This window comes from Melospiza georgiana, chromosome 7, assembly GCF_028018845.1.
Source record: "Melospiza georgiana isolate bMelGeo1 chromosome 7, bMelGeo1.pri, whole genome shotgun sequence".
Lineage (NCBI taxonomy): Eukaryota > Metazoa > Chordata > Aves > Passeriformes > Passerellidae > Melospiza > Melospiza georgiana.
In genome coordinates, this window is record NC_080436.1 from 5,831,540 (window position 1) to 5,974,653 (window position 143,114).

Consider the following 143,114-nt stretch of genomic DNA (forward strand, 5'->3'; position numbering starts at 1 on the left):
AAGGGAAGATGCAGGGAGCCAAGCAGTTGGATCAGTCCCTGAGATGCAGGCTGTGGCTGTGGATGCTTTCTCCCCAGGCATTCCCTGTGAACTCAGGGAAGTCAGACTGGCCTGGCAAGTGGCCTAACTCTGCTGCTGCTGATGACACCTCTCCAGCAGAAGCGGTGTGTGGGCAGACAGGGAGTTTCATCATGGGGAGGAGGAGGAGGAGGCATGCATCACCTTTTGTTTAAGCAGCAGCATCTTTTTGGAATGCTATCCATTTTATCTGGGAGGGCTTGGACAGGGAGCATCCAGGAGAGGCTGGATATTGTAATTAACACAAGTGGAGGCAGGCTGCTGCATCTGCCCGCCCGCCCAGAGAGGAAGAACCTGTTGAATTTGCTAGGAGCTATTGCTGTGAGGACAAGAGCCACAGTTCCTGGGAGTACAGCAGCCACAAGTGGATGGAGTAGCTGCTTCAGAGCTATGCTGTGGGGAAGAGGCAGAGGCCTGGATTTTGGACACTGGGTGCCTTTTTGGGTTAGAGCCTCCACTTTTGCCTCCTAAGCGTGGGGAGGAGGAGCCCGCAGCCCCCTCGCTCTCGGTCGGGTGAGCCAAGCATGGCTGCACTCTCCCAGCACCTCAGGATCCTGCTCTGGAAGAACTGGCTCAGTGTCAAGAGGCAGCTGGTGAGTGTGGGAACAGAGGAGTGCAGGAGGGAGAGCCTGGGAACACCAGGAGCTGAGGAGCAGGGGGGGCACTGCAGAGAGGGAACTTGGGCTGGTGGAATGGGAGAGTGGTGGTCGAAGCAGAAGGAAGGAAGGGAATGGCACAGAAGTGAAGATGGATTTTGTGTGAAGCTCAGGAAGTGCAGATGGGTCTTGTATAAAGCTCAGGAGTCCAGACTGAGTACCGTGGATGCCTCTCTTGTTTCCTCAGGACAATGTCTGTGCAAACAAAGCCATGCACAGACTCGTGGGCAGAACCTGCAGTTCTGTACCTGCTGCCATGTGAGTGACCCTGTGCCTGCTGCACAGCCTCTGAGGAGCCCCTGGGATCTGGGGGTGGTGTGGCTGCCCTTACACAGAGCCATTTGTAAAGGATGGATAAAGAAAAAGTAGCTCAGGTGATACTTTTGTTATCCAAGAGGGATGCAGGTAGGACAGGTGTCCAGTGTGCTGCAAATCAGCCCAATGATCTTTGTGTCTGAGAGATAAACCATTGCCAGAAATGTCCAGAGAGGGATCTGAGCTGCAGCAGCATCAGGGAGCAAACATTCCTGTAGGAGGGATAGCATGGCCAGGCAGAGTAGTGTTGTCCCAGTCCAGTTTTGGTGTGTGGTATTTTCAGCAGAAGCCTGGGCAGTTCAGGGAGCTGCACCATAACCTGTGCTCCAGAAACCCAAACGTGGTGGGGTTTGAACTTGCCCTGGTGGAATGGAAACCTTGGCAGGCACAGGAAGTGCTGGCCAAAGAGAAATGTCCATGGAGGGTGTGATGTGAGGGTGAAGTGAAAGGCCTGGTATGACTCTATGCAAGGTCTGTTCCAGCTCACCCTGCCCTATGTCCTGGTTGTGGAGCCTGATTCAGAGAGGTGCTGGGTGCCTCTGACTCCTGTGGAAATGCTGTGTGCCTCAGAGCCTTCTTCACTGCTGCACAATACACTTTTCCTGAGATGCAGAAGAATCCCCATAAATTATCTCTAATTTCTCAAGAGAAATTGTAACAGCCTCGTTAAAAGCAGAAGGCTTGGGTCCCTTTTAGCTCCTGTGTACCCTGAGTAAATGCCACCTAAGCCCTGCCTGTGCTTCTGACCACAGTCTGACTTGCTGTAATTCTGGTTTCCTGGGGAGTTGAAATATCAACTCTGTAGAAGTGAAATGTCAATTAAAATAAAATCTGGCCACTGCTGACTGTTTTATGGCAGGCATGCCTTGCAACCCTCCTTAATTTCCCTCTCTTGCTCCAAATTAGGGAGCTTGCTCAGGCTGAGGAGGGTGTGAGGAGGTAAACTCAGATCTTTTTGGGAGCAGAGTTGGGCCTGAGTGCCAAAGGGAACTGGAGATATTGGTGCCTCTTGTGTCTTGCACTTCATTATTTCAACAGAGGCAGGAAGGGGAGAGAAAATGTGCACTCAACCAGAGATCCTAAGTAAGCTCTGAGAGATTAAATCAACTTTTAGCAGTGAAATAATCCAGCAATTGAGAAATTATGCAATCTACATCACAGTTGTTAATGTCCCAAGAGCCAGATTGAGGTTGGTTGTGGTTCCATTGGAGTCAACATGTTCTGGCTGGGGTGGCTGTCTTGTTTTTGTTTATTAGAAATGCCTGGGACAGTGGGAATGCTGTGATGTTGCAACTGATGTGCCCAGCTACTATTAAATCAAATTAAGTCACAGGACAGAGATACTGAGAGAAGACATGTCTGGAAAGTGGGGAGTGTAAGCTCAAAATGGGGAGGGACAATGATTTTCCTGAGTAGGAGCAATCAGTATCCATTTATTGTCCCAGGAATGTGACAGATGTCCAGCCCTCCCTTTAGGCAGCTTCTGACTAATATCAGTTTCTGTGCTGTTACCCCATAATTTTACTTTAGCCTGTGTGGTGCTAAACTAGGAGGACACATTAATAATACCATTTGCATGAGAATTAATCACAGTTCAACTGCATGTTTGGGGACTGATTATAGGGAAAGCATCTGATATAAAAAGAAATTACTAAAATATGTCAGTGCCAGTGATGGATCTTGTTAGAGGTTGGCAGTGTATACATAAAAAGCAGGAAGGGCATTGTCTGTCTGAGCTAAAATGTGGCTGAATGCTAAAATTATAGGAGCACCTCCAAAGGGGTGTGTGGGGAGGTGCCTTGTGGTTTGATGTCTGTCACTTACCTATTTTGGGGCACAAATTTGCTGCTACTTTCAAGCCTGAGTCACCTCATCAGGGACCATAGGGATGGAGTTGCAGTGGAACAACCATCTTTGGGCTGAATTGCTCTCCAGGATTTGTCTGTCTGTCTGTTTGGCTTTATGTTCCAGTGAGTGTTAGAGGAAATGAAAATTCGGTTATGGGCTTGGAATTACTTTGGAAAAACAGCTTTGGATAAGATGTACTGATCTTAAAAAAAAATAGCAACACAACGATGAAAAATTGGATTATTTTGAAGAAAGACATCTTTGCAGTTCCAAAAATGGGCATGAAGATAGAACAGCAATTTTGTAGCACAGAGGAGTTTCAGTTTAACTACTGATAAATGGAAAACTCTTAATCTAGTAAGCATGGGAGCCAGCTCTCCCCTAGTGCAAAACCAAGGGATTATTTGAATAATTACAATTTCCTAGCTCACAAAACTCCAAGGCTTGTCTTTTAAAATTTTGGGCATCCTCCCTAGATTGGTTTACTATACTTAATGATTAATTGTAGTGTTTTCTTAATTCTTGTCCATTGAAAGGGGCAACCCTCATGTCAGAGGCAAGAGTGCTATACATGTTCATGTACATTAGGGCAATATTACATTATTTCTCTTCCACCTTAAGTTGGATATATGGAAGAAAGTCTTCCCTGTGAGGGAGATGAGGCCCTGGCACAGAGAAGCTGTGGCTGCCCTTGGATCCCTGGCAGTGTCCAGTGCCAGGTTGGATGGGTTTGGGGCACCCTGGGGTAGTGGAAGGTGTCTCTGCCCATGGCAGAGTGGGACTGTATCAGCTTTAAGGTTCCTTTAACCAAAACCATTCTGAGAATCATCTCAGCTCATGTGTATGGACTGCTACAGTCTGGAGAGGGAAAGGTGGCAGAGATTTGGGCTGCTGGGGTCAGAAGTTCTTGTAAGGGTTTTGTTCTTGAAGATGTGTGTTCTGTAGGCAGGTTGCACAACTCCATAAACCCCTTCCTCTGCCATGCTTGAGCTCCACATCTTGTGGATGACCACTGTGCAAACCCTTCCTTCCAGCTCTACCATGAGGATCCACTGCTTGTGAAAAACAGCTAAATTTTTTTGGGGGGGAAACTGCTGTAGGCTTGTCAAACACTTCAGTTTTGGGGTGTAGGTCAATTGAAGTTCTATTTATCCATCATTTCACTGAAAGTGAAACCAAGCTTTCACTCTGCAGCTGCTTTATCTTCTGGCTGGTGCTTCCCAGCATGCCTTTACTGTGACATAGCAGTGTCTCAAAGCTGGGTAAACACAGTCCCCCATAATTACCAGCCAAACTGAAACCCTGTGCTGCTCTCAGCCTTGTTATTTGCTCTTAAAATCTTCAGTAGTTTTTCTTCCTGAATAGATAATGCTTAGATTTTAATTGTATGCATGCCAGGACAGGTGTGATTTACAATGCACCTCATAACTCACTTAGGGCCCTGCTTGTGCATTCCAGACAGGCTCTGGGTGGCATCAATGCCACAAACGTAACCGATTTATTTTCATTGCTCTTTTATAGGTATGGTCGTTTGTTTTAATTTCCTGGCCCGTGGTTGTTTTCATAATCTTGGCCATTATCCGTCTCAAATTCCCTCCAGAGCCACAGCAGAACTGTAAGTAACTGGTTTGTTTTTATGTCTGTGGGGTTTGGCTCTCATTTCAGTGGCTGATGTGTTCATTTGATGTGTTTTGTTACTTTTACAAATTTGGCTCCGTGTAGTTTCCAGTGGAGATTTCCTGGGATGCATCATGCTGTAAATAAAATGTGTGTGCTCCTCTGAGGTTGTTTTTGCTCATGGTTGTTTTTTTTTTTTTTTTCCAAATTAGCTTTATAATTAGAAAACAACCTTAAAGAACTGTCTCATCAAGATTTATTTGGATACTGCAATATAAATTTCCAGGATAAACTGAGGGAGAAGAGGGCAGCTGGGGGGAGAGCTTGCTCAGTAAAATGAGTGAGGGCAGAGGCTGCAAGTGTGATTATGCAGGTGAGGTGGCAAACATGAAAGGTTTTACCTTGTGCATGCCACAGGCAAAATGTGCACATTAAAGTATCTCACTGAAGAGTGATAGCTTGCTTGGCTCCTGGGACCTGATGGTGCATGTGAGCCCCTTGTAATAAAAACAGCAGCTCCTAGGGTGGCTCAGGAGTTGTTGGGGGTCAAATGGGTTTGCACAAGCTGGTTCTGCTTGCAGGCCTCTCTCCTTGGGTCAGGAAGTGTCCATTTCAGAGCAGGGATGCTCTTGGGTCTGCTCTAAAGCACTTCTGCTGAGCAGTGAGTCCTTACCACCACCAGAGGCATGTCCCAGCCCTGGGCACTTTTGTTCATGAAGTAAAGCAGAGCAAGGAGTTCATCCAGTTGGGAGCCTGTTTTCCTTTCACAGTGTTAGCTTTGAGTTGAATCAAATGATAAAGCCATGGAATGGTTTGGCTTGGAAGGGACCTTAAAGATTTTCAGCACCTGGTCGATGGCAGAGACACCATCATGGGTGACCCACATGGGGCTGCAGGAGCAAAGCCCTGGCATGGGCAAGGTTGGAGGTTTGTATTTGGGGCAGGGAGACTGATGCAGCAGGACAGGAGACAGTGGCTGGCAGCAGAGGAGACAAGCATTTGTCTCCCAGTGTTTGTAGCTGTGCCATGTGTGGGATGTGGCTGGGAGGGATCTGCCTCTGAACACTGGGATGTTCACCCTGGTGTGGTTCTCTGCTTAGAAACTCCTCTTCCTCTGTGAGGTGTGAGGCAGGAGCACACTGTGACAAGTATCACACATGCAATTAGGATTGTCCTTGTGGCAGAGAGTCCTTGTTACAGCCTAATCCCTCTGAAGCATTGTGTACCTCCTTCCATAGGCAGGGATGTAGGCAAGTTCTTCCTGAAAGTATTCTTTAATGGGAAAGAACATTCTTGAAATGTTGGGATAATTTTTGAAGCCCAAGCCCATCTGCTGTCAGCAAAAGACCTCTTTAGGCATATTATATATTCCAAGTTCTCCCAAATTCCCTGGAACAAGTTGGAGCAGGCAAGACAGGACATGTTGTGCTTTGTGAAAACCCTGGATTTTGCCAAGTGTGGAAATGGCAGACCTCCCACACTGCCCCACCAGTTATATTACCTGTCCCCAATAAATCAGATAAGTTGGATGTCAAGGGAGCCATCTGGATGGGGAAATATTTATTCTTTTATTTGACATGGTCATCAGTTTGAAGCTATATTTATTTGCAGCATTTTTACTCTGCATGATCACATCTCTGCCTTAATGAATTAACAGCAATAATCTCATGACCTGCAAGTAGCACCAGCAGTTGTGCTTTGCAGGAAAGGGGAAAGTTGGGCAGTATCTTTGGATGAGTTCCCTTTCCTTGTGCAGATTAATTTTATTTCAGTGCAACTCTCAGTAAGTGTGTGAGTAGGAGTCTGTCTCTCTTAGAAGTGGATGATAGGAACTCTCAATTGCAAGAGAGGTTTTTTGCTGGAAAATAATGGTTTTGGTGTGTTCTTGTGATCCAGATGTTCAGAGACCATCTAAGAATCCTGAGGGAATAACAAGGATGCTAACCAGAGCATCAAACAGCCAGTTTCTGCTCCTACTATAGTTAAATAAGAACAGTTGCTTGACAATTACACTTTTTTTTTTTTTTTTGACAACTGGAAAAAATGTATCAAACTTTTTGCTTGAAAAGCAAAAGATAAATCACTTGGGAACTTTCCTTTTTGATAGAAAAGCAGGCGGGGGTGGACACATCTAGGAAAACTATTACAGGAGGGGATTTTATTCATTTTATTCATAAAATTCACCTTATGCTGAGTTCCAGTGCCTGCCTTAAGACAGAATTGTTAAGTAGTGACAAGAAATTGTTTCCAGTTCTGCTGTCAAGAGATTATTGCAGGTAGACAAAAGTCAGGAAGCACAGAATCAATGGCACAGAGATGGAATAGGCTACTCAAATGCTGATGTTTGGAGCCTTAGAGATAACCCCACAGAAAATCCCACTCTGTAACCTTATCTTGTGTATTCAGGGCCACAGAAATATCATGAAATCTGTTAATTTTTTTTCAATTAAAGCAGCTCAAATTGAAGACAGTAATTTCTTCTGAAGGGCAGCTAATACACATTGAATAGATGGAGGAGTATGTAGAGAAATTACCTGGCAAATATCAGTCAAGGTGAACAAATGGCAAGGGTTTCCTGCAGGAGCAAGTTGCTTGTGCTGAATTATATTGTGTAGCACTTAATGCAAAGGGAGCTTGTGCCAGGCTGAGCTTCAGAGGGAAATGACATGCCAAATAAATGTCACCACTCCAGAGCTGCTCATAGGAGAGCTAAGAACTGAGGGAAACAAGGAGCTGAGGTCTGATAAATAATTTTCTTCACAACTAAAGCATCCTGTATCTAGGAGGTAAAAAAACCTATCTCTCTTCTTTATTCAGGGATTCTGTTTGATGATGTGTTTCCAGGTCAGCAGAGATTGTTGTCAGGAGAAATGAAAAAGAGATTTCACTGTCTGCATACCCAGTTTCTGTGATGATCCCAGAGTCTTACAAACAAAATCCCCATCCAACTTACTATTCACATTGCAGTTGTGACTTCTGACCCTTTTATTCCAGCCTTTGTCTTTGCTAGGACACATTGGGATGTGTAAGTGTGGAATAGGAAACTCTGGACTGGATCCTGCAGGTGAAAGCCACCGGGTTTGATGGTATCTCCCAGACTTTTGTGCCTGTGTCACCCGTTTTCTAGAGCAGGGACACAAATCCCTTTCCATCCATGCAGGTTTTAGCAAGGTATGGGAATTGTGTGCGAGATACAATCTGTCCCTCAGGGCTCAGCCCACTCAGTCTGCAGAGGAGCCCAATTACGCTGCTTGCTTTAACGAGCTGTGACACCCTGTCACACCCTCCCCGCCCGATTCCTTCCTTTCCTGCTGGCCTCCTCTCCCTGCTGTAAGTTGAACCTCGTCAGAATTCCCGGCAGGAGCTCTCCTGGGTGTGGTTACAGAACCCTGAGCTGTGGGGAGGATGTGGGGCAAACCTCACCCCTGTTAGACCCCGGGTCTGCTCCCGTGGTGCTGTCAAACCCACGCCTCATGCACAGACAGTTCTTCATGAAAAGCAGCTGTGCTCTTGGGTCTGCTCTTAAACCCACCAAATTCTGCCAGGGAATTCCTTGGCAGAGCTTTTCCCAGTGAAGCACTTTCTACCCTTCACCTCTGCCCAGAATTTCCCCCCAAGATTTCCCCAGTGTTGTGGAGATGCCTGCAAGGGTGCATTGCATTCACTCAGAGATTCACTCAGCAGCACAGTCCTCCACGAGGCTGCTCTTTGCAGCCAATATTCTGGGGGAATATCATCACAATTGGTTATCTGGTCAGTAGCAGCACAACTCTTTGGGTCTAGCTTAGAGCCAGAGCTATGTAGGAGCAGACTCTGCTCTCACTCTTGGCTCCAGTGCTCCTGGGAGAAGGAAGGCCCAGGATAGGCTCTGCCTCTGAGCTGCATCCCATTCCCATTGGACCTTTGAACAGGTCCAAAACTGGCAGGAAAAATCAGAACTCTCTGATGCCTTAGGAGGTATCTCACCTGGAGGTGAGAAAACTCAGAAAATATGCTGTACTTTATAGGAATTTGCCTCTTAGTTGGAGGCACCTGTGTTCATCTCTTTTCCCAGTAATGTGGAAAAATTAATAGGTTCCCATGCTAATTACAGGGAGTTGGGATGATGGCTCAGCTGCACAGGCCACTCCATTCATTTGGATAAGTCATGGATATTTATGCAAGTCATAATCCACCCCCAGGGTTCAGCCTGTTCTGCACACAGCAGACTGCAGGCTCTCCTTCACCACTTGCCTGTGGTGGAGCAGCCCCTCTCCTTGTGTTCCTTTACACTGCTTCATTTTCCCCCCCTTCTTTTCTGTCAGTCTTTCCTCCCCTTCTTTTCTGTCAGTCTTTCCTCCCCTTTCTGCACATCAGATTTTTGTATCTGATGGAGTCTGCAGTGATGAGGGAAATACCTCAGCGAGTCTCTTGCTTTGGTGTGAATGTTTTGTTTCATTCTGTTCTGCTAGGAAGCAGACTGCCATGTAACCCTCTGTTTCATTAAACCATACCTGAAGAGGGTATGGATTATATTAATTAACCCCATATTTGCTGGAATAGACATCTACACTGCTCTCCTTGCATGCAGAAGCAGTGCCCAGCCATGTAGTACCTTGTTTTCCCCTTGGCTTGGAGATCAGCTGCTTAAAGAGAGCACTGGGATGTTTATAATGCCTCCCTTGTCTTAAATCTCCACACTTCCCTTTCTTCCCACAGACTCTTCTGCCTTCTGGGGTGTGACTGAAGGATGTTCAGGGCTGGAGCTGGGAACTCCTGACTTCCCACTGTGATTTTTCCTTCCTCATTGAGCAGGGCCTTGGGGTGATCATTTAATTCTAATTGACTTCCTGAAACATCTCAGTCCAGGCTCTGGGATCTAAAAGGGCACAGGTATTTTTCCAGAGGTGCTGAGCAGCTTGGCTTAGACTGGAATTAGCAGTTGTTGGTGCCTGTGTTTCTGGGAAGGAGGTCACTTTTGCTTAAAGAATCTAAACCTGGGCTCTGGAGGCACACAGCATTGAAAGATGTTTGTTGGTTAAACACACTTTCTGTGCAGGTGTTTTTGCAAGAGTCTAGATATGGATTTCAGTTTTTAGGTTCCAGTGTCTTGCTGGGAAATGTCCTGACTCTCATCTTAGGTCCTGTTTGGGTAGGGCTCATACAGACAAGATCATCTTAGCTGTGTTACAAGACCAGGTTAGCCTTGTCTGCATTAAATATTGCTTTCAAAGAGCCCTCTAGGAAAAGGGCTTGTGTGCAGGTACTGCTTTCTCCTGGTGTGTTTGTGCTTCAGGCAGTGGAGCATCCCTTGCTAGCACTGTGAGCCTCCTCAGCTCTGCCCTCATCTCTGTCATTTCCCCACCTTGCCCTGAGTTTGCAATACCTCTCTGAAGGGTTCCAGGTTCCACCTCCTCTCCTTTGGTTTGGAAGTCCTTTCTCCTCCCTTTGCACCTGCTGCTCTTTGGCTCCTTTGTGATTTTTATGCTCTCTGCTCTTTATGATCATGAACCCGATGTGATCAGATCGCAGCGCTGATTTTTAATTTATTAAATCAGGAGGTGGAAGTGGAAGGTCTGTGGCTGAGCAAAACCAGCTTGCCCAGTCTTAATGAGCATGGAAGTGGATTGTGTCTGCTCTGGGTTGGTCTCATTGCAGAGCCTGAAGTGCTTGGGGGAGGAATTGGGCAACAAAATGAAATGTTTCTTCCGTGGAGGCCACAGAGGGAGGGAGGAGTGTGGCTGTGAGTTGTCTGCTGCTTTGATTGCAGTGTCCTGGGCAGGACATCATGAGAAAACAAGGGTCCTGTGGCTATAAAGATTAAAAAAAATGCAAGGCTTTAAATCTTACCCAGCCACACTGGGTGTCCAGGGGGCTTGGATGGATTTATCTGGGGTCCTGCTGTGCTTCCATTTCAAAAATCAGGAGATGTATGAGGTGGGGATCAGTCTGTTCTGCCATGTCTCAAGTGAAAAGATGAGAGGTAATGGCCTTCAGTTGTGCCAGGGGAGGGTCAGATTAGATATTAGAAAAAAAAAATTGCATGGAAATGTCACAGCAATAGAAGTGCCAGGGCAATTAAAGATTCTGTTTTAATAGGTAAGGCATGAACCAACTGAGTATTCATGTATAAAGAGTGCCCTGCTTAAAAATTAATCCCATCCCATAGATTTGATGATTTAGTTTAGTTTTTGGAGAGCGATTCAAAGTCTTAGCATTAGCATAAAGCTTTGTACAATAAAAAAAATAAAAATAGGCAGCTTCAGTTGTTACTGATAAATAGATGTGACCAAAGCTGGAAATGGACAGTTGCATGTGGTTGGAGGGAAGCAGGATCTTTGTCATGTCATGAAACAGGCACTTTTGTCGTTTTGGCTGTTGAAAAAAGCAGAAATTAAAATTTAAAGTGATGCTGTGTGGCAATGAGAAAGACTAGAGGGGAAGCCAGGAGGCTGTGTGTGCACAAACACAGCCAAACATTTGGCACAGGAAGTTGGGAGGAGGTGACCAGAGCAGGACATATTCTCACTAGGAGCTTTTGTGACTCTTGAGATAAATATGGATCACAGCTGATAAACAGTTTGGGGTCTTTTGCTGCTCTGGGTTAGACCCCACTGCTCAGGGGTGTGTAGGAACACAGCACAGAGTGTTTCCTCCACTACAAAAATCCTGAAAGGTTTAAGCTTTCTTCAGCCAGCAGCTGAAGGGGTTTGATCCATGTGATCATTGTAGTAGCTGCTGACAAATCTATTTTTGTGAATTTGTCTAATTCTTTTGAAATCAATGTCTGCTTTATCCCATGGCAGTAAGTTCTACAATGTTTTGATATTTGTTACAAAAATCTGTTTTCAGTCCTGTTTGCTGGTTATGCCCTGATCTCACTGTATTTTGGTGTCCCTGTGTTATGAGGAGTGACCATTTTTTCACCCTTTTACTCACTGATTCCCAACTTTATTTATTTCTTACCAAACCACTTTTTGGCTACTTTTTCCCTAGCTGAAAAGTCCCAGTTATGATGTTGCCTTGTATGATTTGGCAATGATTGAATGCATTTCCAATTAAACACAAATAGTTCCTAATGAAACCATTGGCTCATTAGTGCCTCCATTTCACCAGAGTTTAGATTTATATGGATTTTTTATGAACTATGGGAGGAATCTGGAAGGACTTAGAGCATAGGTAGTGTCAAAATGTGTGCATTTTGAAGGCAATTGAATTTTTTTCATGCCCAAGTAGTGGTGATAAAACCCTAAACTGGAGGTGGGTAGAAACCAGAAAAACTCAGCTGGGGGCTGCTGTGGTCATGGTGCTGATCTGCTGAATTCCTGGCTGGATCAGCAAATGGCTGGACTCAGCTGTAATGCAAATACCACAAACCTCAGAGCAGTGGAAGCAGCAAAATCAATGTGGCCACGTGAAACACGGTCCATTTAGGTTTAAACATTTGGGTCAGCTTCAATTAATCAGTGAAATAGTCATTGTCATCCCTTTTGTATGACATTTAGAACCACCCTGACATTTCTCATTGGTATTATACCAAGCACCTTTACCTGAAGAAAACAAAATGTTTTGCTCATGTTGAAGGGTAGTGTGCTGGAATTTACAACATTCAGAAAAATAGGAGAAATTAATTTTCTTTTTTTATTCTGCATGAGAGCAAATGGGGAAAAGCTAGAATTACCAGTGGCATGCATGCATTAATTGGTATCTTATGTTTGTTGTTACTGTTCTGCATGCCTTGTTTCTTTCCAGCTCTTGGAGATGTGGTTAGATGCTACAGAACAGGGAGAACCAGCCCATGCAGCTCTGAGCCCTCGGCCTCCTCTGCCCTTTGGGATGCCTCTGTCCTCCAGTTCCTGAGCCCTTCTCTCAGTGGGGACAGGAAACCAAAACTCTCTGTCTGAACACACAGGGAAAACCTCTGCACTTGGGATTCTGCTGCTGGCAGAGCCAGAGTCAGGCTTTGCTATCAGGATACACATCTGGGCTTGGATTTTGGCTGTAGATGTGTCAATTTGGCCAGAAGTGTGAGAGGGTGATCTCTCAGCTCAGACATGTGGCAGCAGGGGGTGCAGTGATCTCTCCCCTTTAACTCATGGGCACTGATAATGGAACCCTTCAAGGGAAAGAAGTTTTAGCAAATTAGGAGGTTTAAATCTAAAGGCAGTAGGAGGATTGAAAAAAAAATTTTTGTTATGTGTTGTGGATCTACTCTAGTGTGTGATGAGGGATCAGAAAGTTGGGGCTTGGATAGGGCATTGGCATAGGTTTGAGTGGGAGAAGGAGGTGCCTGTGGGAAACAAAGGAATTTCCAACAGTAGAAATACAGCAAAAGTTTCTAGTGGGGGTGTTACCCTTCAGGGAAACTATCACCATGGAAAGACTGTCCTTTAAATTTTACAGAGCAGGCACAACTCTCCTTCTGTCACATTTGCTAGCTGGTGCTTAGGTTCTGTGCTGGATAAACTCAGTATGGAGATCTCCTGGAGCAGCTTCCTCCCTGGCCATCCATGCAGGGGTTACAGGGCCAGCAGGGAACTCATCTGGCCCTGGGAATTTGGCTCTGCAGTAACACCAGCCCAGAGCAGACACAATCCACTTCCATGCTTATTAAGACTGGGCAAGCTGGTTTTGCTCAGCCACAGACCTTCCACTTCCACCTCCTTATTTAATAAATTAAAAATCAGTGCTGCAATCTGATCACATCAGGTTCATGGACTGATCATAAAGAACAGAGAGCATGAAAATCACAAAGGAGCCAAAGAGCAGCAGGTGCAAAGGGGGGAGAAAGGACTTCCAAACCAAAGGCAGGAACAAAGGAGAGGAGGTGGAACCTGGAACCCTTCAGAGAGGTATTGCAAACTCAGGGCAAGGGGGGAAGTTCATCTGGGTGGGCAGGACAGCCCCTGTGGCTCTGTGGGGTCACATCTCCTCATCCTCAAGGGGATGGAGGGCAGGAGCAAGGAGCAGGGAGACAGTATAAATCTCATGGCTCACCTTGGCATCAGTAAAGTCCTTTGCAGGAAGCAGGGCTGGAAACCAGCTTGGGTCTAACTCACACCACATGGGAATCTGGCCCAGACATTTTGGGTTTTTCTGCGTCATGGTCTTTCTCAAAAAACTTCATTAATTCTCCAACTGCTGTCAGAGCCCAGGCCTCTTCCAGAAGAGTCTTCCCTGGCACTGCCACTGCTCCTGTGCCAGGAGCATCGTGGGGTAACACTGGTTTGTGACTCAGGAATGGATCAGGAGACCCATGGCTGCATCCAGCTGCCAGCAAACTGCTCAGCATCTGCTGAGAGCTGGCAGAGCCTCACCGAGTGCCTCAGCCTCATGAGCCAGCAGTGTCCTCACAGGCATTGTGCCACCACCACCAGTGGCAGCACTTCCAAACTTCAGGTCACAAATTCCTGGCTCTTTGTATCTGGGGCTGCTGTTTCAAAAGAAAAAGAAGAACCTTTTGTCTGATACCATTGCTGTGTTCTGATGCTAAACGCTGTGATAGAGCAGCTGATTGTTTAATTGCCCACTTAGTTCAAAGTGTGTCACCTTTGAGTCCATTTAGGGTTGGTTCACCACTGCTTGTGCATGAAAAAATTCTCTTGCCTTCAAAACCCACACACTGACACTACCTATGCTCTAAATCCTTCCAAATTCCTCCCATAGTTCATAATTCTAGAATTTGTTATTGCTGTAATTGTACCTCAAGGAAGGGTCTTCCTCTGATCTGGATGCATCAGGATCTCTTGCTTTATCACCTCTGTAAACATCTGGCATGTCTCTGGAGAAGACCAGTGCTCTCCAGACCCATCCTTGTGTTCCCCTTTCAGCTTTACCCTGGGGAGTTCCACGGCTTTGGCTGCTCCTGGTCTGCTAAGAGACATGAGCTGTGTGGATGTGGGTAGGTGTGGAGGGCAGTGAAGGGTGGAGCTCCTACACATCCTTGTGGCTATGCCCTCCATCCCAGGCCCCATGGCTTCCCACATCTTTGAAGCTTCATTTTGGGAGGGACACTGATCCAGTGAGGTCTGTGGTGTGCATTTTTGGATTGGTGTGCAAGTCAATGCCCTGCATGGCAATGAGGGTGTGGGAGATGAGAAGGAAGATGAGAGGAAGGTGCCCATGTGTGCAGAACGCTGGGCAGGGCTGTAATTGGTGATCCCAAAGGGCAAACACTGCAGACATGACAGGGATATTCACACAAGGATGCTTCCAGATTAAAGTGCCCTGCTCCAAAGTTTCCCTCATGGACAGCAGATTAATTACCCTGCAACACCTTTAGAGTGGTGGATGCTTGGTCCTGTGGCCCCAACAGCAGAAGTTCTGCCTGGAGGGATAAGGGAGCTCTTTTGCTGCCCTTGGTGCTCTGAGATTACTGAGAGCTGGTTCAGCCAGCTGTGTAACTCCTGAGGGAGAGAGGGAGGGAGGGGTGTAATTCCTGAGGTGGCTTGAGGGATGCAGGGATTGTTGGGGGAAGCTCCCCACAGCAGGGAGCCTTCTTCATGTTCTTTAATTTTCTCTTGTACTCCTAACTCTCCACTGAGAATCACACCACCATCAAAGTGGGTGCCTGTACCTCTGCAGGTCTCAGGGGCCTCTGTGCTGGTTGCTGTTTTGGCCAAAGCAATGGGAACTCCTTGCTAAACCATGAGCTCGTGTGTTCTGACAGAAAAATGCAGCAACCAAATGTGCTGAGGAAAGCTCAGGAAAATCCACTCTCCATCAAGGAGACCAACAGCCCTGGAATCCACCTACCCCTGCTAAGCCCTCTGGGAGCATCTGGGGTTTGACCACTGCTATAATGAGTAAATGTTGTGCAAATGTAGTTCTGTGTCCTTGCTGGAGGGGTGAGAGATAAAGCTGTGCCTGAGAGAGAGTCTCAGGTCATCATTGAAGACTAAAGAGCAAGGTAATCAATTACCACAAGCCTGCCCGCAGGCCTTCAGCAAATCTGGCTCCTTTCCATAGCAGAAATAATAGCAATGTCCTTTGCCAGGTAATTTTCCAAATGATTATTTTAAATAATATGTTGCTGTGATCCAGCAAAAGAGTTTGGAGATTTATGAGAGCGTTTGTCTGCGAGAGGAAGAGCAGCCATGAACTCTGCGGGCTGGCAGCGAGCAGCACGGGGCAAGAGGCACATCCAACACTCCCAGAGTGTCTCATTGCTCAGGACCCCTCTGTAGCTGGAGAAATGGACACAGGGACACACATCCCATCCCTCAGCACTGCCTGCCAGCATCCCAGCTCACCAGGCAGATGGTGCTGGAGCTGCTCTGAGCTGGGAGGACGCACGGGGGGTGGTGGTGATGGATGGCTCCTCTGCCTTCCTGGGGCAGCTCTGCTCAAAAGGCAAAGGATGTTTGTTGGTCCTGGATCCATTGCCCCTGCCCGTGGTAAAAGCAGAGACGAAGCCCTGTTTTAACAGCAGCAGTGGGTGCAGTATTTGGCAATGCATTTTATTTCCTGGCTTGGAAATGAAGATCGTGGCTTTGTGTAGAAAACAATCCCACAAGTCTTGGAGAACATGTTCTCATGGGTGCTTCAGGTTACTCTGGCCATGTGCCTGCTTTCACTTTATTTTATTTTTTAAAAGACACAATTAGAATACCTTAATCTAAGTGGATTTTTGTCATTTTTTTCCTGTTGTTGGATTTGGGAGAGAAGGGAGGGAATGTGCAGTTGTTTCAGGATCAGCAGGTATCCTATGAACAAATATCTTGGCTCTTCTTCCTACTAACTGGGACCCTGAGCAACTGGGTCTGGTGGGACATGTCCCTGCCCATGGAAGGCATGTTGAAACTGGGCTACCTTCAAGGTTTCTTCCAAGCCAAACCATTCTGTGATTAAATAGCCTGTGATGGCTTTGTCAGTGTTGAGGAGGTGCTTGCAGTGGGATTTGGCAGATGATACTGCCAGGGTGGAGTCAGTGAAAGGAGCCTCAGTGGAACTGAGAATCTCTCCTGCTGTTTAGGAAGGGAAAATAGCACATCCTGACAGAAACATATGGCCAAAAAGTGCACGTCCTCATCATCATAATGGCATTTTGTCTCTCTCTCTCCCTCCAGGTTACCTTGCACCCCGAAACCTTCCCAGTGCAGGCTTCTTCCCGTTCCTGCAGACGGTCCTGTGTGATTCCGATGCCAGGTGTAAGGGCACACCATACACACCAGAAGATCTGCTGCCAAGACTTAATGACATCTCACCCCTCAGACTGTAAGGGAATCTGAATATTTCCTGGTGTTAGGAGGTGTAAAACAAAGTCTGTTTTGAGGGGGAGGGGGCATCCATGCATGTTTGTGTGTATGTACAAATTTGTCCACAACAGATATACCTCCGCAACCTGTTCTAAGAGATGTCTGACACTTAGAATATCAGCTGCAACTGGACACTTCAGAAATAATCCCATTAGGGACAGCTCTCAGTAATGTGTCCACTGATTCAGGCTTGAATCTTCTACTGAAGGGAATTTTGCTCCCTGAGAAAAACTCTTCAGCTCCCCCAGATCAAAGCAAAGGAACATGGTTTTGGCATGGCTGTGGGTCAGATCAGTGATAAGACTTGCACCCAGAGCAGCCCAGAATGTTGATCTGCCACTGAGAGGGATCAGTTCAGGATACTTTGGCTGGAAGTTTGGATGTTAGTTCTGGAGCAGCTGCTGTTTGAGCACATCCTCCAGAATGGGTGTCCTCTCTGCAGGCCATCAAACATGTTAGGAAACACATGAAAATGCAGAAACATTTTTTGCCCATGAAAGCCAGAGATTTGCAGCATGGAGCTGGCTGGGCATGTTTTATTGGAATGTCCATTTGCTGAAATGGAAATGTTCAGTGGGACCATTTCAACTTCTTGATGTTCCAGTTGAAGTCAAACAGGATTTGCCTTGAGGCTTGCCAGCCAGGGTGGTTTCTACACCTTGGCTGCCCAGTTCTGACAGACCCCTGGGGAACATGCCCATGCTGAGGCCTGGCTGGTTAATGGAGAGCTAAAAATCTGAGCATCTCACAGTGGCCCTGGTTGCTCATCTTTGCTTTTAGGTGGGAGGCTGCTCCATAGTCAGAGTCTCAAATCCCCCCTGGCGAGAGGTTGAGATTCTGAAGAGCTAAAATGGGCCCACCATCAGGCAGTCCTGAGGTTGGTGGCTCCTTAAAGATCCTCCCTAAGGCAGAGGGAGTCATTTCTTAGGCCAGTTCAGTGGTCAGAATCTCTCCATGGGTGGGAAGGATGATTAAGGATGTGGGCAACTGAAGTTGCACAAGGTGAATCCTAATTGAATTCAAGGTCATGCAGCAGAAGAGAGGAGGGAAGGCAAAGCCACATGGAGACTGGATGCCTGGATTCACAGCTCTGTTCCTCAGTGTCATTGTTTTTTCCTGGGCATGTTAAACAATGGTTCATTTGGGGTATTGAAATGAAGAAATGGGAGCTTCTAGTGCCAAGGCTGGAGGTCTTCCATGGGTTTGAATAGCTGCAAATCCTCCTTGCTTTCTGCTTTTGGTTTCTGAAAAGCTGTTTAGGAAGTAAGTGGCTTTTCCTGCCAAATGAAAACCAAAGGATTTGGCCAAATTTTATATCAAGAACATGAGTTATTAACAAGCATCTTGACAGCTTTTGATGCTTGAGATTGTGTGTGGGAAGTATCATTATAGATATGTGGCCATTCCTCCCCTTGCATGGTCAGTGTCAGCCTTGGTGTGTTCTGCAAGGAAAAACACCAACTATTAAGTAGCCACACCAAAACTAGCAGGATGCAGCAGAGTCTAAAACCTCAGGAAAAGATTCCTTGGGAAGGGGAAAGCTCCAGATGAATAGGTGCAGCTCTGCCTCAGGGGTGCAGGATCCTCATTGGTGAGGTTGTCACAAAGTGTTTGAGCCGTGGCCCTTCACTACCTGGATCTGTTGTTTTGTAATATTCAGCTAATCCAGGCTGGTTTTCTCCTCTCCCTCCCATTGTGCAACTCACTGAAGCTCTTGTTAAGCTGTTTTATAATTTGCCCTAAAACTATGTATAACCAGAGTCAGCAGGGAAGATGGGCAAGGTTCTCCCCTTTGATTCTGTTCCTTAGAGGCATTTACCAAGGTGTGCATGGTAAGGTTGCTTGAAATTTCCCTTAATAAAAGGGAACCAAGTCCAAAAACCAAGCTCAGCAGCCTTTTCTCCTGTAGTGGAACGTTTGGGAAGGATGAGTAAGGTCCTGTTGTCTGGAAGGATTTCTTGGTAAGGCCACACACTTTATAGCCATGGAGTTCTGGACTTTTGCTTCCCCAAGAGACGTGCCAGGCCTCCAGAAGGAACCAGGCTTTTGCATAACCCAGATTTCAACACACCTGCCATGAAATCCAGCCACAGACACATTCTGAGTTAAAGCAGTAAGCTAATTATAAGAAATTCTTGCAGTTGTTACAGTTGTCTCTTCTTTATTTTCCTTTTTTTTTCTTTTCTTTTTCCTCCCAGCAAGCGCAGGAGCTCATCCAGTGTAGCCAAGGACAGGCAGCCATTGCCATGGAGTGCAGAGGTCCCTGAAAGCAGGAGTGCTTCACTGGGTAGGTTCTCACTGCTCTTTTGAAGATCTCTGGACAGAGCTGCAGTTCTTAGAGCACTGCTGAAATGATTTATGTGTTTCATAGAGGCACGTGACAATGGCCACGACATTAGTGTAAATTCTTGGGGACAAGTACAAGTAGCTGTAGAGAGGACTTTGGAATTTGGCCAAGAAACCAGGATTAAATGGTTGTGTTTCACAGGAGCAATGCAAGATCACAGATTGATTGGACATTAATTAGAGACCTGGCTGTTTATGGAATATTGCCCTTTCACTACCCACAAATTCTCCATAAACAGCTTATGATTGTTTGTTTTTTCAAACGGGTTTTTATCCACAGTTATCCAGCAAATAAGTTGTCTTCTGTGCCAGAGTGGATATTTATTGTTGGTGATGTTCTCCTCTGATGTGATTCTCTTTCCTGAAGGAACTTTCAGCCTGAAAGTTTCCATAAAATCATTACAATTATTATTTATTGATGGTAATGGCTGGTACAATCTGCAAGCCATCGTGATGGATAGTCCTTTCTGCAGGGAGCTCACGATGAAATGAATGATTACAGATTTGCATTTGCCTGTTCTGCTCCAGCCATTCACTGTTCCAATTAGCATTCCTGCCAGCACCCTCTGTGGTGCACAGACAGAAGAAGGCAGAATGCAAAAGGGACCAAGTGCAGAGGCGTGGGGAGGGGAAAAACAAATCAATGAACAGTTATGGGAACTATTGACTCATGCTGATGGTCAGGGAGGAACTCAGTTCTACATTTTATTTAAAAGTAAAATTTAAAATGATAGGTCGTGGCCCCATATAACAAGTTACAGTGTCATCCAGAATTTCATTATATCAGGAAAAACTCTAAAGTACTTACAGGTAGCCATTGGCTGTACCTTTGGAAACAGTTTGCTAATGCACCCAAAGCTGTAGGTAGCTGTCCTGTGTCCTGCTTTTATGGAGCAAAGAGGTTTGAAAAGCTGTAAGTGAAATACAGTGTTTCAAACTGTTGTTGCAGCATTTGGGGATTTGGTATCTCATGGAGAGAAAAACCTTCAGAATGTTTCATCACCATCCAACTTGACTTCCAGCACCCACACGTTCAACAAGATCTTCAGTTTTGGGAAGGTAAGTCTGTATTTGCATAATAGCTGAGTATGAACATTGTGTATTCTCATATTTAAAGAATTAGAAGCTCAAAGAACCAAGACACAGCTTTTATTGCTTTAGGATCTCCCTTATTATGTGAATGAGCTTTATTTGGGAAACACAGTGATTGTGGGTGGATTTTTAACTTTTGTGGTGAGTTTTTTATCCTCTAGGCAGAAACCAGGCAAACCTTGAGACATAATATCATGAAATACTAAATATATATAAATACTCTGAGATACTTTGTTCAGAACTTGTGTGAGTTAAGGTATTTGCAGTATATTTTCTTTCTTATAAAATTAAAAATATGATGTCAGAGGCTTTGACATTCAAATATTTATTTGCCCATGCTAGTCCTGCAGTGGCATCAGAGGCACTGTGTGTTTATTGTATAGGTATTTCATATTTATAGAATCTATTGCTTTGTAATAGAAATTTGTTACAATTTAGTGGACACTGCTTTTGTGGTTTGGTGTCAAGGCCTACAAGCACTTAAGCACACAATTTCTCTTTGTAATAGATGAGGAACTTGAGGGGTTTTAGTGAAACTGTTCCGCTGTTAGAATTCTGTCTATGCTGTAACCACAGTGTTTTTCATTTACTGCTATCCCTTAAATAAGTTTCATCACTGCATTTAGCACCACCCCAAACACAATATTGCTTCACAGCCCCCCTGAATGTTTTTTGTTCTTCCAGAGGCAGCCCCAACACTCCACTGCAGGGAGCCTCAGGGCCCTGCTGTGCCAGCTCCTGTCGCGGTACCTGGCACATCCTGGTGCCACGGGAGGGAGCATGGCAGCCAACATCCACCACACCTTCTGCTTCACCAACTCCTCGCTTCTGGAGGCCTTTGCCCAGGAGTTCAGGACCCAGCTGTCCCAGGTGAGTGCCTGGGACCTTCCCTGGGGGCTGCAGCTGGGAGCTGTGGCAGTTCAGACACGTCAGGCAGGGTTTGGAGCTACAACACAGCCCCTCGTGGGCAGGAGTTGCTCATCTCTGTGCCCAAGTGCAAGTGGGGCACAGTGAGGATGAGTGAATTCTTGTGCATGGGGTTAACCCAGACACCTCCAAGCTGAGAACATGGCTTGGAAAGCCAAGGGTCATCCAGCCATCAGCTCGTGGCTACCAAGGGTTCTCACCATGCCTGGGCCTTGCTTCTCCTCTTTCTTTGCAGGTCAGCAGAACAGCATGAGGATGTGGTGTAAATAAGAGTGTTTAAACCTTAGGAAGGCAATAAATTTAATTGTGTATTACCTCAGCAGTATCACTTCATCCAGTGACTCCTGCATCTGATCCAGCAATTCATGATTGAAGCAGTACTTGTCTCTGGGAAAGCAATATAATTAAAGCAAATTAATCCTTTAAAGATAAAGCCTTCTTCTTTTTTTTTTTTTCTTAGCCAAGGTTAGAATTGATATTAATTTTCTTATATTCCTAGTCTTTGGACTCTTTAGGACATTGTGAATTGTAGGGCTTGTCTGAGCAGAGAATTTATTGTACAGCCTGGGGTGTGAAGGTAAAACACAGTCACACTCTCAGTTATTACCTGTCCTTTGAATGTATTGTTTGCAAGCTTGCATGCACGTGCAGTTCCAGCTAAAAAACATAGAAGGACCCCCCTGCAGCAAGACTTCTGGTGAATAAATAATTTCTTCTGGTTCTTAAATAATTCCTTACATTTTTGTTTGTTAAGGTGCAGCACAACCCAGAGTACCAGGAGACTTTTGTCAATGAAATGGTCTCATTTCTGACACTCATCTCCCAAGTGCAGAATGACACCTCCCTGTGGCACCTGCTTTTGCTGGCCCCAGATGTGTTTCAGGACAACATGCAGCTGCGAGACATCATTGATTTCCTTCAGAATCCAAGCAGGTAAAACAGAGAAAATGACAGGAGAAGCACTGAAAGCTGCTGGGCTTGTGTACTGACCTCTAAGGGCATCATCTTTCTTGAAAGAAAGGTGTTACCTTAAAAGCATGATTTGTTTGGGGAATGATGCAGCTCCATGCTAATGCATCTCTAAAGGTGTCTGTGGACTGTGAGCAGTGTGTTGTTTTTCAGTGACTCTTGTGTCATTCTTTTAATGGGAACTTGATATAAACTCTTGAGTTTTCTCCCAGCCTGCTCAGAGGCACTGTCATGCCCTTGTGCACATAGAAAAGCTGGTGAGTCACAGGCACTGCCTTTGGTGGAAGAAAAACCCTCCTGGCTGGATGAAGAAAGCAGCCAGCTGCTTCTTTCCAGAAAAGCACAGAGCCAAGTTCAGCTTGCTTTGGAACACCTCAAGCACTTGTAGGGGAGCCATAATGTTGGTTTTTAAAACTGATTTCCTAATCTACTGCTGGGTTAATCCTTCAAGACTGGTCCCAAGAAAGCAGAGAAGAGAGGGAGCCTGGTTTTCTACCATATGGGCTTTAACACATCTGACTTGAAGAAGAGAGTGCCAGTTATGCACTTGCTCAGTGGTTATATGAAAACAGAGCTGGCTTAACTGCATTATTTAACTGTACTGAAATATGTGATGCAGTTTGCACCTAGGGCAATACAAATTTCTAAAATGGGCTTAGCCTTGAAATCCCTTTCCTGGGCTGTAGTTTGGCTTAACTCTCCCTGATCTCCAGAAGACACAAGTTACTCAAGATTAAGGGACCGTGTTCCAAATCATCTTCTGGATGTGTGACTGATCCTGCTTGTTACAGTACATGGAGGACACCAAGAAATTGAGTGTTTTCAGACTGCTTTTTGTTTTTATCTTGCATACATGAGCAGTTGGGTTAAGATGCCAAAAGAAGTTGTAGAAGCTTTGGTTGCACCCAGGCTTAGAGGGACTCACTTTTGATCACTGGAGTGTTGCTGAGGCACTTAGAAACCTGTACATTTAATATCAAGGTAATTTTCCATGCTGCATTGTGAGACCCATGTGTAAGCTGTAATGTCCTTATCCTTAAAGGAGTCAGCAGCAGTGTGGCAAGAATTGTAATTTTATTCAGAAGCATTTTGTTCATGCTGCTGTTTCAGTCACAGGAGTATTACATTTGGTTGCATTTACTGGCTTGCAGAACCCAGCCTGAGAACCAGCCCTGTTGGAGTGCCCAGGGAGAATTAATATTTACTGTGCTGCCCTGCTTTGCCCTCCAGCTGCAGAGCTGGGGGAAGTTATCATAGGCACAACAAAGAGGCACATAGAATTTCATCACCAGAGCTGTGCAGTGCTTTTATGCCTGGCATCTGGCACTGTAAATGCATGAGTAAAGAGTTATTGCAAAGAGATTGCACAAATAGTACTTTTAATGATGCTTACAAAAGCACATCTTAGCCAGCCTGCCCACGTCTCTTACTCAGGCAGGACTGAACTCCTAAAAAAGTGCTGTACAGGGATTTTTTTTTTTGTGGTTGAAATATGAAGGTATAGAAGAACTTTTGCTCATTGTTGCATCTGCATGAACCGAGTGATAAACACCACCAGTGTGAAACAGTAACTTCCAAGTCATGAATCCTATAGAAAGTTTAGCAGCAAATTTTATTGCCCACAAAAACCTGGTTTGCAGACTGATTTCACAAATGTTCCTGTTTGTTGCTGAAAGATAGTTTTTCAGCTAAGCATATAAGCTGAGCTTTTTCTCCACAGCCAAAGTCTGCAGAAACCCTGCAAGACTGAAATTAAAGGGCAGCAACAACACTTGTTTCCATGTTTGCTGCCTTCTGATCTGTGTGATGTGCATCCATTTTTGGCAAGTCTGTGCCTGCCTCCTCCTTGGCTCTGCCATTGCTCAGCTAAATATGTCATTTGTAACTGGGTTTCTTCCCCTCTAAGACTCTTCCAAGCACATCTGCAGAATGAAAATGATGAGCACCAAGCCCAGGAAGCCTGCATGGAGACATTATGTTAAATTAGGAGAGAAGAGATCCCCAGTGCTCTGCTCTCAGTAGCAGCCTGTTCCCACAGATCAGTATGTATTTATTCATGCCACTGAGATCTTTGTGTGTCACCTGCACAACCTGAGGCAGGTGAGAGAGGAATGGTGCATTTCAGTGACCCCACAGCTACTGTGAAGGCTGCTCTTTATACAGGACAAGAAGAAGGGACTAAAAATCACAGTGAAGTTTTCAGTAACCTGCACACCTGAGCAGGCAGTCCTTTAAATTAGTTCCTCTGTGATACAATATGCCTGATTATCAGCTTGTTCCTTCCTAAGCCTGGAAAACATTCCTTGCTTCCCTGACAGCCTGGATATTACAGCATGAAAAAGGAAAGAAGGAGAATTGGAAATGGTACCAGTTATTTGTGATCACTTCTTCCTTCCACAGATGTTTTCCCCCCTGGGATCCCTGCTCTCCCTGGAGCCTTGTCTCCTTGGTTCTTGGGGATTTTTAGGAGGGAATTCCCCTGCAGCAGTGAATCACATGGCTGCTGTGTCACCTGGGTGTTTTCTGGATTTTAGTGGCCTGTAGATTTTACATAACTCTGAAAAAGTGCACCTAATGGGTGCCACACGAGTGTTTGTGCTGATATACCACCATGGCTTTCCCTGGTGTTTGTATCTTGTGCATCATCAAACAAATCACTAAAAATAGAGGTGATGTCTTGTCTGTCAGACATTTTAAGAATGATAGGCTGTATTCCAGCTGTTTCCTATTAGAGCATATAAACCTGTAACCACAATTTATTTTCCTTTTTTCCCCCCTCCTTCAGTGTTGTGCTGGGAGCTCAGAATGTCTCTGCATCTCCGGTGAGCGATGATAGATTCAAAACTGTTCAGAATGAGGTTACAGATTCTCCACTTCCCCTGAACTGCTTGGAGCAAGGTAAGACTCCTCCATTGAGTCATATCTCTGCTGAAAACCTGTGGTGCTGAGGAGAAGCAAACTGCAGGCTAATGAGTAACCATACAGATTGCACACTGTTCAGGGCTCAGCATAATGGCTTCTTCCTTCAGCTTTTTACAAATGCAAATAAAATGCCTCATTTCAAATGGAAAAGTAAAAAAGGCTTGGGTTTGTCAGTAGACAATGAATTAACATGAGTTTGTAGCCTCAGTGTAAATGGGGAGCAGTAATGGTTCACTTTGATTTGCTTTTTTTGGGGGGTGATGTCAAAATCTGCCTCTAGTTGTGAGCTCTAACTCAGCTTGGTGCAGCAAGGCAGGGGCAGCACAATGAGCTGTTTACATCCTGATGAGCCATTCCTTCAAATCCCTGTCCCTTCAGCAGAGAGATCCCCCTCTCACTGGGGATCTGGGAACAGGCAAGGGAGAGGAACTAAATGCTACAAGGGACAGATGGGGATTGCTGTCCCTTCTCTACTTGTTTCATGCAGATTGTGGGAGTTGAGGTGGGTAAGAAGAAAGATGAGGTGTGCAAGAAGGGAAAACATGGAAAGTGGCTGGTGAGAGGATTGGGCACATGGGTATATCAAGATGAGTGTAAATGGCTGTGGGGGACATGAATGATGCTGCAGACAGAGCTTATATGTGAGCAGTAAAAAAGCAACCCTAAATGAAGGGAAAGAAACCATAATAAATCCTTGGCCACCTTACTCTGCAGTACTGACAGCAAAGTGCCCCTAAAGCAGGAGGAGACCTCTGTCAGCATCCAGATCACAGGAGCATTGAATTGTTCCTGAATTATTTCAGCACAGAAAGGCACTTCTAGGATGCCATCCTCACTTCCCTTGAAAGGCCAAGAAGAGTTACACCCCAAAAGAAAACTCAGATTTGTAACCAGGTTATTGTGGCTTGTGGTAGGAGCCTGACTTCATATGTGCATATTGTCCTGAATAGATTTGCCATTATAGCACCTTTCATGTTCCAGAATTATGTGATCTTTACTAATATTCTTTTCACATTTTTGTTGTAGATAAAGAAAGAAGTTGGGTGACCAGATCTATTTGTAATTCCTTTGTTCACTGGAGAGACAATCACACTTTAGTATCTGAATTGGAGGAAGTTCTAAGGTGAGACATTAGCTAAAGGGATATTACTAACAGTGTAATTCAAATCTATGATCTTTGCTCTAAATCACCTTACATTTCCACTTGCATTGATTTCATATTCACTAAAACACTTTTTTGTTCCCCTCCAGAAAAATAAAGTCACCAGAGATTGGTGGAAAGCTCTCCAAGAGGTCCATTAATTCAGATGATTTAGAAGCCATACAAAAGCATCTACAACATTTAAAAGGCTTTGAGGAAAAAATGAATAGAAGTGAATTAAAAAGCTTAAATCTATTCAGAAATTTGAAGAATGAAACATTACAGAAATTGTATGCATTTCTTGAACTGGGAATGAATCCACACCATGATTATAAATTAAAGGAACCATATAATAAGGAAATAATTGATGAAATCTATAACTTCACATCACTGCAATTACAGAGTGACTTTAATGGGACTTCCATTTTCAATACAATGATCCAATGGAAAGAAATTCAGAGGGCTTTAAAATTAGCTACAAAGCTTTGGAATCCAGCTCTCCTAAGTAATTCCAATTTTAGTGCATTGAAAACTAAGGATGCTCTCAAAATGTTGCTCTCCACAAGCATGCCATCACTTCTGGAAGGTCTCAGAGACGGTTTGAGTGGATTGGAAGAAATACCATCTGTGTTTTCTGATGATCTGCTTGAGCCTGACTCCTACAGAAACTTCCCAGAGCAGCTCCTACCTCTCGAGGAGATGTTTTTCAGAATGATGGGCACAAATGTAGGCTATCAGTACCTCCTGCTGCCTGTGTTTGAGCTGATGAGGGCTGTAGAGAAGTCCATGGGGGAGGCCTGGTGGGATGAGCTGAACGTCTACTGGCGCATTGGGGAGAAGCTGAGATCCATGAGGTGGAATAACACAGCCATTGTCGCCTACGGGCAGTTCTTGGAGGTGCTAAACAGCCATTTGCAAAAGCTGAGTAATAAATCAAGTGGTGTCTTCAGTGAGGAGCTGGGTCAGCTGTCAGAGCTCATAACAGCTGTGTTTAAAGAGTTTGGGGAAAGCTCTGGAGTGGCCAATATCTCACAAGTCACTCAAGCCATCCAGAAGACGTTGAACATCTTAAAAGACTTACAGCTGAATTATAATGTCAGTGCATTAAAATCTATAGATCTTTTCTTTAATTTTAACAATAAAACCTTGGAGAGCTTGTCTGAACTTCTGAGAACAGGAATGAAAATCCTTCATTATACAAGTGCCAGTGAAGATTCCAGTGAAGACATAATTAAACCCATCTATAATTTAACACATCTTCTACTGCAGGAGTTCAGCCAGTCTCCCTCACAGCACAATTCCTCACTACAGGCAAGAATTTGGGAGTTCTTGAGATCAGCCTTGGATCCTTTCCTTGAGCCCAGCAGCAATGGCTTCAGGACACTCCAGAACTGCTCCTTTGAGCATCTGCTTGACATGGGCCTTGAGGTGCTGTTTGAAAATGCCACTCTAAGGGAGTCCTCAGGCAGGAGCCCCTGCAAGCCCCTCTTGCATTCCTTGGGCATGGAGGGTGGGACAGGGAGCAATGAGACCTTTACCAGGCTGTTCCAGCTGGCCATAAACAACCTGCAGCTGTCCCCAGAGTTTGCTGCTGCCTACAACAACAGCAGGGAGAGCTTTGCCAAGGAGCTGTCGTGCCTCAGCCGAGCTCTGCGTTTGTCCCTGAGTTTCCTTTCCAAGTTAGACCTTGTCTCTGGGCTGGGAAACTCGTGGCTGCAGGAGAAGGTGAGAGCTCTGAGTGCAGCCACGGAGGGGCTGGTGCAGGGTGGTGCCTCGTGCCCCATCCCAGCCCAGGATGTGGGTGATGTGTCCCCATCCCAGCTTCTGAACGTGCTCCTCCCTGCCCTGCTGAATGAAACAGTGCTGAGCTCCCTGAATTCCTCTGGCAGCTCAGCAGCCTGGGATGGGCTGCCTGTGTTCTCCCTCCTGCCAGCAGCTGCTTCCATGAGGAACAGCAGCCTCTATGAGCTGCTGCAGGTGGGCAGAGCTGCCTCCAGGCAGCCCGAGTGGGGACACTTCTCCCGGCTGTGGCACGCCACTGGCAGCCTGCTCACCTCCAAATGGAGCCTCACACAAGTGGGTGAATATGTGGAGCTCCTGCAAATGATGAAGAAAGCTCTAATCCTTGTGGACTTTGGAGTGGCTCCTGGAAAAGCATTGGTGCATCAGATCTTTCAGAATTCTACTGAAGCGATGGAATCCTCAGATCTGAGTGATTTGTACAGTTCATTAAAACTCCTTTTCAGTTCAGCTTCTGCCACAGACAACCCACTGGACTTGGAAAGAATGTTTCAAGAAATACTTCCTCTGTATGAAGAGGGTGGTGAAGGACTGTTCTACTCTAATCCCTATGGAAAAGAAAATCAAGATGTTCTGACTATGGCTGCAGTGATTTGGAATGAGATAATTTTAAACAGGACTCATTTTAATGCAGAGAATGCATGGGAGGTTATCAAAATGCTTGCACTCGATGCAATCTCACTCGAAGACATTGAAAATTATCTCAGCACAAATGAAAAAGTGTCATCATTATTTTCTGACTTCATGTTGACCCCTGAAACTTTTGAAAATTTTGCAGAACACCTTTTGTCCCTTGAGAAACTTCTTGGTGCCATGGCAAAGGTGAATACCAGTGATCATTATCTGCTGATCTCTTCTTTGTCTAAGCTAATGCAGAAGCTCCCTTCTGGAGGGCAGGCAAACGAACTTGATGCTTTCTGGCACATTGCTGAAGGTCTGCAATCCTTGAACTGGAGTAATCCAGACAGTCTCACTGCCCAGTCACTTCTGGACATGCTGCAAAATCTGCTAAATACACTGGAAGATGACTCCAGCCTTCCTTTCAGTGAGGAACTGAAGCAGCTGCTAAACTTTGCATCTTCCATATTTGAGCTGTATGGTGAAGATGACTCCAGGGGAAACAACATCTCCACGTACTTGCAGGCCATGCAGAGGGGTATCTTAACTTTGAAAGGTCTGCAGGAAAGGTATAACATCAGAGAGCTTGAATCTCTCAGCCTGTTACTCGATTCTTACAGTAACCATACCCAGAGACTGATGGAAATGTGGGGAGCAGGAATGAAAGTCCTACATGACACCAACTTAAACAACACATTGGAGGAAAAAATGGACTCTGTCTATAATTTCTCAAATTTGCTGCTGCAGGAGTTCAGCCAGTCTCCCTCACAGCACAATTCCTCACTACAGGCAAAAGTTTGGGAGTTCCTGAGATCAGCCTTGGGTCCTTTCCTTGAGCCCAGCAGCAATGGCTACAGGACACTCCAGAACTGCTCCTTTGAGCATCTGCTTGACATGGGCCTTGAGGTGCTGTTTGAAAATGCCACTCTAAGGGAGTCCTCAGGCAGGAGCCCCTGCAAGCCCCTCTTGCATTCCTTGGGCATGGAGGGTGGGACAGGGAGCAATGAGACCTTTACCAGGCTGTTCCAGCTGGCCATAAACAACCTGCAGCTGTCCCCAGAGTTTGCTGCTGCCTACAACAACAGCAGGGAGAGCTTTGCCAAGGAGCTGTCGTGCCTCACCCGAGCTCTGCGTTTGTCCCTGAGCTTCCTCTCCAAGTTAGACCTTGTCTCTGGGCTGGGAAACTCGTGGCTGCAGGAGAAGGTGAGAGCTCTGAGTGCAGCCACGGAGGGGCTGGTGCAGGGTGATGCCTCGTGCCCCATCCCAGCCCAGGATGTGGGGGATGTGTCCCCATCCCAGCTTCTGAACGTGCTCCTCCCTGCCCTGCTGAATGAAACAGTGCTGAGCTCCCTGAATTCCTCTGGCAGTGCCACAGGCTGGGATAACCTGACCTTGCTCTCCAGTGTGGCACAGGATGAGCTCCACAGCCTGCTGCAGAGGCTCCAGCAGAGCCTCACTATAGGCAGCTACTACACAAGTGTCTGGGATGTGTTTGACAGCTTCCTCAGCACCAAAAGGAACCCAGCTGAAGGAGCTTCCCTTGCAAGGCTCTTGGAAGCAGTGGCAAGTGACTCTGCCAGTGATCTGTCAACTCTAGAAATCACAGAAGCCACCTTCTACATTCTCAAGGCGCTGAACATCCCTGGCCTGCTAAATGAATTCAATATGAGTTCCAGTTCACCTCCTCTCTCCAACCAAACCAGTTTTGACACTGTGATTGATGTCGTTGCTCATCACTTCACTGTTGTGGCACAAACCCTTTACAACAAGACCCTGCCTTGGCCTCTGAGTGACCACACTCTGTCCCCAGCCAGCTTGATCACACAGTGAGTTTGGGATTTGGGAATTGTAATTCCACGCGTGGGTTGTGACCACCATTCTCATTCCAGCATGAGAAGTGTGGAATTTTCTTCCAGTGGAACAACCTAAGCCTGCAATCACTGTAATTTAGGACACAATGTGTAATGTGGGTTAAATTGAAGAAGAGGAAACTTCTCCTTGAGCTGAAAGTACAGCTGAAAGTCAGACTAACAAAAAATTTTGTGTGTTGGCACACGTATCAATGCAGTGGAACAGAGTCCTGAAGGAGTCTCACCACCAGTGGTAGGCTCATGGGAAAACCTTCCTTTGTGGGATGACTCTCTAATTTTTGATCCTCAGTCTCCCTTAGGTGTGCCTTTCCATCTGTGTAATGCATCCATCACATAGACGTGAACTTTTCAAGTGTGTTTTCTTATTTTGAGAGTGAATGACAGCTTTGGGAAATAACAGCAGAAAGAACTGATGGAATAAAACTGGGGGGGTACCCACTTAGGAGAGATGGCTTTCATCTGGAATTTTTATTTACTCTGCTGAGGAGCAGCATCCACAGCTGACAGGTCCCTCACTAATACATACCTTGTTTTTGAAGGTGAAGCTGATTTAAATTCCTATCTTATTTTTCAGATTTCTGTTTTTAGAATTTCAAAACACCATCTTGCAGGTGACAGCGAACAACAGCTATAACCCTTACCTGATGTGTTTAATAAATTCTGCAGAAGCTGAGGATGGGGAATTGACAGGTGATCATGATTTCATTAATGCTCAGGGGCCTCAGCTGCAATGTGGTTTGCCTAATGGTGGGAAGGAATGGTGCTGCATGGTTTTATCTGCTGGCAATTAACTGGAGCTGTGAGACATGAGCAAGCCAGACTGAGGTTTTGTTTGAGTTATGTCGCTTTGGGATTATGAGTTTCCATCCCAGTCTCTCCAGAAGGTACATCTCTTCTTCTCCGTGTGATGACAGGATGCTGACACTCAGACAAAGCAATCTTACAAATAGAAAATTCTTTCCCTTCCCAGCTTTTTGTAGCTGTAATATGACAGCAGTTATTTCTGAGAGCTAACATGGTGTTTTGCATAGATGTGTGCTTGTTGTAACACCCAAGAGGTTTTACCTGTGCACCAGCATGGGCTGGATTTCACTAGGAACAGAGCACCTACTTGAACTCAGTCCCTTATAACCCAGATTACAATTTGGGCCTTGCTCTGTGATTTCAGAGGTCCTCAGCCATGGGGGTTTGGTGGAAAATAGCAATGCTCAGTTGGCCACAGAATAAAAGTGCTAATATTCCCTCTGTGAAGTTTCTGGCATTTTTGTCTGGAGTAACTATTGTTTTTTTTTCCCTGCACAGAAAACATCACACTGCTTTTGAAGCAAACTCATCTGAAAAAGAACTCTTTTATGCAAAATAATACCTCTGAGAAACATTCATCCATACCAGAGCTCCTGAAGCTAAAAGTGAGTCTGCTTTAAATGCTGACTTGAAGGACATCCCGCAGTGATACATGAATGTGCAATGGTGGTTTTGAAAAACAGAGTATGGAAAAGAGTTTTTTTAAGAGAACAGCTGATAAAAACTAGGGCTGAAGCTCTGTGTTCTGGGGGCTGCCTAGATTTGAAGGTCACCTGTAAACTGGGTTGAGGAACTTGTTCTTTTATCTGTCCCTACTGAGTGTACATCCATTTTTCAGAGAAGGTAGAGGTGTTCCTGTCCTCCCATGGATAGGATGGCTCTGTTTGCCACCAGCTGTCCCAGGAGGATGAGCACTGCAGAGATGGCCAGTGACAGCATATTCCTCAGTGCACCACTAGTTTTAAAATTCAGTATATTGAGACTTCCTGAAGCACCTTGCAGAGCTGCAATCATTCCAGGATGCCTCAGCTTCACTTGAGGAGGAGGCAGGGAGGAGTTCTGAAAGGCACAGATAGGGATTAGATACCTCTGCCCTGCTGAAAATCCATGGAATTGTGCACTCCTGAGTGGCAGTTAGCAGCATGACTAACTGGGTTACTGCTGTGCCTAAGGAGCTGTACCAGCCCCAGTGTGGCTGCAGTCAAGTCCCCACATGCTCCTCTGGCCCCAGATGTCACACAACACCAGAATGGCTTCTGAGGTGAAGCACCAGGATTGATTCATGGAGTTCCCTCACCAGCTTTGGGTTTGGCAGTGCCTCATTTGAACAAAATGCTTCTTCATGACTGCACTAATAGCATGCGTGCACTTCAGTCTATTGCTCCATATGAGAAATAGCATTTAAAAGTCCCTTTAAAAAAATACAGCAGTGTGCAATGTTGTTGCTGTGTAATATATCTGTAACAATAATATGATGAGCCTCAGTGTGACAGGTACTTAAGGGCATAAAGCTGAAAATAATACTTCCCCTAAGAGCCTGATAATGTAAATAATGATGTCAGACAAGAGGGAAGCCCATAATAGCAAAGGACTATAATTTGACACAGTTTGGCAGATGAGGAAGCTCTGACTTGTGGCCAAGTCCCTTTCCTGTGCTGCAGTAGATGACCAGGTGGTATCTGAAAGGCTAAACCTGTTGTGCAAGGTAGATTTATTTGGTCTCTGAGAAGATTAATTAATAAACAGGTAAGTCCAATGGAGTACTGCTGTCTTAAGTGTGTTGGGCAGGGGAAATGACATGTTAAGGTTTGCAAGGTTTATTAGATTCAGCCAGGCTTGCCAGAAGCTCACACAATGATTGTCACAAGCTATTCCATTGGAGACCTTTTGAATGAACTAAATATATATATATTTCAAAATCCTAGTCCTAAGGAGACAGAGAAAGGGACAGCTAGACTCTTTAAAGCTTGCCTTTTATAATTCTCTCATCTAACTGGTGTTTGTGCATTTTTCTCCCTTTTTTTTTCCAAATGTCCTTTGAAGATCTCTCGCCTCCGGGATCTGACAGCACTTCTGTGTGACCATGAGAGCTTTCAGTCCATCCAGCAGCTCTGCCAGCTCCCTGAGGCTCCCTTTGGGGAGCTGTGTGAGCAGGGCCAGGCTCAGGAGCAGCTCCTCCGTGCTGCTGAGCTGAGCAGCCAGCTGGTGGCCAACGTGCTGAGTCACAGGAGGATCTCCCAGGAGCTCCAGAATGTCCTCATTGGGGATGCCACAGACATCCAGGCACAGCTCAAGTGGTGAGGCTCTCTCTCTGAGCTAGACTGTTTTAGTATTCTGTTTATGAAATGACTTCTTGCCTTCTCTTTGTATTCTCACTTTTGTTTGTTGTTTTGTTTTTCCAATTCAGGCTTCAAGAAAATGTACCAGAAATTGGTTTCTTTCAAGAGATTCCTCAGTATGTGGCTACTTTGAATTCCATGTTGAATGTCACTGAGGGTTTAACAGACTCCAGCAAGCAAGGTACTCTTCTGTATTTTCTTTACAATGTTGGTAAACATCACCACTGGTACCACACTTGCTGCTGGAAGTCCCAGAACTGCCCAGCTGCCAGGGAGAGCTGGTATGAATGAAATAACCACACAAAATGACCTTGAGATCCTTTATCTGGGGTACTTCCACAGCCTGTTCAAGACCACACTTTGTTTCCTTTACAAAAAAAAAGCACCAAGTATTTCCATCTGAGCAAATTTTGCTGTCCTGAGATGTGATAACTTCAGCCCAAAAACCAGACTGTAAAATGTAGGGAGTAATGACTGCATGTTCCAAGTTTTTTTGACTTTTTTCTTGTGAGCAGTGAGGTACCACACTCCCATACTTCACATAAGTGCTTGAGATTTGCTATGTGCCTGGAGAAAGCTGTAACATCAATTGTTCTTTGACTGTTTATTCCAGAAAAGTTAAGAGATGTATTTAAAAATGTGGAGCAGCTCAAAGAGGACCTCAGAAACACAACAAGAATGTCCACAGCCAGCATTGATGCTCTTCTGGAAGCATCTTTCCCAGAAAACAGCAGTCAGGTGAGTTTGCTGTTATCCTTTAGGGAGGTCTTGTTGCTTTCTACTGCTCAGACCATTAAAACTATAATTTGAGCAGGTCACTGGGTGTGTGACAGCACAGATGACCCCACAGGGACAGACAGAGGATAGCAGGGCATGTTATGGGTTGGGAAAGCCCCCAGGAATGCAGTAGGAGCATCACTGTTGTCAGCCCAGCCATTGGAGACTGGGAGCCATATGGTCCCTTGGGCTGTCACTAGGAGCTGGGCAGCAGCCAGGCACTGCCTGGAGAGGGAGGGCACAACTCTCTGGGACACACTCAAGGGGGCTGAGCAGGGTTTTCAGTTGTCCTGGTCACTGGGAAGTTGTCCCAGTCCAGGTGGAAAAGCACATTTATAACCACAATGTGTGAGAGCGCTCAGGGTCCAAAAATGCCCTCCCAGAATGAGAGAAGAGCTTCCCTTCCTCAGCCTCCTGCTCCTGCAAGCAGAGCTCCAGATGCTTTCCCCCTTCCCAGCCATCTTGTCTGGACTGGGCCCCAAAGAGTGTGCTCTTTTCCAAACTTCACATGCATCAGTCAGTGAGAAATTGAAGCCACAAAAGTTTTTACTACTGTGCAAGCTGGGTAGTAAAACACAGTCCTTAGGATTTGTCCCTGGGAGCAGGAGTAATGGGCAGGCATTTTCTGGTTCTTGGGTGGTTGAAATATGGCACTGTGGAAAGAACAACAGCCAGGCAAGATAAACCCAGGCATGGTGGAGTGTGCAGTACACCCTTAATAATTCTCTTTTCCCTTTGTGCACACCCAGCTCCTCTCTCAGGTGCTGCAGCTGGAGTCCTGCAGTGCCCATCCCACTGACCCACAGCTGCAGGTGGTGCTGCAGGAGCTGTGCAGCCTTCCTGTGCCAGAGAGGACTCGCAGGACCTACCTCCTTGGGGTCACCCTGCTGAGACACTTGGACATTTACAATTTCTTGTACAAGGTTAGTGCTGGATTTTTGGAGTGCTTTCTGCACGCCCTGGCTGAAAGGTTATAAAATATCATTGCAGTGGCTAGAAGCTACACTGATTTACACAAGCCAAAGATCAGGCTTTGCTCATGCAGCAAGTTTTATTGCATATCCATGCTGTGACAGCGTGGATATAAATGAGAATCCCAGCTGGTGTAAAGCAGCAAACCTCATTTAAAGGCACTGGACCTACTCTAAATGCCTCCCTGTCTGCTAGTATCCTTTATGGGCTGTCACAACCTTTTGAACACTCCCAGCTGACCCAAAAATGAGCTAAATTTTTTGATGCCTTGAAAAGGGAAGCCCTGGAAAAAGTCCTGTAACATATCTTTTCCCTATCTATTTGGAACTACAAAGTTATTAAATGATTGAAATTCCCCCCACCCCCCAACTATAGCAACAGCATCTAAGAAAACATTCATGAAGAAGTGAATAGTGAGCATGTATTTAAAAATACAGGAGTGATCCTGGGCAAAAAAAAAGTTGTTAAATGACAATGCCAATGAATTTGGGCTCAGGTCAAAAGTCACATGTGGTGTTTGACACCTGTGCTCTGTGAAATGGGAGATTTGGTCGTATCCCAGCCAGTACATGACACATATTTCCCAACTGCAGATATTTGGAAATACACTGTTAGATTATGTAATGTTCAGGTGAAAGGTTTGCAAAAGTGCTTGGGGATTTAGGAGTACTAATCCCATTCATTTCCCATGGGACACCCACTCTGTAAAGCCTCCTTGCAATTTTGAAAATCCCACAGTGCTCATGTTTGAGTTAACACAATATGGGTGTGTGCATGCCTGTGCATGCAGATTCCTGCTCATCATAATTGATTTCCTTCCTGCCTCTTGCAGATGTTTTTCCCTAAGGAACTCCAGAAACCTATGGACAAGATGTTAGGCCTTCTGACAAAAATGAAATATTTCAGACACCAGGTTGAATCTGGCATTGATCCATTGCTACAAGCTATTCATTCCCTGAAAAAGCTCCGACAGTCCAGGAAAATGCCACTGACTAAGGTATGTGTAGCCTGCATGTGCTTTTGAGGCAAAATACCACTGAAATGGTTTCCACAGTAATGTCTTATCCTAGAAACCACAGTTGCATTAAACATAGATTCTGTTTCAAAGCAACAGTGTTCTGAGGAAAAGCTCTATCGAACTTATCTCTGGAAGTGTTCAAGGCCAGGCTGGATGGGGCTTCTGGTAGGTGTCCCTGCCCATGGCAGGAGGTTGGAATGAGATGAACTTTGTGGTCTCTTCCAATCCAATCCATTCTGTGAGTCTGTGTTGCCTTCCTGGGGGAGTTTTGATTTGGAGCAGTGGGACCATCATGTGCTCATGAGGGGGGGGAAACACTTGGAGCAAGAATGTCTTAAAGGAGAGAGGATTTGCAGCAAAATACTGGAAGGATCAGCTGGAGAACTGCCCACTAAAGGCAAACCCTCCAAAGTCAGTAGCAAAAAACTGCCTTAGCTTTAGTGTGCATTAGATCACACCCAAAGCCTCAGAGTGCCCAAAACATTCAGTACAAACCCATTACTGCTCTGACAGGTGCAGTAACTCCAGGGTGCTCTGCCTTCATCCAGCAGAGTGCCCAATCCATCTCTGATCCATGGTCCAGGAGAGCACAAGTGACAGGAATTGTTCCTGGTCATCATTCTGCCTGCACATTGCAGAGCCACGTGCAGCCATGGGCTGGATGGGGACAGTGATGTGCACATCCATGTGACAAATGTGTGTTGTAACCCAGGTGTGTGAATGTCACCAGGCACACATTATAGGGAATTTCTCTGCACACATTGTAGGCACTTCCCACATTGGTTGTCATACCTGGAAATAAATGTGCCACCTCTGTCATAACAAAAAAATACATGATTTCCATAGAAAGTTCCTATTTTGGTAAATGCAAACCTGTCATAAGAAAGCAGTATAAAAAAGTTCAGTGCTTTCCTTCTCATTCTGTTATTTCTCTCCAAGGGGGATGCTTTCAGTGTGCAGGATTTATTTGTGTTTTGTCTTTTCTGCAGGCATTATTTAAACCAAACAACTCTGGGATAACACATGGCACTTTTAAATCCATGTCAAAAATCCTCTGCAACCAGGAGATCACACCCTTGTTTTTTGAGTCTTTGCTTCCAGACTTTGGAGACCCTGTAAGCAACAGTTCTCATGCAGGGGATGTCTATGTCCAAAAGCTGATGAGGAAATATGGGATTCCTCAGGATTCCAGTAAGTCTGGCTTTTCCCTAGGGCACAAACGTTTCAGAGCTGAACTCTGCTATTTCCAGACAGATCTAGTGCTGAGCTATTCTCCATATGTCTCTGAGGGCTGTAAGTGCTCATTATTTATGGTAGCTGAAGATCTGCACTGCCCTAATTGTTGGTGGTTTATTTCCATAAATGTTCAAAGGGAAAACTGCCTGTGCAGCAGAGCAGTGCTTGACACTGCACTGTCTCCCATTTGTTGATGATCTGGTCCTAGGGCTCGACAGGTCACTGCTTTTTCTTGATGTGTAGTTTTCCTGACTGTACTGACATTATTAGCTCCTCTGAGTTCACAAAACTCCATTTAACCTTCAAGCAGATAATGTTGGCTCCAGCAGAGAGACTCTTGTTGTCTTGAGTTCAGCAACAGGAGATCTTGGGGGTGGATTGCTTTTGTCAAGATGCATTAGATCAGTCAGTGAAGAGGGCCCTGAAGGTATTCACTGGCCACAGCAACAAACTGGGCAGATGGGAGAAAAAACACACTGGCAGCTTTCTTGTGTCTGGTCTGTTTGTTCTCAGTGTAATTTTTTGCTTTTCTCCCCTTGCAGCCCCGTTTTGCTTATCCTTTTACCTGGACCTGGTCAAGACCCCCACTGGAGCTTTGATTTGGTCTTTCTTAAAACCAATGGTGCTTGGGAAGATCCTTTTCACACCAGACACCCCAGAAACTCGAGCAATCATGGGAAAGGTATGGCTCTGCTCCAGGACATCAGCATACACCCACTGCACAGGGCTGTAATTTATCTAGCACAGGCTTGTTTCCCTGGGAAGCAGAGGGCTGCTTTCTCACTGTTTGGAGTATTCATCACATTATCTTTTCCTGCTTGCCTTGCTGGCCATATGAGTCATCTTTTGTCTTTGGTTGAATCTTCTCTTCAGAAGCTGCTGTTGGTCTAATATTTATAGGACAATTGTTGAAGGCCTCCAGCTTATCAAGTTTCACCCCCATATTTTCAGCCAGTAGGAGAGATGTGTCTCCCAGGACAAATGCTGTAACCAGTGCTTGTTCACAGGCAGACTAGAGGCAGAAGGAAAGCAGATATTCAAGACATGCCCTAAATATAATATTTTTAAGTACTTGCATAAATCCAGTGTGTTAAGACATTTTGCCAAACAATGAGAGTATGCTAAGAAAAATCCTAAGGAAAACAAATTTGATCTCAGCAGTCTTATTGATTTATTTATTAATTAGTTAAAATCTGTAAGGTAATGAATAAAGTAATCCTTTTATGTTGTGGGCTTCTTTTGTAGTCAAATGCAACCCTGGAGCAGATGGCTGAGTTAGCCCTGAAGTCCCAGGAGTGGCTGGACCAGTCTCCTGTCATCCTGAATTCACTGACTAAGTTAAACCAGACAGTTCCAATGATCAAGGTATGACTTCCAACCTCCCCTCTGCCTCTTGCCAGCAGGGAATCTGTTCACTGAAGCAAACTGGGCTTCCAGGGACATCTTAGGTCAGCTGGGGAGGCCCCTCTCAGGGTGTCCTGGACTTCACAGTTTCTGCCTGTTCCTTAACAGAGATGCTCCTGCCTCACCTTTCCCTGCAAATTCTCTTTCTCAAATGAACTGTTTGTAATGTGTTCCCTGACCCTGGCTGTACTGGGGCCTGCTGGAGGGAACACTCTTCAGTTTGTAAATTAACTTTCTGCTTGATGGACTGATCCAGCCAGCCAAGACCAGGCAAGAAATGAATTTTTCAGAGAATGAAACAGTATCTATAATAAGCATGTAGTTCTGGGTACACACATAAGAGCTGGAAGATGTTTTGTACCTCACTGAATGTAAATAAAATTTCTTTTTCCCCCTCCTAAGAAGCCTAGCCTTGCCTGGATACAGAAGGCAGTAGACTGTAATGTTACACACACTTGTTTACCATTCTCTGTAGTAAAAATTGTCTCCTTTTCTTACAAAAATGAGATCCCTGGAAGCCAAAAGCATTAGCAGTTAATTTTAGGGGCTGGAATTCATTCTAATTTCCATGGCACCAAGAGAAAATCCAGAGTGGAATATGCAAAAGTGAAATGAAATGCTCTCTGCTGATTGCAGTCATTGGTGGAATATTCAGCCAAACAAAAACCTGTGCTGATCTCCAAGTTAAGTTTTGGTTGCCTTTGCATTGTGCACTGGCTGTGTTCACAGGACTTAAAACAGACACAAGGGAAATTTACTTCTAGAATAACTAAAATCATCCATGATTTTTTTGATGGGACTCCAGTGCCTGGTGGAGACTCAGTGGGCATCCTTTCTTGACTCAGAGAAGCACTGACTTGGATTTAGGGAGCTTTCTATGGTGTTTCCATTGCTGACATTTCCCCATCCTGATGCAGAGTGAAGGGAGTAGGGAGGGGGCAGTGCAAATACCCAGTGAAGGCAGCTGCTCTGTGGTGGTTTGGAATTGCACAGTGAGTGAACTCAAGGAGCTTCTGGTCAAACTGATGCTTTGTCTTTCTCTGCTTGCTGGTAGAATGCCCTGCAGAACCCCTTTGTGCAGGTTTTTATCAAGCTGATGGTGGATCTGGACGCAGCTGAGCTCCTGAGTCAGATAAATGAGCTGGGTGAGTGTGTCCACGATGTGCTGCCCTCTTCCTCACTTGTGCTTCAGGCCTGGGAGCTCCAGGTTCAGCCAGCTGCAGCCATCCCATAGTCTGCTCTTCTCTGGCCCATGTTGGAGGCTCCAGGGCACGGCAATCGCAGTGATGCAGAAATCTTGCAGGGAAAAGGCTCTTAGAGAGCAGAGCCCTGGTGTGGAGAGGTGTTTCCCCCGGGTGTTCGGGCTGCAGGGACGGGAGCTTTGCCGCGGTGTGTGGCCACTGGGGGACACTGTTCAGCCGTAATTATGGCTTCAAATGAGCTACCTGGGACTCGGCTGGAAAATGTCGTGGAGAGCTCCCTTGCGTCGCAGCGAGGTTCAGAGCAGAACTTCTCCAGAGCAGAAGAGCCAGGGATCACATAAATGTACCCAGGCTGATGGAGCCAGGGGCAGCAATGCAGGAGATGCTCTGCTGCAGTTTGGTAGGTCTGCAAGGCCCTCCAAGGTGGCATTTGGAGCTGTGCCCTGTGAGAATCACCAGTAACAGTGGTGGTAGTACATCCCTGTGAGTGCATGGGGGATCCCAGTCCCTTCCTGCCAGCCTTGCTGTCCCTACCTGCTTTGGCAGTGAGTGGCCAGGCATGTCACCATAGATCTGGACTGTGCCAGCAAGGCCCAGCAGCAGCCAAGAGTGATTATGGTCTGTTGCAGCCATTTACATGCAGTTGGTGCTGACCCCTGTGTTATTCATGAGCAACAGCTCCTGCCTAAACTCCCCATAAAGCCACGGAGCCTGCAGCAGCTGTTCCATATTAGTTACCTTGCATTATGCAGCCACCTTTGAAACCTGCCAGCAAACAGCAGCATCTTTATTAACTGCAGCATCAGGTTGAGTCCACACATCAGCACAGCATTCACAGCTCTGCCTTGATGTGCCTGGATAAAGCATGTCCTCCTCTGAGACACAGCAGCTCAAAAGGAGAGTTGATTACCTACTAAACCAGAGGGTGTGGAAGGAGTGGGCAAAGGATGCACCACGTGCATGTCTAAAGCCTCAGCAGGTTAGTGGGGACTTCTGATTTGGGATGGCTGTCACATCCCATTGCTGGCATCCTCCCAAAGGCAAGCTCACGAGCATATTACAAATGATTAACATAAAAACTGGGTCAACAGCATGCCTCCATTGCATTGCTGAGTGCAGAAATGTATTTCACCCTGCATACTTAGCAGGATGCCTTTTGGTTTGTTTTCTTTCCTCCTTTCTGGTGTCATCAGCCGCGTGAAGGAGTGGAAAGATGGAGTGGGATTTCTGCTGGGTGTAGTGATGTTGGAGGGCTTGTTTGTGGGGTTTTTCCCTAGATGATATCCGGCTGGAGCTGCAGAACAACGCTGATGTTGTTGAGCAGCTGAACACTTTGGCTGCCCTGGCTGTGAACGTCTCCTCCTGCGTCTCCTTCAACCGCATCCGGCCGGTGCAGGACTTGGACGAGATGGAAGCGGTGGCTAAGGAGCTCTTCCTGAAGAACGAGCTGTTTGCAAGTATGTGACAGTGCCAAGTGCCCCTGACAGTTAAATTCTGCCTGATAGAGTGTGGGAATGCAGCATAAAATATTTGGCTTTTCTCCAGCAACTGTTGTGGTCACAGCTCCCACCACACTGCAGTTGATTTGGAGCAGGTGTGTGTGGGACCTGCACATTGAGACCTCCTTTTCATACCTCCTCTTCCCTTGCACCTCCCCTGTCTGTGGTCAGCTGGTGATTCCTCTTGGTTAATTCTCAGTTTGAATAAAATCCCACTGGCCCAAGGTGATCTTTGTGCAGCCATTTCCTTTCAAGCTGCTCTGGGAAAAGGTGCTTTAATCAAGAAAGGTATCACAGAATCATTCAGGTTGGAAAAGACCTTTTAAGATCCACAAGGCCAAATATGAGACAATTCAATTTATTAGAAGGTCATAAATCACTTGAGGTATTCCAGCCAAGCACCATAATGGTGTACTGGGTCTTCTAAGTCACACTTTTCACATTTGTGGTATTGGATTGTGGGATCAAACTGCAGAGAGGGGTAGAGGGAGCAGAAAATAGGAACTTATATTTGTATCATTAATACATCTTAATGTTTAAAGATTAGATCCACTCATAAATCCTGTGACCTGTTTGCTTTTATACTTCATAATTGAGGGGTAGATAGAAACTTCTGCCTCTCTTGGAACTCCAGACCTTGGTAGTATTTGTCCTTTCCCATAGTAGCAGTTTTCTTCTCTGTTCATCCTCCATTCTATCACATGTTTTATATATGGAAAAATCAGGAAAAATGTTCTGGATAGAAAAATTTCTGTGAAGAGGCCTTGTAAAAAGGAGGAGTTTCTACATATCTGTGTGTGCTGTCGACTCCAAAGGAAATCATTTTCCCTTTCTTTTCCCAGGTATCATTTTCAAGCTGCCTCCAAGGGCTGGCCAGTCAGTTCCTGGTGGCCTGTCCCTCCCTCCTGTGCTCAACTACACCATCAGGATGAGCAGCAGGATCACCCAAACCACCAACAGGATCCGCGAGCGCATCTGGACCGTGGGCCCGCACAACTCCACCTCCCAGAGCCAGATTTACAGCAGGGCCTTCATCTACATCCAGGACAGCATTGAAAGGGCCATCATTGAGCTACAGACTGGCAAGAAACCAGAGGAAATAGCTGTTCAGGTCCAGGCCATGCCCTACCCCTGCTACAACAAGGATATGTAAGTTTGGGTGGCTTTTGCCTTCGTGTTTTGTGTCAACTCATCTTGTCCCTGACTGGTTGAGTTCACCATTCCTTAATACCATACTCACATGGCATAAAAATAATTTCATTCTGTTCAGTTGGGTTTTTTTCTCAAGAAAATTCCCAAAAGAGAGAATATTTGACTCTAAGATGGTCTGTTTAGTTTGCCTAATCTTAGTTTTCAGTGTTTTTTTAATACCTGGTTTGTGGTGGTAACTGTAGGTTTTCCAGCAGGTAAAACTCCCTGTCCCTGTTTTGCTACACATAGTGGGGTTGAGATTTGCCAAAACTTGATTAAATATGAGTCTTGGCTTGTTCTGCAGGTGTTCACATGCAGACAATGCAGCAGAACTTAGAAAATTGATTTTTTTTGGGGAAGAAAGGGTGCCTAGGTTTATGAGCTTTACAGTGGCCAAACTGAGTGGAAAACACACAGGGAAGGGATTTCAGGGTCCATCAGGAAGCACTGCAGGATGTTCAGCAGAAGTATTGATGTGAGGATCACTGTGCCCTGACTGAGTGTCTCCCTTGGAGCAAAGGGATAGGCTGGACCTAGGAGTTTTTCCTACTGAAAAACCTCCATGCCAACTGCATGAGCCAAAAGATTGTTTGGGAGCTGTAAAATATCATTTTTGAGCCACAGCAGAGCTGTTCATCTCCTGTGTCAGCTGGCACTGAAGAGAGCTGGGCACCTAAAACCTGTAACCCCTTCTCAGGACAAGTGAGGTGCCCAGGAAGCAGGAAGGAAGCATCCAAACCCAATTCTGCAGCAAATTCCTGGGTTATTGCTGAGAGAGAGTTTTGTGCAGTGATTAACTCCTGGGAAAACCACTTGCCTTTGGGTTTCCCTCTCCCCAGCCCAGGTTCAGAGGGAGGTGTTTGCTCAATTATTGAAATACCTCAAGGCTTTGGATTTGCATCCAGCAGAAGTCATCACAAAATGTCTGCTTATTGATTATTGCACAGTTATTGCACAGTTACCATACTGGAGAGAAGAGGGGGGAGAATATATATATAGATATATATATGTATATATAGATATATTTATATTTATATATATTTATTTATAAATTTATATATTTATACATTTATATATAAATATATTTTATGTATATTTATATGCATTTATATATATAATATCATTATATATTTATATATTATCTATAATATATATTATATATAATAATATATAATATATGGTATGTAATATATATGTTATTTATGTATTATGTATTATATATTATATAGTATATAGTACATAGTATATCATATATAGTATATTATATAGTATATATAAATATATATTATATATTATATAATATTATATATATATATATATAATTTATATATGTTGTTATTTTTATATATATAAGCGCCAGTACACAAGAGGTGTTGTGCTATGCTGAATTTTTAGGGGAGCCTTTCCTGGTTCTTTACAAATAAGGCTTCATTTGCATGGAAGCATTTCCTAAAATGCTGGTTTATAGGAAATTTTCAGCTTTACAGGGAAAAAAAAAGTTTGAAAACAAATGTAATGTTCATTTCTCACTGTTATAGTACATTATTCCAGGAATAACACTGGTTGTGGGTTTTAAGTCAAGTTTCTGAATTAAGGAGGAAAATGTAAACCCTGCAGATGGAATGAAGGGGATCCCCTGCTATAAAAACTTGGTTTCCATGTCAAAAGCAGAAATTTATTTTTGACCATTGTATTTGGGATTTTTTTTCCTCACTCATTTGGCACTGGAAGGTTTTAGCTAAAATGAGGAGCTAAGAAATATGCCCTGGGTCTGCCTGTCCTGTGGGGTGGTGGGACAGACAACCTTTGGGAAAACACCCACATCCAGACTCCAACACAGGAAATATAGCCTGATCATGAAATTTGGCCATTAGATCTGGGTATTATGTGATGTTTCCAAATGGAATGCAGCTCATCAGAGAGCCAGGAGATGCCACTGCCCATGGTGCTTCTTGCCTCTGCCAGTGGTGCTGCTGAGCAAGGAAATCCCTCTGCAACATTAAAAAAAATAAAAATATTCTGAGCAGTCAGGAGTTTGATGAATAGAAAGTCCAATGCAATGGCAAAGGAGTCTTTTTTACTAATTATTATTTTTACTCCACATTTTGAAATATAAGCATGTCTTTTCCTGTGCCATAGTATTGTTCTGAAAAATATATTCTTATACAAAGCCTTAATCCTCAGAACATTTTGTATTCAGCTAAAGCTTGCTTTTGCCTTTTACAGGTTCTTAACCAGCGTGACCTACTCTCTTCCATTTGCTCTGATGGCTGCCTGGGTGCTGTTTATAGCTGATTTTGTTAAAACACTCGTTCAGGAGAAAGATCTCAGGCTTTATGAGGTATGGGGAAACTTTCTGGGGCGTGCAGAATTATAAACAGATTTTCCTTATTCGTGGTTGGCGTGTCTGATGTGCAATATTAAATGGAGCAAAACAAGCATTAAGGCAAATATTCCAGATACCTATTGTTTGACCTGCAGTGTGTGAATTCTGACATTATAACCAAGCTCAAAGCCATGGAAATGCAGGGTGTTTGCCCTTCAAGTGGAGGGAATATTGCTTTGCAATGCTGAACACAGGAAACATGGGCACCTCACAAAATTACAGAGTTTCTGAAGATTTAAAGCTCTCTAAAAATTGACTTTGAGTCATACCTACTGGGGACAAAGATATGAAAAGTGACTTATTTCCTATCCTTGAAGTTATTATACTTAATATTTCAGAAGGTGCTACATATTACATCAGCTCCTCTGAAATGAAGTTCTTCATTCAGGCTGCCTGTTGGAAAAGAAATGACATTGAGACATTGGGAATTTATGAAATTAACTCAGGTTTTCAGTGTGATCACTGTCAACAGAGATGAACAGCGAAGAACTTTTGTCAAACTAAGCCTCAGCAAGCAACAAAAGCTTTGGGCAGATTTGTTTTTTATCCAACACCATGGAAACAAATACTGATTCACCAAAAACACTTCCAAGAAAGGACACTCTGACCTGTGATGAGATGAAAAATGAACGAACCCCAGGGTGTGCTCTCTGGCAGCCCCCTACTCTAATTTAGACAACCATTTTCACTGTCTCCAAGGACCAGGGCATCACTCATCTTTTTAGCTGTGTTATAATCCACAAGAAAACACCAGCACCTGTAGTTTCTTCTGGGTTTATCAATACAAATTTGCAGTTTTATGCAAGTTGCAAATTTGCAAGCTTCTTCTGGATTTATCAATACAAATTTGCAGTTTTATGCAAGGGGAATTAATTGTCAGCTAATATAAATTAACATTTTTTCCTTCTGACCATAGTAATTTAGCTGTTATTTTTTTGTCTTGGGTTTGTGTGAGAATGGTCTGGTTTCAAAGACATTTGAGAGCTTTTAGGCTTAAGCCACTATTTTAAAAAACAACCAAAAGGCTTTAGAAAACTTACAAATCTAAGGCCAGAAGGTGCTTTGGAGCCTGTGGGCTGTGACATTTGATCCTTGCAGGTCCTCTCTGGGTTGTTCTTTTCCAACAGACTGCTCTGCAGACTGTGGGCATTCCTGAAATGGGAGTGCAGGGTTTGTCCCTGGATAGAATGAGCGTGGTCTGGTTGCAGGCCCTGTCCAGAAGCTGGAAAAAGAAATAATTCTTCATTTCTCTGAAATGCCACTTGTGATTCTTATTTTTACCTTCCTCTGTGCAGTACATGAAGATGATGGGGGTCAATGCCAGCAGCCATTTCATCGCCTGGTTCATCGAGTGCGCCATCTTCCTCCTGATTACCGTCACCTTCCTCATCGTTGTTCTGAAAGTGGGTGACATCCTTCCCAAAACAGACACAGCCCTCCTGTTCCTGTACCTGATGGACTACAGCCTGTCCATCATAGCCATGAGCTACTTCATCAGTGTTTTCTTCAACAACACCAACATCGCTGCCTTGGTGGGCAGCCTGGTCTACATCCTCACCTTCTTCCCCTTCATCGTGCTGCTCGTCATTGAGAACCACCTGAGCTTCTCTGTCAAGAGCCTCCTGGTGAGTTCTGCTTCTCCATATTCCCAGGCAGTGTGTGGAGGCAGGGACCTCAGTACATTCCAGCTTTTATTGTACCTCGTGCCTTTCTGAATTCCATCAGTGGGTGGTGACAAGCACGCTAGGAGAGTTGGCCATGGACCTTTTGAGGGACACCTGGAGTTAGCTGTGTCCCCTGAATGAAGGCACTCCTTGTGGAATTTTAGTGAGTTCCCACCTGCCAGCTGAATCACAGTAGTCTGAGCTATGTGTTTTCATTGCAAAAGAAAATGAGCTGCTTTCACCCACTCTGAAAAACCAGGCTGTCTCAGTGAGAGGTTTGGGTTTGCTCATTGCTGCCTCAGATCATCCCTGGCTTCCTGTGTCTCAAATCCCTACACATGGGAGTAGATGTAAAGCCTTGTTTCTTACCAAGGGGCAGAGTAGGTAGGTGTTAGGTTCCAGAAGCCAGACTCATCACCAAATTCAGGAAATGAATTAATGCAAGTGGTAAAAGAATTAACCACATGGCTCCGTGAGGTAATTCTCAAGCACTGCTGTATTTCAAAAGCCTAAAATAAAGCCCTGTATGAGGGAGGAAGCTGTGTCCAGGGTGTGGATGCAAAAGAAAGTCAAGCCCCAAGGAGACATTTCAGCCTGTCACCAGGTAGCACTTCCCATCACAGGCCTGGTCCAGTGCTCCATGTGACTGCTGGGGAAAAAACAAACCCAGCACTCATTTTTCTGGCTATTGGAATAACCCAGTGAGGTACCTGATTGCTTGACTGACCTGACTTCTCTTAGAGACTAATTCAAATGTTTCTTGTTTTCAATTTTGTTTATCCCCCAGAGTCTGTTGTCTCCAACTGCCTTCAGTTATGCAAGTCAATACATTGCTCGCTATGAGGCACAGGGCATAGGTGAGTTTGTGGCTGACAGAGCCAGGCTTTGAGCTCTCCTGGGGGTGGTATTTCACTGGCTGAGAGGGGTTCTGATTGCATTTCTCAATTCCTCTCTGCAGGACTGCAGTGGGACAACATGTACAAGTCCCCAATGATTGGAGACAACACTTCCTTTGGCTGGATGTGCTGGCTCATTCTGATAGACTCCTTCATTTACTTCATCCTGGGCTGGTACATAAGGAATGTGTTCCCAGGTAAGGGTGCAGAGCATTGAGGGTGGTGCTGTAGCACCTCTTTTGGAGAACAGTGAACACAGAGCTGGCTGAGGCAGTGAGACAGGGCACACACTCTGTCCCACACCAAAGGGAGCACAACATTGTGGATGTCTGAGCCTGTTAATGGCACTGAGAGAGAGCACAGCTGGGGAAATTAGGGTTTCTCAGCCTGTCACTTGGCTAGGTAGGTCTCCTGAAGAAGCTGAAGCCAAGGACACAGGAGGGTGTCACTGCAGTCTGGTGGGTGAGAGTGGAGCATGTTAGACTGCATTTGTCAGCTGAGTGATTTTGAGCTGTGTTACTTACATCATTTGGTTTCAAAAAGTAATTCCTGCCTTGGGCAAGAGCCAGTACATTTGTCTTTTGCTTTTCTTCCCCACCTAATGAAGCAGTCCACTGGCATACGGAAATCTACCCAGTGGAAAATGTAAAGTTCTCCTGCCCTCCAGCTATGGAGTTACTCAGAATAACAAATTAGTGACTGCTTCCTATTGTGCCAATCAGAAAAGTCTCTACAAAGTCTTGGTGGTGCATGAACATATCAAGAAATCTCTGTGAAGTTAATTTTTGCTGTTTTGAGTGCACCCCACCAGTGGCACTTCCTGAGGAACAGATAGCTGAATGAGACTCCTGTTCCTGCAGGTAGATATGGCATGGCTGCTCCCTGGTACTTCCCACTGCTTCCATCTTACTGGATTGAGTACAACAGCTACCTGCCCTTCTGGAATGAGAAACAGAGATGCCTGCTCTTCTCCAAGCTGATGTTGAGGAAAGAAGTCACCCTCCCCAACAAGATATGTATGTGGATGCTAGAAGGGGTAGCAATAATAATTTATATTTTGGGTAAACAAAGCCAAATTTGTGAAGAGGCACCATAGTCAGAAAACACCATTGATTGTTATTTTGAAGCACAGGAAATATTGAAAGCTGGTACTCACATGAATGGAGATCTGGCCCTTAAATTATATTTGCTCTTTCTATTTGTTGTGCAGAGTCAGTACTGATTTTCACACACATATTTGTGTGTGTTGTAGTTGGGCAGTTACCTTCCATGCCTGTCTGTCTGTGTAGAAATACACTTTTGTCTGGGCAAGCAAATACAGGTTTCCACTTGGCAAAGGGCACGTGTTCTTCTTTGCTTATCTCTTTAAATATTTAGCCTGTAAAATATTAGGATCACACATAAAACCTTGCTGTTTCCACCTAACTGAAAATAACTCTGTAGCTTTACTTCATGTCCTCTAACTTTCTGTGCTTGTTTAGTATAAATCAAGTTAGGTGCTCTGAAAAACCTAAATATGAGACCTTTCCAGAAGTGATTAATGCCTGTTGTCAGGAGTTGTTAGAAGCTTCAGAAGTAAAAAGGAAAAATCCCAGAGAGTTCAAAATGATACACATCTGATGGCATGTTCTCAGTGTTCCTGGCAGAAAGACACCTGCTTTGCTGTATTTTGGTTTGCTCTGAGATGAAGAAAGTGGCACAAGCACTGCAGTAGCTGTCCCTGACCCTTCTCTTTGGTGTCCAAGGTGCCCCCCACCCTCACGTGGAACCAGAGCCCACCGACCTCCCCTTGGGAGTCTCCCTCCACGGCATAACAAAGGTTTATGGATCCAAAGCTGCAGTGGACAACCTCAGCCTCAACTTCTATGAAGGGAATATCACTTCCCTGCTGGGACACAATGGAGCTGGGAAAACTACAACCATGTGTGTATCCTTTAAAGCAGCTCTTTTTTATCCTGTGGGGTGTGGCTGGGTGAGCAAGAGGGCAAGTGCAGCAGTGGGAGACTGAGGAAGGTGCTTCACTAGGCCAAATCCCTCCTGTAGTTTCACCTTGCTCATGGATGACCTCGGGAGTTCCTTCATCTGTTAGAATTCTTTAGGTTCTAAAAGGTCCTTTCCTGCTTAGGAACATGCTTTTTAATCTGCTGAGATAGCTGGGATACACAGCACAGCAGCTGTTCAGGGGTTTTGTTCCATGGCCTGGGGTTAGGTTGTTCTGGAACCTGTGGGGAGCTCATGCACACACCAAAGCTGAAGTGATACCAGCAAGAAAACTTAATAAAGATACACTTCAGCTGTACAGAGGCATGTGTTGGCTGGGCTGGAATGGCAGGGGATTAATGCATTGGCCTTTCAGCCTTGCTGTTTATAAATTATTATTTGACTTGTTAGATAACAGCACTAAAACAGACCTGTAGAACTTGATTTCTCCACTGATATATATGTGCATATCTCTGAAAGGAACATTAAGCTGATAAATAGAAGCCTCAGAAGAGCCAAAATCAGTAAGACAGATGTGTGCTTCACCTCAGCTTATTATCAATTCACCTCATATTCTGTTTGCAAAGTGTAGCAAAGGTGATATGCAGAAAAGTATAAAACCTTCCTGAAACTTAGCAGAGGCTTCAAATCCTGAATAAGGTCACAAATTACTGCTTTTAAATGATGGTTTAAAGTCCCAGGAGAGAAGAAAAACTCTGTGAAGGTGAAGGGTGGTCTGAGATGCATCTTCTCCCTTTAGTCCCTGCAGGACAGCACCAAAAATGAGCTGTAATGTGCAAGGAGTTATTCTGAGCAGAGGGAGTTTGACTCAGCTCCTGCTTGGTGGGTGATTATTTGCTTGAAGTAGATGAAAGTGCTGCCCACTGTGAGGTGTCTCATGGAGAAGTCCTCTCCCATTTCTCACGAATAATGGCAGTGAAATCAGGTCTGCATGCTCTGCTGGGATTAGGCAGATGAAGAGGAGGTTTTCAGTCCCAGCTGTGGTTACAATATGAGGCCCTGTGGGCACTCCAGGCAATCCTCAGAGAACAAGGAGTCACTGCATTCTGGGAATTCCCAGTAACTAAACTGGAAGTCAAGGGCATTCCTGAGTGTGGGGGATATGGGTCTGAGCTAGGGAGAGGGAGGCTGCAGCAGGTAAAAGCAGAAGGGAGGAGTAGCCAGGGTGAGCTTGGAGCTTGGCCCTGCAATCCCACAGAGGGGAACAAGGATGTCCATGGATGTTAATTTGCCTCTGCTCTGCCAGAGCCTGGCACACAGTGGGCAGTGGTGTCTGGCTGGAAGGAATGGGAGGGGACACAAAAAAACCTTGGAAGTGGTGACAGCTCCAAGGCCATGTGAAAAAAATTACCCATGGCTTCCTCCTTTTTCTAACTTCCCCTTTCTATTTCATTTTCCTTCAGATCTATTTTGACTGGGTTGTTCCCTACATCATCAGGCACAATCTTTGTGTATGGCAAAGACATCAGGACTGACCAGGAGGTGATCAGGAAGAACATGGGGGTGTGCATGCAGCACAACGTGCTCTTCAACTACCTCACCACCAAGGAGCACCTGCTGCTCTATGGCTACATCAAAGTCCCTCACTGCAGCAAGCAAGAGCTCTACCAAGAAGTGAAGAGGTAGAAAAGTAGCAGGAATGGGGGGGGAGGAGGGAGAGAGGGCTGTCAAAATAGTTGTGTGGTGGTGCCAGTGCCCCTGCAAAGCTCAAAATGGTGGATTGGAGGTCTTGTTGCAGCTCCAGCTTAGGGTTCAAATGGTGCCTTGCTCTGACTAGAGGAATATATTGATACCTGTGCTGTAAGAAAACAATATCTCTTCTCCAGGGGGTTTACATGCTGCTGTGGCAATTATTTGGAGATGAATTTATAGGCCTAAGGGGCTACTCCTTGCTGCTTTACAGTTTGCCCTGGGAAGAGATTTAATCAACCAGTCAGAAAGATGATGTTGGCTTTATTGGTTCTGCAGAGAAATGAAGCAGCCAGAACATCCCAGGGACTTTGGATCTTGGTGTCTCAGTTGATGGGGTTGAGCCTTTAACCTTGACTTGTCAGATGAAAACTTTGAAAACATCCTCAAAAATGTTTTAAATGAAAATCCCAATGACTGAGCTGCAGGGTGACTCTACACTGTGACCACTCGGCAGAGCAGGATTTCATTTCCAGTTACAGTTTTTTCAGGTATTTTCAGATTCCCTGCTTGAAGGACAACTTTTGGGAGTTTTCCCTCTGTTTTGCAGGACTTTGAAGGAGACTGGGCTGTACAGCCATCGACACAAGCTGGCTGGCACCCTGTCAGGAGGGATGAAGAGGAAGTTATCCATAGCCATTGCTCTGCTGGGGGGATCCAGGGTGGTGATCCTGGATGAGCCAACCACGGGCGTGGATCCGTGCTCCCGGAGGAGTATTTGGGAAATCATCTCCAAGAATAAGAAAGGTACTGTGAGGAGAGATGATGTTGCCCTCCAAAGAGGGACAAAGGTGATTTGTGTCATTTTACAAAGATGGTACCAGTGGATTTGAATTGTGGGTTTTGGAGGCCAGAGAGAAAAAAATCTGGGAGACTGGGATTTTGCAATTCTGGAGGGTCCATCCTGGTTGGTTTCTGAAATTCAGTGTCATTTAAAAAATAACTTCACCATAGAACACAGCTTACAATAGTGTAAAATTTGTCTCTCTTGTTGCCTTTCATTCAATTTCAATAATAATTACCAAAAAATGCAGTTGATTTTCACCTGATACTCTGTGTTCCCTCATCCAGTGAGGCTTTCAGCTGTCTCACTGTTGAGATAAGGGCAGATCTGACCAGAATGTGATAAAATAAAATTGCTATTAACATTCATTGTGTTGGTTTAATAATGTGGATTTACTTGCCATGGGCTGATCCAGAGCAAGGGGAAGCTCTGGAACCCCTGCAATTATATTGATGATATATCATTGTGTAGGGAAATACAGAAATTTTTGAGGAAGAAAAGAAAATAACCCAAATCCTTCTAAAATCCAGTTTTGCCATAAAACCAGGTGTCCATTCTGTGGTGACTGTGTTTTCCAGGCAGAACCATCATTCTCTCCACACATCACCTGGATGAAGCAGAAGTGCTGAGTGACCGGATTGCCTTCCTAGAGCATGGAGGGCTCAAATGCTGTGGCTCACCTTTCTACCTGAAGGAAACCTTTGGGGATGGCTACCACCTGACCCTCACCAAAAAGAAGGTTTGTGTCTGAGCTGATCCCAGAGCTCCTGGCAGCTCTGTCTCCAAGGGAGTCATCAGGGCTGGTGGAGGGATGTATGGGCAGGAGCTGAGTGATCTCCATGCCTTGTGAAAACAGCAATGTCAGGGCTCTGCTTTGGTGAAAAAGAACAGGGTCTCCTTGAAGGTCGAAGGCAAGGCTGCAGAATGTGAGGAATAAAGCAGATGGAAAGAGCCCATCCATAGTGTCTGGCTTGGGCAAAGTGTTCTACTTGCAAGGAGTGGGGAACTCTACTCTTGCTAGCATTTATTACAGTGCTGTTGGTAGCCCCAGCACCATGAGATACCAGCCCCTCTTCCAGACTACTGGCACTGGAGACAGAGAAAGTAAAAATAGTCCCATAAGCAAGCCCTGTTTCCCATGGGGAAAAGAGTGAGTTTGTGCTGGCAGCCACATTAAGGTCTCTGCTGGCCAGGCTTTTTCTCTTTTGTGCTACAAACCTCTAGCACTGCAAAATAGTTGATTCAGCCCAACCTGCTGAGGTTATGGATGGACCAAGATGGGAGACTGTCACACATCCCTTTTTCAAGGGCCAGAAATAACCCACTTTCATCTTCTTTTGATATTTATCCTGTTGGATAGCTGGACTGAGATCACTTAGCAGTTATGCTCTGGGACAGGATTTGGGCTACATCCTGCAGGAGAAAGGTTGACCTTGCAACCTTCTCAGTGACCAGAGTGTTTTCCTCTTTTTTCAGAACATGATAGAGGAATGTGACACCACAGCAGTGACCTCCTTGATCCAGTCCTATCTCCCAGAGGCTTATCTCAAGGAGGATATTGGTGGAGAGCTGGTCTATGTGCTTCCCCCCTTCAAGTCCACGGTGTCAGGAGCCTACCAGGCCCTCCTCAGAGCCCTGGACACCAGCTTGAATGATCTCCACCTGGGTTGCTACGGGATTTCCAACACAACTGTGGAAGAGGTATGAGCTCAGGAGCTGCTGGATTTGCTGGAATGTCATGGAGATTCATTTCACAGCACTGTGTGGCTCTGCTCTCTGGGCATGTTAGGAATTCCATGAGGGTTTCAGGCAGGGAGGAAGGGGTTACACTGAGGTACACATGAGTGTGTGGATGCATCTATAAATCTATATATATATACTAATGCACTGTCTCACCTGGCTGTGACAGCCCTTTGATGTTTTAACCAGAAAATGAGGCTCTGGAGTTTGACTGAGGAGAAATAAACACAGGCACCTTTCTGCCCATGGGAAATCTCTGGTCAAATAAACACATTTAATTGCATCAGAAATAAAAAGTAAATGATGAGCAGTGATGAGCAGTGATGACCCATGTCTTGCAGAGGGGAAGGAGGGAGATTGTTACCTTCCTGCTCAGAATTTCTTAGTTTCTTTTGAGATGTTTTGCTAAAGCAGCAAGAATCAGGTGTACATCATGTCCCATGTGCCATGACTGCACACTCTCAGCATGGAGGTAGTGGGATTGTCAGGAGCTAGAGGGTGAATATCCCAGGGAAACAGGTTTGACTTTCCACTGCTGCAGCAGAACAGAGACAGGAGTATATGGAAAAAAAAAGTTAATTTCTCTCACTGAACAAAAAGGGAAGAGAAAGAGGATTCTTGTACATAACTGCTGCACCAACTACAGCTACAATGCAGGAGAGTGGGTTCTGGTAATTGTTCTGGTAAATGGAGTCATTTGGGCAAATTTCCCTTCATATTTTCTTGCTCCATAGGTGTTCCTGAATCTGACAAAAGAGCTGGTGAAGGACCAGCAAGAAGATGCTGTGCTGCCCCATCAGCTGCCTGGAGTCAGTGGTCACACTGGTGGTGACGAAATGTCTGTGAGCACAGACACCTTCACAGAAAGAGATGGTACTCAGTCTCCTACAGGGTTTATTCCAGATTTACTGCAGATGCAAACACTGACAGATGGACTGATTTGAGCTCCCTGTCTTCTTTCTTTGTTGAAAGCCACATTTCACCCAGCCAGGAATCACAAAACTTATAAATCACTGGAAGTACAGCACTCATCAGTCCTTTAGATCCCCTGCTTTGGAATAGTCTGAATCACAGGATAAATTACTAAAGGGGTTTTGTTTGCATCTGCCTTCCTTTACATTGATCCAGGTTTTAATCTAATCAATACAGCATGTGGGTGAAAGAGTAAATGTGTACCTCTGAAAGTAATTGCTGTAATAGATGTAGAGGATTATTTCCCCATAACTAGTAGAATTGGAAAGAAACTTCATGGAAATTCTTTAGTCTGTTGGAAAAGCAGCACAGCTCTGAGCTGGGTCCTCTTTGATGCTTTTTGCTGTGCCCCAGACATTGCAGTTTAGCAAAGGGGCCTAAGGGAGCAGACAGTGGGGTAAATTCAGAAGAGAACCAAGCTACACCACTATCCCTGGGGGTCTGAGACCTCCTAAAGGTGGCACAACCCAAAAATGAGACATACCTTGGGTTAGAAGCACTGTTTTGTACTTATAAATATACCATTTATAGTCAAGAAGGCATCCAAGGGACAACGCAGAGGTATTTTTGTCCTTCTCAAAGCTGACCTGCACTATAAATGTTACTGTAAACAGTGACTCAAGTAGAAAAGTGTTTTGTTTCACCCTTAAAGAAGGCTGAGAACGATTTGCTTCATGGTGTATTATACAGGTTAATATTTCATAGAGAAGAATAGCCAGCACAGGATTTGGCTCTGTTTTTAGTATACCACAAAACCTGTCCATGCAAGAGGCCCAGTGGCTTGTGCTTATTTTCTTATTTCAGAATTAATTCTGTTATTTTTCTGAGGACCTGCTTTTTAAATTATGAAAAATTTCAGCTTGCAAATCTAAAAGAAAAATATGTTTGCTCTGAAAGTTGGAGTGAGTAGGTTGGATGTAGATAACCTTTTTCATCTGGAAGCCTGTGTTCCTCTTGCAAGGTCTCACACTGAAGGTCACTACATGTACACATCTGAAATTTAACAAAATACTGGTGTTACATGAGCTTATGACTGGAGCCCTGTCCCACACCTGATCCTGTGTTTGGTCCACCTTAGTAGTTTGGATTTGCTATCTGTAAAGGTGTACAGGAAGTGAAACACCCTCCCAGAGTGCTCTACCCACCACCTCTCTGCCTTGCAGAGCCATGACCCAGTGCCATCCTTTGTGCCCAGACCAGCTGCTGATCAGGTCCCATCTCCCCATCACCTCCCTGCCTTGCACAAATGCAGAGCCATGACCCAGTGCCATCCTTTGTGCCCAGACCAGCTCCTGATCAGGTCCATCACCTCCCTGCCTTGCACAAACACTGAGCCATGACCCAGTGCCATCCTTTGTGCCCAGACCAGCTGCTGATCAGGTCCCATCTCCCCATCACTTCCCTGCACTGCACAAATGCAGAGCCATGACCCAGTGCCATCCTTTGTGCCCAGACCAGCTGCTGATCAGGTCCAAGAGCCTGCGGGGTTTGCCGCTGCTGCTGAAGAGAACCTCAGCGCTGTTCATCAAGAGGTTCCACCACACCCGGCGGGACGTGCGCGGCTTCATCGCCCAGGTCATCCTCCCCGTGCTCTTTGTGATGGCTGCCATGGGCCTGGGGACACTGAGGACCAAGGAGACCGAGTACCCTGAGCTGCCTCTGTCCCCCTCCCTGTATGGCACAGCTGACCAGGTGGACTTCTTTGGGTGAGTGCTGCTCCTCGGGACCTTGTGAGGCCTTGTGAAGGCTGACCTAGAACAGAGACCAAAGAATTAAAGAGTTGAAGGATAAAGTAGAAATTTTAATAAAAGGCCTCAATGGATCCACCTTGGGCAGCACAAGGGCCCAGCCAGGGCTACACCCAAGATGGACCCAAAATGGTCACAAAATGGACAACCGATCACAGGGTCTCTCACTTTTATAAGTTCTGCTCCATTTGCAGATTAGAGTTAATTGTCCAATTATAGCATTAGGTTATGAAGTCCCATCCTGCTTTTTTTTCCTCTTTCAGTACACTGTTGTTTGTGCTCTTGGGCCTGAGATTTGGATCATTTGTCCTTGGTCCCCAGCTAGAGAAGGAATTGTTTTATCTCCCTACTCTGTGAAGAGAGCTCATCATCCCTTTATATAAAGCTCAGACCTACACACTTCAAGCACACTTAAGCACACTTAAACATAATCTGAAAAATATAAAAGCAAAAACCAGAGACATCAGTTCAGAATGAGCTCTTCAGGGTTATTTCTGAGCACAGCCAGTGTCCTACACATAGGACACGTGGTTATGCTGTGCAGACAGCACAGAGAAACCCTGTTCCCAAGGGATCTCTGAGGACATGGCTTGGCTCAGACCAGAAAGCTTCAGAAAAAACAACCTCTGATTTGGATTTAACTATGAAATATCTGAGAAATGTTCTTGGTGTTTCCCATTGGAGTCTTTCGGCCTTGTAGCAGCCACAGAGTTTTTCTTAATGTATACATACATGCTCCTCCCCCAGTACCCAGATCCGTTGCCTCCAACATTACAATTTTGAGATCAAATTCTATCCATCTTGTGAGCATTTCCCTCCTCTCTGTTAGCAGAGGATGTTCTTTCCTGGTCAGGCCCTGCTGGTCCAAGGCACTCAGGCAATTGGAAGAGCATGTGCTTTTCCAGGGTTGTTAGGATGCCACCACTGAATTATGTCATTCTCCTTAAAAATCCTGTTACCAAAACAACTATGATTGGAATCATTTGGTTTTCATGCTGTGCACCTCTTTCCTTCTCCAGTAGTTCTCAGCTCTAAGTCAGAAATACAAAATTCAGCTCTAAAGCCATCTGCTCTCAGTGTTCTTCCCAGGATTCCTCACACCTTTCCACTTCAGTCCTGCTAGATGGGGGAATGAGCCAGAGTTGCATGCCTGAGTCCTCTGTTCCTAATGTTCCCTGCTTCTCCTTTTGGATCATTGCTAGAGAGCAGGGGCAGAACCAAGGACAATCTTCTTGAATGGTGTGAACCAAGTGGATGTCATGGATGAGAGACCTGATTGAGTCAGGGCTGCAAGCAGTGCCTGGAAATTGCAGGAGATTTTCTTTTTCCCCATAAAGAGAAATTTGATTGTCCAAAAGTATCTTGCTTGGATCTAGAGGCAGCAAATCCCTGGAGTGGCTGAGGTGATGAGGGCTCCTTTTAAAGCTGTGTGACTGTCCTCACGTACTGCGTGTCCTTCAGAGCTGCTTCCACAAATACTCAATTATTCAACACCTTAAATCTGTTTCATTCAAGCACAGTTTTCCTCTACACAGTGGCAGTGGAAATTCTTTGAACCTTCTCCTGTTTTCTATTTTTCTTTGTTAATTCTTAGGAATTTTAATGAAACCACAGCTGCTTTAGTTTCTTCGATGCTGGCTTTCCCTGGGACGGATAACACGTGCATGAACGAAAGCAATTCGTAAGTATTGGGGTTTTTTCCACTTAAAACTCCAAACCTGCAAGAGAATTGGCATGACACTATTAGCCATTAGACCTTAATAACCATCTTTGATCATGGGCACAATCCTCATGCATTGGACTCCTGCACTATGAGGAGTGATAAGGAAGCAGCTTTGGTGGTGGCAGGATGCCAGGAGGAAAATGAGCAATTCTCCTCTCTGAGAAGTAGTCCTTGCCGCCCCAATAATTCCAATTATAACATGAGCCCACGCAGCAAGTCCTCAGCACAGGGTTTTTTACCTCTGTCTAGAAGCTGTGCCATGAGGGCTGGTTTGTTTTGGGCTTTGCAGATAAATTCTCAGGATGGTAAAGTCCTGGGCAGACTTGAATGGTCATGCAGGCAAATATTTACCCTGTTTGCAGTGACTGCCCAGGCAATACAGCCCATCACAGAATTGCCCAGGGATTGCCACAACAATAGCCCTTATTTCTGGGCAGGTTTCAGATGCTTTTGGCCTCTGAGTGCCCATTCCTTGCAGTGCCTACTGTAGGAATGAAGTGATGCCTGGATTCCATCTGATGGCTGAGCAAATCCAGGCACAGGGAGGGCTCTCTGCCAAGGGGCACAGGAGGCAGCAGCAGGCTGGGGATTCCCTGGACCACCCAGAGCTGACAGGAAGCTCTGCATTTCTGCTGGAGCTGCCCAACTGCCAGCCTTGCTGTCATTAAACATGACAGCAATTAGCTTCGTTTGCACACCTGAGCCCAGAGAGCCTCAGAGGAAAATGTGTTCCTTTTCAGGCAGTGCTTAACAGAGGACAAGCTTGGCCAGTGGATTGCCAGTGGAGACCAGAGAACTAAATATTCTGCCTGCAACTGCACAGATGGCATCCAGGTAACTTGGATAAACCCAGAAGTGAAGGGGCTTGGGGGATAATTGGGGGCCTTGTTTGTTGGGAGGGGTTTTATGGCTGGGGCTCAGCATTCCAATCCCTCCTGTCTCTCTTTGGCCTTGTTGAATTTACACACTGGATAACCACTGTCTGCACCAGTTTGGGGACAGGAAAGGAGACAGCATCCTCAGAATATTCACACCCTAACATCCCTGGGAAAAGGTTTAGTGGTGTTTTTGAGTGTTGTATGATTGTCCCTTTTGAGAGAGGGGAGCATGTGTTCAAGAGGAAGATTTCATCTTATACCAGCACTGTCACTATATAAAATCACAGCTACTTTTGCTGCTTGCTCCTCAGAATTTAACTTTATGCAAAGTCTAGATCTGCTCCTTGTTCTAAGAATTAATTATTAATAATAATAATTTGTATTACAGTGGTACCTACAGAGCCAGATATGGGCACTGCTGGGATTTGCATGCACATGGGGAAAAAGCAGATCCTGCCCCAAGGATGTTACAATTTTACTTTAGTTTGGGGTTGAGCTCTCCTCCCTCTACTGCTGCTCACCAGTCCTCAGCTTTTTGCCATAGCAGATAAACTCATGGCACCATGTGATGCCTTTTAACATAAAGGATGTACTTAGCTGAACGTTTCTAGTCATTCTTTAAAATGCAGCAGCTATTCTGTGCAGTTTCCTGGACATACACCTAATTTCACATCATTAAAAGTATTGGCATAATTTCTCCAGCAAGTTGGGATAATGTTCAAAGCTGATTCTCACCTCTAGCAGGCACAGGCAGGTGTTCCTCAGCATGGAGGAAGCTATTTTGTGTATTCAGATGAACAGATGCACAATGGGGGAGTCCAGGGCTTTTGTTATGGATGAGCTGAAGGAAGAAGCCAACATGCTGTCTGGGAGGACACTTCAACCTCATGAAACACTGATGTGACTTTGGCCCTCAGCATGTGAAATTATATATTCAGGACTAATTCAAGGTTTCTCTGAAGCCCAGGAAAACATTTGCAGTGACTGACAGTAAAGCAGAAATGTAGAGTGTAGCTTCTGAGAAATGGAAGTTGAGAGTTTGAGGCCACCACAGAGTTTTCTGCTCTGTGAGTTGTTTTGCCTTCTGCAGTTGTCTGTGCAGTCACTCTGCTAAGTGGGATCAGCTTTAATTCAGCCAAAATCTTCCTCCATAGCATGAAGCACATTTCAAGGTCCCACTGATGCCAGGAGAGCTGAAGGGTAGATTTAAGCAGAGGTTGTTTTTAAGCAGCTCCCTGAATGTTGGGGACAGTGTGCAGGGATGTGTGCTGTGTGTCCCTGCACCCTGGCTTGGGAAGGAGCAGAAATGCTGCCATGGCAGGCTCTCAGTCTTGTCCTCATGTGGTGGGTTTTAGTTAAAACACAAACACTGAAGTTTTTTCTTTGTTTGTCCCCCCTCAGACTTGTCCACAGACAAACTACACTCCCCCTCACAGAAGGACCTTCTCCACACGGACCCTTTACAACGTGACAGGGCACAATGTGGAGAGCTACATCCTGGCAACCACCAAAGATTTCCTGCAGAAAAGGTACAAACCCCTCCCTCTGTGCTGAAAGGCACTGGGAGCAAGGCAGGACATCCCACATCCCCTCTGCATGAAGAGGTGGCTGGGCAGTGGTGGTTTGGAGTCTGCTGAAAGGAGCTGAAGTGCCCTGCAATCATGGATAAAATTAAAAAATTTAAGAAAAAAAGAAAAAATAAGGTAAAAAAGAAATAAAATAAAATAAAAAATAAAAAAAAAGGTAAAAAATGAAATAAAAAAGATAAAGGCTTGTGCAAGTGTTCTGCTTGACACAGCAGATCATAGCCTGGGGATAATGTGTCAATCAGTTGGCATGTTGGGTCTGCATCTGCAGACAAGCCTTTTTTGTCTGACTCAAATCTTTAAAAAGAGGAAAATCTGATACAGCCTGTCATGAAGTAAACCCTGGGGAGAGATTTTCCTCCAGATCTGACTCTCTGAAGAGTCTCAGTGAGAGCTTCACTTGGAGGAGTGCATCCATTGCAGTGAGAGCAGAGCCTGAGCATTTCCTTGTGCTGTGGGGTGGCTCTTGGGGCAGAGGTCACCTGCCACTGAGGCTGGCAGGAAATGTGTCCATCTGCCACTGACAAACTGAGCTGCTCATCTCCTGGGTCAGAAGCAGCATCTCACCCCAGAGTGGCAGGCACACAGCTCAGGAGTCCACTGGGCTCCAGGATCTGCCTCAAAGGGAGGCTTTCAGCACCTTTGTGACAAGTTTGCCAAGCTTCTGGGGGCTTTTAGCCCCCAAAGAAAGGCTCCCAGGGGAGAGGTGGCTTGGCTCCTCACTGGGATAAGCTCTCTGAAGTCAGGGGGCAGTGACATGTAGGCATGGCCCATCCAAGGCAATCAGAGCTTTGGGATGAGGGCAGTGATGCATTTCCCTCTGGTTTTCACTCAGGTATGGTGGCTGGAGCTTTGGGCTGCCTTTGACACCAGATCTGCAGTTTGACATCAAGCCAGTGCCCCCCAACAGAACACTGACTAAGGTAACCAAGCCCCACCTGCTCATCCTGGCATGGGAAGGGTGGGACTCAGGAGAAGGAATGCCAAGTTCATGCATATTCCAGAAAAAAAGGCAAAACCCTCTGAAATCTGCAGCTTGGCATGACAAAGATGACTTGCAGTTCATTTTCTTTTCTCTCCCCATTCTTCTTTATTGGTTTCACTTCTCTTGCTAGCAGGAGGCAATTTTTCTGCTGTCATAATTTTATTATACAGAGGTGAAAAGATCAATTAGTAACACTTTTATCTCATGAGGGGATGTATGTACCATAACAAGGGCTGGCTGGTGCATTCTGATATGCCCATTTCTCTGGTTCAGCTCAGTGAAAATGTTGTAAAACACCAGGGCTAAAATGTGAGGTAGTTTGCACAAGTGAAGCAGGACAAACCAACATGTTGTCAGTAATAACTCCCAAATTGTTTCAATTTCTCAATTGTGTGCAGGTGTGGTACAATCCTGAGGGTTATCACAGCCTCCCAGCCTATCTCAACAGCTTGAACAACTTCATTCTTCGAGCCAACTTGCCAAAAAATGAGACTTCCAGATATGGTAAGTGTCCCTTTACAGGAGCAGATAACTTCTCCCCTTTGGAGGGATATCCTGCTTCTGCTGAAACCAATGCCACCACTTACCTTGGCTTCAGTGAGACCTTTTCTTTATTCACTGTTCTGCAATTCCTTTCAAAACAGAATTCAAGAGGATAAATAAATCACAAAGCTCATTTGTCTTAGAGGCTCAGGGGAGCTGGACAGGGAGCCCCAGCTCCTACATAAAACCCTTCATCTGAGACATGGCAGCAGTTCCTGATTGATTTATTGCCTCTCATGTGCCACTGCCAGGTCTGTCTTTGATAGGTGCCCATCAGTTGTGCACAGAAAAGTTCCTCTAGGTCATCTCCAGGGGTGGATTAGGAAATTTTAGAAAATTAGATTAGGAAATTTGAATATGTCACCCTTCTGCTGAGAGCAGCCCAGGGTGAGTGGGCATCTGTGTTTGGGTTTGAGTGAGAGTGGGGAGGGAGAGATTAAAGAAGAAACAGAATTTCCAGCTGTGTTTTTCCTCTGACACCTGACTTACACCAATCCAAGGAGAGCTGATGGCCCATTTGGGGTTTCTCCTCCACAACACACTGCAGCAACCCCAATTCCTGCTGGTAAACCAGGGCACTTTGCCTTTCCCTTTGCAGTTTAGCACCTTTCAATGTGCAGTGTGGGCACAAACCTGTCTGTGGGTGTGTCTGCCTCCAGAGAGTGCCAGGGTGCAGAGACAAGAGAGAGATTTATCTTGCACAGAGATGTCTGGGCTCTGCTCAGCAATTGTGTGCAGAACACCCTCCTGATTGACTTCCTTGGAGCAGCAGTGCCCTTCCAGCCACGTCCTGGCCAGGCCCAGCCCTGCTCACCTCAGAGGGCTGCTGTCCCTGGTGGCACAGGCACAGGTGGCAGTGTCTCTTGGCTCACAGGACATGTCTGAATTGAGCTGTGATGGATCCAAGCACCTGGCCTGGAGCTTTTTGAGTGTGACACCCTGAATTCCAGCAGCAGATGCTGATCACAAGTGGCCCCCAGTGCTTCCCAGTGAGACTGAGCCTTGTCCTGGCTGTCCCCTCTGGGCTTTGCAGTGTGCCCTCAGCTCACACATCACAGAGCTGCCAGAGAGGAGACCCCAGCCAGGCACTTCCAGCAGCAGCAGCAGCAGCAACATCCCAGAGCAGCTGAATTATTAAGCAGTGAAGCTCCTTGCTCTGTCTCTCTATTCCCAACACATGCTGTGTTGGGAAAGAGCAAAGAGCAAAGGCAGGAAACTCTTGTGAACAGCCAGAAAGTTCTCACAGGGAAAGTTTTCTACCAGCAAAATAGCAATTTTCAGGGGGAAAGAATAGCAGCAGGTTTTGTTCCATCTGTCCTGCTGCTTAGGTGTTTTTGGAAAGAAATACTTAGTAGTAAATGACCAGACAGACAATTCTGTGCTTCCCACTAATCATCCAAGCCAGAGAAAGGGAGAAATAAAATGAGTGGATGAGGCTGGTTCCCCTGAGGTGGAGTAAATCCAGTCTGAAACACAACTGAAGGCACGTTCTCTGGGGTGTGCTCCTGGCAGCTCAATGGAGTTGTTGTTGTGACAAATAAATGATGGTTTAAGAGCCATTGAAATGGCCAGATAAAAGTGTGTTGTCACTTCAGCAGTCAGAAAAAGGTGCCAGTCCTGCTTTAGAGGTTTGACTTAGACTGGGTATATTTAAAAAAAAAATACATAAAAAGCTTTTTACCCTGTCACTAAGCAAGTCATAATAGCTTTTGACTTCTGTATATTGTGCTTTCTCTTCTCTCAATCCCAGCTAACAAAAAAGGAGGAAGCATTGAAATGGAAATTTTGACTTCTAGCCTAAGCTGCAGTAAAGGAAAATGGCTTTATAGTGAAGTATTAACAGATTAGACAGACAGTATCTTTCCTTCTCTCTCTCCTTTTGGAGAAGGGAAACATTTCCTGGCTGTTTGTATGGCTTTATCAGCAGTCCAGGATTTTAATCCCATTTCTCTCACTGATGACAAGACTGAGGTTTGGTCAGGGTTTTTTTTTTTTTCCACCAAAATTAATTTCTGATTAAATCCTCCCTTTCAAATTCATTTGCTCAGTATGGCATTTGGTCAGCTAAACCCTCAGGCTCCTCCCTTCTGGTCCCCCCTGTCAGAGTGCCCATTCTTAGGGAAAATTACCCAGAAAAATTCTTCATCACATCATTCCTAAGGTCTGCCACCTGGCTGTGAGGAGCTTAAATTCCCCAAGTGGCATGGTATAGAAAATCTCTGAATTTTAGAGCAGCTGGAGGTCCCCCAGCACTCCCTGAGGCATTTTTTTAGATGTCAAAATACGAATTGAGAGCCTCATTTTTAGTCACATAAACCTGGGAACCCTTTCTCAGGCTCTGGAGCCTTAGAGACTGGGCTGCCCTGCTGGTGGGGCCAAGGCAGAGACCTGAACTGGAGGATGGGACTGGCCCACCAGAGCCCCTCCATGCTCTGCCTTTTGCTTTTGTGGGCACAAAATGCCTCCAGACGTGGCAGAAGCACTGTGGTGAGCAATACTAGTGAGTTTTGGGCTAGGAGAAGGAGTGCTTAAACCTCATCTGAAGATACCTGCACATAAGCAGAGAATTTCTCATTTGGAGTTTGAATTTCTCATTTGCAGTTTGAATTTCTCAGAGAATTTCTCAGTTGCAGTTTGGGCCTGATACAAACCCATTTTTAATAGATTAGTTTTTTGGAAAACATCACAGGGACTTATCAGTGTGATAATTAAATTTTTGCTAGTAACTTTTTGATCAAAATACTCTTTATTTTATTTTTTTCTGTTTTTTTAAGACAGAACAGTTCAGAATTAACTCCCTGCCACGCTAGGGGCAAAAGTAGCTTGCCTGGGTTTCTGCTCTCACCTCCAGAGATCCCATATGGAGAAAGGCATCTATGACAGGCAGGTAGCAGTTGTGGAGGTGGGCAGCAGAGAAGGGATTGTTCCTGGTGATAAAAGAACAAATGGGAAAAGGTGGGATCAGCAGACAGCAGCTCTGAAGCAGAACACATCCATGAGTTTGGAAGGTGGCAGTGCTGAAGGATCTGAGCTGGAATGCACAATCAGCCCCACAGTGCCTGATTGGAGTGTGGGGAGGGAATGGGGCTGGAGGAACAGGGCCCAGGTTTGAATTTCAGATCTGCTTGCAGCCAAGTGAAATCCAGGAAAAAGGGGGAGGCTCAAAATCCTGCCCAAGATCACACAGAGATGACAGAGCAGAAACACTCTTTTGATCTGCTTTTCTTCTCTTTCCTCTCAGTTTTCTATATTGTTGTCAATATCAGGAGCTGCTGAAGGAAGCTTTAATTTGGACACATTTTCAATTTCTTTTTTCCCTCCCATAGGTATTTTCCTATCAGCTCACCCATATCCTGGAGGACAGAGTCAAGAACAAGTAATGTAAGAAGATTCATTTGGTTGATGCCTGAATTTTTTTTAGCTTTAAAAGGAGCAAACCACTTATTGCAAACCATAAACCAGCCTAAATTATTGGATATCTTTCTCTAAGTGATGAAACTGTTCTCACTTGTGTTCATTCCCCCTATACATGAATAGTGTCCTACTTGCCACCAGAGCTGGGGATTCCTGTGGGGGTTTTTTGGCAGGATCTCATGGAGATCTGGAGGTCACAGTTACAGCCTCACACATTTGGGTGTTTGGCCATATAAACAAACAAACAAAATAATAATGATGATCATGATGATGGTGACATAATTTTCCTTTTGGCCCTTCCACTCCATGCTGGGGTCCAGCACTCCAGCTCAGTCCTGTGAGTCCCTTTTGCTGGAAATCATTGCCATCAGCACAGGGAGCAAAGAAAGGAGGAAGTTCTCTCTGAGGGTGGTGAGGCCATCCCTGGAAGTGTCCAAGGCCAGGTTGGAGAGGGCTTGGAGCAGCCTGGGATAGTGGAAGATGTCCCTGCCTTTGTCAGGGGATGGAATGGGATGAGCTTTGAGGTCCCTTCCAACCCAAACCATTCCAGGATTACAAAAGATTTGTCCCAGAATCAGGACCTTATTCCTTCTGAGCCTCAACAGTGAGGGAAATCTGCCACTTTCACTCACCAAATTCATGTTTCTCCCCCTTTTTTCCCAGGCTGAACAGCTTATTGGACATCATAGTGTCCATGTCTGTTTTGGTGGGCTACTCCATCACCACAGCAAGCTTTGTGCTCTACATGGTCAAGGAGCACCAAACCAAAGCCAAGCAGCTGCAGCACATTTCAGGCATTGGGATGACAACCTACTGGGTGACCAACTTGGTTTATGATCTGGTAAATAATTCACATTCCTAAATGCACCAGGGGGAGCATTACACACCATGAGGGGAAAAAAAAGTTCTTTATTTAAAGTTCTTCTTATTGCTACCAAGAGTGTTGTATAGTAATTGTTCTCCAAGGCACTGGGGAGGATTCAATGTGAACTGCAGCACTGGATTGTGCCAAGCAAAGGCATTCCTGCTCTCTGGAGTGTGTGTAAAACACCCAGCACATTTATACAGGAGCAGGCTGCAGCCTGGTTTCCATCCCAGCACCCAGTGCTGCTCTGACAGCTTACAGGGCTGGATCTGCTGCCAGCCAGGCTCCACAGGTCTGGGGTGAGGCTGTGGGGCTCAGGGCTGCAGCCACTCTGGGATCCCACAGCAACAGCTGACACAGCCCTGCTGGGCAAAACCCCACCTCTGGCTGGAATGCTGTCTCTGTTATGAAGTTTTTAAGCCAGGAAAAGCCACAAATGCAGCCTTGCAGGACCTGAGCAGTTCTTTTTCACAGCGCTGCAAGGATGTGCCTTGCTGAGCTCCCAGCACTATTCCCTGGTAGAGATGTGCCCTTGTTTCCCCTGAAGTTGTTTCCTCCTGGTGCAGAGGACTCATGGCACTGCTGGAAAGCGTTGCTGGGCCAAGGGGAAAAATGTTTGCAGTGTGTGTAGGCTGAAGGGCTTTGTGTGTTCTGCATTCCCTGTGGTGCAGGTGTCAGACCCTCACACAGGGAATGGGCAGTGCAGCCAAGCTCAGCTCCTGAGCCTGGCACTGCCAGCTGGCCTGCAGTGGTGACCAGCTCCACTTATCCCACACATTTCTGCTGCTGAGGCACATCTGCAAGTGCCTGAAATCCCAGTGTTCCATTGCTTCCCAAAAGCAGGAAATCCTCAAGGACATTTGGGTGACTGACCCTCTTTGGGGCAGGGAGAGCCAAGGGCTGGAATCCCATGGGGAATGTGAGCCAGAAGGGCCTGCCTGGAGGGGCTGATGAGTGCAGGCAGCAGCACAAGGATCCCCTGCCCTGTAGGGGGAATTGAGAGGATCCCAAGGCAGCAGCACAGGATGCCCTGGCCTCCAGGAAGAATGAAAGGGAGCCCAGGACAGCAGCACAAGGATGCCCTGCCCTGCAGGAGGAATGGAAGGGATTCCAGAGCAGCAGTACACAAGGATGCCCTGCCCTGCAGGAGGAATGGAAGGGATCACAAAGCAGCAGTACACAAGGATGCCCTGCCCTGCAGGAGGAGTGGAGGGGATCCCAGGGCAGCAGCACAATGATTCCCTGCCCTCCAGGAGGAATGGAAGGGATCACAAAGCAGCAGTACACAAGGATGCCCTGCCCTGCAGGAGGAATGGAAGGGATTCCAGAGCAGCAGCACAAGGATGCCCTGCCCTGCAGGAGGAGTGGAAGGGATCACAAAGCAGCAGTACACAAGGATGCCCTGCCCTGCAGGAGGAATTGAGGGGGTCCCAGTGCAGCCTGGCCCCAGGCTGGCTCGGCAGTGCCCTGCAGGGAGGGTGGAGCCGGTCTGTGCCTGCCTGCCCGCTCCGGGCCCTCCCTCCAGCCCTGCACATTTGTAAATCAGCCTGTGGCCAAATCCCCGGAGCCCTTGCACAGTCGGTATTCAGCGGGCTGAAACTAATGCAGCGCTCTCGGCAACTTGATATTTCTCAGTGAATCCCTGCCAGTAAATTCTGCAAATCCCGGAGCTGGGGAGGAGAGGGAGCTCTCCAGGCAGACTTTTGGTAGCTCTCTGGCTTGACTCAACACTATAAAGACTAGATTTACAGGGCACAGTGAAGTGGTGTGACTGCAAGGCTAACAGAAAACCCAGAGGGGTATTTTTCATTCACAACCTTTTTTTAAGGTACTTTCTGCCCACTCTCCTCAGTGCTGAGGCTTTGCCTATTCAAAAAGGCTTTGTGGGAATTCATCTGGGGGGAATTGAGAGCCCACCTGTGTTTGGCTTCCCTAGAAAAACCATTCCCTTAGAAAAACCAAACCAAGCTGCATTTGTGGGACCAGATTCAGTCCTGGCATTGTTTCTTCTGTTTGGTTGTAGGAAGGTGTTTCAGAACTGTTGTCCTAGTAACATCTTTTTAATATCATTTTGCAGGTACTTTTTATGGTCCCTATTGGACTCTCAGTAGGAGTTATTTCAGCCTTCCAGATCCCAGCTTTCTGCAACAACAGTAACTTAGTGGCAGTATTTCTTCTGCTGTTGCTCTTTGGGTAAGTGTGGAGCTTAGTTATTTAAATATCACTGCACAGGGTAAGGAACTGGCTCTTGCAGACTGCTGCAGTCTGAGATCCAGGGGGGAATATGTGGGCTTTTCTCTTCAACATGCCCTTCACAAACAGTGACTGAGTTGCTCCTTCCAGGAGGTGAAGCATTGTTCTCATGCCTGCTTTATTCAAAGCAATCCCTACACGAGGATATAGAAATCTCCAAGGTCCCAGAAACAGCCCAAGCTATAAGCAAATGCTTGCTGACCTCTTGCAAAGTTCAAGAGCATTTTAACAGCACAGAGCAAAATAAACAGCAGTAGCACAATTCTGGAAAACTTAGACTTGAATCCTCCAGGCCCAGTATCTCTGTTTTCAGGTGGGGTTCCATGTTCAAAGTATGTCTCATAAACCTTTTCTCCAAATTCTAACAGACACAAAGGCATTTTTCCTTTCTTTAAGCTCTGTCATGTGGAAATGTAATTACATGCCAAAACAGAACTGTTGTGTTCCAGCTCTGGGAGTGTTCAAAGCCAGGTTGGACAGGGCTTGGAGCAATCTGATCTGGTGGCAGGGGGTGGAACTGGATGGGCTTTAAGCTCTCTTCCAACTCAAACCATCCAATGATTTTGTTGTCTGATGTCTTCAGTGGTTTGTTTTCAAAGCAGCCTTTGAGTTACCATGGTTTTCTCTGCACTGTTGGTATTTATAGATATGCATCATTTTCCTGGATGTACCTGCTGGCTGGGCTGTTCAAGGAAACAGGGATGGCCTTCATTGTTTATGTCTGTGTCAACCTGTTCTTTGGCATCAACACCATTATCACTCACTCTGTTGTGTTCCTGCTCTCCCAGGAGAAGGCCACGGACCAGGTAGGAGCCCCACAGGTACTGACCCTGTGGTGAGCCAGCAGGAGGGTCCCTGTGGGCTTGGTGGCTTTGATCAGGTCTGTAGCAGCTGGACACAGCCACAGGATTTCATGGGCTTTCCTACAGACAGGACATGAGTCACATTTGGATCTTGCTTGGCTGTAAATCTGCACCCCCAGCAAAGAAAGAAATGATGGTGACAGAGGGGAGAGCATGAAAAGAGAGGGAGGAAACTGAGGACTCTCTTTATAACCACCCTGGTGATGGAAGAAGGAGGGCAGGAGGTGGTGGAGATGCTCGATAAGAAGTTGTTGATGGACACTTCAAACCATTGCTGAGTTCTTGAGCGTGAGCTGTGGGGAGTGACAGCTGAATGTCACTGCCCTGAGTCTGACATGTGCTGCAGCTAACCCAGCACCAGCTGTCTGTCATTCCAGTCTGTAATGCAGTCATCTTCTCCCTGCAAGGATGAAAAACAACCCAGAGACAGTGATGATTCCCTAAAGTAAAGCCCTCTCTTAACCTGAGATCTGCCTGGGAATGGCTGGGATAAAATGCACACCTTACACTTAGATTTCTTTCTTTATGAAGAGCAATTACAATAGCTGGGTTGGATTTTTCTCTCTGTCTGGACAGAGTTTGTTCAGCAACCCCTTGGATTTTAGGGATATGCAATTATGATCACCATTCATCCCCCTGTGCCCCAGTGGCAGGGAGTCTGTTCCCTTCCATGCTAATTCAGTGCCTCTCCAGTTTGCTTTGTGCCCTAATCCTTTCTTCTGCTAGAAATGTACCAGAGTTCTTTACTGTGAGACTGCACTGGGCTGTTCTGCTGTGAATTAGCTGGAAAAGCCCTTCTATGTCTAGAAAAGCCAAACCTTTTGTTTTATGGAGATGTTTGTCCAAGGAAAACAGCCAGGGCAATGCTCCAGGGCAGCAGGCTGTGCTGGACAGATTAGGGGGGCACAGTGGCAGGGCTCAGCTCTGGCTCATGGTGGGTTCAGGCTGCTGGAGCAGCAGCAGGGCCCATGCTGGGAACTGGCTGCTGTTTACTATGGGTGATCACAACCTCAGAGCTGCCTGTTGACTTTTATGACCTTGTGTCTGTGAAACGAGCTGTCTGCAGAGCTCTTTGCTCTCAATTTATCTCTGCTGAGACACAGGCAAATCCCAGTGTAATTGTTACACTTCAGTCCCACAGTAAAACCTATGAATTTATTCCATGAATAAAAGCAGTGACTGACTGTGCTGCTCTTTGTTTTTCTTTTCCAGGGCTTGCATGATCTTGCTGAAAATTTAAGGCATGTGTTCCTCCTGTTCCCACAATTTTGCTTTGGCTATGGCTTGATTGAACTCTCTCAGGATCAGGCACTTCTGGGCTTCTTAAGAGCCTATGGAGTGGACTACCCTGACAAAACCTTTGAGCTGGACAAGACCACATCCAAGCTGCTGGCCATGTTCATCCAGGGCACTGTGTTCTTTGCCATTCGACTCACAGTGCACGACAGGATGGTCCAGAGAGTCTGGAACAAGGTCCTGGAGTAAGTACCATCTGCAGCCTCAGTCCTGAGTAACATCTGCAGCCTCAGTCCTAAGTAACATCTGGAGCCCAAGTCCTAAGTTGTGACCGTGTTCACAGGGGTCCGAGGATGAGGGAAGAGATGAGGATCTGACTCCATGTTTCAGAAGGCTTGAGTTATTATTTTATGATATATATTATATTTAAACTATACTAAAAGAATAGAAGAAAGGATTTCATCAGAAGGCTGGCTAAGAATAGAAGAAGAAAGAATGATAACAAAGGCTTGTGGCTCAGACTCTCTGTCCAAGCCAGCTGACTGTGATTGGCCATTAATTAGAAACAACCACATGAGACCAATCACAGACCCACCTGTTGCATTCCACAGCAGCAGATAACCATTGTTTACATTTTGTTCCTGAGGCCTCTCAGCTTCTCAGGAGATAAAATCCCAAGGAAAGGATTTTCCATAAAAGAAACACTAAGTAATATCTGGAGCCTCACTGGGAACAGCCACAGCTCTGTGGTCTCATTCTGGGTTCCTGCACCATCACTGGAAATTATGCAGGACATAATTTCCAGGACAATTTGTGAATGTGGAGTAAGTTTTCTCTCAGGTAATATTAACTAGGGTTAATATTCTAATATTAACTGAGGTTAATATTAGAATATTAACCTGGGTTTGGTGGGTGGATACTCAGCTGTTGGTGAGGGCTGTCATTCCACTGACAGCCTCCTCTGTTTGGCTCTCCCCATCTCCTCTGCCCTGGGTGCACACAGAGAGGAGTGACAACATCCCTGTCTCCTGCATTAGGAGCTGCCAGCAAGGCAGGACCTGCTCCAGCCCAGAATATTTGCTGAAAAATAGGAGGAAAAAACAGGCAGTAAGAGAACTGGGTGGAGCAAATACCAGGAGAGAATAGAAACTGTATATCTGAGTATTGTGTGCATGCCCTGGGGTTCCACAGGGAGGCTCCCTGGGATCCACCCCGGCTGAGTCCCTCTCTGCCCTCCCCAGGTTCCTGTTTGACAGAGTCCATGGCAAAGCCTCCCTTCTGCCCCCTGCGGCCGTGGAGGATGGCGATGTCCAGGCTGAGAGGAGCCGGGTGGAGTCTGGCAAAGCTGACTTCGACGTGGTGCAGCTCCAGAACCTCACCAAGATCTACCACCTCCCTCACAAACGCATCACAGCAGTGAAGAACATCAGCCTGGGCATCCCTGCTGGGGAGGTGAGTGAGGGGAAAGGCTGCAGGCACCTTCCCCTGTCACTGCCATCTTCTGTAATGGTTTGTGTTGTTCCAGTCTCTTCCTTTCTTTGCCTCATTTATTGATTCTTGGGGTCACAGAAGGCTCCTGGTAGATTTGGGATATCAAGTGACAGTTTAGAGGCCCTAGAAGGAGGGAAAGTGGATGGAATTGATGGAGCTCTATATTCAGAGCAAAATGTCTGCATGCTCTGCTTGTACAGTGCAGTCTTGGGGGGGGGGTCACTGGGGATCACCAGGTGGTAAATAATGACAGCAGAACGTGTCCAGCTGAAATTAGTCACCTGAACTGCATGGGAGATGGTGAGTCAGGCTTATCTGCTTGTGTTTTCCCATCAGGGGAAGACAAATCACTCCAGCTGAACACACATTTTCATGAATCAGGACCTAAAATTCGCTCCAAAGAAAGCAACATTCTTTGGTCATGTCAGTGCAGTGAGAAGTGAAAAGACAGGAGTACACAGAGCACCTCTGAGATCCAGAGGAAACTGGAGACCAGATTGTACCTCAGGCTGTGCACCTGACTTGTGGGGAAGGTTGGAATTAATCCTTGGCACCTGGTTTATTTTAATGGCCTGGGTCCCACTGAGATGAAAGGACAGTATCCTCACATGGACACTGTGCATGTCTTTATGGCTGAGGATTTTTTACAAGCCAGGACTGCCACTGAGGTCTCTGACTTCTAGCAAAATTCACCCTGATGCTGGTGGGACTCAGGGCACCATTCCCCAGCTGTAAGCAGGAGCTGTGGCCCTGCACTGCAGACTGTGCACAGACAGCTCCTGTTCCTGTGTGGACCAAGGTGGGGAAGGGCCATGGGTTGCTGTGCATCCCCAGCACAGGAGGGCTTCCACATCAGCTGCTCTGTGCTAATGATGGCAAAATAACAGTAATTAGCAGCACAATGGAGATGGCTGATGCAACACACAAGTGCCTAAATCCAAGTTTAGCTATAAAATGTGGATTTTACCATGATATGCTGGAACTACACTACAGGGAGATAATTCTTCATCTTATTAAGGTGGTTCTTTGGTGATGCTATGTGACAAAACCTTGTGTTGATCAAGGTTTTAAGCAGTGCCAAACCTGACTCACCCCATTCCCAGGAGCAGCTCTGTCCCTGTCAAGGGGAGGCTTGGCACAGATGAGCTGCTGGGGATTTGGGCCTGAGCTCCTGCAGAAATGCAGCTCACAGTAAAAGGACTGACTCTGCTGGAGACACATCCTTGGTTCTTCACCACATTAAACAAATGGTGCTAATATAAGCTGGAGTATATTGCACCATAAACAACCTCCATTATAACACTGGCATGCTCTGAGCTCCTCTGGCAATTCATCTTGCTCAAGGGCTGGAAAAAGAAGGGCCAAGGTGCACTGAGCACCCATCTCAGAGCAATATTTCTGCATGTTTACATTTTGACTTTCCTTTCCCAGTGCTTTGGCTTGCTTGGTGTGAATGGAGCTGGAAAGACAACAATCTTTAAGATGCTGACAGGGGATATTGGAGCATCCAGTGGAAGGCTGCGGGTCCAGGATCACTCTGGGTATGGAGGATATGATTTCTGGGGAAGCAAATCAACCTGAGAGCAGTTTTTAAGGCTGGGTGGCAAAGGAAAAGAAATGTAAAAATCTGAAATAAAACACTCAAACCAGAGCAAAAGTAAAAAAACCAGGGAATTCATCCTTTAAGGTGGCATGGTTGCTTCCTGGGGATAGGGGTGTTGCATTTTGCTGCTCAGAGGTGTTTGTTCCACTTCAACCCATTGCAGATGGGATCAGGCTCAGATCCTCAGCAGTGGGATCCCACTTCTAAGCCAGACCTGGAGCCCAGCAGGACTCACCTCAAAGCTTTCCTTACCAGGTGCAGGCTTGGTGGCAGCTGTGCTGGCAGTAACTGGGGAGCTACATGCAGCCTCTGCAGAACTGGGGGCCTGAAAGCTGGAGCTCTGCAGATCCATCTTGCATTTTCCTTCAAGGGTTGGGGAGGTGGCTAGGGAGTAGGAGAAAGGAATGTTCTCCCTCCTATTTAATTCCAGAGCACACTGGCAATTCAGTGAGGTTACAGTGATGTGCCACCTCCTTCCACAGGTCCTTGAATGACATCAGTGAGGCCCACTGGCAATTCAGTGAGGTTACAGTGATGTGCCACCTCCTTCCACAGGTCCTTGAATGACATCAGTGAGGCCCACTGGTCACTCTTTGGCTACTGTCCTCAGGAGGATGCCTTGGATGACCTGCTGACCGTGGAGGAGCACATGTACTACTACGCTCGGCTGCATGGCATCCCAGAGGGGGACATCAAGGGAGTGAGTAGCAAGGGCTTTGACTTGCAGCATTTCTGCCATTTGGAGCCTTTAAATCAGTCCTTCAGTAGATCCATGTGTGGTATTCCATGGGCTGGGCATGTTGTGGAAGCAGAACTCTTGTCCCCTAGGTTGTACTGCAGCTCCTGCACCGGCTGAACCTGATGGCCTACAAGGACAGAGTCACCTCCATGTGCAGCTATGGCACCAACAGGAAACTGTCAACTGCTCTGGCTCTCATTGGCAACCCATCCATTCTGCTGCTGGTGAGAAACGGGGTCTTGTTGAGAGGGAAGATGAGCAGGCCCTTGGGCTGGGAGGAGAACTTGGACAGTCTCACAAAACCTCCTCAGGCACAGCTTAAGGGACACTCCCCACGTGCCCATACTTGGCCTGACAACAGAAACCATCATAGGGAACTTCAGATTCCAGCAAACAGCCATATTTTCTTTGAGGGCATAAGTGAGTGGCAAGTCTTTCAGTTTCTCTGGCAGCACCTTCCAGAAGTCAAAATTAGACCATACATTTGCCAATTAAACTCTGCTCTCTCTTGTCTTTTATTTCTATCAATTTACCTGCACAGCTTTGCAAGAAAAGCAGCAGCCAAGGCTCCAGAACTGTAGGAGAGCAAAGGGGCCACTTTCCTCAGGATTAGAATGTGACTGCTTTTTTAGGTTTGGCTTCCTGACATGCCTTTCACTCTGAATTTCTAGTTCTTCCATGGGCTTACCCCATTGGTAAAACCTACCTTTTTGTGCAGTTTTCCCACTTGCTGTGCACTCAATGTGTGCAGACCTCTGTGAGCAGGATTTCCAATATTAAGTTTGATACCTAGTGGACATAATTATCCCTTATCCCGACTTCTATCGAACCCAGCAGTGCTGCCTTTACTTCTGACCACCTGCCAGTGCTCCTGCTGCTTTGTGAGATAAAATACCTCTATAAAAATAGGAGGGGGGAATTCTCTCTATACTAAACTCCTGCCTGAGCCCAGGCTTGTTTATTTTTTGAGTGCAAATTTCCATCCAGTCCTGTCTTTCCCAACAGGATGAGCCGAGCTCTGGAATGGACCCGAACGCCAAACGTCACCTTTGGAAAATCATCAGTGAGGAAGTGCAGAACAAATGCTCAGTGATACTCACATCCCACAGGTAGGGCTGGCCTGCTCTGCCTCTCTTTTTGGGGTCAGCACAAGTGTGGAGAGACCCATCCCTCCCTGGTCCTTGCACAGTTTCAGGGCACCAAGCTGTGACAAGTTTGGGGGTTTGCTGTGGCTGAATGTGGTGTCCAGAGAGACCCACAACACTTTAGGGAAGATCAGTGGTGTTCCCCAGGTATTAACCATATTTTTATACTTTCTCAATGACTAACTAGAGCTTCTTGGTTGGTTTTGCAGCATGGAGGAGTGTGAAGCCCTGTGTACCAGGCTGGCCATCATGGTGAATGGGACATTCCAGTGCATTGGCTCTTTGCAGCACATCAAGAGCAGGTCAGTAAAGTAAACCTTTTCCACTTTTACTGAACAGCCTCTGGAGTTACTGACCTACAGCTCTGAGTACTCAGAACATGAGACCTGTGTTATCAAAACAATGACATTTCCTGGTTCATGTCCCTTAAACAGTGCTGAAATTCTGTGTTAACTAATGCACTTTCTACTCCCTCACAGCCTGTCTTCCCAGAATGTGTCCCCCAAAGTATTCTGTTCACTGCTACAAATGAGAAATGTGTATTAGGGCTGAGCTTTGCTTTTATTAGTTATAACAATAGCTCAGCTTCTTACTAAGTTTCACTCCAGGTTAACAATCCTGACCCCATTCAAGCTGCACCATGCCTGGATTAGATTTCCCCAAAGAGGCTGTGCAGCACTCTCAAAGGAGTTTCTTCATCTGTTTTTCTCTTTCCTACAGTGTTAATTGTGAGTTTCTTTCTCCCCCAGATTTGGAAGAGGATTCACTGTAAAGATGCACTTAAACAGCAGCACAGTTTGCACTGAGAAGCTGACAGAGTTCATGAAGTCACACTTCCCAAATACATGCCTGAAGGTAAGCCAGGCAAATGCTTTCAGGAGAGGCTTTCAAAATCACTTCAAAGTGACCAAGGAGATCCTTGCAAGGTGGACATCTTGTGACAAACTGTGCACATAGACCTGAGCTCCCAGAGCCACCCTTGTCACTGCTTTCAGCTGCATTTTCTGAGGGCTGGAGCACTCCAGTTCCTGGTGGCTGAAGTAACATCAGCCAAAGAGCTGCAGTGACCCTCCAAGGCAGCTGTTAGGTGCCCCTCTGCCCTGGGAATGCCCTTCCCTCTGAAGCCTGGAATGGATAGAAACCCCCTTTAGGTTCAGTGGGTAGAGATGCTTCCAGTACTTCCAGTAACTGAGTAATTGTAAAACCAGAGTAACTGAGTCACAAATCCCATCCATTGGCTGTAACCCAATCTCTGCATGAATCAAAACTGCACACCTGGAGCTGGAAAATGCCATGGGCACTGTTGGCTCCAGCTGTTGGATTTGTTGGCTCTTGGCTTTCCCCCACCACTCCTGTCCCCACAGGATCAGCATTTCAAGATGGTGGAGTACCATGTCCCAGTCTCTGCAGGAGGGGTAGCAAATATATTTGATCTCCTGGAAGGCAACAAAGCAGCCTTCAACATCAGGCACTTCTCTGTGAGTCAGACAACGCTGGAGGAGGTAAGGAATTAAAATGTGAGGCCATCCATTTAAAACTGCTAACAGGGGAGCAGAATGATGGTTACACATAATGGACTGCTGCACACAATAGACTACAGTTTGAAAGGGATTTCCATCTATATTCCTCCTGGGGGTACTTTGTCAGCACTGCTGCCTCCAGGTACCTCTGCTGGTGCTAGGGAAGCACACACAGAAAGCTGCCTGGAGCATAAAGGATCTATTCTTCCCTCTGCCACTGCTGATTTCAGGAGCCTCGTGGGTGTGGGTGAAGGGCAGGATTATGAATCACCCCCAAGTCCAGGGCTAGGCTTTCCACCAGTCCTGAAAACATGCTTAATTTCACTTTTCAGGTTGTAAGTTCACTTAGCATTACTCCAAACTTAGCTTTGGAGTTCATTCCATTTTCCCTGGGAAGAACATTCCCAATGGCAACAAAATCTCGTAGGGAGCACATCAGCTGAAGGGATTGCCACAAGGACTATCCAGCAGAAATCAGCCTGTTGAGCATCAGCACCTGGAATGTTAGGTTTGTCCCAGACAGAGGAGCAGAGCTGCAGCCCTGCAGTGCCATGGACTGTGACACAGCAGTCTGGGAGGGATTCCCTCAGTGCTGCTCCAGTAAGGGGCAGTGGCTGTGAGGGAAACAGGCAGGCAAAGCACAGGAAGCCCCAGCTCAAATTTTGTGGGAGGACAGCTTGGCTCTGTGAATATGCAAATGTGATTGCAGGGAGTGTTCTGGTGAGAGTCCTTTCTGTATTCATTAGCTGCTGTTGAAAGGAAGGCTGTTATGTGTGGTTTCACACACCTCTCTGTACACTCTGCAGTTGTGCGTGAACAGATGTCAATTACACAGGGACAGATGGGTTTATGAAGTAATCATGGGCCTGTATTACAGTGTGATTGAAAGGAGCACTGCATGGGCAGTGCCTGGCTGGCTCCTGAGGAGCCTGAGCTGCAGGACAATGAGGTTCTGTGCAGGAATGTTTGCACATCCATTTATTTACATGAGCCCACAGAAGCCCAACCATTTGCAATTCTCAAATTCAGTGTGAATCCATCCCCGAGCGAGCTCTCCAGGCTCACAGTCAAATGAACAGCCATGCCTTTTTTACATTCATTCATGTCATAAATTATTTATGCTGTCACACACTGACTGTTTTCCTTTAAACTTGCAGGTTTTCATCAACTTTGCTAAAGATCAAGCAGATCCTGATGGCGTGGACGCGGGTCCTGATGTGACATTGGACAGCTCTGACACAAGTAGCCAGGCTAGCACCATAAGCTCCATCTATTGAAGGGATCATAGAAGCTGGGGAAAAGCCCTGACAGCCCCTCCAACCCTGTTTTAAGTGATTTTAGGGTGATGGGGATAAGCAGTCCCACTTTCTTAAAGTACTTTGTTTTTTTGATAAGCGCTTAATTAACGTCACTAGGAACGTGGTAGGTGTTTGAGACTGGCACTTGGTTACAAATCAGATTGGGCTTTCCACAGGTTCTTTCCCCTCCACCCCCAATTCTTGTTTTATGATCACTGCAATGGCTGTGAGGATTTAAACACCACGTGCTGCTTGTGGCTGTGATGGAGCAGAGGAGCTGTGGGCAGTGCAGGTGTCTGACCACAGAGCAGCCCCACGGCCACAGAGGAAAGCCACACTCCTCTCCCTGCTCAGCAGCAGACTTGCTGGGTGAAAGTGGCTCAGTTCTGACAGGCTCTCCCTGGGGAAATGGGGCTCATGGCCTTGCCCCTCCTCACAGGGGGGTTGTGAGGATGCAGGTGTTAAATACTGACAGTGGCAAAGGCCACTGCTGGGGGCCATCTTTGGCAATGACACAGAGCTTCTCTGGTTATGTCAGCACAAATATAATTATTTTATAAGTTAGTGCTTCCAGTGGTTTTGGTTTGTTCCTGTAGCTTATTCCAGCTCTGTGTAACTCCTCTGGTCCCAGGCAGTTCCTGGCTCTTGGTACCCAGTGGAAGATGATTCCCCCAGGAGCCCCTTTCTCCTTCTGGCTGGAGTTCAGGGCTGCTCTGGAACAGTTGAAGAGTGGAACAGGGCAGGTCTGTTGGCTGAATGCTCTGACTGGAAGAAGCTCTTTCCTTCATAAGATTGTATTTCCCTGAGCACAGCAGAAGCAAGGAGTGTCCCCCTTGCTCATACAGCCTCCATCTCCAGCAGCTTTGCCTCTCTGTGTCCTGTCCAGTGACCTTCCTCCTCAGCCCCATGTTCTAGCTGCCCACTGACCCTGGAGATGTGTTTTCCCACATAACAAGGCATCATTAGCTCCTGCTTCAAAGACTCTGCCTGCTGGCTTGGAGGGAGTGCTCTGCCCATTCTGAGAGCAGCCCCCAGCAGCTGAGTTCAGCACACCACCACACACACCCTGCTCTCTTCCCCCAGAATGATTAATAGATAGGATAGTTTAATATGGTTCTTTATTAGATGTATCAGCATAAGGCCCCAGAGACTCGGGTTTGGGTCAGGGCATTGATGTACCTTCAAGCACAAAATGAACTTCAACTCTGAGCTCAATAAACTTGCTGTTGCTGGTAAAACAGATTGCAGATAAAGCCTTACCTTGTGAGACCTGGGGTGGCCCACACAACTTACCTGGGTTCACCCACACAATTCCAGCCAGGTGGTTCCTTCTTCCTTTTCTTCTCCTTCCCTCAAACTAATTCAAATCAAAGGAACCTTTCATGAAAGCTGCAATGACACATCTTTGTTACCCTGACCATGAGTTTGACTAGTTCAGCTTCTCTGTGATGCCAGGATTTGCTGTGAGAATTGTGCAAGGAGTAGGCACTTTGTAAAACCCCAAACACCCTTGGTATTCAGTGGCATGCTGAAATTCAAGGTTTAGCTGCTGCAAGGAGGTCACGTCCTCTCCTGGGTCTTGGTGGAAACTTCTTACTGATAGTAGGAGGAGTTTTATTATGGATTGAAAGTATTATAGAGCTTTGAATTATGCCTTAACCTGCTGACTGTAATTAAAACTGGGATTCAGCTTCTTTGCAGAATGCATTTGACACCTGCAGTTTATAAGTGACTGAAAAAGCTGCCCAGACATCCATTGTAGCCTCTATTATTATGTCTCCAGCTCTGCAAAAGCTCTTTTTTCTCATTTTCATTGCACATCTTACACAGATCATAGTATAAAATTAAGCTTTTTGCTAATGGAGGGCTTGTGCTCCCTGCAAAGGACTGAGAGCATGAATGCCAATGATTTAAATGCAGCCTTGTAATACCAATCAGAGTATTATTTTATTATGTCGATGGCTTTGCAACTGCCAGTGAAAGATGGATCTTCAGACTCTGTCCAGATGTATTTTACATGTAATTGAGGGAGACTGATACAAAACTATTCTTTTGTCCCTTTAGAGCCTACTAATCAAACAGGGGAAAAAAAAAAAAGGAAGTGATTCATTGATTCATTGGAATACTTCAGCAAGTTGCAATTTAATTGTGTAAAATAGAGTTTTGAGGAGAAAAAAAAGGCAAAAGCATCCTTTGAATTCCCACCCAATTCTGGCATTAATAGAAACATCTGCTCCGTGTGAAATGTGTCACGGCCATGATCTACAATCCCCGCTCTCACTCGCAGGTAAAAATAAACCATCTGCTCTTGCAATCAAACTCTGGGTATTGGTCCAAGCAAGGCACAGTTTATTTACTGGGGGAATTGAACTGAGGCCCGTGGAGAAGCAGCTACATCCGTTTGGGGGCTGGAAGCATCTGGCAGGGAGCTTGTACATAACGTCACCAGGGGCTGAATTAGCATTCCTGCCACTTTCCAAACACCCCATTCCCTGCAGAGCCTCAGATCCATCCCGGCCCTTTTGGAAGAAGGACGACATGTTCTAAGCTCAAATTGAAGCAAAACCATTGGAAGCCAGCACTCTCCTGCCTCTGAACATCAGCTCCATGCCTCCCATCCCCTCCTTGTCTCCCTGAGAAGGTCCCAGGGGTGGCCAGGAATGCAGAGCACTGACTGAGAAACCACTGGTGAGAATCTGAAAGGTTTTGAGGGTCTGCAGGAGAGGGGTGTCATACTGGGTGCCTCCCACTGCCAGCCCTCTCTGAACCCCCTCAGAAGCCAAAATTTCTGCTTCCAGAATGAGCCGCCAAGTTGCCTCCTTCCTCTGGCCTGAGCAGGGAGCTGGGATTGCCGCCTACCACGGCACACACCACTCCAGGAGGCAGAGACGAGCGTGTGTTCCAGGGGAAACAAGCTTTTCATCTTCCTCCTTTAAAGCAGCGTCACCTCAGTCACCCCAATATCCCCCGAGGGGGCAGCAGTGCCAGGGCGAGCCCGCCCAGCACGGTCACACAGCCCCGGGGCGTTAATTGGCACCGGCTTCATTTAAAATGCATTTAACAGCAGGGACAGGCAGGGCAGTCGCTAAGCAGGGCCAGGGTGTCAAGGAGGAATTGCAGAATTGGTTGTGTGCATTGGCAGGCTGATTGAAGTCAGGTTTGTAATTGGAGTTGTGGACTTGGAGACAGTGATTCAGATCTCCATCCTGCCTTTATCACTTTGTGCTGCTCCCTTAGCTCTGCTCTCGGTGCTAATGGCACTGAGGGCTGGTTTGGCAGGGTCAGAAAGGGTCTGGCAGGGCTGGGGAAAACTCTTCAGATGAGTCAGTGTTAAGTAAAATATTGTAAATATAAATTCAAGGTCTCTAATGGGATTTTTTGGTCCTTTCACGAGAGCTGCAGGAGTGGTTTTGTTACTGGGTCAGTTCAGTAAACATGTTTACAGCTCAGATGAACACATCCAGGTAAACAAAATTCAGTGACTGCTGGAGCTTAGGGGCTGGTGGTGCCCAAGGACCTGCAGCCTGTGAAGAGTCACTCCTGGGTCCAGAATTTGAGGGATCCAGCCTCATAACAGGCTCACAATGGGGTTTAGCCTTTTGGAGGAGCTTCAGCTTCCTTCCATTGCTGCAGCTTCAGTGAAGTTGCTGGGAGGCTTTTTGCAAGCCAAGAAAAATATCTGTCTCTTCAGTTAATAGTGGAAGGGTTATTTTGTGAGCTGGTGGAGAAAGAAAAATGGGTTTTGGATGGCAACAGCACATAGCATGATTTTACTTTTTTTTTTTTTTTTTTTTTTTTGTGGACAACAGCTGTGATCTTGCATAGCTCTAACAAAGTATCAACAGCATATTAAAAGTGAGCACAACACAGAAAAGCAGCAGTGGGGAATGACAAAAAAAATTGAATTCACCAGAATTATCATTCCATGGCAGTATTTAAAGAAAAAAAATCACTCTAATTAATTTAGTTGTTCGGGGAGAGGATGGAAAGAAGGAAGATGGCACTGAAATAATAAGAAGAGCATTAGTAAGGGACACAGCCAGCTCTTGCTGTTGGCTCTGCTCCTCATGCTGCTCACATACACAGCTCTGGGAAGGAGGGAGCACAATGGTGAGTGCAGCCCATTTTGGGCCAGACCTGACTCCTCAAAATATCTGTAGAATGCACAAAATCACCACAGGGAGTGTGAGAGTTTTGGGGCTGGAGGCTGCCCCATGCCACGGTACAATCCTGCAGCACCTGGATGGTGGCACATGCCCAGAATGGAAGAGTCCCACTGGGATGAAGAACACAGATCCTTGTGCCTGCAACCCATGGAGCAACACTTGGAACCAGTTCTCCTTCCCAGGTACTCATCCTGGGGGGGTGCAGCCCCCACTCACTGCTCATTGCTGCTGGAAGACACTTCTGGAAACAAGGAATCCACCAGGGAGAGCAACCCTGAGGGCCCCGTGCTGGGGGTGAGACAGGACATGGCAGTGCTCCCATGAGCTGTAAGGCTCAAAGCAGCAACCCCACCATCTCCCCAGCCTTGGGTGTCATGGAGGTGCTCTGCTTTAAGCAGTGAGGCTTTCACTAGACCTGCAGGTTGGGTAGAAATTAAGCTTCTCTTGGAAAAAGTTCAGGTCTTCACTGACAAAGAAAAAAACAAAGCACGGCCATGGCAATTTATGGTAACGCACATGAGATGGAATCCAGGTGAAGACAGGGGAATATTTGAGGCTCTTACCTCCATGAGCAGGTCAAGGTGAGCTCTCAGCCCTCTACTCTCCATGTCCTGGTTGCCAGGGGAAGGGTTTTTGCCCAGCCCTCTGCCTCTTTCCCAGCCACACACAAACCAACTGAAGCACATCCAGTGTGTGACAGGGAAGAGGAAGCAGGATGGTCTCCATAACCAGCCCCAGCTGAGTTATTCCTGCACAAGACAGCAATGAATCTAAGTTAAAATGATACCAACCAGATTGAAATGCAATTAAAGGAGTCCCCTTAGGGTTGTGCATCCAATTAGTGGCGTACCTTTAATTACACCAGTGCAGTTCCAGGCAGACATGTGCTGAGAGGGCCAGCAGCCCAGAGCTGAAGCCTGCCTGGTGACCCATGTCCCTGAGGTCCCAGAGGAGGGACATGAGGGTTTGCATCACCAGCAGTGGCCTGCTCCTCCCCTGGGAAAGGGCTCCCAGAGGAGAAACACAGGAAGGAACCTTTTTCAGCTTTGTAAGAGCAATTTTCTCCAACAGACAGTTGCTGGAAAACGATTAAGATCCAGGTGCTTCTAAAAGGTAAGAGCTTTTCACACGTTTTTGTACATGACATTTCCCTCTTGCAGTGCCAGAATGTACCCTGCCTCCAGGAACCGTGAAAGTTAAAGCAGCAGAGTTGACTTTGATAAGAAAACTCATTAAAAAATTAGCAATGCAAACATTAGGAATTGCTAGAAACACCAGAGCACTTCTAGGTGTCCCTTGGCCATCTCTGTGGAGTTACATGAGGTAAAAGAAGCTTAGCCTTGAGCATAATTCCATCCCCAAAGCAGCCAGCTGTGAGTCTGGAGTATGGCTCTTGCTCTGGAGCCTCAGCTGAAGTCCCTGTCAAAGCCTGCAGTCAGGCTGCTCTGGACAGCAGCAGGCTGTGCAACCACACCTTGCTCCCCCAGATTCTTATTTAAAATCCTGTCAAAGAGAGAAAATAAAGCTGAAGGAGACTCTCCTTTGCCCATTGTACCACAAAGCCTGAGGGCTGGCATGTGTTGATAATCCAGATACCCTGTTTTAATGCAAACTCACATCACCACATGGAGCCCTGGGATCAATTCTGAGGTGCACAGAAGCAAATGCATCATCCATCTTCACATGCTCCTCCTCAGGTGTTTCTTTAGGTACCTTCAATGCCAGTAAAACAAGCAGAAGCTGAGAGCATAGGCTTAATCAGATTAACAATTATAACCATTCCCATCCATCACTGCAAAGCAGCTGCAGTGCTGCCAAATCCATTCTGCTGCAGGAACCTGGGGAATCACAGCCATGCCTGATCAGCCAGGCAAGGGCAGCTCTGGCCTTGCCATAAAGAGGAAGAGAGCTGTCGGGGCCTCTAGCTGGTCAGAGTGACCCCAAGAAATGTTCAAAGTCTCTTTTCCCAGCCCAGCACTTGAAGAAGGAGTCAGGGCTCTTCATTTCTCAGTCTCAAGGTTGTTTATTGTATCTTATCTAAAAATTCTTTCTCCTGCCCTGCCGAGGTCCACTCAGCACAGCAGTCCAGGCACTCTGCCTGCCCCCAGGGCTGTGTTATGTCTTTATACTAAAAACTACAATGTATACAATGTTTACAGTTACTTTCCAATGCCTATCACCTATGGTAGACAGTGAGCTTCTACTCTAAACCAATCTGTAAGTGTCACCATCACAGCAGCAGATGGAGGCCAAGAAGAAGGAGGAAGGCTGGACATGCCCAGATCCCTCCATCTTGCCCCCTGAACCCCCATACCAAAAACCCCAAAATCTACTTTTTCACTTTGTGATAAATTCACTATCATTCCACTTAGATTGTTGTGGTTTCAGATCTTCATCTAAGGTTGGTAACTTGCTCCACGGGTCATAATGAAAACCACAGGGGCATTTTGGGCTCTGTGCCAGGGTCTCTGAGCCCCCTGGCAGGGGTCTTGGCTGCTCAGGACAGCCAGAGGGATGTCCTGGCTCCTGACAGAGAGCCATTGCTCAGCTTGACTCCTTTACTCATTTTTTATGAGCCTCCAGAGCTCCCCAGAATTCCCAAAGCCTCTCTGAGGAGCCACAAAGGGCGTGATCCCTCCTGGGCTGCTGCTCATGCTGCAATAACACCCTGTGAGAATGTTCCAGAGCACGGGCAGTGAGGCTTCTCCTCCCCCCTGCCTTTGCCATTCAGCATTTGACCATCCTCCTCACACCCTCAGCAAGGACCTTTCTCCCCCACAATCAGCTCTTTGCCACATATGGGTGGATGGCAGCAAAGGCAAAGCTGGGGTGTTTGTTACAAACCACCCTGGCTGCTTGTTTGAGGGACCCTGCTGCTCCTCAGGGCTGGATGGGTGAAATCAGGCAGGATTAGGGAATACCATGCCATTGCAGCCAAGGGGACCTTCACTGGGAGGATTTGGGCTGCAGACCAGGCAGTGTAAAAGCATGTGCAAGCTTTAAAGGCCCTACACCTATGGCTGGACCCCCAGATGCCTGCAGGGGATGGAGATGCTCCAGGAGGAATGGGATGGTTTGCTCCATGCCTGCTGCCCTGCCTTTCCTGACAGTGGAGGCAGCACAGCAAGGGGATGCAGCTTCAGACTGAGTTCATATTTCAACCACTCTGGGAATCCCATGTGCCAGAACCTCATAACTCTGTCAGCCTGCAGGAAAATGTCATTCCTGGGTGAATGTCAGTGACCTGTGAGAGCAAGAAACCTTCACAGCTCCCTTGGAGAGTCTTGATGTTGTAAGGGGTCATTTTTCCACTGTGAATATCCCACATGAGATGACTTCAGGGCTTGAAATCAGCTCATATATGATGCTAATATAGTGCCCCTGTGAATAATAGAGCACCACTTCTCCCAGCAAGGGAAATGGGAGAGATGAGTGTCCCCCCTGGACTGCTGAGTTCCTGTATTATCTCAGCAGCCTCATCCTGATAAATCAAAGCTGCTGTGTTGTACTTCCCTCCCAGCCCCTTTGGCATTCCTGGCTTGGGCTGTGTGAGGGAGCACTCCAGCCTGTGAGGTTATAAAGTCCTTGAAATCACCTTGGGATGTGGGAAGCTGTTTTCCCACCTAGGCTGTGAAATGCAGAGGTGCTCAGCACCCACCTGGTGCAAACAGGAGGGTCTGTGCCAGAGCTGTCCCATCCCCACGGGCCTGCTTGCAGAGTGGGGCAGGAAAAAGGAGCCTGTGCAAAGGGTTTGGATGGCTCAGGGCTGGGGAATCCCAGCATGGGGCAGTGCAGGTGCAAGGCTGGGAGAGCAGAGGAGCTCACAAACCATCCTGCTTCCCTCAGGTGGATCAAGAGGAGGGATTGCAGCAAAACCAGGGCACAAAAATAGGAATTGTGCTTGCAGCATGGTGCGTTGGAGTGACAGACCCTGACAACCTGGAGGGGAGGGCGTGATGGTGTCATCCACTGTCACAGCTTGGCTCTCTTCCCTGCAGAGGCTGGAGAAGCCAGACCTGCTCTCAGAGGTTCCCAGAGGGAAACAGCCCCCCTGGCTCACAGGTCAGACCACTGTTTCTCCTGGGAGTTTATGGCAATCCTATTTGTGGATTAAAATGCAGCTGCCGAGGCTGCTGGCATAGGATTTACAACGTGGCCTCAAAATACAGGAGGGAAGGAAAGCTGAACTCTCCTTTGATGTTTGCAAGTGTAAACTGCAGACCCGGGCTGAGCACACTGTAAATAAGGATCATTAATCATCAGCTAAGTGCCGTGCAGTTGCTGTTATTTACTATAACAACATAAATCACCAGGAGCCACTATCATGTTAATTTGGATTTAGTATGGATTAGGATGGAAAAAATAATATCCTCACCTATTTGCAGAATCCATAACTTTACTTGTAAACACATACAGATGTGGCTTTTGTTCCTTGGTTTCCTCTAGGCAGGATGAAGTCAGGAAGATGTTCTGGGAGCTCTCCATGTGAGGGACTGCCAACAGTTCAGGCCAAGCTGCAGCCCCACAGAATCTCTCTTGTGCTGACACGGTAAATCAGCACCGAGGGGCAAAGCAAGACCAGGAGGTCTTGGCCCTGTTCTGCCACCCCCAGCCCCAGTGCAGGGCACAGTGCTGGCACTTGCCAGCTGCTGCATTGCACCCATGGATCTCTGCAGTAACTCCACAGGTTTCCTTATTTTTTTATCTGCAGCTCAACCCTGGCTTTCACGTTTAAAAAGCACCAGGCATGGGTTTTGTGGGATGCTGGAGCCTGCTGCTCCTCCCTTTGGAAGGACGGCTTAGCAGGGAAGGAGCATTTCATTTTAAATCAAGGGAGCATTACCCACATAGTTCATATTCCCCAGAAATGCCAGCTGCAGTCCTTGCTGATGTATTATTTTTTCCCCTGATTTGACTTTATTCAAGTTAAAGGTGGGGCTGAGACACTCGTGCACCAGAGCAAGGCTGGCAGGGCACCAACATGACAGTACTTGGTGTTTTGGGTGTGGAGCTCATGCCAGATTGGCTCCATCCCTCTCCACAGATCATTTCTAAATTTGGTGGTGGCACAGCTTCACTGCCCAGGGATCCTTATCTCAGTGCTTGGGCACAGCATCTGTCTCTGCCCTCAAGCACTCAGACAAGGTCCCCACTTCTTCTCTAGCCTCCAAAAAAACTTGAATTTTTTAAAGTGAGGCCAGTTTGTTGCTAAGAAATCATAGCATATTTCTTCCCAAAGTCAGTCGTGGTTATCTGCTTTATCCTGGTGGAACTGGAGGTGCTGAGCCCTGACTGAAGGTGTGGAGATCCCTGACTGACCTCATGGAGGTCACCAGTGCTGCTTTAGCTGCAGGTTAGTCCTGATTAAGAATTAGGCCTTGATATCTGGGAAACAATTATGGTTTGCATTTTTAAAATGTAACTGGAAGGGAAATAAAAAGAATTTGATTTTTTTTGAGGTGTCCCAAAGATTTCTCTTAGGCTTGAAGCTGCAATGATACTTTTAAAAACAGTCACAGGTGAAAAGAACAAAAGCAATGTTGCACCTGCACTTTGACTCCACTGGGTCTAAAAATGCAAGTAATTGCCTTTAATGGTCTCTGTCATTTTGAACCTGTGTTCTGTGTGTGCCAGATGAACAGACATCAAACCAGGGTGAATCTCTCCAAGCGCTGAGCCAGCGCTGAGGTTTGCATAAATTAAAACTGGGTTAATTATAATAATTCTACTGCAATAGGGGTAGTATAGTAAGATTAATTAGAGGGGGGCTAATAAGAGGATTCAAGCTACACTAGTACAAAACCTGCACCCAGGTTCTTCAGTGGTTTTCTTGGACTTTTCTCCCACTCAGCTCAAGAGCAATCCAACATCTAAAAGCTGCTGCAGAGCCTTGCCTGTGCTTTCCTGAGCAGCCAGGCTTGCCTCACACCGACCATATGTCTGTCTCTGTCTGCTAGCAGCTTGCACCAAATATTTTCCTTTTTCATGGTGCCTGAGCAAACAAACACCATCTGTGGGGCTTGCTGCGGGAAATCCTGGCCCCCTGGTGCCAAAGGGAAGGCAGCCACACGTGTCCATGGGGCTGACATTTCTGACGTCCACAGCCTGAGACAAGAACTTCCCTCTGCTCCTCAGCTCTGCCAATCCAACCAGCAGAGTCAGGACCTGGCATCTCCCAGATTTAAATTCGGGTTTTATTGAAGAAAGGCTGGGTCCCAGCAAAGCAGACTGCCTAGCCTGACCCAGGTTAGTGGGACTGCCTTGGGGTGGTGGTAGGTGGAAGAGGACAAGAAAACTGTTTTTTGGGTAACTCTGTCTTGGATGTACCCACCCTGCTGGGGGCTTTGGGCATTTTCCAGCTGTGCTGAAATCCCTCAAATCCCAGCACTGATGGGGATTTTTGGTCTTGGAGGGCAGCTGATGTGGGATGCAAATTATTCCCTGTTCAGACTTTTTTCCTTCAGAAGTTAAAACTCTGGGGGGTACCACCTAGTAGAGAGGTCTGTGCCATCTCTCCATGCACCCCAGCACTGGAGCAGGGGAGCATCAGCAGTTACTGCAGCAAAGGTGTGAACTCAGCTGGGCACAGGGTTTTCTCGTGCTTTGCTGTTCTCTGTTACTTGCCTTTCTGCAGGAAATCCCTTTTCTGGTCAAATCAGAAGGGTAATTTCAATTTTGTAAAATCCCCCACAGCTTTTGACCCATGTGAGCATTGACAGAGATCTCCTGCCAGGCGATGGGCAGGTGGAAATTACCTGTCACCTCTGGTGCTTTTCTGCAGTGCTGGGCCCAGAGCTTGTGCTCTGACCAAATCTTTTGTACAAGTGCCCTTTGGATTTAGCAATTCACACGGTGAAAGCAGAACCAATGAACCACAGGCTTCTCTGCTGCTGCCTTTAATTAAAAATGCCATGTCTAACACCAGCAGATGTTCCTGCTATCGAGACTCGAGGAATAATTCAATGCCGTGCAATGCAATGCTGACTGTGCTGCTTAGTCTGAAAGTGTAATAGACTTTATTATTATTATTATTATTATTATTATTATTGCCTTTGAAGGATCAAATCCTTCAGTATTTGAAATCTTAAAATTTGGTAGTCCAACAGCCCTAATCAATTCCTGCACTGAAGGATCTCAGCAGCCCCATGTCTGTCAAATGAGCACTGCAGTCCATGATGCCTCTGCAACCACGGTGAGCTCACAGGGCTTTGGGTGTGGGGCAAAATTGGCCCCAGAGGGGTGGCTGAGGAGCAAACTAAGCCTGTTAAAGCCTGTGATTCAGACATTTGGGAAGAGAGGGAATTCAAGGATGAGGCTGCAGCTCCTCCAGTTTTTTCTGCAGTCTTCTGATGAAGAGGATCCATCCTATCACTTGCTGTGGGTGTGCAGCACGTCAAGCTGAGCATCCTTTCCTGGCAGGGTGCAGAGGTTTCAGGATGTGCTCTGTATTCAGGTGGATGAGAGCAGAGGGATCCCCTCTTCAGGGAGCTTTGGCTCTTTTAACCCCTAAGGAAACAACAGATTTACAAAACTCAGTGGAACTGCTTCTCTCTGCACGCTACACAGTGCATCACATAATAATTGTATATTTGTTGACAAACAGCTGGGGAGCTCCATTAAATGAATAAAATATCAGGTAGCAGTGCATTTCCATAAAAAGGTCTTCACCAGATGGGCAATGCTTTGAAATGAAGCACGAGGCAGGCGAGGATTTTTTCCCTCCCTCATCAGCCAGGGAGCTGAACCATCCTTCAGCATGGCTTTGGTTCTGGAGCTCAGCATTGTTTGGAAATCCCATTTCCAGCCCAGCACAGTGAGGATGAGCTCTGCCTCAGCAGGGTGGTGAGGATGAGCCCTGCCTCAGCAGGGTGCAGAGCTGCTGATTCATGCACGCACCAACGCTGCTGCCTCACTATATCACACCACTGCTGAAACCCCTTCACTGGCTTTCTGTCATGCAACAAATTTATTTTAAAGTCTGTGGGCCTTATACTGCCTGGAACGGCTTGACTTGTGCTTTAAATACTGCATAAACCAAATTTAGAGTTATATTTCTTCCTTTCCTCTGTTCCCCCCCATCATTTTTTTTTTTTTTGCTTCTGACTGTCCAATTGGTTGCAGTAATTCACTGCTGAAGAAGACATTTCTTAGATTTCCAAGACTGCCAGCTCCTTAACCTTTATAAAATTAAGGAGAATGAATCATTTCTGACTTCTACATCTTTCTGGAACGCAAGCATTTGTTAGATGCCAGCTGCCCAGGGCAGTGCTTTGCCTCAGTTTAACTTAGTTGTAAATGTTTGTAAATTCCCACATAATGTCTCAGCACAATGGAAACTATTGCATCTGTGGATTTATTGAGAGAGGCACTAAACATATTTCAGCTGGAGGAAAGGAAGAGGAGGCACTTATCTGCTTTACTGTGCTATACACTATATATCGGCATCTCATATTTTGTGAACATAAATGCCAGGTTGACTCAAGAGATCTATGGATCAAGTGTGGTTTGTAACCTGCTCCAAATGCTTCAAACTGCATTGAAGTTTCATCTTAGCTGTGAGGCCTTTTGCCATCTTTCAGGATCCCTGGTGCACGGGGAGCTGCTAAGGAGCTGGTTTTTGGAGCACAGGATGAGCCAAGTAACAGGGACTAGGTTAAGATAGGTTAAGGTTAAGGTGGTTAAGGTTGCACTTGGCAGTTCTTCATTCTTAAGGGAAAAATGACAGGCTTGGCTTATTTTCTTAACCTTATTCTTATTTTCTTAAGCCTTATTCTTATTTTCTTAGCTTATTTTCTTAGCGTATTTTCTTAAGGAACCTAAGTCCCCTGGCTTGTAGGGCTTGGGGACAAACTCCTCTGTGGGCAGCACACCCAGGGCACCTCTGCCTGCCCCTTTCCCTCTGCCAAGACAGGAGAGGAGGATGCTGTGCCCTGCAGCAGCTCACTGCACTCAGATGACAGCAGGAAACGTTCTCCAAAGTGCTGAGAGATTTCACAATTCCACATCCTGTGTGGAGCCCATTTCCCTGTGTGCACCTCTGCTTCATATTAGTAAAAAAGATAAATATTTAGCCTTCCCTAAAGAAAGAAACAAAAAAATAGAAAATTCACAATTTCAAGCTGGAAAGCAAAGGAGTGTGACCCTTGGAAACTGTAGAACCTCCCTCTTGGAAGACATTAATAACTTATTAAGAAATACTTTCAGCTCTGATTTAGCACCCATTTAAGTAGAACTCCTTCTGTCTAGATGGCTGGGACACCCCTCTGATGGCTGTTTTCTATGATTGTCACAAACCAAATTTTGCAGCCATGTCCTTTTATGATGAAGTTCCCTCAAAGAATAACTTGCTCGCTTTAATCACGTTTTCTCCGAGATTTATGGCTTGATGCTTATTCACTGGCGGAGCTTCTCCACGTGAAATGTCAGTAAGCCCGTTATAAATTGCTCCTGGCATTCCTGCTCTATCTTTTACTTGGCCAGGAGTATTTCTACCTGAAAGTGATAAATTCCTGCTATAACTACTTTATGTGCTCCAGTAATTACGCTGTAGAGGGATGGCGGGGGCTGCATCTCTGTGCAGGTACCACCTAAAAAAGATCAAGCTGCAAAAGTGGGAGACCGGGCTGGGGCTGGGGTGCTGCAAGACACACAGGCTGAGGGAAAACCACCCTGGAAAGCTGAAATAACTGTGACCGGTAAGGTATCTCTGCCTGATATTTATATTTATGCTGTGTTAGACATGTGAAAAATGCCAAACACTTGTTTTTAAAATTTTAAAAGTTTAATAGTAATAAAATGGTTATAAAAATAGTAATACAATTAGAGTAATAATAAGTTGGACAGTTTGAATGAGGATAATATGAGACAGTAGAGACAAAGAGTTACGGACAGTCTGGGTACCTTTTTCTGGGCAAAATAAGCTCAAAAAAGGACCCACGTTAACAGAGGACTAACCCTTAAAAACAAGAACCTGTTGCATATTCATACACCTCATACATGATGCATAAATTCCATTCAAACACAGCATTCTGTCTGGTCAGTGTCAACTTCTTCCTCTGAATCCTAACAGAGTCTTCATGGCTGAGCGAGGTGGGAAGAAGTTCATTTGTTCTGATAATGGAGCAATAAATTCTTTTTCTCTGAAAGATTTGGGTGTCCTGTGGCTGCTACCTCGATGCGAATCCTTTCTTTAGAAAAAAAAGTATCCTATATAGCATAGTTTCTATTTTAACATTTTGTTATAATCTAAAACTAAATTTAACACACTACTTCAAAGAATTAATACAGCATAACTTTCTAACATAACACATCTAATATTAATTTTAATATTTGCACAAAGCCAATCATAAAAGACACATTTTTCAGAGACATGTTTGTTATAGATATAGAGACACTGGGAAGACGTACACAGGAGCATCAGGTTTGGGTAGGAGATCAATTCAGATGGTGTTGTGGTATCTAGACGGGCAGAGACCAACAGCAGGAGGTTCAGGAAGGCCAAGTGTGTCCTGCACTTTGGCCAGGATAACCCCCTGCAGCTCCAGGCTGGGAAGCTGGGAAAGGTGCCAGAGGCAGTGGCTGCACAGGAGCCCAGGTAGGCAAGAAGGCCAATGGCACCTGGTCTATATCAGGAATAGCGCAGGCACAGGAGCAGGGAGGTGATTTTTCCCCAGGGCTGGGCACTGCTGAGGCCACACCTCGGGTGCTGTGTCCAGCTCCGGGCACTTCAGGACACCATGGATGTCGAGGGGCTGGAGCAGCTCAGAAGGGCAGCAGAGCTGGGGAAGGGGCTGGAGCACCAGGAGCAGCTGATGGAGCTCGAAAGGGGCTCAGCCTGGAGCAAAGGAGGCTCAGGGGGGACTTTGTGGCTCTGCACAGCTCCTGACAGTAGGGGACAGCCAGGGGGAGTCGGGCTGTGCCCCCAGGTGTGAAATATGCGTATTTTATGATTGGCTTTTCACAAATATTGAAATGAATATTATATGTGTTGTGTTAGAAAGTTATGCTGTATTTATTCTCTTCAGTAGTGTGTTAAATATAGTTTTAGGTTATAACAAAATGTTAAAATAGAAACTATGCTATACTTTTTTTCTAAAGAAAGGACTCGGATCAAGATAGCAGCCACAGGACACCTGAATCTTTCAGAGAAAGAGAATTTATTGCTCCAGTATCAGAAGAAACAAACTTCTTCCCACCTTGCTCAGTCACGATGACGCTGTTAGGATTCAGAGGAAGAAGCTGACACTGACCCAACAGAATCCTGTGTTTGAATGGAATTTATGCATCATGTCTGAGGTGTATGAATATGCAACAGGTTATTGTTTTTAAGGGTTAATCCTCTGTTAATGTGGGTCCTTTTTTGGGCTTATTTTGCCCAGAAAAAGGTACCTGGACGTCCGTAGCGCTTTGTTTTTATTGTCTCATATTGTCCTAATCCAAATAGTCCAAATGATTATTACTCTAATTGTATTACTATTTTTATAACCATTTTATTACTATTAAACTTTTAAAATTTTTTAAAAACAAGTGATTGGCGTTTTTCACACAGGAACAGGGATGGGATGTGATATGAGGAAATGGCTTCGAGCTGTTTGAACTTGTATCGTTATTTGCCACTAGAGTTGGGAAGTTCAGACACTGAAGTAGAGTTAGAGACTCGTGCGGAGCCATTTCTACCATTACCCTGAAGTTCAGAAGTTTAAACTACAACAAGCTCCCGCAGTTTGATGTTCGTAGAGACAAAAACACTGTCAAGACTGTCGAGCTATTCTTTCAGACCTAGTCGATCCTGAGGACATTAACAACCTATTTTCCCTGTAATTACTGCAGACTCCCACCCATGGAGTCGCACGTGAAGACATTAACACCCAATTTTTCTGCCACAGCCCGTGCTCCTGGCTCTCCGCCCCGAGTTTCGCCGGGCCCGCCATTTCCCCGGCCCTCCCTCACGGGCGGCCCCGCCCCGCTCCCGGCGCGCGGGAAACGCTGAGGGCCGGCAGCGCGCGCGCGGCCTCTGCGCCTGCGCAGAAGGGGCGGGTGGGGGATTCGGAGCGGCGGCGGGAAGCGCTGAGGGAAGGGTGGGCTCGGGTCGGAGCTGATGAGGGAACCGCTGTGAGGGGAGCGATGAGGGAGGCGCTGCGCGGACGCTCGGGCAACCAGCCGGCCCCAGGCAGCCCCCTCCGCCCCGCTGCCCCCTCCATGGCGCCGCCCGGGCACACCTGGTCCCACACCCGCGCCGCGCTGGGGCGGCTGGAGAAGGCACTGACCTGCTCCCGCTGGTAATGGACGTCCTCCTTCCACCTTCCCCCCCACCCTGTCTTCCCCCACAGCCCCTGCTGTGTGTGTTAAAAGTGCCGCGTTTCTCCTTGCTCTGCCCACAGCGCCGGTGTCCTGCGGGAGCCCGTGTCCCTGGGGCAGTGCGAGCACGTCTTCTGCCTGTAAGTACCGGGGCCGCCGCCGTGCTGTGGGAAAGGACCGGCAATGGGCACGGCTGGGGCCGGCTGCTCCTCCCGGGGAGCTGGGGGGGACAGGAGAGCGGGAGCCGCTGTTCCCCTGAGAGTCTCATGTAGAAATTCTGGTTTAGGCTTCAGGATGCTGCTGGCCAGGTGTGAAGGGGGCTTTCAGTGTGGTGGAGGGAACTGTCCGCTTGTAGTGAGGTAAAAAATCCAAAACAACCTGCAGTTCGCATCACCCTCAACTCCTTTCTTCTCACATAAATAAAAAAGAGCGGCTTGGAAAAGTGTTTTCCTGTTTCCGAGGGGGGTTTTCCTCTGCTCCTGAGGGCTGGGTGCTGCTTGTTGTTGGCTTGGCCTTCTACCAAGGCTTTGCTCCTTCAGTTCTGCTGCTGTGCCTGTTGCTGTTCTCACACACATCCAAACACATCGGCACAGGCAGGCTTACCTCTGCTTAGAGCTGGTCAAATAATCTGAGTACTTCAAAAAACTGAACTTAAAGTGAACTTTTAACTTAAACTGACTTTAATTAGAAACGTTCTACCAGCGAGGCGCTTCTGAGGTGGCGGTGGTCAGGTTACCTGTTGTGGGACAACTCACTGCATTGTCAATACAGTCTGGGGCTGAAATATCTGTGCCCCAGAGCCGCCTTTGAGCGAGGTGGGGGAATATTTTGGCCGCCGTGTGTGTCACTGCTCTTCAGGGCATGCACATGCAAACACGGGGAGTTAAAAGGTCTGCTGTGTATCTTAATGAGTCTGTAAGCAGTCTGATAAAATCCTACCTTTGTCAGGGTGAGGAAGAAAGATACTGTCTAACCTCTACTTGTAAACTGGCATAGATACTCAGCTTTATGTCCTGTTATAGTCAGTATGTCCGTAAAAGCTGAAGAAACCCTCACGGGTGTGTATCCACTCCCTCTCTTCAGCTGCACTTTGCTAATAGGAGTTTACAGTGTTGAAGGCCTGAAAGGTAAAACACAAGTAAAATATATTTACTGGCTTTTTAAGGAGTACCTGATTGTGGGACAGGTGCCCTCAGCATCTCTTCCCCTTTAGTATGCATGCACTAAAAGATGCACAGGTGATTTATTTCTCTCCAGACACGTCTTTTCTCTCAGCTGTGGCCACTAATGGCTGTAGAAGGCTCTTGAAGAGGGACCTTTTACAAAGGCACATAGGGACAGGGTTAAGGGGAATGGCTTCACGCTGAAAGAGAGCAGGTTTACTTTGGATATTGGGAAGAAATTCTTCCCTGTGAGGGTGGAGAGGCACAGGGTGCCCAGAGAAGCTGTGGCTGCCCCTGGAAGTGTCCAAGGCCAGGCTGGACAGGGCTTGGAGCAACCTGGGACAGTGGGAAGTCCCTGCCATGACAGGAGGTGGAATGAGATGGGCCTTAAGGTCCCTCCCAGCTGGAACCATTCTATGATTCTGCTGTTTGAAGGAATTATTTAAATCATTTATTTCATTTATACAACATACCTATGGATCATTTTGTAAGTTAACCCGCAGAAACTTGTAAAAATTATTTATAAGCATGAACATTAATAATATTAATAAATGTAATTGTTCAGCTGTTGGGCATCTAAGGCCGTGTGGTTTTATTTTGGATAACCTCTGTGTATTCTATGTGATAGATTTCAATCACCCACTGTTCCTTAGAGTTTTGTGGGGTTTTTCAAGAAAAATTTTCCAAATATCAAGAGAACAATGCAGTTTGTATTGATGAGGCAGGAAAGAACAGCTAACAGGAGTTTTAAGCACTCATTAGCAGCTGTTTCTTGCTCCAGAAAAAGGAGTTTATTTGCTGTTATCTGAGTTATTGTTGTGCCTGATCTTTTCTCTCCTTCATCCCTGACCTTTTAGCAGCAATTCCACCTGTCCTTTGATGATTGAGTCTTGGGCAGTGGCTATTTTTTAAACTTAACCTAAAGAAATTCAGATTAATTTCTTTAGAAGCAAATTAGATATTTTCAATAATATTTGCAGCCACTATGAACTATTCTCAAAACTAAATTACATAAAACCACAACGTATTTGCCACACCTTTATAATCTCTCCAGTAAGTCCAAGTTGCTGCTGTTTCAGTTACAACTCAATTGTCTGCCTGCATGTTGTCCATTGATGTTTACCTGTTGAAATATAAATTTCCAGTACCTTTGATGTAACCCTGGAGTAAAAATGAGTTAAATTCTGTTGGATCTGGGACTTTTAAAGAAGCACTCTCAACTCTGACTTTAGAATAACAGATTTGAGGCTGCTTTGGGGAGAGTGGTATTAGTGAGTAAATCTGTTTTTCCCCACCTATCCCACCATGATCATCTGGCATAAATGCTGGGAAAGAGCAGTGAGAAAATACTCTGAGCACCTGAAGATCCTCGTGGGACTTCATACAGAAATGTTCACACAGGTGAAAGTTCTTCACAGCACCAAGCAGATTTTAACTAGGAGAAAGTGGAAATTGTAGTTTACTGTGGGTTGGCTTTCTGGCACTTATTTAAAAGTGCAGGAAGGCTGCAGAATAGATGTAAAAGAATTTGTGGTTTTAACAGTGAAGCCTGATTGTTACCTGGAGTCCAACAGCAGTGGAGCATTTGAAAATTTGGGTCAGCTTGTGAGGTGCTGTGTTTTTCATGGCTGTCCTGACCAGGCTTGGGAAGTGGGTTGCTTGATTTTCTGTTCATGTCAACGGAAGGAGACCAGGACATCAATTTGATCATCACAGGCCCAATTTTATTGATCAGTACGGCGGGTTAAATACAGTTAATAATGAGCTTCATACATATTGCAAAAGTTGAGCTCAGGATTGGTCAGCTTACATATCAGCACCTACGCCTACTTCTACATTCCTATGGTTCTACTTTTGATACTTTCTACATATTCTTAGGATATATTCAGGACTAATCTCAACTCCCTATCCTCATGTTGCAGCAAGGTCGCTGCTGACTCTTCCTTTCAGCTTGCTGACTGCTGACTTTTCTCCTTCAGTTTAACCAGTGGCATTAAGTCAGTGTGGCCTTTCTCAGCTAACCAATTATGAATAAATCTCTCCACATTTCCCCCGTTTTCTTCTTGAGCAAGGAGATTAGTTTGCCATGTTTTTGCTATTGTACGGCTGACCATGTTTTGAATATAGTTAAAGATACAAGGCAAAATAAGCAAAAACAGTAAAATTACACCCAGCAGTCCTATAGCATAGATCACAAGGTTCCTCAGCCATGGCCCAAGTCCTAGGCCTTTAAGCCATTCGTCAATTCCTAAACCGTCTTCTTCCTTAAGTTTGTGAAGTCCCTGTTGTAATTCTTTTATCTTAGTGTGAATGGACACCGAATGATCAGACAGATTCATGCAACATGTTCAGCCATGGTAAACGTGTCCTGTGTTTGTGACTGACTCGTGTGGGCTTTCTGTTGCCCCAGTAAGAGATCCTGGCTGGGCCGTGGCATGGCTGATGGTGGGTGCAGAGGGTGACTCCCCTGGCTGATGGCTTCTCCCTGTGCCTTGCAGGTCCTGCGTGGGTGACAGCGTTGGCAGCGGGTGCCCCGTGTGCCACGTGCCAGCCTGGGTGCAGGACGCGCAGATCAACCGGCAGCTGGACAACATGATCCAGCTGTGCAGCAAGCTGCGGAGGCTGCTGAGCACCCACAGCTCAGGTGAGGCTCACCCCTGGGGGCTGCACGCTCCAGGCCACCCCTTTCATTGTCCAGCAAATGAGCAGTGCAGCCCTGCTTCAAATTCCCCTGAGGCTGCTCCAAATCGTGTTTGGAAAATGTGGTTTGAAGAGAGCTGTCTGTGTGGATTGCTCGTTCTTTGAATCTGTTTTAGTAAGAAATCCGTGTGAGCAGGTTAGTCCATAACTCATTAGAATCAGTTTTCCACAATGAGATGAAGGTGGGAGAGATTGCTGAGTCATGGGGCACAGCTTGCCATATCTTATGGGAGCCCCTGTGTGTAAAATTCTACATTAAAGAATTAATGCATGTCTTCTCCTGCCTCTGGGTTGCTGTGCACTGACTGAGCCGTGCCTGCTGTCCCAGTAATTTTCAGTTCAGATTTTTTGCACATGGGAAAAATGATCTGTGTTCTTTGCCTAAAAAGAGGAAAGAAGCAAGTCTTAACTTATTTGTTTTCTGGTCCCTAACAATCAGCTAATCTGTGCTAGGAGATTGCAGGGAATGTACTCTGGGAATGAATCTCTATCAAATTTTAGGTTGTTTGTCAAAGTGGGAAAAAGTGTGGTGAAATCCACATAGGTGATTGTGTGTTTCTTCTGCAAGCTCAGAGAGAAGCGTTTATGCAATACCAAGTTTTAGAAAACATTCATTTAGTTGTCAAATACAGAATAGGTGATTCTTCCTACATTGTTGCTTTCTAATATGTTTGTCTAAGTTAAAGATTCCTTTTCTGTGTGCAATCCCATCAGCACCTTCACTCATTTATGGAATATCTCTTTATTGACACCAAAATGGATTTTAAGTGACGAGGCTGGAAGCCTGTGTCCAAGTGTAAAGGAATACATTTTATATAGGTATAAAATCCTATGGTGATTAAATCTTCTGGAGCATAGAAAACAGATGATGGCTTAAACAGGATTTCAGGGAAACATTTTAAGTGATGAAGGCTTTTAAAAGCACACTTGGAAGAGAATCATTCTGAGAGGAACTGTTTGTGATGCTATAAATAAACCATTTAAATTACAACATGGTAGCATTATTGATACTGTTTAGGTGTTTTGGAGAGCTCTTAGAGATGGATTAACTCTTAAAAATGGGTCTGATGTTTAACTGTACTAAAAATTGAATAGTACATTTAATCCCATAGTTCTTCTAGAATGAAGTGTGTGTGGTGTTGCTGGGCCACAGAACTAAATGAGGCTCTTTTTATCCCTTGTTCTGACTTAAAAGCAGACACAAAATAGAAGTTTACAAGAGTGTTTCATAGAAATGATTTGGGAGATGCCTTCCTGTCACTTGGAATCTTTGCAGCGTGCTAAGGATTAGCACAGGGGCCTTTGGGATGTTTGATACTGAGGGTAGGAGAAAATCCTCCCCAGCTGTAATAGTTCACTGTCAGGAATGGCCTGAATTGATAAATAAATGAGCACACCTCTAAGAACAGCCATTTATATACTGGGAGAAAAATATGGGTGAAAATCACAGGATATTGCAGCTTTAGAGATTTTGAGAGCAAATTCTTCAGGATGTTTTGGCCCTCACCTCCCATAGATGTCTGGATCCATGAAGTTCTGCCTTGAACTTAATGTATCCAAAGAGAAATACGTTTGAGTTTGGAGAATCATTGGTTCTCTTCTCTTGTTAAGGACTTGCTTCATGTTCTTACAGCACTTCTGTCAACAATGTTTTCTTTTGTGTTAGAAGGTCAGAAATTGTACTTCATGTTCCACTAAAGGAAGTAGACTGAAAAATCAATCTTACGGTGCAGGAAAGGAAGAGAAGCAGTTGAAAATAATAATATTTCCATATATTTATGTTTTATGTCCCTTTTGCACATTTGCTTGTTTTGAGACAGTTGTGGCTTCTCTTGAATCTTGTTGGAGATCCTTGTTGACACTGAAATTTCTAAGTGCATCCTGCTAGTAATTTTTTTTTTGTCTCTGACAGAGCTAGTGCATGCCTTGAGTTGTGTATTTTTCTTTTAAAAAACCCCATGGAAGTGCTGTGACTGAAAAGGATAGGGTTAAGCTCACACTGAATATTTCAAATACAAAAATCCCTGTACCCTGAGGTTCCACAGTAGACATGAGAGGGATCTCACTTTGTATTCCATTGGGATAAAAATAGCTCCTGCCAAACAGCATGTGCATTGTAAGGAGCAGCAGCAAATAATTCAGGAAAGACTGCACAAAAGAGCTAATACTTCCCTTTTAAATTAGAGGGAAACACAGCCAGTGACACTCCTGGGGTGACTGAAGATGAATTGACAAACAAACCTGAAACTGGCTGTGGAAAATGCAAATTCTAGGTGGAAAATTTAAGCTCTAGGTAGGAAATGCTGAGCCTCCAAATGAATTCACTTGTTGGAGGTTTTTTGTGCCTAGTCCCTGGCAAGATGAAGAGAGGTGCCTGAATTTTTGGCTGCCCTGTGCTGTGCCTTCCTAAGGGTGAAGGGAAAAGCTGCCTGCAGGCACCACAGGTGGGATGTCTGCACTCAAACCCTTCAGCTCTGATGTGGAAGTGTCCAAGGCACGTTGGGAACTGACCCTGGTGGGATGATGGGTGGAACCATGGGCATAGTGCACATAAAACCCTAGATTTGTGGATTTACAGTGATCATTTTGACAGAGAAGTTGTAAATACTTCTCTGTGTAATGTTCTTTAAAAAGAAGGGGTTGTGTTAAATTCTCAGAACCATCACCAAGCATTTATAGTTGATTTTTACCTTGTTCTTTGTAGCAATCTGCTTCAGTTTTACACATCAAACAGAAAGCCTTCCTCCCTCTTCTCCTGCAGAGCTGCAGCTTGCAGGAGTTGGTCAGAGCTTCCCAAGCTGATGCTGGTGGACAGTCAGTGAGATGACTCTGTTTCACATTTACTGGCTGTGGAACTCCTGTTGTAACAGGTTACATTGCATTTCATGGCTGCTGGGACATTTTTCATGGCATCTAAAGATTAAGTTTTGAATAGCTGGGATTTCTCCCTTTCCCCTTCAGTGTTGAATACTTAACTTGCAAAATGATCACTCTTCAGTGAAGGCACTAATGTTGCACAGATGGTACCAAAGCTCTTCCCTGTGATTTTTAATAAGGGACTAGTTTGTCAAAGAGATTTCTCAACTTCTGTTCTGAAACCCATAATAGAGAATAATTGGAAAGGCACACAATGTGCATCATTATTTTCCTTTGATGCAGATTAATGATAGCTAAACCACATTTTCTAATTGCTCCTTTTTTCCCCCCTGCACTAGCCTGCTATTGCACTGCAGCAGGACTTGGAGCTCTGGTTGCAAGGCCCTGACCATGTCCTGGTGTTTCTGTGTACTCTCAACCCTTTTAACACTTAAGAAATCCAACTCTATTAAATGCCAGCATTGAGAAACTTGTGCTTATTAACTCTGAATTAGAAACAACTCAGTTGCTGCATTGTGTATCTGAATGTTACATTTAATAGGTGATGGAGACTAAATTTACTGCATTTATTGTAGGCTGATTCTAATGCTGTTATTGTGGATGCTCTTTATGCTATTGCACATGCTTGAAATCCAGAATTAGTAAGGAATGCACTACTGATTTACCTTGTCTAAATGCCTCTCTGAAAATTTTTGTGAGGACACTTATGTATTAAAAAGACAAATCAAAATCATGATAGTAATTTTTTTCAATCCTGTTAAAATCCAAGCTCTGGCTTCAAACACAGAGCCAGCAGAGAATTCATTGGGATTGATTTTATTGTGAGCAATTTTCTCTGAAGGTACTTTAACTGAATGAACTTAGCTACCAGATAATACCCTCTTTATATAAATTAACATTTACTTATTAAATCATAAGAACTTCCTTTCAGCTTCTTGGCTCTGCATCTCCCCTCTTTATTCCTCTCTCTCACAGCTCTGGGTCCATCAAAAGGTTTGATTTTCAGGGAAGTAGATTGGCCATTTGTCATTTGCAACTTGGACCTTGCTTGTACCTTGCACACTTTGGAAATGGAGGAAGGGGTAGCAGAAAATGCAATTTCCTGCCCTGGTTGTGCAGGGCTGGCCTCTGGATGGGTGGATCTCTTTGACATCTTTTAATCATGTCCTCTGAGTGCCTCCCTGTTCTAGAACATGGAAAACACTCCTTGGCAAGTATTTATTTAGCATGTTATGTTTGCAGCAGGTTTGTAATAACCTGCCTGGTAAATCCCTGCTGAGCAACCAGCAATGAGCAGATGAGTGCAGGAAGCCTGGTGGTGGATTTTTCACAGGCTTTCCTGCTGCCACAAGTGGTACAGCCAGTGGAAATGCTTCATTGTGTTCTGCTGCTTTAGATCATACTTCTGAAGGACTCTGCCTTTGATTGAATTTGTCACTTGGACTTTAAAGTCTTGCTGTGCTACACACATCAAAAAGAATTCTGGCCATCATAAAATTGTTGCACAAATGACTTCTGCAAGCTGATTTTAGTATTTCTCTCTACTTGGGGATGACTGATTCTTTTAGCAAGGTAAATATTTGACAAGGAGATCTGCTAGTTTGTGTAAACACTGGCAAGATGAGAAAGTAGTCACTTGTGTTTTATATTTTGCATCTGTTTGCAATCAAGCTCTTCCTTTTTTGAGATGTTATTGGCAGAATGAGAGTGGATGTGTTCTCAAGGCTAGCTAGTTCTGAGATTTCAGTCTAATTTCAGTGCTTTTTCTCTTGTTTGCACCAAGCCCAGCCCTAGAGGAAAACCAAATAGCTGCAGTTCTGTACTTGATGATTATCTTTAGATGGCTAAATGATTGATTAACTAGCCTCCAGCTGTATTCTTAATGACACTTTTGGTCTGATGCCTTACATATTCCTCTAGCTGAATCTAATATGTAACAGGATTTAATTCCAGGGGTAAGTAGGGTAATTGAAATCAAGATTAAGGAAACATTTAACTTTGCAATATTGCAGTAAAAGACAACTGTGCATGTCTGTTTTAGTGTTGAATTACTAGCTGCACAGTTCTCTTTTAAGTGGAGTTTCAAAAGCACTTTTTGTGACTAAGGGATTGGAACCAGTGTGTTGGTTGCTATGAGTTTATCCCAGCTTGCTGTGAAAAACTGGCTGTAGTTACTAACACCAAAAATAGAAGGTGTGGAGATAATAAATTAGCCATAGAAACTTCATGCACTGAAGTGCAAGTGATAGATTGTTGCAGTGAGTGTCTGTCACTTTTAATAATTGAGACTTTATTGCTTGTTTTAAGAATACTTAAAACCCTCCCCTCCCTTCTAATCTTGGTCTTAGTGCTGCTTCAAAACAAAATTCATATTGGTTTTATGTTTGGTTGTTATAAATCACCAAGACTTTTGTGAGTGGTAGTCCCTGAAGTTTGAGGCAACAGGAGGAGTGAGTTGTGCATTTACTTTGTCCAAATAACCTAAAATAACACCAGTTCAGAATGAAGGAATTGGTGAAAAATCATCTGTGGTTCTTTTGTGTCAAAAAATGGTGAAATGAAATTAGTGTCTGACTTTGAGGTCACTTTATACTCCTTAATTTATTCTTAGGCCATTGGAGACAATATTTATGTGCTCAGTCCTTGTTCTCACTGCTATTTCATGTGCTGGGGGTACAGGATATTCCTGCATCACCCTGCTCATTGATTTGTAATGTGCTGTATGATGTGATTTATAAAATTGCTCCACTGCATGTTTTTAAAGAAATGTTTGAGATCATCAAAATGCTGAACTTCCTTGAAGTTATTTACTACCCAGGGGTAGAGGATCAAATGACAGGACACAATTGCTTACAGATTTTCTATATATATTCCTTTGCTTCATCTGCTATATCTGTGGAATCAGTCAAAATTTCTCAGGAATGTTTGACATTTTTATAAGGACATTGTTTTTGCTTGCTTACACCTATTTTTGCTTTCCATCTTTGGATGAACTCTTATACCTCTTTAGAAAATTGTTTCTGTGCTCTTTTATGTATGCACATGCCTCTTTGTCAACCCTATTTCCAAGGAAAACTCAGTGAGAAAACCAACTTCTGTCCTTTTCTGACCTGCTCAGAACTCTGCTGTGCTCTGAACCCTGACTGCTGAAGGAATTTTATTTGCCAGGATGCTCATTGGCCTGTTGGATCTCTGAGCTCCACAGTGGCTTGTGGCCTGGCCAGGGCTTCTAAAGTCACTGTGCCTTGTCAGGAGTGTCACCTGGCCAGGGCTTTTAAAGTCACTGTGTGTGCCTTGTCAGGAGTGTCACCTTGCCAGGCCTTTTAAAGTCACTGTGCCTTGTCAGGAGTGTCACCTTGCCAGGGCTTTTAAAGTCACCACATGTGCCTTGTCAGGAGTGTCACCTTGCCAGGGCTTTTAAAGTCACCACATGTGCCTTCTCAGGAGTGTCACCTTGCCAGGCTTTTAAAGTCACTGTGCCTTCTCAGGAGTGTCACCTTGCCAAGGCTTTTGAAGTCACTCTATGTGCCTTGTCAGGAGTGTCACCTTGCCAGGGCTTTTAAAGTCACTGTGCCTTGTCAGGAGTGTCACCTTGCCAGGGCTTTTGAAGTCACCACATGTGCCTTGTCAGGAGTGTCACCTTGCCAGGGCTTTTGAAGTCACCACATGTGCCTTGTCAGGAGTGTCACCTTGCCAGGGCTTTTGAAGTCACCACATGTGCCTTGTCAGGAGTGTCACCTTGCCAGGCTTTTAAAGTCACTGTGCCTTCTCAGGAGTGTCACCTTGCCAGGGCTTTTGAAGTCACCACATGTGCCTTCTGAGAAGGAATGAAGGCACTCATAGATTGTATTTGGTAACACTTCATCAATCCTTGCAGTTGTTATGTTTTTTTTTTTTGCTTTGTGAGGTTCTGAAGAGTACTCTATAATTATTTTTCCCCTTTGCTCATGCTCTTAGGTTCAGCAGAGGATCCATCCACACCCCCTGAGTCAGAGTTGGAGAAGAAGAGCAAGAAGGAGCAGATAAAAATGTGGTTCAGCCCCAGGAGCAGGAAGATTCGATGTGTTGTGAACAGGAGTCAGGCTGGCACTAAAAGCACTCACCTTGCTCAAGACACATCTTCAGTTTATGATTTTTTTCCTTCCCCTCCTCATGAAAAGCCCTCTAAGCCAACAAAAAAACCAACTCAGAGACAGATTAAGAAGACGAAGAAGAAACATCTAGCAGACATTAACAAAGTGTGGAGCTTAGAGAAACCTGAGCACAAAAAAGCTGAGAAGGCTCCCAAGGAAAAGTGTGTGACCATCTGCAGTCAGCCAGTCGTGCTGTGCACTCAGGAACCAGAGAGTCCTGAGCACACACCTCAGCAGGAGCCTGTGAAGGAAGCTGACTCCAGCAGTAATGCAGAAGATAAGGAAGTTCTACCACAGGTGGAATCCCCAGAGAAGAAAGAGAACAGTGAGGCTGTGTGCCCTGCAGCAGAGAGCCAGGAAACACGTGGTGCTGCAGAGACATTGCTGTCAGCAGCAAGTGAAGTCACACCCTTGAAGCGTGGCAGGGAGCAGTGCAGACTGCAGGGTACTCCTCAGTCCAAGAGAGCCAGGAGGAGTGAGAGGGGCACTCCTGGGAACAGGCAGGCTGATGGCTCAGAGGAGTCTCTGCAGGGCTCCCCCAGCTCCCCAGCCACTGAGCTGACACCAGTCCACATTTCCTCCTCTGCACCCAAACTCACTGACACTGGAATGAAGACCAGAAGATCTGCAGCCCTTCAGGCCACAAACAGCCCTTCACTTCCAGAGTCTCCCTCTACCCCATCCACTTCCAAGAGTTGCAGTCAAGGAGCAACCCCACTCAGTCCTTCTGTGGTGAAATCCCCTGGTGTCAACTCCATTGCCAGAAGGAATTACAAGGGAGAGACTTTGCTCCACGTTGCTTCCATCAAGGTAGGACCTTCATCTTCTAGTTCAGCTTTAAGCAGAGGTTTAAAGAGACAATGTTGTTTTAAAAATATTCTGAAAACCTGTTACTTCAGAACATCCTATTTCAGGGAGGGAAATCTCATTCTGGGTTTACTGGGAAGTTTCCAACCTGATTCTCTGATTTCATCAAGAAATGACTGAATGATCAAAGATGATTGTAGTTGGAAAATGTCAGAGCATTACAGTGCCAGTTACACCTGTGATAGTTCAGCTTTAAGCAGAGGTTTAAAAAGACAAGGTTGTTTTAAAAATATCCTGGAAATGAGTTACTTCAGAGTATCCTATTTCAGGGAGGGAAATCTCATTTTATGATCTTTTTCTTCTGGGTTTTCTGGGAAGTTTCCAACCTGATTCTCTGATTTCATCAAGAAATGACTGAATGATCAAAGATGATTGTAGTTGGAAAATGTCAGAGCATTACAGTGCCAGTTATACCTGTGAGTTTTAGGAAGTGATAAGCATTTAAATGTTTTGGCCTTGTGTGCCAGGAAGCTGTCTCTGATTTGTCACAAGGAGTTTAGGAAGTATTTCAGATCTCACTGAGTGACCTTGATCAGTTCACTGGTAACTCAGGCAGCACAAGCTCTGAGTTATGTACATGAGAATAACTCTGTGAAACATTGGTTAACATTATAAAAGTGTTGACATCCACCACCTGATGCAAATATGATTCCCATGCTGAGCCCTATGCTCTGAAGGGAAGGACAAGAATTGGGGTTTTCTCAGTTTTATGTAAGCCCAATATTATTCTTGGAATGCCAGCTATCACTCATGATGCTGTTATATCTTAACCAGTTCCTGGAGTGGTACAACTTCATGGCTTTGCTCTTTGCAGGGGTTGTCCTTGCCCATTTCTTTGGAAAACATGTCCCACTCATCAGTGGACTCATGGCAGCTCCCTTCTGAGAGGTCATTTCAAAGAGTTTGTGCTCTGGCAATTTAAATGTACTTTGTGTTAAATCATATAACACAAATGCTGGGTGGTTAATAAGCTGCATCTACTGAAGAATTGATTCCTCTGTAAGCACCTGACATTTATACAGCACTTCTGGCTGCTGAGACAGAGGCTGTTCTTGATAAATAACTCTGTCCTCTTCCAAAGGCATTCTAATAAGCCACTCCTGCTGCAGGAGACCTTTCTAAATGGAAGTGTCAGCTGAGCTGAGTTCAGATCTCATATTTGATGTCATTAATATGGAATTAGGGGGGAGAAAATGAAATGCTGTCCTCACAGGACTCAAAAGCTTTGAGGGAGAGATCTCTTGTTATCTCTTGTCACAAGTCCTGCATATTCCTCTTTATTAAAACACTGTTTACAAATTACCCTTCCATGATTTCCTGAGAATTTGTAATGAATGCAGTCATGACTGACTGGTTCTGAAAAAAATGGGTCTGCCCTGACAAGTTTTCACACAGGTGTGGTTTGCAGCAATGTGCCTGGTGCTCCTTTGGAGCACAGGTATTTCATCTAAGGAAACAGCATCCCTGCAGCTTGTGGAGACTTGGAATATTGGCATGTTGGTGATATGCCAGTAAGGTTTCATTGCAAAGCATTTTGGTGATAAATGAAAAATTAGGCAGTTCATGCTGTAGACAGAAAGGATGATAAACATGTTTTGATTATTGAAGTTCAGTGGTGTTGCTAGCATTCCTCACTGGCATTGGTGCAGCCAAAAAAAAAGCTGATTTCCAACTGGAGTGTGGGCAGTGGGATGGGCTTTTCCAGTCCTGTGTGTGAGTTCCTTTCTCTGTTGTCTTTTGATGTTTATAATTATTGAGCTAAAGTGGGAAATGGCTTCTGTTCCTCATTAGCTCTGCTGAGGTTTTTATCCAGCTGCTCCATCCTCATTGAGGTGCTCATTAGCAAAGCCTTGTGTAGCTAGGTAGGGCTGCAGGGTGATCCCAAAGTTTCCTTTGAAAAGGAACTAAAATAACACAAGCAAAGTGATCCCTTGGTTATGATCTTTTAACTTGCAGGAGCCCTCTGTGAACTGATAAAACTATTGTGTCAAACTGGTCTTGAAAATACCAGCCTTTATCCTCTTTGTGTATTTTCAGTGTGGGGTTTAGATTTGTTGGTTTGGGTTTGGTTCCTGGTGTGTTTTTTTTTTTCCCCTCAAATTAGTTGAGAATTTTTTTTTCCTGAAAGAAGCATTTCTCTTCCAGTTTGATTTTATGGGCAATTTTTTTTCTTGTTGTTTTCACAGCCAGTAATGTTTTTCCATGTGTGTAAAGGGAAACAGACTTGTAGCTGCCACCCTACCCCAAAGTAAAATGAAGTCTAATTCTCTGGGGCTTCATTAGTTATAAAAACAAATCTGTATCATTTTCATTAGCTGTTAGGGTCTAATACCCAGAATTTAATTAAAGCTAATTGAATTATCCCTTTTTTTCTTATTTAAAAGAGATCATAAACAAGGTTAGCAGGCATGAAAACTAAGAGTGTTGTGTTGTTTATAATGACTCTGAAGGATTGTCCCCATTTACTACTACTACTAGTTATTATTTTCACTGAAATCAAAATTGTTCTCAAGAAAGGTTCTAGTGGGGATGAACTTAATGTTGAGTTAAACTAATAAATGAAAATAAAAATGAAAATAAATGTGACTCTTCCTGTAGCAACCAGCAGTCACGTTTATCTTCATAGTCATTAAAGAGGAAAATCCAATTAATTAAAATAGAAAATGTGACCTGTTCAACTCTGAATATTCTGAACTAATGGGAAATTGCCCCATCACACAGCCCTTCCACATGGGACTATTTTTTACAGTAAGGACAAATTGTTCTAGGACCAGCTCTTGCATGGCAATTAAAGATTTGGGACTGAAGGAGTCAGTGCAGAGTCCCAAATCTGCTGTGGAGAGAGGAACCCCCTGTAGGGGGATAGAATATCAGAAAATAAAGATAGTGTAGAGAGTAATCTTACTTACCCCTAAGGAGATTATCAAAGATGAGGAGCAGGCCTGAATTTACCAGGCCACAGCAGTGAGCAATGAGAAGAAGATGCTGTAAAAGAGTGGGGTGGCTGGGTGAGAAGGGAACTGGGGTCAGTGGCTGCTTTGTGAAGAAGAAAGAGTCAGTGCTCTGAGAGATGCCCATGAGAAACACCAAGAAGGTGTGACACTTCTGTGATAAGGAGACAGCAGCGTGGAAGCCCTGTGATAAGGTGACAACAACCCCCAGTGCCTGGGCACTCCCTTTCAGGTCTGGGTGCTGCCTGTGCTTCTGCTGTGCTGAGGGAAGGGATGGGGCAAATTGTGGGTTCCAGGGAGAGGGACAGTGAGCTGCAACACCAGAGGGTGACAGGAGACCTTAGCACAGCCAGGTGTTACAAGGAGTGGGTGGGAAATAGCTGGGAGAAAGCTCCTGGTGCTTCAAGGTAGGAGGAAATAAGGAGTTTTCATCCCTCTGAGGAAGGAAGAATTTGCCTCTGTGCAGAGCATCTGCTGAGTTTGGAGAGAGAGGTGCTGTATTTGGACCAGTTTTGGTGATCTGCTGTTCCAGGAGCCCTTTAGTTTTCTCAGCTCATGACAGCTTCCCCTCCTTGCACTCTCAGGACACTCACAGAAAGGTTTCACCCATGGCTAGCCTGCTGTGCTGGACTCTGCATGGTCATTATAATTAACCCAGTAAAATAACGAAGATAATTCCTCTGAGCCTGTGAGAGAGCTCCTTTATTGCTTTGGTACCAGTTAATGACACACCAGGAAGGAGAGCAGAGGAGACGGTGTGCTTGTGTGAGCATGTGATGGCAAACAGCAGGATGGCTTTTCAATCTTGTTTTCAGGTGTCTGAGCTATCAGCTGTGCACTTCCTTGCCTTTGGGACTGGATCTGTGTGTGTCATGGTTGAGAGATGGGTCACAGATTAACATCTGCCTTCCCTGAGGGGGGAGGTCAAGGCAAATGTAAAATAATGCAATGGTTTCAAATGCAGCACTTGAGAATATGGAAACTGGCAATGAGTCAAAGCAATCCATCTTCCCAAGTGCTGATTTGGAAACCTGGAAACAAATGACCATTTCTTTTGCAATAATGCTTGCTTGTCACCTGTCTCCTTTCTGAGGCTGGGTAACTTCTTGCATGTTTCTCTTTATTAAAGGGTAAGCACAGCTTCTTCTGTGTTTGTTATTAGGGAAAAGTCCGTAGGGAATTCATTTGGAGGATTTTCAGGTGAGAAGCTTGCAGGATCCTGGAAAGAATTCACAATTCATATAAACTCTTTAATTCATATTTGTCCTCCTTGACCATTTATGAGTTGTGGATAATCTAGTTCCAGTTCTGATAATCCATAGTTCCATTTTATGAAAACCATGATAATCTAGTTCCATTCGTGATAACCATGATAATCTAGTTCCATTTATGATAATCCACAGTTCCATTTATGATAACCATTTAACCATTTTATGATAACCATGATAATCTAGTTCCAGTTATGATAATCCACAGTTCCATTTATAATAACCATTTAACCATTTTATTATAATAATGATAATTAGTTCCATTTATGATAACCATTTAACCGTTTTATGATAACTGTGATAATCTAGTTCCATTCATGATAACCATGATAATCCATAGTTCCATTTATGATAATCCACAGTTCCATTTATGATAACCATTTAACCATTTTATGATAACCATGATAATCTAGTTCCAGTTATGATAATCCATAGTTCCATTTATGATAACCATGATAATCTAGTTCCCATTCATGATAACCATGATAATCTAGTTCCATTCGTGATAACCATGATAATTTAGTTCCAATTCTGATAATCCATAGTTCCATTTATGATAACCATTTAACCATTTTATGATAACCATGATAATCTAGTTCCATTCATGATAACCATGGTAATCTAGTTCCATTTATGATAATCCACAGTTCCATTTATGATAACCATGTAACCATTTTATGATAACATGATAATCTAGTTCCATTCATGATAATCCACAGTTCCATTTATGATAACCATTTAACCAATTTATGATAACCACGATAATCTAGTTCCATTCATGATAACCATGATAATTTAGTTCCATTCGTGATAACCATGATAATTTAGTTCCAATTCTGATAATCCATAGTTCCATTTATGATAACCATTTAACCATTTTATGATAACCATGATAATCTAGTTCCATTCATGATAACCATGGTGATCTAGTTCCATTTATGATAATCCACAGTTCCATTTACGATAACCATGTAACCATTTTATGATAACATGATAATCTAGTTCCAGTTATGATAATCCACAGTTCCATTTATGATAACCATTTAACCAATTTATGATAACCACGATAATCTAGTTCCATTCATGATAACCATGATAATCCAGTTCCAGTTCTGATAATCCATAGTTCCATTTATAATAACCATTTAATCATTTTATGATAACCATGATAATCTAGTTCTATTTATGATAATCCATAGTTCCATTTATGTTAACCATTTAACCATTTTATGATAATAATGATAATCTAGTTCCATTCATGATAACCATGATAATTTAGTTCCAGTTCTGATAATCCACAGTTCCATTTATGATGACCATTTAACCATTTTATGATAATAATGATAATCTAGTTCAATTCATGATAACATGATAATCTAGTTCCAGTTATAATCCATAGTTTCATTTATGTTAACCATTTAACCATTTTATGATAACCCTGATAATCTAGTTCCATTCATGATAACCATGATAATTCATAGTTCCATTTATGATAATCCATAGTTCCATTCATGATAACCATGGTAGTCTAGTTCCATTTATGATAATCCACAGTTCCATTTATGACAACCATTTAACCATTTTATGATAACCATGATAATCCATAGTTCCATTTATGATAATCCACAGTTCCATTTATGACAACCATTTAACCATTTTATGATAACCATGATAATCCATAGTTCCATTTATGATAATCCACAGTTCCATTTACGATAACCATGTAACCATTTTATGATAACATGATAATCTAGTTCCAGTTATGATAATCCACAGTTCCATTTATGATAACCATTTAACCAATTTATGATAACCACGATAATCTAGTTCCATTCATGATAACCATGATAATCTAGTTCCATTCATGATAACCATGATAATCCAGTTCCAGTTCTGATAATCCATAGTTCCATTTATAATAACCATTTAATCATTTTATGATAACCATGATAATCTAGTTCTATTTATGATAATCCATAGTTCCATTTATGATAACCATTTAACCATTTTATGATAATAATGATAATCTAGTTCCATTCATGATAACCATGATGTTCCAGTTATGATAATCCATAGTTCCATTTATGTTAACCATTTAACCGTTTTATGATAACCATGATAATCTAGTTCCATTCATGATAACCATGATAATCCATAGTTCCAGTTATGATAATCCACTGTTCCATTTATGTTAACCATGGTAATCCAGTTCCATTTATGATAATCCACAGTTCCATTTATGACAACCATTTAACCATTTTATGATAACCATGATAATCTAGTTCCATTTATGATAATCCACAGTTCCATTTATGACAACCATTTAACCATTTTATGATAACCATGATAATCTAGTTCCATTTATGATAATCCACAGTTCCATTTATGATAACCATTTAACCATTTTATGATAACCACGATAATCTAGTTCCATTTATGATAATCTATTCCTCCACAGCTTAAACAAGCAAATGGCATTGTCTTTGAAAGAGGGATTTTTTGGTTCGTTTGACCTAAAGATTGAAGTTGCTTGATTAAGTTTGTAAATAAAAGAAGAAATATTGGTTGAAGGAGTACAGCTTTTTAGCTTCACCTTCATGTACTCTCCTAATTTGTTGGATCTCTCTCATTAACTGGTAGAATGTGTGTGTGTTCTGGTAGAACATATTTCCATTTATTTAGCAATTTGACTTTTTGGGTGGAAAATACCTTGCTTAATGGAAGTTGTAAAGGGCAAAATGGGAAAAAAAACCCTGTAAAATAGAACTAAAAGGACACTTGCAGTTCTTAACCATATGTATTAAATTCAGGACTTGAGGGAAAAGGGAAAAAAGCCTCCAACAAGCTTGTGTAAGCCAAGTAGAGATGGTTTTGTGGTCTTATGTCAGCTGTGGCTGCAGGAACTAAATTCTCCTTGGGAGGAGAAGTGCTAAAGGCCTGTAAATGCTCCTCTCTGTCCCATCTACTGCCAACAGATGGCCCCAGCGCCTTTCCTGCTTCTCCGGGAGCTGCGGTGCCGAGGAGGAGCAAACCCGAGCCGGCTTCACTGCCTTGTCACTACAGCTGAGCTTTGTTGTGAGCGTGAAATGTCCTGAGCTTTGTTTGTTCCGAATGGATAATTCTGCATTCTGCACTAGCTCCTGCCTTTTCAAGAGCTGGATGTAATCCTTCATTGATAATTAGATTTCAAAATAAACACATGCCTGGGAATTCTTAATGGTAGGAGCATTTCTCTACCTGCTGTTTGCCTTGTTCTCCTTTTCTGAACAAGAAGTGTCTCCACTTAACGTGTCCCCTCTGCTAAGAGGGTCTCTCCTTGTGTCCCCTGGTTCTGGCTTCTTGGTGCAGCCTGGTGATTTTCCTGCTGCCTCCAGTATACTCAAGGAACTCAATGTGCAAAATTAATTTCAGCATTAGTCAAAGCACATCTTTATGCAGCATGTTGGAATTAGTCATTCCATACTGCTAGGTGTAGTTTCTTCTGCTCTCTTGTGGAGGGCAGACCTGGCATTGACACATTTGTGTCTGGATTTGCACCTCTGTGCTCCTTACTTTTGTTTAAAGTTTAGCAAAGCATTTATTAGCTTATAAGTGTTAGTGATTCCATCAACTTGGGTAGAAGTGGCCAGTGTAAAAAATAACCAAGCCACTTTTTTTTTTTAGTAATGGATCACAGTTATTTGGCTGGACTTGTCATCAGCCTCTGGAAGATGCAGGCAAATGTCAGAGGCACCATGGTTGGATTTGATAATCTTATAGGTCTTTTCCAACCATAATGATGATCTTATAGGTCTTTTCCAGCCATAATAATTCCATACTAATAGGTGTAAATTTCTTCTGCCCTCATGTGGAGGGCAGACCTGGCATTGACATATTTGTGTCTGGATTTGCACCTCTGTGCTCCTTATTCTTGTTTAAGAGTTCAGCAAAGCATTTATTAGCTTATAAATGTTAGTAATTCCATCAATTTGGGTAGAAGTGGCCAATGTAAAAAATAACCAAGCCACTCTTTTTTTACTCTTGGATCACAGTTATTTGGCTTGTCTTGTCATCTAAACCTGATATCAGCCTCTGGAAGATGCAGGCAAATGTCAGAGGCACTATGGTTGGATTTGATGCTCTTAGAGGTCTTTTCCAGCCATAATCATTCCATACTAACAGGTGTAAATTTCTTCTGCCCTCATGTGGAGGGAAGACCTGGCATTGACATATTTGTGCCTGGATTTGCACCTCTGTGCTCCTTACTTTTGTTTAAAGTTTAGCAAAGCATTTATTAGCTTATAAGTGTTAGTAATTCCATCAACTTGGGTAGAAGTGGCCAGTGTGAAAAATAACCAAGCCACTTTTTTTTTTTTTAGTATTGGATCACAGTTATTTGGCTGGACTTGTCATCAGCCTCTGGAAGATGCAGGCAAATGTCAGAGGCACTATGGTTGGATTTGATAATCTTATAGGTCTTTTCCAACCATAATGATGATCTTATAGGTCTTTCCCAGCCATAATCATTCCATACTAATAGGTATAAATTTCTTCTGCTCTCTTGTGGTGGGCAGACTTGGAATTGACATATTTGTGTCTGGATTTGCACCTCTGTGCTCCTTATTCTTGTTTAAGAGTTTAGCAAAGCGTTTATTAGCTTATAAATGTTAGTAATTCCATCAATTTGGATAGAAGTGGTCAGTGTAAAAAATAACCAAGCCACTCTTTTTTAAGTATTGGATCACAGTTATTTGGCTGGACTTGTCATCTAAACCTGATATCAGCCTCTGGAAGATGCAGGCAAATGTCAGAGGCACTATGGTTGGATTTGATGCTCTTCTAGGTCTTTTCCAGCCATAATCATTCCATACTAACAGGTGTAAATTTCTTCTGCTCTCTTGTGGAGTGAAGACCTGGCATTGACATATTTGTGTCTGGATTTGCACCTCTGTGCTCCTTACTTTTGTTTAAAGTTTAGCAAAGCATTTATTAGCTTATAAATGTTAGTAATTCCATCAACTTGGGTAGAAGTGGCCAGTGTAAAAAATAACCAAGCCACTCTTTTTTACTCTTGGATCACAGTTGTTTGGCTGGACTTGTCATCTAAACCTGGTATCAGCCTCTGGAAGATGCAGGCAAATGTCAGAGGCACTATGGTTGGATTTGATGCTCTTAGAGGTCTTTTCCAACCAAAATGATTCTCTAATTGTGGTCCTGCTTTGATAACATGTCTATGAATGATCTGCCACTTGAAATTTCGTCTTGTGCTTTTTGAAGCTGGATGTTCACCTTCTGGTGGCTGAGGGAAGAGCCTCTGAGGACACAAAGGCCCGTTCTCCTGGCTCTGGCTTGTTAACACCTCTCTTGTAATCCTGACTGGCAGCCCCCATCCAGGCACTGCACAGCCCATGACAGCTTTCCCTCCTTGCTGTCACTCTCAGTGCTCTGTGCTGCTTGTAGGGAGCAGGTTCCATCTACAGATGACATGATGACAATATTTATCTTCTGTTAAGCAGCAAAACAGCAATTTTCTAATTTTGACATGGGCCTGGATTTGAGTCTGGGGATGTTGTCAGTCCTGGTGTCCACACCAGCAACATTTCCTTTGATGTTTTACAAATCAATGCTCACATAACTGATGTGAAAAGCTGTGCTAGTATCTGATGCCCACACAAATTATTAGCTGTGCTTCCTGCTTTAAAGCAGTGCTCCTGAAATGTCAAACCCTTTGCAGTGCATGTTTGCAAACTGAACTTTAAATGATAAGCTCAGCTCTCGCTCATTATAGATAATTGTGTTCTCTGTGTCTTAATGCTGAGCTGCCTCTGAAGAACTCCTCAGGTTTGATCTATGTCTGTTACCTTGCAACCATAAAGAATATGCTGCTGCTCCAAGCCTTTAATTGCTGTGAAAGGTAACATTTTGCTGGGACATCCAGCAAAATGTGAATATAGCACGTGAAATTTATCTCTGATGTGTTAATTTGCTTGATGGTGGTAAAGCCAGCGAATCTCAGCATTTATTTCGGTGAGTTTTGAGTTTTACAGTTGTTGCTTGCTGGATTTATTTTTGCAGAGCAGTCTGTCTTAATGTTTTTTCTAACTTAAAGAGTAAAGATTAAAGCTGTTTTGTTTTTTCAAAGAGTTTCTTGGTAACAAAATCGGATTAAGTTTGTTTTTATTGTATTTAAAGCTTAATATAATATTCTCTCACCTTTTCCAAGGCTTGCTTGAAATTCCTTGACTTCCCATTACTTAAAGGCATTAAACTTGGTGCATATCATGGATTAAATTTCTCTCTTTCAGATCTTTTTTTATATTGTATATTTAGCCCTGGCAAGAGCTACATACCACTTTAATAGTCTCTTCATTTGGGATCTCAATACCCTGGTCTAGGCAAAGTGTCTGCAGTTGTATTGAAATACTTCATTTTGCCTAAAATTATAAGAATTGAGGCCTGCACTGCAGAGGTCTCCTTGCCTCAGCTTCCACAGGCACCTTCTCCTTACCTATTTATAGCTGCATCTGGATATGCTCCAATCTTATTACCAGCTTTTGTTTTTCAGGGTGTCAAAACCTCTGATTCACAAATTCTGCCCTTTTGCTTCCTTTGCCTCATCTCTATGCAGCCTCTTTTCCTTAGGCTCTGCATCAGTTTCCACCCTTTCCACACCTCCTTGCTAACAGTGAAAGCTGAGTGTAGCATTTTCCCAAAAAGCAAATTAAAACTATTTTGGTAGATCGCTGTCAGAGAAAGTGTCAATGAGATTCAACATAAAGTAGTAATTGCAGTGTTAAATAAAACTCTTTTCCTTTCGTGGAAAACCAATTTCTAGAAGCTTGTCAGGCTTATTAATTTATTTCACCTGTGTTTTCAGACAGTTACTTTGATTAACTTGAAAAAAAATCCAGTCTGAAGGACGAGGAAATTCTCAATAAATGTTCCTGAGGTTAATGCTTGCAGTTTGACTGTAGTGGACAGATTGCAATTTGTTCAAACTTTTCCATTTATTTTGAATTAACTCTGTTACACACATAGTTTTTATCTAGAAATATGTCTTTGTGTAAAGTATGTGGGTGGTTCTAAATGAACAGCAATGATTAACTGTGATCTCCAGGTCAGTTGAGCTTTTGTTATCCTGACAATATCTACATGGAAGGCTTACATTATAACATTTTTATTGCAGCTAAATTTATAATTATATTGTATCTATGTATTTTCTTCATTACTTTTTCATAACTCTGTTTTTTTTATCCTGTGTAGGGTGACTTAGCAGCTGTGGAGGAGCTGCTGAAAAACGGGGCAGATCCCAATGTCAAAGATAATGCTGGCTGGACACCACTGGTGAGTGTTGAAGGCTTCTTTCTGTCATCTGTCTTCTAATCACATTTCACTTCATCCCTCCTTTCCTCTCTGATATTTTACTTCCCTTCACACACATTTAGGTGACAGAGAATTATGCAAAGTGCAGGAGTGATGATAAACAAGGTTGAAATAATTCATCAGCAGCCACTGACCTGCCCAGGTGTCATTGTCCTTTGCTGGGGTGAAGGGCAGGCCACAAAATTGATCAGCTGGTGACTCTGCAAATGCAGACAATACAGCTGGGATAACTCAAAAATTATCAATTCAAAACAATGCTTGTATTTAATGGGTTCCTAATGTCCTCAGTGGTTTGGAAATATATCAAGTAGTGGTGTGAAAAAATTGCTCGATTGAATTACAGAAAATAAACAAAAGGTTCTTGTCAACCATGACTTCTTCCTCTCCTGCAGAATACTCCTGGCAGCCTGTAATCTGGAGGGGTTTGTTCCCTGTGGTCTAACTTGCACACAGTTGGCCTTTGTTCAGTTCTTCTTGGGGCTTTCTGTCAGTGTTGGGCTGGCACAGACATATTTTATGAAAAATCTTTTTGCTAAGATCTTTTCTCTTAAGAAGCTGAGAGGCCTCAGAAATGAAATGTAAACAATGGTTATCTGGTGCTGTGGAATGCAACAGGTGCAGCTGTGATTGGTCTCATGTGGTTTTTAATTAATGGTCAATCACAGTCAGCTGTCTTGGACTCTCTGGTCAGTCACAAGATCCTCTCTCTTTTTCCTCTCCTCTCCCCTCTCTCCTTTTCTTTTTCCTCTCTTCTTTTTCCTCTCTCTTCTTTTTCCCCTCTCCTTTTCTTTTTCCTCTCTCCTTTTCTTTTAATATAATAAAACAAAATAATACATCAGCCTTCTGAAACATGAAATCAAGATACTCATCTCTTCCCTCATCCTGGGACCCCTGCAGACGCCACCACATTCGGTGACCCCGAGTGAAGAACATTCCCACATGGGGTTCCCAGGTAAATTCCTGTCAGGAATGTGACACAGCACTCTTGCATCATCTTCCCTGCCATCTGTGGAGTGCTGCCATGGGTTCTGGAGTCCCCCTGTGGGTTCTGTTTCACCTGAGTCCCTGTCACCATCCGTCCTTAACAGAAGGGTTTCCTGATGGTTCGTGGATTGATCTCAGGGTGCAAAAAAACCAACACAGCACAGGGAGATTGCAGTAATAATCAAAACAGATGCACGTTTATTGAGTGACCATAGCAAAATGTGATAGAGGGATTAAGGGAGAGAAAAAGATAAAGAGGGGGATATAGCTACCAAATGTAGAGACAAAGTCCTTTGGTCCACTCCAGTTGAGGATCTCGCCCTCCGTTGGGGAGATCTCGAAATCTCCAGCTAACTCAGAGGTTTTTATTATGATAACTCTATTGGAAATTGTGAAGGGGAGGAAAGAGATACCATAAAGAGTAGTTGTAACAGGCAGTCCATGCTCTCAGCAGTAAGCAAGAGCCATTGTCTCCTTGGTCCAGTGGTCTCACCTGTAGGCAAAGATACAGGTTTGGTTAGCTTGCCTCCCCCACACACCTCCCCTGGGTTGGGGGGGTTTCAGTCCCAGTCCTTGGAAGGAGGAGAGGGGCCTTTTCACAGAGGGATTTCATGTCTTGATCTTTGATGGAGAGGCTCCTTTCATCTGTCTGTCTGTCACAGTGCTGGGACAGCTTCCAAGGCTATTGTTACAAAAAGCACACAGTGCCCCCTTCTTCTCATTGGGCTCAGTGTAACATACAGCAAACAACAGCTTAGCGCTGTGCTCAGATCTCCAGCCCCGTGGCGTGTGTAACTTTCTCCCACAGAGAAGACAGGAGGGGTCTTCTCTTCAGTGGCCCTCAAACGAGGGACAGACTCTCACGGCGCCCCCGTGTGTTCCCCCGCAGCACGAGGCGTGTAACCACGGGCACAGGGAGGTGGTGGAGCTGCTGCTGCGGCACCGGGCGCTGGTGAACACCACGGGCTACCAGAACGACTCTCCGCTGCACGACGCCGCCAGGAACGGCCACCTGGCCGTGGTGGAGCTGCTGCTGCTGCACGGCGCCTCCCGCCACGCCGTGTGAGTACTGGCACTGCACCCGGGCTGTTCCTGCCTTTACTGGGGGTGTTAGAGAATGTGAAGCACTGCTGGTGATAAATGTGCTTTGTGGGTGTTCAGTGTGTGCTGTTAAATGTGTGCTCTGCTGTGCGTACCAGGTGGGTGTTGCCTTTCCTTTTGGTTTTGTCCTAAGCTTTTCTGAGGATTGCCTGAGTCGCAGATAGCTGGAGTACTGGAGAGGAAAGTAACAACATATGCTCACCCTAATCTTACACTTTCCTGTTGGCATCTTGTTATAGCTGCTGTCAGCTCTAAGATGCTGAGCTAGATGAGTTTTGAACTGCTACAGCTGGTTTTTGTCTCTTTACTTTTACTACACTACTTGCTAGCAGAAGGCATTTTGCTCCAGTCTCTTCTGTTTTCACAAATGACATAGAGGCTGAGATTTGGGAATTTTCACTTTTGCCTTTCTGGATCAAAGCACTAATCCTTGGTATACCTTTTAATTAAAAAAAAAAAAAAAAGCAGCTAAGTAATATTTTCAGTTGACTCTTCTATACATTTAAGTCTCCTGAAGATTTTGGCATTTGTGTATAGGAGGTGGTGAAGAATGTTTCAGTGTATGAACAACTCCTGTTAGCATTCCAGGCACTAATATAATCTTAGGGGTTGTATTGTTGTTGTGCCAGGGCCTGTGTGTATAAATTTGAGTCCAGTGCAAATTGTCAATAGGTGTGTGCGTATAGAAACACAACAGGATGAAGTTTCTGTGGCAGCCAGATGAAGAAGCATCAACAAGTTCAGCTTAATCACTTCAGCTCTCAACATTCACACTCTTGAAGCTTAGAGAATTAAAGTACTTGGTGAGAAAGCACAGGGTTCTCATAAAGTCCTAATCTTGAATATACTAGAGTTTAGAAAGCAAGACAAAGGCAAAGCAAAGCAACAAGACTTTTGACTCACAACTTGAGCATGAAAAGGTAAAACAAAGATCAGTTGTTCATCTTCACTTTGTTCTTGAGCAGCAAGGACTGGTGCACCTGGAGAAGCTGCCAGTTTCAGAGATTTTCAAGCCCCTTGAACACGAGGAGCTGGTTGTGTCACACTGAGCACGTGTGTGTCTGCTGTTTGAAAGCACAGCCAGCAGCTTTGCTGTGAGGTTGGGGCAGGGTTTCAGCTCTGCTGGCTTTGCTCAGCCCAGCTTCCAAGTGCCAGCCATGGACTCAGCAGGGCTCCTGTTAGCTCTGCTGCATGTGCTCCCACAAACAGAGGTCAAGCTGAACCTCTTTCTGCTCATTATATGTGAGCAAACATGACTCTGTTGAAACAGAAGCTTTTTAATCAGGGAAGGGGAGATTTATGTAAACCTTAAGCCCTGCTTTAACTTTTCACTGAATGTAGATAACATTCAGTTAAAATCTCTGAGAACAAATGTAGCTGCCATTAATCTTTGTGTGATTTGTCTGGGTGCTGTGGCAAAAATTCAGTCCTGTCCATCCTTCCTGGAATAACTGAGGCTTCCAGATCTTCTGTAGGCTCTCTGAAATGCTAGTGTGTGTGTTGCATGGAAAAGGGGTTGGGGTTTCCCCTCCCCCATTTTTACACATAGCATTGGAGCCACAGAGAAACAGATGTACAAGCCAAGTTTTCAGGCTTGCTCTGCTCACCTCTTCCAAACACTGTGAGGAAACAGCAGAAACAAGAACAGTGTGTCTGAGGCTCCTGAGAATGCCTTGTGCCTCCCTTCCCTCCTGTGCCCCAGTAGCTTCCAGCAGTGAATGGTGCTGTGATCTTCCCCTGGATCATGACCTTGCAAATCTCACAGGATATTTTTGCAGCCTCTGCCAGTTGTAGTCCTGATGAGGCAGTGGTTGGATTTGGCTAGGTAAGGGGTTTGAACATTCTTGCAGCTAGAAGGTTTAGTTAATTCTTTTTGCCTAGTGGATGCAGGTATCCTTGTAATGGAGTCACATCTGACAAGAGGCTTGTTTTTCTTCAGTGACTTTTTTCCTAGATCTCTGAAAGCAGCTGGCCACAGTTCTGAGAACAGGAGATGAGAACAGGCTGATCACTTCAAATGGTGCAATTACAGTTCATTTCATTATGGCTAGTTATAATCGATCTCTTTGTACTTAATGCTCACCTTCACATTATTTTAGGGTCTTTACAGTAGAAGTTGAAGCAGTGATGAGAGAGTTTGCATCTCCAAGGTGTATTTTCTTGAGGAGTGCCTTAACTTGAGAGGTGTGCAGTGTGTGAGCTAAGACTACACCAAACCAGTTTTGTCAAACGGATAAATTGGTCTAATTTTAGTTCACTTTTTTTTTTCTCTTTGGTGTATAAACCCCTTTCTAGTCCTTTTGTAGGCTCTCCAGGCTCACAATGAATTAACTTTCAGCCAAGGAGAGGTCTCTCCTTAATGTGGTGGGATAAAGTGATTCTTCTTTATCTCACAGGAGCGGGGAGGAAAGTTTGATGAGTTCACTGTGGTTACTTAAGTGTTTTACTTTAGCTAAACTAAGTAAAATGTGAACATGACAAATGCATTCAAATCTTACTTGGGACACCATGAAATATATAGCATGAAACCTCCCAGGAGTGACTGATGTCTTGCTGCTGTCTTAACAGTAGAATTAACTCAGTTTGGTGTCTTAATGCCCCTTGTGTGCTGAAGAGTTAATCTACTGGAACAAAACCAGAGCTTGCATCCAACAGCCTGCTTAGAGCAGTAGTTTGGGAATTGAGCATGATACTCAGTTGTGCCAGGTGAAATTGATTTTAAAGGTGTGCAGGAATGACTGACAGCAGCTCCAAAGGCAGGTGAGACACACTGGTCTGTGGAGGAGTGTAGGATTTATCTGGGAAACCTCAGTGGGTGAGGTACAGCCCTGTCCAGAGAGCTGAGACTTTGCCCTTTCAGATTTAGATGTCAGATATTCACAAACCCATCCAGTGGGCACATTCCAAGTGCCTTTCAGGCTGTGTTTTTCTCTTTTCATGTTAACTTGTAGTGCATTAAGAAATGGCTCTATATAACAGGAAGCAGCCATGTATCTTTTGGACCAAGCAGGAACAGATGAGGGCTTCCTCTTTTGCCAGAAATTAATCCTGGGATTTCCTTATTCCTTGGCAAAAGTTCTTTTTGGAAATCTGTGAGATTGAATAGTTGTGGCACTGCAGTTGTCCACAACTTCATTGAAGTTTTCACTGTCTGGGAGAGACACAAACTACAAATGAAAAATATTACATGGACCAGTGGACCTATTTAAAGGTGTGCAGTAATGACTGACAGCAGGTCCAAAGGCAGGTAAGACTTGCTGGTCTGTGGAGGGATGTAGGATTTCTCTGGGAAACCTCAGTGGGTGAGGTACAGCCCTATCCAGAGAGCTGAGACTTTGCCATTTCAGATTTTGATGTCAGATATTCACAAACCCATCCAGTGGGCATGTTCCAAGTGCCTTTCAGGCTGTGTTTTTCTCCTTTGATATTAACTTGTAATGCATTAAGAATGGCTCTATATAACAGGAAGCAGCCATGTGTCTTTTGGACCAAGCAGGAACAGATGAGGGCTTCAATTAATCCTGAGATTTCTTATTCTTTGGCAAAATTTCTTTCTTGAAGTCTATGAAATGTAATAGTCATGGCACTTCAGTTGTCCACAACTTCATTGAAGTTTTCACTGACTGGGAGAGACACAAACTACAAATGAAAAATATTATATGGACCAGTGGACCTATTAATTGTCCTACTGGTCCTGTTAGTTTTTTACATTAATCTCCTACACATAACTAATTTTTATTTTTATGGCTTTTTACAACATGCTTGAATTCTTCTTTCTTTGCTTCACAGCAAGCCAAGTGATTTGAAAAATTAGATCTGTGCATTTGCAATTTCACAGTACTTCCTAAATGCTTTCACTCAAATGGGCTGTCTTTCCAGTTCTTCATGCACACTAAGTTTAGCATTAGCAGAAACTGTCATCTTGCTCTGGGTTTTTAGGTGTAGTGGTTGTGAGTCTGACTCTGAACAAACCTGTGGGAGTGCTAAGGGGAAGACCATGGTCCTCAATTATAAATGGCACAGGGACAAAAATGATTATAACCTGCAGTCATTCCAGGAGGCATTAGACTCATGGCACTGATACTATTTTGTCTCCTTATTCTGAGTCAGGATAGTGCAGGTCTTTGCTGCCCAAGTGCAAGACAGTGTGCTGAGCTTCCTGCTGGCAGTAGGTTAATTAAATTCCTGGCTCTGTTTGGATATCTCAGATGGTCTTTCTGGCTACACAGATGAGGTTTTCTTCCCTGTGTCAGGTTCAGAAAAGGTTTCTACTTAGCACTTATTTTTAAAATCCAGGTGCTGCCTGGGGAGCCCTGAGCCAATCAGATTTCCATGTCTGGAGTTAGTGGGTAGTGCACTGGGACCTGGCTGCAGGATTTCCTTCATTGCTGAACTCTTCTGTGGGACTGGGGCAAAACTTGGTTTGTGGAGCAGCTTAAAAGCCCTGATTATAAAGAATTGCAAAGTATTATGTCATTTCATGGAAAGTCACACTCAGATTTGGTTGTGTTGCTCCTCACTGGGCTCCTCTTCGTTCTCAGCACAGCCATCCTGCTGTGGGATTGGATTTGTTGCAGCTGTAGAAGCCCCCTACTGATTATTCAGTACCTTGATGACTGGCTGACAGGAGGCTGCTTGCACCCAAATGTACACTTGACTCTGGAACGTTTGAAAAAACTTCTAGAAAGGCCACTTGCCTTCTGGTAGAAAGAAGGGTGCCTTGGGGACCTTGTATTCCAGCTTAGGCACCTCAGTAATTTCTCTCCAGCAGAAACACTTTGTGTTCCTGCTGAGTGTGGAACTCATCATGTGCACTGGAGCCATTCCCAGCAACCCCAGATTTGTAGGAGGAGCACACAGAGTTATTGGTATTTCTGAAAACACTGTTTGTGTGTTAGGGTGGATGTAATGTGCACGTCTGATTTGGTTTTGACTATTGGGTAACAATTCATCTTAGAACAAGGTGGATGATTTCCCTTGTTCAGATGGATGTGAGCACCATTTCCCTAAAGCTTCTGCTCCCCATTCCCCTGCCTTACTAAAAAAGTACAAATGTAGTTTTCATCCTTTCTCTTTGAAAAGTAAATTACAACACTCTCCTCCTTGAAAATCTGTTGTTAGGATGTGTTCCTTGTATTGGTTTTGATTATGTAAACCCTCTTTTCTCCTGTTTCAGCTACACTTTCACACTCTGTTTAAGCTCAACAATCTGTTTAGTTGCAAATATTCTAAAGTCCTAAACCATTTCTTCTGCTGGTGTTCCTTTTTCAGACCTCAGCTCTAAAACTTGTCACAATTTAACTAAGCCACCTTAACATGCAGTAAATAACCCTTAATTCTTCAATGCTGAATAATGATGGGACAGCATGTCACAACACTCTAGTGTAAGAAGCAACTAAAACAAGCATAAAACTGTAGCAGAAAATTGTAAGTGAATACAGAAGGAGGAGCTGGAGCTTGTGTTTGTACAGTTCAATCGGCAAAAAATGTTCTGTATTTAACTGGGGTGGTCTATGTCTTTTTAATGGTAAACATTGATGAGGGTTTTCTTTCTAGGATAAACATTGAGTTTTTTTTTTCTATGGTAAACATTGATGAGTTTTTTCCAACAGTCAAGAACCTTACTGTGCTTTTGGAGGGAAAAGCACTCCCAAATCTGTGCTACTGACATGCAGGGATTCCTCCCTCTGCTTAGCTCACAGTGGAAGGTCAGCCAGCTAGTCTAAAGGTGATTTGGGGGTGTTTGATGATATTTCTATGCATTTCTCCCCCTGTCTGGATGCATTGTTCAAAGGAGCTTTATCTTGCAGCAGTTTGAGTTGAATATTGGCCTTATTTAAGGAAAGGGCAAGAGCTACCCTGATGATGCATGACAAAGCAGGAACAGCATGACAATATTTAATGGGCTGCAACTCCCAGCCTGGGCAGAGATTTAACCAATTATCTTTCAGTCTGCACAGTTTCTATCATGCCTGCACTGTGCTCATTAGTAGCACAGAAGAGCTTGGGGTTGGTAATGGTGTAAAACACCATCCTGGACTCTTCTGGGGGGATTTTTGTGGCTTGGTGTTTTCCCCAGGGGCTGTGTTAGTGAGCAGGGCTACAGAAGGGTGCTAAGGTCAGACTTATCTTTCAGCTCAGCACTGGCCAAAGCCTCCTAGTTAAGTCAGAGTGGAGACTTAATAATTTGAGCTGCTCTTTGGGCTGGATTGGGTTATGGCCTTCTGTGGAACTCCCTGTAAAGCTTCCTGGATTCCTACTGCACAGAAATGTGTGGCCAAGAGAGAGCTCTTCAAAGCTGCAGTGGTCCTGTGACCTCTTTAAATGTTTCATTGTTTGATGACTAAGCTTGCCAGGTTTCAGACACTGAGTCAGGGCTTTGTTCTCATGACAAGCTTCCCCTCCATAATGAGCTCCCCTTGTGCCTTTGGAGAGCCAGAGCTGTGTGAGGTGGGCAGCAGAGGATCAGCTGCAGCAGCCATGATTCTCACAAAGGGCAAAGCAAGCAGAATATTTCCCCAGAGTGCTGGCAGAGGCTCCTGTTTGCTAATGGCAGTGATACCTGTTCTGCAATTTCAGGCTTCCCTCCCCTCACTGCTGTCCTGCAGCAGCAAAGTTGTGTGGAGAAGAAATTGAAGCCATGGCTGAGTTTGATGTGTTTGTAGCAATCACCTTTGTCTGAGGAGTGCTAAAAGAGGAAATCAGTCTGGAAGCACAGCTAATAACTATGAGGTGCCACCTGCAATCAATAGCTTTGAACAAAATTGTCAAACCAACTGAAATCTGACTGAATTGGCTCTAATGTGTTCTGTGGAACAGTACACTGAGGGAAAATGAGATGCACACTCAGAGTTGGAAGTGCAAGGGAGCTGTGGTTCCCAAGTAGGAAGCAGATAGCTTTTCCCATAAAAGCACTACCACATCAAGCTCCCATGTTTAATACACTATGGAGAGTCTTCTGACATGTCTTTTATGGCAAATGGATAAGCCAAAAATACATTGCTTGGTTCTATGACTGCAATGAAAGATTAAAGCTGAAATTTCTGGGTCTTGCAAATGATATCAAAGTGCATCTTGAGACAGTTTAACAGAGGCTGTGGTTTATTTAACTGAACATTCTGCTCTGAGCATCCCTTACTCCTCAGCCGAATGCAACAGCTTGTAATTCAGTATCCATCTGTCTTGGATGCAATTCTTACTTGAAGCTTTGTGCTTTTAGCTGAAATTACATATTAATAAGAAAGTGGGAGGGAAAGCTACCCAGCTAATATGCCTGGTTAGTTAAGAATCAAGTCACATTTTATTTACTTAAACCCATCTGTGCTTGTTTTGCCAGTAATATATTTGGTCTGCGGCCTGTGGACTACGCAGAAAGCAAAAAGATGAAATCTCTGCTCATGTTACCAGTGGAGAATGAATCATTTTCACTCACCCAGCCCTCTGAGGTAAATGTCTGTGTGGGTTTGTTTTTGTGTTTTGCTTTTTAACAGAACAACAAGCTGTGAGTTCTTCCTTTAAATATTGAAGGCTTGGATGTAAGTACAGTACATCACCTCCTTTACAGGGAGGCTTAAAATAGGCTGGGAGCTGTCTTGGACAGTGTTTCCAGGATGTGTGTGGAACACTGACAAACTATGAAGTTCTGTGTTACAGCTTTATATGGGAAGACAAAAGATGTTTCTTGTCATGTGGTTTTATTACAGGAGAACAAGCCTGTGTTATTCCTCAAGTATCAGTGCTTGATCTTTGCTGTTGATGTTGTTTTTCTGCATATCTAAATTTGTTCTGCTTTCCAAACTGCCTGCAAACAGCAGCAGCCTTTGTTCCAGGTGCTTTTTGTGTGCCTTTAAAAGGCTGTTCCACTGTCATCCTTTGTCCAGCAATGGAAATATCAGCTCAGCACTAGAAAATAGCTTTTGAGAGGTTGTGCTGGGATTTTTGTTTTTCTCCTCCTTTGGACAAAGACTTCCCAGGACTTGTAACCAGAATCAGGTGCTCAGACCTAACAAATGGCTGCATTATGAAATGCTTTGTGCTTCCCAGTGGAGGAGGATTAAGCTGACCTGGCTGATGGAAACAGCCCATATCTACTCCAGCCCATACAGCCTGCAAAGATCCCTCCTCATTGAGGTCACAGGGTACCCAGTGGCCAAAAGTAAACTTGCTGCTACACCAGGACTGATGTGGCTGTTCATTCCACCTGCAGCAGGTGTAAGATGTAGCTCTTCTGTGCCAAACAAACCATTTTGGTATTTGCATTTGCTTTGGGGTGAGTGTGTGCTCACATGGATGACTTGATCCAGAGCCTGAGGCTGTGGGGTAACTGGAGCTCAAAGGTCTGTCTGGGCTATGGAATCTGGAGTATTTAGGAAAAGCCAGGAGCTGCAGTATCCTAAAGCTTCTCTTACTTTGCATTAACACTACCCACATCTGAAATCCCACTTAAGCACTGGTTGCTTACAGGGTAAATATTAGGGGTTTCTACTAAAAGGAAATGCAGATATTAATTATGTAGGTTACTCAATAATGTTCTGTTAATACTTTGCTAGAAGTAGGAGGTTTTACTACTTAATTGGGATTTTTATTCTCCTTCAACACTGCAGTCTGCCAGGCTGTTTACACAGTGTTCAACCAGCTCTGTGTGTGCCCCCCAGTGTCTTTAAAAAGCACCAAAGAGGGCAAGGGAGGAAAAACTGATCCATGGTTTGGTACCTTGCATAAGCTTCATGAAGTATCTCTAATGTGGAGCTGATTTGTTACATGGACATTTATTCATGGCCCCTGTCCACTAAGCTTGCCATGAATTGTTTCAAAATGCTTATTCTTGAAAAAGAAAGCTGCCCAGTAAGTAAGTTGCTTTCTTTATGTTCCCAAATATTGAGCTGATTGCAGAATTTTATGTTCATGCAGGTGCTGAGCTCCAGCCAGCCAAGAAATGGACCCCTTGGTATACTGGGGAGCAATCTTAGTGTGGAGCAGCAGAAATTGCTGAACAAATTAGCAGCAGTCCTGAAGGCCCAGAGGTGCACTGAATTTAACAGCAGAGGTAAGGAGTCCTGTTGAAATGTCTCTGTCCAAATATAAGTAACTGCAGTCCTGCACTTTATGGTTTAAGGTACTACCTGCAAGAGGCTTTTTATCACTGCTGGGAAGGGCAGTTTCTGAAACCCCTGAGCTGTAGTTGCAGTGGGGTGATGGTGTGTTTTGCATGTAAACACATAATAAAGCTTGTCTGGCTATCAGGGCAGGAGGTTTCAGGGGGAGCCACAGTTTGGCAGTTTATTGTCTGTTATTTAAAATCCCAGAGTCTCCTCAGAGGCCTCTTCTCTTTACACCCCTTTTACCAACTTTAAGGTCTCTGCTTGTGAGACATCCTGTAAAGTTTTTACTCTCCAGAAGTGAGCCTTGGGGAGAAATGAGCCTTGAGAGAAGGGCATGGCATTGACTGAAAGTTTACATATCTTCTCACATGCTGCCTTCCTTCAGATTTTGTACTTCATTAAGATTGGTGAACCCAAATTATGGGGTTTGGTGGAGTTCTTTTCCCCTCAGTGAGGACAGCAATATTGTCTTTAATCCCTCCTGTTTTTCTTTGGAGTGCTTGTGAACAAAATGTTAAGATAATTTCCCCCTACCATCTTTCACTTCTGGATTACTATTCCAGAATGTTGAGTGGAGTTCTGTTAGCTTTGTATTAAAGCAGTGAGATCCCTCAGTAAGATTCCTGTCAGAGTTAAATATAACTCTAAAAGGATTGAAAAAAAATGCTGTCCTATAAACTGGAGCCTCATCTGAAGATTTAAGTGTTAGTGTAGAACTATAAAGCCATGAGTTCCCTTTTTCACAGCAAGTGTATGTTGAAGCCCACAAAATTTCTAATAGCTCTCCTACTAACTCAGATCATAGTCTCAAAAATCACCTCCTTGTGCTGGAAAGAGTACTGATAAATTATTATAGTCTGCTTATTCTTTAAATAATGATTGCTTGCTTTTCAGCCAGGCATGGTTCTGCTTTTTCTGTGCTTTTAGTTTTACTGATGGAATCTCTCTCCTAGTAACTCACCTTGTTATCCCTGATGTTCCAATGCCAACCACTGTCAAGTGCATGATGGCTGTTCTGGCTGGATGTTGGGTCCTCAAGTTTGAATGTAAGTATTAAAGATGTGGCACTCCTTGGGGTTTTTAAGGAGAAATTGTAGATGGAATTCCAAAGAAACTTTCTTTTTCAACAATATCAATAGCAGTGCTATCTTGACACAAAGTGCAAGGCATTGTTTTCAATTCTCAGGAATGACTAGAAATTTACTTGAATATATTTGATTAAATGTAATTACTACTTCCTTGGTAAGAGTGCATTTCATCATTAGGTGTGTTGAAGAGATCATAGCCTAAGTATCAGTGGGGAGTGAATTTTTTCATTGCCACATTAAGGCTGATTTGGAACCTAATGCAAGACACCCTGGGAGAGAAGGAAGGGTTTTATTGAATTCTAGGATTTGTTATGAGCAGTTTGCATTGAAATTGAGAGGAGACTTTGGCTTGCTTGGGATATGTGCTCAAGGCCTGTGGGAAGTGAGCTTATGTTCACATACAAGCTCAGATCTATTGGAGGTTGGAACTTTAAACCTCCTTCTAACTTCTAATTTAGCATGCAAGTCATGTTTCATGCAGTCTGTAATTTGTGTTTATACAGTGCATGCTTTTTATACAGCTGTTCTGTGGACTTAAACCCTAAATTTTGAGTTTATTTATTTATTCTGATGTATTTCTTAATATCTGCCTTCACAGTAGATGCAAAACACATCTTCTTCCCCTTGACCTTTATGGCTAAGTCCCTTTAGCTAATAAGGACACTACAAATGAGTTAATTACCCATGGAAAACTTACAGACAGATTTCATTCCAGTTTTCTACTGTGTGACTAAATGTCAGAACATAAGGATTCTTTAATGGCCTGGACACTAATGTTTATGAAAACACTGTGCAAAGCTTCAGAAGCTGCAAACTAAAGCACAGCATCAGGTTGGACACTGGACTCAGGGTGTTCATTTGGCTTCCAGAGAGTTTGTTCCATGCTTTTTTTCCCAAGACTGAAAACCCTGTTTCTGTGGTGAATTCCTTGGCAGGTCCTTGCCTTCACTCAACCCAGAAGGTTTGCATACATTCTATCCTGTGTGCTTCCTTTATTTCATTTCATCTTCCTGCTACTCAGATGCTTAGAAAACTTCTGAGTGATAGGGAGATTTCATTAGTGAGACCTGAATTTAAATCTTCATGAAGAACTTTCATATTTAGAGGCAATTGGAAAACTAAAAAAAAAAATATTATATAGTCCAGGGGTTATTCAGGGAGTATTTTTGTGGGTTTTTTTTCACAGTTGAGTTTTATTTTATGCTATTGGTACTGATTAATACAATCCTGGCTGCTAATGCTCCCAGCTTAGTAAGCAACATACTACTTAAAAGCAAGTGATTCTCCTCCCTAGTGGGAAATGTTAGCAATAACTCATGGGGTCTGATGCAGCTAAGTGCCTATAATTAACAGCACCACTCCATCTGTTCCCACCAGTCTGTTATCAGTCTTCTTCAGAGTCATTACAAGTTAAAGATTGTTATAACAAATAATGGGACTCCTGCTGATGGAACATTTGTCTCGGAAAAAGAGGTCCTTGCTTTTCCTTTTCATTTCCATTTATCGTGCCTTTTTGACTTCTATTTGGATAAGTTTCCTTAAATGTGATGCAAATAAACTTCCAAAAGTATATGCATTTCCTGGTTATATAATAAATATAAGTTGTTTATGGTTCACTGTTCTAAGCTATTCACTTAAAGTGAATTCATGTTGAAAAAATTCACTAAAATATTTGAAAAAACAAAGCTCAGTGAGGCACTTAATGAAATGCTGACTATGCATAAGGGAGTGTTTGAATTTTTTTTTTTTTTTTTACTACCAGGTAAGCTGCATTTGACTGCTATCTTTAAAGTTATATTTATAGCCTACACATTATACCTCTTCTTAAAAAACAGAAGCTTGCAAAACAGTATTTTATTTGAGAGTCTCATATGTTAACTCTTGTGTTAACATAAGCAAGCTGTGAATATTATACAAAGCAGTTTCCTTCTCTTGGTGTGATTCTGTGATACTCCTGTTTCCATGTGTCCATGCACACAGATCCAGCATCCATTCATATTGGTAGAGAGGTAATGTGGAATATTCCAGCAGGGTTTGAGCTGTTGGGGAGCCAAGATTTAAGTATGTATCCCCAGTTTTTGTCTTCAGGGAGGAGATTAGGATGAAAGGATGTCACCACTGAGCAATATTAGATCTTCACAGCAGAACAATTGGATGTTACCAGTTGCTTTGCCACCTTTTCTGTACACAGCACACTGTCAGCAGTGCATCCACTTGCAAGGCAGCACAGAATTGAATTGAGGCAGTGTTGCCACAGTGCTCCTTGCCCTTGGCCATATCTTTCACTGGTTTCATTATTTTATGGCCTTTATTATTTCAGGGATGGTAATAGGGCACGAAGTGGCCAGTCATTATCCTTCTGCAAGTGGGCTGAGACAAAGATTCAAGCAGCACTGTATTTCCTCTCAGCTTTATGTGCAGCATAGAACAGTGTAATTAAAACCAGCAGAAGTCTTTAATAGCTTTTCAGCTTGGTTTTTTTCTTAAAGTTATTGTCATCTCTTAAAGCAGGGAATGAAAAATGATCTCAGTAATGATATGCATTGAAACAAGCTTGTGTCAGTCCTGGCAGAGAAGTGTCTGGCAGAATTCTAAGCATCTGATTGCTCATTCCTTCCCCTGCTTTGCTTACCTGAAAGCAGCAGCAGTGATTTAGTTCTGATCATTATAAGGAGGCAGAAAAAACTGCTTTTCCTGTAAGGACTCACAACAACAGGGGGTTGACTGGAAGAGCTAGGGGACTGCATGACTGACATTTCAAGGTGAAAACATCTTTCTGAGTTTTCTATGCCCATCCTTGTTTAGGCTGTTGGAGCAGAGGAGTGCAAAGCTGCTTGAGCTGACTGCTCCTCAGACTGGACTGTCTCTCTTTCATGCAAAAACATCTTTTAGGTGACTGGCTGATTCTCAGCAAAGCCCTCCCTCCTTGAAACACCCAAAACTTTTGATCACTGGAGTTTCATGCTCTTTCTGTACTTGGAAACTTCCTTCAGCAGCCTCCTACAAAAGGGCTTCAGCTCTGAGAGGCTTTAGAACTCTCCCAAATGCAGGTTCTGGTTGCATGGGGTGTGCTGCTGAGGGCAGTTCTTCAAACCAGCAGGGGCTGAACTTCTGTGCCTGCACCTGCTGGGAAGGAACTCACAGCTTTACACAGTGAAGCTGCTGGGGTTTGCAGAGGAGAAAATGGGAGTGAGAATATCTTCAGTGTGGTGTCTGCAGAGATTGGAGGTGGGTTGGTTTGAAATAAGGTCTAGAAGAAAAGGAAACCTTGGTGTTTCCAAAGCTCCCTCTGTTCTGTGCCATCCAGGTACTCAGTTTTCCATATTTGTGGAGTTCTTTGTTCTAGCTGGCTTCTGGTTTGAAGAAAACATGGCATCAAGGAAGATGATAGGAAATACAACCTCACTCATTAAAAAGCCTGTGATGGAATCCAGAGGATGAGCACTCCTGGGGGAATTTAAATTTAACCTGACCTTAGGAAAGGCTACCTCCAGTCACTTTGATCACTAGAAAACAGCTGTGGCCAGCAGTGTTTCTTTCCAAAGCAGATAGAACTCCTGGGGCTCCAAGTGAAGGAATAATTTTAAAATCACATGCTCCCAGCTGCTGGGAATGTTTCAGGACTTCCTAAGCACCTGTTCCATGCTGTTCAATAAATACCACCTGGATTCACTTGCAAGCTACCATTCTTAAGCAGATGCACTTCAGTCTCTGCAGGTCTTGTGTCATTTGCATGTGATGAGCAAACAGACTGCTCTTGTTTCACCAGTGAGATCTCTACCTCACTCCATGGAAATCTCTGTGTCTGAAGTCAGTTTATGAGCATACATAAGAGACTGTGTGAAAATTCTTTGCTGTAGCAGAGGCCTGTAATGCTGTTTATGAAAACAAATTGAAGGCAGCTATGCCAGATTCCCCTAAAGCTTTCTCTCAGTCCAGATTTCTAGGTTAAAAAAATCCCACCAGGCTTTACTCAATCTGCATGTAAGTTGTAAAACCTATTGCAGACTGAGCTAAGGAAGTATCAGGTGCACTTTCTACCAGATCTTGGATGTGTAGTATTTAATCTTCTTTGTTGCTATCATGTATTCCTAAATTACCTTTAGCCATTCTGAGAGATTTTTGGGACTAACCCCTGCTCTTTGCCTTATTAATGCAAATCCAACACAACTCCACTAAGGCTAATTGAGTTACTGAGAGATACCCTTGGGTATCTGTGGGTGATTACAACTTGTTCTTGGCAACCAGGTTGTTTTTGTACTTCATTCTCATCAAATTGTTTTTGCTGATGCAGTTAGTTTCATTACAAACCATAAGACTTACATGAATAAGGATTAGAGGGCTCTGATGTTAAATTTTGCAAATAATGAGTTCTTTTATTTCCAGTGCTAGCAGCTGCACTTGTATCAAAGGTCAATTAGAGTGGGCACCCTGTTAACCTGCTTGCTCCTTAGATCTCAAAGGTGAGAAGGCAGGGGCAGCTGCTCAGTGAGGTAATCAGCATCAGTGTAGGTAGTGATGCTTTACTGATCTTGTTAGTCAGGGGAGAAAACGAGCAGTGCTCTGTGTGCCAAATGTGGATGCATTAAGCTAAAACTTCTTCCTGCCAAGTTTTCTAGGGACTTCAGTGCAGGCTTGGATTTTGCTAAAATTTGGTGCAAATTACCTAAAACTTGCAGCTGTGAAATCAGCTCTCTAGGAGGCTCTGGAGCTTGTGATGCTCTGTATTTCCAGGGCAGAACTCTGCAGTACCCCTGTGCCCATGGGAGCTGACCCCACAGTGGTGTTGTGTCAGGCCAGCTTTCTCCATCAGGGCTTGCACACTGCCCTTGGCACTGCAGGGCAGCTCTGCTCTGCTCCATGAGCATTAAAATCCCACTTGCACTCACACAAGTGATTGATGCAGCTACCGAGGTTAAACTAAAGGGCCATTAACACCTAGCTGTAATCATCACCCTCTTCTCTCCAAGAGCAAGGATAAACCTGAACAGCCTCAAACTTAGATGGTCCACAGCTCTTACTGGCTGTAGTGTTAAGGAATAAATCAAGAATGGCTGAGACCCTGTGCAAGTTGGATAATCTTAGGTTAGAACAGAACAGATTAGATTTTTAGTCAGGCCTGCTGGTCAAGAGTGCACAGACTCTGAATGTGTAGAGGAAAACAACACAAGCCTGATCTCTGCTTCCTCCTAAAATTACAGGTGTCTTCTCAAAAATAAGTTTAGGTTCCCTTCCATTTTCAGAAACCTTCTTCAGGGCTGTCCTTGTCCTTCTGAGATTCAGTCCTATTTTGAACATTTTTTGCATAAGTACCTAAGGTGTCTATCTCAGTTTCAGAAGGGAGATGGCATCCTGGTTATTTTTAAATTAGGGTAATAGCAATTTTTTCAGTCCATTCATGTGACCAGTGCCTTGGCATCAGATTCTCACTGGTGGATTTTCAGTGAGAGTGCTAAAGAAATGAGAGTCTGATGTCAGGAGTTTGGGGAGTCAGTTAAACATGTCTCCTGTTGGAAATCAGAGGGGCATTTTGACTTAAATGATGTAAGGTCAAAGAGCTTCTGGAAAAGTTCCTGTAAAAGTAGCAGACTGATATATCTGTGAGTAAAGTATGGAGTTTTATCTCCTTTTATATGTCCTAATCAGGATGATACTGAGTTGGATGAAGAGACCATTAAAATGGAACTGTCTTGTTATCTAGCCATTTATACATGTTAGCAGTTTTAAAATTAATGCCTACTGAAGGAGAAGCCATGGCCTATACTGAATGGACTCAACACTCATTTTCAAAGAAGATAAAATCTCTAGCAGTAAAAAAAACAAAAAAAAACCAAAAACAAAACAAAAAAAAAAAAAACCCAAAAAACAGGCTGGAAGGGTCTGCAGTGTGCTGCAACCTTCTGTTTGCATCCCTACTCTCAAGTGTAAAATTGGATATCATTGTTTTTAGCACATCATCATCTTGTGGTTGGTCATACAGTCTCCTGGAAGAAAGGTAAAACTTGTACATTCCTGCTGCTTCCAAGTGACACCATAACACAGCCAGAGCTGGTTGTTCTGTCTCTGAGAACCTCACCTGGGCTATTGCATCCAACAGGATTCACTGCTCCTGAAAATGATAATGGAGATTTAGAGATCTAGAAGCAAGTTTTGTGTGGAGAGGGGGTAAAAAAGAACAGGAGAATAAACTTTTGTTTAGACAAATTAATATGGAATTAGGTATAAAAACAGCTTGAGCCTTCTGTCATTTTATCTCATATATGAGAACGAGGGCATGTTTCCCTTTTATTTCTTTTTTTGTTCTGATATTTGACTTCCTTAGTTCTTTAATACAAACTCTGTAGCATGCAGGAGTCATTGAGGAGAAAGGAGCCACTTGGCAACAAATCAGTCTGAACAAAATCTGCAGTTAAAGGCCATACTGGTCTCCATCACTTACATTATTTGCCTTCCTTCTTCTAGTCAGGAAGTCTTCCTCCATGGATAAATAATCCTTGACTGTTCCCCTCAGTGTTGTAAGCACCTTTCTCAAAACCTGTGACACTCTATGTCAGAGCAAATTCTTCTTCTAGATCTTGTATGGAAAATATGTTCACTAATTGAAAATGTACTGGTTTTCCATCACCAAAAAAAAAAACCCAGAGGTTTTTTTTGCTCCATGAAGGTGTGTGTATGTATACCTAGCTGTTGCCTCCTGAAATATTTATAATGAAGGAAGATACCTGGGCACTGAATTTGTGCTCTTGGCTCTTTATGCTATTTGGAAATCACATCCTTTGTGTCACAACCCTGTTAAGACACAGATCTGGCCTGTTTCTAGCTGGGAAAGAAAAGTTGCAGTTAATGAGAATGCTGCTCATGCAGACACTTGGCAGTTTGCATGGCTCCAGTTTCTGCAGGAAACAGATGTGTGCCTGGTGGTTCTTGTGGGCACAGGGAGAGCAGGATACAGGTGGATGGGTCTCTCTTGTGGCCCTCTTGGAGGATTGTAATCAGGTGTGACAAGGAACTCTGAGGCTTTCAGCTCCTCACAGGAGCTGGCACTGTGAAATGGACTGATGTGTGTCGGCAAGGCAGACCTCACTGATTTTGCTTTCTGTGACATCAGCTCTCCAATGACATTAGTCATTTCCCTGACTTCATCTGTTTTTTTTTTCCAGGCAAGCAGCAGTTCAAAAAGACATTGTAGTCTTTTATATTCATTCAATCTTTTATTACTTTTGTATCCCATTTGCTTCATTTACTGATGCTGGCTCTGGATGCTCAATTTGTGATGCACTTATTGTATAAAAACCTCATCTCTGTAGTGAAAGTCCTTGAAATCGAGCTTTTGATGGTGGATTGAAATAAAACAGGCTCTTAATGAATGGACAGTTCCATTCTTAAGATGAGATGAGAGTTCTCCCTTCATGGTAAGTGGCACCCATTAATATCTGTATTTCCTTGGAGGGAAGGAGCAGCAGTGTAAGTTAGAGGCACATTGACACAGGAAGTCTTGTTGAATTGTGGTGATTTAAAATAAATAAATAAAATGTGAAATAGCTTTTAGATTTATTTCTGAGTTATGAGTACTGAAATTAAGTTATCAGTATTCATTGCTGTTATCAATAATGAATATGTAAGTTGCCTTTCTGGAAAATCCATGACTAGGTTTGCCCTTCTAGTTCATGTTAATTTTCCTTGAAGGAATGAACAAGTGCAAATAATCAATCTGATACTTGCACAGGGAGGCAGATATTTGCTGCAGTGTTCAGCCAGTTGCAATTTTCTGTAGGGGTTTATCTTTTTTGATGTAAGCACATTGAAGTACTTCTACCTAAAATGTGAATTCCTGTTGCATTTTGTGAATTTGTATGAACTGACAGCAAATTACTGCGAGCTTCTTTCAAGATCTCTTCAGATTAAATATTCCTGTCCATTGTCTTCTTACTGCCATGGCATCCAAGTGCCTTTGTCAGTGATATTTCTCTCTTCATAGCCTTGGGCTTTCTTTCTTTTTAGGGCCAACCCTCCACAGTTCTCCTTTGATTTGGTTCAGTTTATAGTTTTTATATACTGTGGGTTTCCTATTTTCCTGGTGCAAAGAAGTTGCCTGAATTAGAAACACGGTGGAAGGAGTGAGGTGCTATAAAAGTTACAGCCTTGGCCACGTTGTAAATCCTCGTGGAACCCTTTGCAAAATCAGCTTTGCAAACTTTTTCCTGGGTAATTCTTATTAATGGCTTCAATGTACATGCAGGCAAAATGTTCCATCCTTGAATGGGTGACCACAGCAATTCCTCTCCCCGGAGTGAGGTCAGGCAGTACATTTTATGGACGTTAGCAATGCATTACCATCAGGGCTTTCTCCATTGGAAAAAATAACTGCCCTTAAAACAAGGTAAAAACATGTTGACTCTAAAAGACAATCTCATTATGCAGCAGTCCTAACAGAAACGAATGCCACTGTTAAACCCCAGCATAAATCTCCAGTTTGTGCTGATCCTGGAGACCTTGAAATCCCATCTGATTTGTAATTTGAGGCTGTGGCTGCTCAGGAGCAGCTTTGTGCTTGCCTTGTAATTGCTCTTTATCAGGCAGTTGTGTCCATTCCATAAGTGCCGTGCTGGCTCCACGCACTGCCTTTGAGCTCCCAGTGATCAGCAGTTTGACATTTGACATTAAGTGCTTGACCTTTGGAGGATAAGAGGAAGAACTAATAATTCCTGGTGTTTATAGCACTGATTTTAGTGTGATACTACTTCTCACCATCTCACTTGCATCTTCAAGCACTGTTGTAAATTTTTTCAGGTTTTAAAAGCAAATTGCTAAAGCACACCAAATGTAAAGTCTTGCATTGTAATAATTTTCTCTTAGACACGTTTTAGTCCCTAAAATGACATGCAAGCCTCTCTTAAAGCTTGGGGTGTCTAATTTCTGCCTCCCTTATGTGGTTTTTGCAGGGGTACAAGCCTGCCTGCAGAGCTCAGCTCGAGAACAGGAGGAGAAGTACGAAGTGCAGGGTGGCCCCCGGCGCGGACGGCTCAACCGGGAGCAGCTGGTGGGTTAAATTAGTGTTCCACACAGCCTGGATTAATGACCTGGGGCTGGGCAGCTCTGCCCTTTGCCACACAGAGGTGCAGGGGATGTAAAACTTTAATGTGCTCTTGGACAGGGAATTTGATTATGTGCAAGGTGATCCAGAGAGCCGTGAACACCCATAAAGCTGTCATTTTTCTCCATTAGTGGAGATGCTGCTGTAACCTTGTCAGGGGAACACTGTTGCACTCTGTAGTATCACACCTGATGGGACAGGAGGTGATGTGCTTTGGTCTTCTCTGCTCAGCTTTAGAGCATAGTTCTGAAAGAAAAATGGTTTTATTACTATTTATTTCCATTTAGGACCTTTTTTACATTTAACTGGGTTCACTGGTGGTTGTTTGCTGGATTACACTGTAGGATTTACTAACTGCATTGTAACAGTAGCTGTAAATACTCCTAACTCATAGTTCAAACCCTGTTGTGCTGGAAAGTATTTAAACATAAGCAAGAATTTACCACATAAACAAGCTTTTCTTGGCTGTATTCTTACCCTGAGAACCTTGCATGTTAAGTTACTGTTCTACTTATAAATTGTAGGGGTTTAGTATGCTCTGCGTTTTCCTTTCCACTTTTTTGTTGTGAAGTCCTGTATTCATGCTTGTTTCTCTTTTCTTCCACACAGCTGCCTAAGTTATTTGATGGATGCTACTTCTACTTTATGGGACCTTTCAAACAGCACCAGAAGAGTGACCTGCTGGAGCTGGTGAAAGCAGCAGGTGGCCAGGTGCTGGTTAGGCAGCCCAAACCAGACAGTGACGTGACCCAGACCATCAACACAGTGTCCTACCACGCAGAGCCCACCTCTGACCAGAGGCTCTGCACTCACTATGTCATCTATGACGGGGCTTCCAAGTTCCAGCCGCAGAAAATCCGGCAGGGCAAGGTGTGGATGGCCCCCTCCAGCTGGCTCATAGACTGTGTGATGTCATTTCAGCTCCTGCCTGTGAAGGGAATATCAAACAGCAGCAAGGCTTGAAAATGGGCTCAGTCTGGGGCAGCTGGGATGCTCTGACAGGCTGCTCTGAAGCTGGGATTTCTGGTTTGGATTCAGCAGAGCTTTGAGCGTTTCAGTGAGTTACTAAGGTGACTGCTATGCTGGAACATACAATGGAGGAAAGGGTTGAAAAACTGCCTTGGCTTATTTGATATGCTTTGTTTTTACATTGAACTTAATAAATGCTTAATAAATAATCACTGACATTTCCTAACTGGGATTTTGCAAAATGAAACCTTTTGCTTTCTTGATTTGAACCAGCCCTTTGTAGGCAATTGAGCTTGACTCCATTTATGTTGTGTTTAGCATCCATTGATAAGGATCTGCTGCAATTATCAGGATTTTCCAGGCCAGAAATTGTATTTAAAAAAAAAAAAGGACTCAATGCATTTGAACCTGTGCAGACATGTCAGGTGACATTTATTATAACTTCTTACAATTGAATTTTGCTGTAAATTCTTAGCATGGGATAAGTCTTGTGAAAATCAGAGTTAAATAAATGACACGAATTCTTCTGGAAGCAGACACTTTTGAGAACACTGTATTTAAATATCTTGGTCTAAAATTTACTTAATTGTAACAAGATTCATGATTTACTCACTTCCGCCCTCATTCGTGCTTGTAAACATGTAACTAGAATTCAGTTCTATTTTCTGAAGGCTTTTAAGCATTGAGGCACTTACTTAATTATTATAGTAAATATTTTTGTAAATTTGGATGGCTGCTCTCATAAGAAAGAAAAAGAACAAAACAGTGATCACAAAAGAATTGCTTCACTTTGCACCCGTGTACCTGAACAGCTGGCTACACTGGATGAATGTTTGATTATTTGTTACAATATTTCTCATAATGGCTCTTAAGTTATTGTCAGAAACTTGTGCCCTCGCTCTCTGTAATGTTTTGTATCTTAGCTTGTGAAATTGTAATTGAGGAATGGTGTCCTGGAATGATACACAATAAGAATGATGGTTGTGGGCTAGTACATGAGTTTTGTGTGTTTGTTTTTGTATTGTTTGTAATAATGAAACTTTTTTATGTGCAATAAGTTTGGAGCATCTGTTGCATGAGCTTGGCTGCAGAATAAATGCATATCCCATACATATCTTAACAGGTAGATGAAAAGTTTTCTGTGAGCTCAGTACAGCTGTGAAGATGCTGTGTCACACCAAGAGCTGTTTTTGCAGAGGAGGAGAGCTGTTTTCTGTTTCCATTGCTGCTGGAGGTCCTGTGCCCTGTAGAACCATTAGAAGTGTTCACAGCAGGTAGAGCAGGTACAGTTTTCAATAGCATCTGCTAGATTTGAGCAGCTGGAGTATCTTAATCTTATCATTTATGTTAGAGTGAGTCATTGCTGTTCACTAAAAGCAGGGCTCATTAGTAAGTGGAGCAGCCCATGGGATTAATGGGGTTTGGGGTTTTGTGCAGATGAACACTGGCAGAGAATGAGGCACCCAGTCAATACTGTGTGGGCTTGGGCATTTGTCTTAACAGTTATAGCACATTTTACCTTGGCATTTCATAGCACATCAATACACCTAATGCAGTGTTCTTTGCAAAAGTAGCAGTGAATCTCTGCAAAATTCTTAGGAATGGAGCTTTTCTGCCCTGTATCAGGAAGAAATTCGACCCATCAGTAATCCTGCTCTGTGTTCTAAAGTGGAGGCAGCACTTTTACAGATTTTAAGAGCTGTTGTTCTGTGGCAGATGCAGAGAGAGAAACTCAAAAAATTGCCATGAACGTTTTGGGTTTTTCCAAACCATGCTCTGAACCTCAGCCTTGTTCCCTTGAATACAGGTGTGTTAGCAAGCAGTGCTTCTCTCCAGTCACATTAGGAATCACCCCATGTCACACTGAGGAGAGCCCCTTACCCCAGATTAACTCTGGCCCATCTGCTTCAGGTCTCTGCAGGAATTCAGAGTGATCAGCTCATGTACAGGTAGCCCTGAGGAGCCTCACAGTAGACTTTGATGCCAGAGCTACAGCAGGTGCCAAACACTGCTGAATGAAGCACTGCAAGTACACAACCTTTAAGGTCAGTGACACAGTAATTACACAGTAATTTGCTCTTTCTCATTGTTGG

The 143,114-nt window shown here is 44.5% G+C and overlaps 2 protein-coding genes across 2 annotated transcripts; both read left to right on the forward strand.

Annotated features, from left to right (window-relative positions):
- The first annotated feature begins 444 nt into the window (after positions 1-444).
- On the forward strand, positions 445-80,126 carry ABCA12 (ATP binding cassette subfamily A member 12). Its single transcript, XM_058028263.1, has 54 exons — positions 445-671; positions 4,419-4,512; positions 16,562-16,709; positions 18,949-19,037; positions 20,046-20,155; positions 20,873-21,058; positions 21,870-22,048; positions 24,870-24,982; positions 26,033-26,129; positions 26,258-30,391; positions 31,011-31,126; positions 31,739-31,845; positions 33,284-33,537; positions 33,648-33,760; positions 34,193-34,317; positions 35,106-35,279; positions 36,161-36,325; positions 37,336-37,537; positions 38,125-38,264; positions 38,828-38,947; positions 40,041-40,131; positions 41,466-41,645; positions 42,530-42,836; positions 45,105-45,219; positions 46,560-46,889; positions 47,716-47,785; positions 47,887-48,021; positions 48,685-48,840; positions 49,570-49,747; positions 51,229-51,447; positions 52,065-52,261; positions 52,877-53,037; positions 53,775-53,999; positions 54,773-54,911; positions 56,464-56,716; positions 58,353-58,439; positions 59,222-59,315; positions 60,761-60,888; positions 61,781-61,868; positions 62,329-62,434; positions 65,800-65,854; positions 66,551-66,728; positions 68,830-68,945; positions 69,652-69,811; positions 71,081-71,349; positions 72,346-72,556; positions 74,027-74,136; positions 74,754-74,898; positions 75,027-75,161; positions 75,943-76,046; positions 76,292-76,384; positions 76,832-76,937; positions 77,447-77,584; positions 78,760-80,126. Exons 1-54 carry the CDS (start codon positions 603-605, stop codon positions 78,877-78,879), a joined length of 11,934 nt encoding a protein of 3,977 aa, XP_057884246.1. The 5' UTR covers positions 445-602; the 3' UTR covers positions 78,880-80,126.
- A 15,063-nt stretch (positions 80,127-95,189) lies between these two features.
- BARD1 (BRCA1 associated RING domain 1) lies at positions 95,190-142,001 on the forward strand. The gene is made up of 11 exons (XM_058028169.1): positions 95,190-95,344; positions 95,447-95,503; positions 99,025-99,170; positions 106,061-107,046; positions 118,565-118,645; positions 120,558-120,730; positions 128,106-128,214; positions 129,680-129,815; positions 130,824-130,916; positions 139,901-139,998; positions 140,662-142,001. The coding sequence occupies exons 1-11, from the start codon at positions 95,190-95,192 to the stop codon at positions 141,013-141,015; spliced, it is 2,388 nt and encodes a 795-aa protein (XP_057884152.1). The 3' UTR covers positions 141,016-142,001.
- Positions 142,002-143,114: the final 1,113 nt, after the last annotated feature.

Bases quoted from the DNA above. Each gene is read 5' to 3' on its own strand.
- ABCA12 (XM_058028263.1), top strand. From the start codon at position 603: ATGGCTGCACTCTCCCAGCACCTCAGGATCCTGCTCTGGAAGAACTGG. The intron at 16,710-18,948 runs GTAAGGGAATCT...TTTTCCTCCCAG, and splicing joins GACATCTCACCCCTCAGACT to CAAGCGCAGGAGCTCATCCA. The intron at 46,890-47,715 runs GTGAGTTCTGCT...TTTATCCCCCAG, and splicing joins TCTCTGTCAAGAGCCTCCTG to AGTCTGTTGTCTCCAACTGC.
- BARD1 (XM_058028169.1), top strand. From the start codon at position 95,190: ATGAGGGAGGCGCTGCGCGGACGCTCGGGCAACCAGCCGGCCCCAGGC. The intron at 118,646-120,557 runs GTGAGTGTTGAA...GTTCCCCCGCAG, and splicing joins ATGCTGGCTGGACACCACTG to CACGAGGCGTGTAACCACGG. The intron at 139,999-140,661 runs GTGGGTTAAATT...TCTTCCACACAG, and splicing joins GGCTCAACCGGGAGCAGCTG to CTGCCTAAGTTATTTGATGG.